The following is a 104,378-nucleotide window of genomic DNA, read 5'->3' as shown; positions in this document are numbered from 1 at the left end:
GGCAAAAAGACTGCATTACGCCCGTTTCACACATACTCCGTGTGCAGTGCGTGTGCGGTGCGTTGCGGTGCAGCACGCGCTATAGTGCTTTCACATATGCTGCGTTTGCAGTGCGTAACTGATCCGCGGCTGAACCACAAACACATACTCACTATTTGTATTTCAAATCCAGAAGTAATGCAGCAACTTTTATTTAAAAAAGGTTGTGTCAGCATTGCGATTCTCTTTGTACACAAATACACTCTTTAATAGACGTATTCACGTTTACACACAATTTAAACAACGTATTATTCAATGCATTACTTCTATATAATTATATATTAAGTTGCTCAAGCAAGTGGTAAAATATAAAACGATGTACTTATATTAAAATCGCATACATTTTAAATTAAAACTTAAAATTGACAAAAACAGACGACTCCCATGCCTTTTCTTTTGCATTTCAATTTTAATACAATAAATCTTGCATGTCACAAAGAACTTGTTTTTCCACCTCCACGAATGAGACAAGTGTTGTTCATTATGTCGCCTTGAGGTAAATTGTAGTTTTCCTTGCTTTACCCCGGTCTTAAAGTAAAAAGATGACTGTGAAAAAATTAAATACATTTATGGTGAGATTACTACATTTTATTTAATTAAACGCATTTATGGTGAAATTACTACATTTTCAAGTCAATCTGTGTTCATTTTGACCACGAAACATGCGCTGTCACTTGAATTCAGCATTTGCAGCACAGCAAAAATAGACTCGGTGCGGAAACGATCGCTGCACTGCTGTATACGCACCGCAACTGGAAAGGATCAACGGCCAGCAACCGCGTGTAGTGTGAAAGCTCTAACCTGTACATAAAAAAAAAATACGCACCACATACGCACTGCAAACGGAGTATGTGTGAAAGGGCGTTGGGGGTGGAGGGGCTAGCAACTTGACATTGCGTTGATGGCATGTGTTTCCATATGTCCACAGAGCATTAGCTCCAGGGACACCCAAGGCAACTACAAAGCTGAATTCTGAGAATTAGTATAGGCTGCTTTTGGTTAGAAAGGAGACTTTTTAATGGTCATTTTGTGTTTTAATAATGATGTGCACGGTTATTTGCCTGAGTGAGAACATTTTAAAGAAGATGTTAGCATTTCCGAAATGCCAAAATTAAGTTAAGTTTTCATTTAGCTAAAAACTGAAACCGCATATAATGTTTATTTAATAATCAATTAATTAATCAAATGTATTTAAAGGGATACTTCACCGCTGGAAAGATGAATGTGTATTTAAATTGGGTCATTTATGTAGTAGAAATGTGAAATTATTTTAGAAGTTGGTGCCTTCTAGACTGAGGAAACCCAGAAAATTAATTTTTGGCTCATGAGGATGAAAGACAACAACTCCCAGAATGCACTTGCTTCGCTGCCCTGCCAAGCCACGCCTACCGGTTACAGAGGGCAGTATTGGAAAAAATGATACAACTAGGCTACTTGTTGACTCGAAACTGAAAAGACGCATCGTTTCATCGTGAGATCCCGACCCCCTATGGGCGGGTTGAAAACATGCAGAACTAGCTCCTACTACTGGCTGTAGTCTCTCGCCTCTGGCCAAAAAAGCCTCCGATGACGCAAAATGACGATTTTTGCGTCATCTGAGTTTTTTTTCCCAAACACACAATACAGAAATCAAAATGTAATAATATAATTTTGTTTCTACTCCAATTTATTGTTGAAATATAAACATTTAAACTGTGACTGTAATAAACTTGTTTAGACAGATTTATACAGAACAGATTAAATAATGAAGACAAAAGGTTAAGTAAAAATATAATGTATGTAATATAGTGCATATATTTAGCAAAATGCTCTTCTCTAGTTTAGTTAGTTTTTTTCTAACTAAAGCTAACTAGCAAGTTCATGGACATTGAATGGCTTTCCTGAGGTAAATATAATGTTTACAAGCTGTTTTATTGACGTCCTTCCATGGTTTATACACTGTTTGACTGATTACATGAGACATGACATTTCAGTAATGTAATAAATTCATGTTTATTTTGTGCTTTAACTAGTGGTTAAGTGAAAGTTTGTTGAATTGCGTGTTAAAATTGACAGAATGTGTATCGGTAGAAGATAGAATCGCGATTCATGTGAATCAATCCCCCCCAAATCTATCATCAACCCAGCCCTATTATTACACTGTCTGATCAACAAACTAGGGTTTGTTACCCCAATTTTGACGATAAATATTACCACAAAACTACCACTGCGATAAAACCAAACTGAATTTCGAAACGGGTATAAAGCCAAAGTTGTTCTTACTATCTTTGACTTTTGTCTTTAGAATCAAATCCATTAGCTTTTGAAATGTGTTTACTAGCAAGGTTGATGACTTCAGATTAAAAGCTTGGGTAGTGCCATTAACAATTCTAAAACTTTTTACTGAAATACCACATGAAGCACAGCATAAAATGAACTGCAATAATAGCAAAGCTGGGACTGTCATCATTGCTGCTGTTTGCTATGGCAACATAAAAATAAAAAAAAACAGGACACAAAGGCCATCAGAAGATTATGAAATTTGCTCCAAGAAAAAGAAATGCCTTGACTTGAACTAAACTGGCAGGAATGCTTTTACAATAAATGCCTACTGTTTTACAATAAGGCCATGAGCGATTGACCAGAGTCAGATGGTAAGAGTTCAGAAAGCTTTCCAGACAGACATTGACTTTAACCTGCACTGTGAATTGATTATTGGATTGTGCTATTGCACTACATGTTTCTTTATTAATAACTGACTCGTATTGTTTGCACTGTTGCAAGCGTTCAGATACCCCTCGTGCCCTATCTATATTTAGGAATTCTCTATGGGATGCATGCGCTGCAACAACTCATTCGTACTGGGAAGGTTAAAGAAAAATAAGAGGGCTTGTCGATGTCTCTTTAAATTAATCTTTCAATAACAGCCTTCAATAATGATTCAATAAACATCATCTTCCAAACAACAGCATCCATGCAAAGCCTGTATTCACAATATGACAGATTCATAAAACAGTAGGACAAAAATGTCAGACTGAAATGATGTTGGCAAAGTTTCTGATCACCCAATACCTGTCACTGATGTGTAAAATCTGGACGCTAATGTGTTGCAAAAGTTCACAATGAGTCATTTTTGCAGTATGGTTTCAAGTAAGAAATAGGAAATAACAAGTATCAAAAGTCTATTTTTGAGTTACAGTACGTTTTCAACTTCAAGCTCTAGTTTTTGAATTAAATCAATATAGAGACATCTCACATATAAACAGCCAAACACAACCTCAAAACAAGTCTAACAGACTGAAAAGCCCATGCATGCAAATTCACAAAACTGATGAAATTAGCTAAATTAACTTCAACTATAATTTTGAACAGAAGATGTAGAGAACAGAAACTCTCAGAAGGAGCAAAGGCCTTTAACAGGATGATTTTCTGCAGCACAAGACAGAAGTGAGTGAACTCGACTTCCTGCGGGGGAGATTTTTTTTTATTCAATTTTTTTTAAACATCACCTTCAAGCGTCGGGTGTTGGCTGGGCCATTTCTGCTGCCTAACCGCAACACGTGCTTTATTTCTAACATGACCATTTTGCAATGTGAAATCTATTACATGGTTAAGATGAAAGGGAAGATTTGAGCTGACAGAGGTTCATAAGAGTTCCTTTTAAAGAAACGTTGCACACACATGGGCGTTTCTTCAACTACAGGCACTTTTGTGTCACAGGGTTTGATTTTAAATATTTTATAAAAGAGTTTTATTAAAACAGACTTAAACTTCAGTCAAATTTGAACAATGAACGTCACATTAAAAACACTTTTTTTTTACCATGCCTTCCAAGACCTCTTACCTTCAAGATACAGACTTTGAATCTTGAACTATATAAAAAAAATAAAAAAAATGGAGGAAAGGATGTGGAAAGCACACTAGTGGAAAGTACATAAAAATACACATTTAAGGGTTTAGTTTATTACACTATTTTTTGTATCTGTAGATTTCTATAACAATACATATCTTTAAAGGCCGTTTTCTCAACATGAAACAGAAATCTCCACTTCAGTAACACTTACATGCACCTAACCTTACAGCTTTATTTCTATCTAAATTCTGAAGGTTTTTAGAAAGCGGTTTCTTTATATAATTTGCGTGGTATATTCTATTTTATTCCAAAAACATGGTGAATTTTGTTCTGGCTGTTGAAAGTATTTTCTGATTTGATATTTTCTGAGTGACAAGAGACCAAAAGTTTACAGTTTCCTCAAACGTTAGTGTACTTGTTTATCAAGGAGACATCTATGTTTGTAAGGAGCTTGAGAATAAATATGAAACGTGATGTCTGATGTAAACTCAGAAAAATCAAGATAAATATCATCTTAATACTTTAAAATAAGGTCCCATTAGCTAAAGTTGGTTAACTAACAAACAATTACATTTGTATTAGCCTAATCTAAGTTAACATTAGTTTAGAGAAAAAAAAAAAAAAACAGTTCATGGTTAGTTCCATAGAGTTCATGTTCATGTCAGATACAACATTTCAAGAATTTAGTAAATGTTGCAATTAACATTAACTAGTTGTGAAATGTTTTATAAGTATTTTCATTGTTAGTTCCTGTTAACAAATGCGGTTAACTAATGTTAGCAAATGAAACCGTATTAATTATATAGGCTAATTGTAATAATTATATAATTACTGAATTTTCCTGTGTCCTTCCTACCGCAAGACAAGTTAAATAAACTGAGATTTGTTTTATTTTACAAATGGCCTTAGTTGAACTAGAAGACCTGTAACTTATATGAATTACGCATGAATAGAGGTTAAACGAGTAATAGACTGCTGTACTCCGTTAATTTATCAACAATCGGAGTCGACAGATTGCCAGTGTGCCAAACTGACTGTACAGTTACATAAAAAAAAAGAATTATACATGACAGCCAGTACTGAATCCAATCTAACGTTACAACGTTAACATAACATGCTCTTATAGAGTGCAATACACAAGACAGTGTTTTAAAGCAAAAACCACATTCGCACACGAAAAACAATTACTGTAAAGAGAAATTACTTACTTGTTTGGGGTTGCTTAGCTAGCGACACTGCTAGCCAACTCGAGTGACGATCAACGCACTTGAAACTTCCCAATATCAGAGCGAAACAGTCATTCAATCCATGCTGCTTCTTTTACTCCAAATATTTTTGTCGCTCAGTGTCACTTACGATCATCCCGTTAGTTGTCGTAACATTTGACTTATTGTAGCACAGCTCGCTAAGGGGTCAAGTTTAGACGGCTAGCCTCGCGTTAGCATGTGCTGTTGCTTCCCATATTTACAAAACATGACCACAGGAGCTTCGCACTTCGCATGCTGTCTCAACTCAATACGACCGCAAAGACGACGACATATGTTCTTAAATAAAGCCACCTGATGGATATGTTATGGACGCGACATGTCTTAATATCACCAGTGGTGTGACAGCTAGCGAGCATGCTAACTCACCCGAAATGATAGTCAAGACCATCAGCAGGTCATGCTTTAACAAACCACATCTAATCGTCTTTAAACGACCGCTGTTTTGTCTATCCTTTTCAAAAAGAGTGAAATGAAGACCAGTTTTAATTTCCAGGACGCAGTCTGTATGTTCCTGTGCTGTCTCAGTGTCTCATATGCAGGTGGTGCCCTGTGCGTACTGCAGTTGACACACCATTCAGAGTCTCAGCGGGAAGTATCTCAATACCAGTGTGCTGCCTACCTAGACAGCATGTTTGGACAGCATAGGTTCATTAGCTTATATTTCCCCAAAATATCCGTATGATGCCCAGGCCCAGAAATTCTTAAAGGTTTTAAAACACAACCTGTGTGTAATAGAACAGAAGAGTGATTCAGTGACCCTTTGTGTATCACCTTGGTCAGATTACAATCAATCATTAACCAGCCTATAGACCCTCCCAGCACGGATCCTTTAGATTATTCAAGCATTTTATATTTGGTCGTTTTGAAATGCATAGCCTACTTTTGGCTGAGTGACTTGGTTAAATAATAGCAAGGAAGTAAAAGTCAGGATGGTGAACTTGTCCTTCATACCGACCCTCTCCTTTTGACCTTTTAGTTTGGTTTTAAGTGAAAGCAAAGTATGTTTGCTATACACATGCTCCACTGCGTATTCAAACTAACATTTTTTCCCCTTTTCAATTTATCAAAATGTCAAACAAATCCATTTACCCAAACACCAAACAGTGTGATGAATCAACAGCAGATTTTGACTTTGATTCTTGAGCTAATAAACAAAACAAGGGGAACTTTGCACAATGTATGATACATTCCCGGTTTCATAGACAAGGCTTAAGCTTAGTCGCAGAATGCATGTTTGAGCTGTTTTAAATTAAAGCAACTTGCAATGACATATCTTAAAATATGTCACTGTCATTGTTTTGTCTCAAGATGCACACAAGTAATGTTTTTTGTTTTTGTTTTTTTGTCTAAGGCACATTTATAAAAGCTATAGTCCTAATTGAACTAAAGGCTAATCCTGGCTTAATCTAAACCCTGTTTAAACCAGGCCTATCATTTCTCCAAAGTTGTTAGATATGATCAGTGAAATGATAATGCAGAGCCTAAGCAGAGGCACAAAAGCAACATGCTTTAACAATTCAGTTAGGATTTATTAGAAATATGATCATTATTAGTTTATTTATTTAGTTAGTCACTTGATTACACACATTGACCACACTTGAAAATGTTAGAATATTATTGCATTAAATACAGTTTCAAACTGAGGACAAGATAGATAGCATAAACACTTGCAATTACATGCAAAATATTCCACTAAAAGCAGATAAAGTCTGAAATCGCATACTCTCTTGAGTAGGTACTTGTTTTGAATAAGCAATTACTTCACAACTGCTAAAAAAAGAACGTTCTACATAGTATGAATGTGTGTAGTATGAATGTAATCCGGACGTACTTCACTATGTTGGTCAAATTTCAAGTTCAGTTTATTTCTAGAGCACATTTAAAAATAATTGTAGATCACAGTGATGTACATAAAGGGTCATAAAACAAACAACAATAATAGGGTACTGTAGCCTACATATTGTACATTACAGGTCAGAAAAACAAACAACAAAGACAAAGAGAGGAAAAAAAAACAGCTCTTAGACTGAATTAAAAAAAATTTATGGGCAGTTACTGCAAAGGCACGATCTCCCCTGTGCTTCAGTCTTACTCTAGGGACGACCAGCAGCATATGGTCATCAGACCTCAGAGACCTTGATGGGACGTGCAGTTGTATAAGGTCAGAAAGGTAAGTTGGGGCAAATCCTTAAAATCAATCCTAAAAAAAGACCAGAAGCCAATATATATGTTCCTGTTTACGCGTTCGTGTTAAAAGTCGAGCTGCTGTTTTCTGCACTAACTGCAAGCGTGAGCGAGAGGCCAGGTTTACATCAACATAAAGCGCATTACAATAGTCTAAACGAGAAGAAATAAAAACATGTATAAGCCTTTCAAAGTCATTAAATTACAAAAAAGGCTTGTTGTCTTTGTCATGTGACCTACCAACGCCAAATACGTCGCGTCACCTCCATTTAAAAAGTCAAAAGGCATAATTTCTTTTGGTTTCATTTTTTGTTATTTATTCTTTTGCCTTCAGAGCTGCATTAATTATTTGAGGTTTAAATTCAACAAGGTCCTGGAAACATTCCTCAGAGATTTTGGTCCATATTGACATGATAGCCTCACACAGTTGCTGCAGATTTGTCGGCTGCACATCCATGATGCAAATCTCCAATTCGACCACATCCTAAAGTTGCCCTATTGGATTGAGATCTGGTGACTGTGGAGGCCATTTGAGTATAGTGAGCTCATTGTCATGTTCAAGAAACCCATTTGAGATGATTTGAGCTTTGTGACATGGCGTGTTATCCTGCTGGAAGTAGCCATCAAAAGATGGGTACATTGTGGTCATAAAGGGGTGGACATGGTCAGCAACAATACTCAGGCTGTGGTGTTTAAAAGATGCTCAGTTGGTACTAAACATTCCCCACACCATTAGACCACCAGCCACCTGAGCTATTGAGAGGCAGGATGGATTCATCCTTTCATGTTGTTTATGCCACATTCTGACCCTACCATCTAAATGTCACAGCAGAAATCGAGGCTCATCAGACCAGTTAACATTTTTCCAATCTTCTATTGTACAGTTTTGGTGAGTCTGTGCAAATTGTATCCTCAGCTTCCTGTTCTTAGCTGACAGAATTGGCACCCGGTGTGTTCTTCTGCTGCTGTATCACATCTTCTTCAAGGTTCGATGTGTTGTGCTTTCAGAGATGCTCTTCTGCAGACCTCGGTTGTAATGTGTGGTTATTTGAGTTACAGTTGCCTTTCTATCTGCTTGAACCAACCTGGCCATTCTCTTCTGACCTCTGGCATCAACAAAGCTTTTTACTCACAGAACTGCCACTCACTGGATATTTTCTCTGTTTTGGACCATTCTCTGTATAGAGATGGTTGTTTGTGAAAACCCCAGTAGATCAGCAGTTTGTGAAATAAACAAGACAACGACAGGCCCAAACAACTACCTACTTCCACCTACTCCCCCCATGCCCGAATTTAACAGAGAAATAGAAGTATAGGAATAAATGAATGTTTACCTGTTGCTCCTAACAGATGGAAATATTAACCAAGATCCTGAGGGTAAAAACTGAAACTCAGAATAGAGAGGATGGCAACTAAACATTAAGATGGATTGGGCTTTTCTAACTGCCTGGCAATTAAACAGGATGGTATGTGACTGCTGAATTCCTAAAATCTTACTACTAGTATTAACTAAGCAGTCTTTGCCTTCACACTAAGTGTCACAGTGGTGTTTGGGTTCATTTGTATTCATTTGGACTTGTCTGCTTGTATTCACGTCACCTTCACTGTCATTATCAGTTCAGCTGTATCACCTGTGTTTAGTCGATCATTGTAATCTGTATCACCTGTGTTCCGTTAATCAGTGTCATTTGTGTTTTTAAGTTCTGTCTGTTCAGTCAGTCTTGGTCCGATCTCCATTTGTATTTAGTATGTATTGCTGCCTGTTCTGCATATTACTCCCATTAAACCTTTGTGTTGGAAAAGATACCGTCATCTTCTTCTGTCTTCCTGCAACCACCCGTCACAGAAGATTGGACCTAAAGATTGGAAGAGGAGAACATGGCCGTTCTCCACACCCTTATAAATCCTGCAAATTGACTGGTGACCTGTTTCCAGGACGGGTGCCAGATCGAAGAATATGTCAAAGTTCCTGGAGATTTCTCATGAGGTATACTGGGCAGATGATGTCCTAAAGACTGTGTTCTGGTACGGGCTGGGCGACCATCTGCACCAGCAAGCTCCAGCGGCTGTGATCTTTTGGGCACTTTTGCCCAATACCTGGATCATGTGGTGTGGTTGAGTGGCTCAACCTTAACCGTGGGTGAGGCTGACGATGACATCGGCGCTCAACCACAAACACCTGTCAGCTTCGTCGCCACATCGACTGGATCCGTTCCTGTGCCTTCCTCGTCAGTTCCAGTCTGTTATTCAGAGCCTGCTCCACTCCGTTCTTCAGAGTCCGCTCCACTACGCTCTCTGGAGTCCGCTCCAGGACTTTCCACTGAGCTCAGTTCGGAGCCCGCTCACCACACAGAGCCTAGTTCGGAGCCTGAGCATCTTCATGTCATGCCTGCCGAGCCTGAGCTTCCTCACGTCATGCCTGCTGTGCATGTGTCTTCAGACAAGATGGCTGCCACCATTCCTGAGCTTAGTCCCAAGATGACACCGCCATTCCTGAGCCTTGTCCCTTCATGACCGCCGCCATTCCAGAGTCTCGTCCTGTCATCGCCGCCATTCCAGAGCCTCGTCCCAAGATGGCCGCCTCGCTGCCCGAGCCCCCAGAGGAGATGGTCGTCGCTACACCTGAGTCTGTTCCTGAATTCCCACCCAACCTCCCTCTCCCGCCTCTCATCCAGCTGTCATCCTCATCTCCTCTGCCTCCTGTCAGCCCCGTCACTCACCCTCAAGACACCAGTGGAATGGTGGGCTCGCTGAGGGTCTTCCAGTCCTCAGCACCATCATGGACAGTGGATGCCGTGGATCCTACTCCAACCACCACATCCAGGATTCCCCATCAGTCCACTGGCTCACCCTTGGCTTCTACCTCCTTCATCTCCGCCGTGGCCCACCAGTTCCGCCAGGCTCCCTCGTCCCCCCAGATCCGCCTAGGTCGCTCGTTGACCTACCCTCACCTCTGGACTGCATTCCTCGGTCCCCGTCTACACCTCAGTCGCCCGAGCCAGCGGCTTCCCCGTGTCCCTCTGCTCCACCATGGCCCGGTGAACTTCCATCTCCTCCCTGTCATCCTCCCCCATTGGTTCCATCTCTGTCCGTCATCGCCCTAAAACCTCCTGCCCTTCAGCCTCCATGGCTCCTCCGTCCATCAGCTCCACCATGGATCATCCTTCCCTCTGGACCTATCACCCCTCTCCCAAGCCCTTCTCCTGATATTCTGCCTGCCTTCTCCAGCCCTTCGGCCACTCCTGTTGCCAGCCCTCAGCCTGTTCCTCTTCCCAAACCCCTACCTTCACCTCCCTTGTTATGGTGCGAGGACGCGCCTTGCGGGGAGGGGCGTTCTGACACAGTGGTGTTTGGGTTAGTTTGTTTTCATTTGGACTTGTATGCTTGTATGTCACCTTCACTGTCATTATTAGTTCAGCTGTATCACCTGTTTAGTCGATCATCGTCATCTGTATCACCTGTGTTCCGTGTCATCTGTTTGCATTTAAGTTCCGTCTGTTCAGTCAGTCTTGGTCCAATCTCCGTTGTATTTGGAGTGTTGCTGCCTGTTCTGCCGTCCTGTATATTACTCCCATTAAACCTTGTTGGAAAAGATACCTTCATCTTCTGTCTTGCAACCACCCGTGACACTAAGACTGCCATACCAGCATAACATAGCGAATGTTAAAACGGACTCATTATAAGATTTGTAAAAAAGTCATCGAGGAACAATCAACGTTAAACTTGGACAGTTTCCGTAGACAGTATAGACATTGCTGCCACTTTTTATAAATCGTCTCCACATTGACTATTTATCACTGATTCTTGAGATAACAGACATGTTTAAGTAGTTTTTTTAATTTAATATATTATAAACTTCATATATTTGTAGACAAAGGTCTTAGCTAACAAATCATTAGCTTTATCCATAGGCCTATTAACAATTGCAGACTGAATTTTCACATAGCCTAATAAAATAAAAACATAAAGCAAGACTGTTTCTTTGAGTGTTCTGTCACCAGAGGGAGCCAGTTTCCTCTGTAACACCGAATTAGCTTCACAAGTCTTTGGAAAGGGATATTAACTGTTTAAAAATACATACATTTTCTTGTATTTGATACAATACAGAGGAGTTTAAAAGAGAACTTTCACATCTTTTAAAACTCATTAGGGGGTCCTAGAGAATATTTCTCCATCTTTTATACAGCTCTACGCAAGGCTAGGTGTTATATTCCAGTAATAAGGGTTACTGCAGTACAGCGTCTGACATCATGATCAGTGTTGCCTTTTCCTGGGGATATCCGTCACAAACAGTGAGGTTGAGATTGGGACAGGGACAGGAAAGCGTTCACTTGGAAGAGGGTGGGCTGTGCCTAAGAAGTAAGATTTCAGCAAGGACAAATATTTCTTCAGACACAAATTGCAAAGCCTGCTGGTACTGTTATATATGTTTGACTTTACTTCACTTTCCTGTTTCAATTATGTTTTTTTAAAGGATAATAAACATAAATTAAATGTTTGAACAGACAAACTACATTTTGTAGTAGTTTACTACATCTATAAGCCTTAGTTAACTCAATTCTATATAGTAAAATATCTAATATTTCTCTCAACCGTTTGTTAAGCTCTCTGTTTACATAATTTCTCTCTCTCTCTCTCTCTCTCTCTCTCTCTCTCTCTCTCTCTCTCTCTCTCTCTCTCTCTCTCTCTCTCTCTCTCTCTCTCTCATGTCTGAACTTATGAGGTTGAGCAAGTCGAGCTCCTGCCCTACAGCTGTTGTGGTTCAAGGGCAGGAAGCAGCTTGGTTCCCACACAAAGGTACACATCAAACACACAGACCAGTACAGACTCACTTACACACACACACACACACACACACACACACACACACACACACACACACACACACACACACACACACACACACACACACACACACACACACACACACACACACACACACACAGACAACCGCACAAATGCCAGGCTTGCAAGCATAACACAAAGTACAGTGAACAAATACACACCAAGACAAACAGGACATTCCTACTGTCTGACGCGACAAACCAACAGATTTACAGGCCCTGTTTCCACTTAAACAAATGCTTTAGCTCGCAAATGTCTCCCCTTATGGATCACAGAGTGTCCACACATTTCTCATTACGTATGTTTATTACATGTCTGCTACCTTAAATTCAGCAGTCAAATGTTTTAGTATAACGACCGCTAAACTGGATATTTGACTGGTGTCTATGGCAATTGTGCTACAGTAGATATCTCTTGTATGACTTTGTGGACTTTTTGTTCTCAAAGTCAGCAAGGACAGTAAGCTTTTTATTTAAAAAAAATAAATATTTAATTAAATTGATCAAAAGTGATAGTAAAGAATTTTACATTGTTACAAAAAATCTATTTCTGCTGTGCTTTTGAACTTTCTATTTTTCCAAAGATCCTGAAAGAAATGACTGAAAATGCATCAAGGTTTCACAAAAATATTAAGCAGCACAACTATTTTCAACATTGATAATAATAAGAAATGTTTTTTGAGCACAAGATCAGCATATTATAATGATTTCTGAACCAAGGATTTTTTTACCTTTCGGTAAAAACAACATTTTGTTTCACTGGAGCGGTACCCTTAAAAGGGCAACTTTGTTCAACCTTATTTCCCCTTAAAAGTTCATAGTAACACCTTAAAGGATTAGTTCACTTCAAAATGAAAATTCTGTCATCATTTACTCACCCTCAAGTTGTTTCAAACCTGTATGAATTTCTTTCTTCTGCTGAACACAAAAGAATATATTTTTGAAGAGTATCGGTAACCAAACAATTGATGGACCCAATTGACTTCCATAGTATTTTTTTTTCCTATGTAAATCAATGGGGTCCATCAACTGTCTGGTTATTGACATTCTTCAAAATAACGTCTTTTGTGTTCAGCAGAAGAAAGACATTCACACAGGTTTGAAACAACTGGAGGGTGAGTAAATGATTTCTAAATCATATTTAATGAGGAAAACTATTCCTTTAAGGGTACATATTGCTACCCTAAGGCACATATTACTACTACCAAGGCAAAGTTTTTGAACATTTTTGCGTCACTGAAGACTGAGTAATGGCTAATTTGCTAATTTCACAATATTATTGTTTTTACTGTATTTTTGATTCAATAAGTTCTTTCAAAAATATAAAAAAATCTTTACGACCCCACAGTGTATGGGCTATGATCTATAAGTCACACTTAAGACTTAAATGGTGGGAAGAGAGACACCCATCACTAAATTTCCCATGCAAAATAAATAGGTCAGCATAAAACTTACACTACACTAATTGCATGTGGTGTCATGAGGCAACATGGGGTTAAGTGCCCAATCAAGGGCACTACAAATGACCCTGCATAACAAGGACCTGTTTAACAAGGATTCACATTTAAAAGCACACATAATTTGCATTTTAATTTCAAAAGCCTCACAAAGCAGTTTTTAGAAATGTATTGTATAAATATTTTAGTTACACTTTATTTGGTAACACTTTATTTGACAGTGTCCTTGTTACACATGTTACATGTAGTTACTGTAGACATAACTATAAATTATGCGTAATTACATGCAACTAACCCTAATCTTAACCCTATAGTAAGTACATGTAGTTAATTATTAATACTCAGTACTTAAATGCATAATTACACTGTAACTCGGACACCTCAAACTTTATTTTAAGGTGTCCTTGTTACAATGTAATTAAATACTGATAAATACTATAGGTTTAAGGTTAGGAATAGGGTTTGGTTCAGGGTTAGTTGCATGGAATTGCATAATTTATAGTTATTGCTATATATGTAACAAGGACACCGTGACAAAATTTTTTTTAGATTTTTTTCAACCTTAAAAGTTCAGTTAAGTTTCTCTAACCTTTTCATAAATATGTGCAGTTTTGTTGGGTAACACATTACTCTATATAACCAACTGAATTATTCACACAGTTCCGTTTTTAGACCGTATACGCATGCCAACTTTCCACAGACAACTGTTTTGAAATATCTACCTTCTCTCTCTCTCTCTGACTTTCTATCTGTGTATACGCCTATGCTGGGAAGAAAGGCTCAACTCTTTCCCACGGTCCTAGAGCACGTGGTTTAAAATTGGATCCTGAATGACCCACCCTCCCTATTGAAACGTCACTGCAGTTTAGCCATTGAGATCCTGTTACACTGCCAAAGATTTTAAGGCATTTGAATGAGAGTCTATTGAACTGGCAAAGAACAGTACAAGAAATATTCAACAAAACCACAGTACACAGACAAGTTAAGTCAGGTTTGAGAGTTAAGAGATGCTTGAAATAATGTTTTCACATGTTGAATATAAAGACAAGTTCCAGCCTTGTTTCTCATTGCAGAGCATGCAAAATGTGTTCAGGTGGTGCCCGACAAATTGTAAACAATCATCTTTTGTGCACTCACAAGATTAACTTAAAATGAACTGCTCTTCATAAATGTGAAAATCTTTGTTTTTCGAATTTTTGAAAAAAGGTATGTTTTACCTAATTATCAATTTCAATTTTACATGCTCATTTGTTAATTTATCTTCAACTTCATTTGTCACCAGGATAGGCTATATCACTAATGAAGCAATTGCTTGTCATGCATCTAGAAGTTAGAAAATAGCCTATAGTTTGGGCTTAAGTTTCTGTGCCAAATTGAGGCTACTGGGCGATACAAAAACAGCATGCAGTAGCCTAGTTCCCATGGTGCCTAAAGACACTGTTTCACCACTGAGAACAAGAGCCTCACTGCTGCCAGAAGAAGTGCTGGGCAGGGTTGTTCACCCATTTGTTGATATATCTTTAACAAATGGATTGTTGATAGACAAATGCTTAGCAGTGTGAAGATTGCAACACTGGGTGGGATTATGGACCACCTCCACACAAATAATAATAGTATTGTAGAAAGACGGATAGATAGAGAGGGGGGAGACAGATAGATAGATTGATTCATGTTTTCAATCAAAGGGGTTAGAAATCCAATCAAATTAATTTACTTTAACATTTTAGACAGCAATTAAGATTATGTGAAGTTGATAGAGAGACAGACAGACAGATAGATAGATAGATAGATAGATAGATAGATAGATAGATAGATAGATAGATAGATAGATAGATAGATAGATAGATAGATTCATGTTTTCAATCAAAGGGGTTAGAAATCCAATAAAATGTATTTACTTTAACATTTTAGACAGCAATTAAGATTATGTGAAGTTGATAGATAGATAGATAGATAGATAGATAGATAGATGGATGGATGGATGGATGGATGATGGATGGATGGATGGATGGATGGATGGATGGATGGATGGATGGATAGATTCATGTTTTTCATTCAAAGGGGTAAGAAATACAATAAAATGATTTTACTTAAAATTTTTAGACAGCATTTAAGGTTATGTTGACTATATGACTTTGATTTTACATTACATACGACTTGATATTTTACATTAAGTGATACTTGAAAACGAGCTAATCACAAAGAAGTCTTTTGCCATTTTTATTGTTCATTTATTTGCAGCATTTTTCTCTGCATTTCCCCTTTGTGTAGGCATATATTGGTAAGTAACATTAACAATGCAGTCTGCTAAAAAGCAGATAGAAACGAACACAGTCTCCGCCCCTAAAGACGAACTTCATGACGGGCTATTGTTATTCAAATGAGCCGCAAGAGGAGGAATAGTCTGTCAGCTATAACGGAGGAGTATACAGTCAGAACACAGCGCGCGGAGCTGGAGGCAATTCAACACCCGCTCGTGGGAACCACCAAGGTAAAGCACTTAATATACAGACTGCAATTATGTTTTCCGCCAAAATGTTGCATGTGCAAACATTAAATAACAGTAAATACATTTTCTATTAGGAACAGAGTATCGGAGCACCACATGCCGTATGGACTACTGAATTTCCCAGCTCCTCTGCTTTAAGGACTGTATGATATTTTTTCATAATAATATCGGCGGAAAACATAAACTGGGGGATTTGCGAATACCTCGGAGCTTGGTCTATGAATTATTAAGTGCCATTACTGACCCGTTTAACGTTCGCTGAGTTATTTCGGAGTTTGGAGGAAGACCTGGCTCATTATCTTCTCTCAGAAACAGAAGCGAAGGGGTCTACCTGTTGAAACCATGAGTCAGGCGGACATGACTTGCTCTGCGCGTCAAAGAGTGTTTCAGGAAGCGCTCAGGAAGGGCAATACTAAGGAACTTCATTCTCTCTTACAAAACATGACAAACTGTGAATTTAACGTGAACTCTTTCGGACCCGAGGGACAGACGGCGCTGCATCAGTCCGTGATCGATGGCAACTTGGAGTTAGTAAAGCTACTGGTGAAGTTTGGTGCAGACATCCGTCTGGCCAACAGAGATGGATGGAGCGCTCTGCACATAGCAGCATTTGGTGGACATCAAGACATCGTTCTTTACCTCATTACACGGGCGAAGTACTCATCAAGCGCGCTCTGAGGCAATCAAAGAAAATCTGACGCTGTACCTTTAAGCCTATCATATATTTGACCCCTTTGTGCCAAAGTAAAAGACAGCTTATTTGTGATGTAATGTGTTAATGTGTAAAATTGATTTAATATCGGTAGGCACATGATTCAAATCCAAAAGGCTATTTTTTTTTTTTATAATGTTGGGTTGGTACAATGTCATGGATGTGGTTTGCCAACTTTTGATGCATGATGAAAATGAATGATCACTGTGTTATTTATAGATTTTTTTTTTTTTTGGGAAGATGACAAATTGAACAGTCGGATCAAAGTAAGAAAGCTGATACTTGGTTGGTGGTCCTACAGGATGACTAGACTCAGGGTGCGAATTATGGAGGGTTCTGGGGGTCTAAATCCTTAATTAAGGCTTGAATTATATTGGTCTTTTTACATTTATTTCAAACAATATCAGTAGCCTATCAGTTCATTATCGAACAGTACAGAATTTACAAAACACAACTACTGTCATTATTTATCCCTTTATTATAGACGTTCACCTCCAATATTTCACAAAATGTTTGTTTTGTTTTAAACACATCTTTAACTAATTTGACACTTAGCTACTAAATACATGCGAGACCAACAGAAAATTATTGACAGGCATTCCTTCAGAGAGTCGACCTATGAGTCAATGAATAATTCGCACACTGACTAGACTGACATAAATATTCCTGTATAGAATTACATTATGTACACATTCTCTCATATTGTCTAAAACAGGGACTGATGTCTGATACCTCAACTGTAATGCATTATAATGGTGACATTGCAATGTTGGTCATCAAGTTTAGTATCATACAGGATCTCTCACCTCTTGAACTGATATATTAATGCTAACACTTAGCCCGGACATTACCAAATATGATTGCATTTTGGCACTGTTGTGTCGTAATTCTTATGGAGTTCCCATGTGAACTGAGTTTCTGACGCTAACCTTTTTTTTTGGTGCTGATCCACACATTTCAAGCCTGTTTTTTGATCCACACATTTCAAGCCAGTAAACATTACTTTACTGTTTTGTAATTCAGAGGTTGAGCAAATCCATAGATCAGTGTATAGACTGCACTGTGTCCTAAAGCACATTGGACTCGTCTTCTTATACCCCTTGCCAACTCAGGCAAGATGTGGTAAGGTTTAAATGTGTTGTGACTTCTGGAACGCTTCAATGCCAGTATGAAAATATGCATCGCTTATACTTGAGAATGTTTTAAATATTGCACTGATGGCTGTTTTATGAGTTGTTGGTGTCAAGCCAACTTTTAAAGATTCTATTTTTCTAAATGGAAAAACAATTCTTATTGTATGGAAGCTCCAGGGTGGTTTTCACTCATTCTTATCAAAGGCATTTATATGCCAATGAATTGAATTACTTTATATGTATAATTATGTACACACTCTGCTTAAATGTCTCTCCATAAGTAAAGTCAAACATATTCTAGACTATAACAACTTTGACATAATGGAAGAACATATAAGTAAAGTGTTCAGAAAAAAAAAAAAAAACTCTTGGAGCACTTCTTATATCCGAAGTCCCATCCTCCTCTTTTTAGGGGGATGCTATGGTAAAACCAGTGTAACAAGAAGTTGCACAATGCACACGTCTTTACTTGATAATGCCATAACATTTATGACATAAAAGTAAAAGTAACTTCTTTGATTGAGATAAAAGTCAAATGACTGTGATTTTTTGGACCAACTTTTGAGATATTTTCATCAAAGAGAAGTTTGGAAAAAGCCTCTCATAATGATTTGTCTTTTGTGAATTGTTATTTTGTTGTGTTTTTATATATGTTTAGCTGTTTGTTTATGTTTTGAACGATGTAAGTGGTCATATTTTAAATATATTACTTGCTGTATTTTGTACGTTATGTACAAAGGCATTTTAGATATTAAATTCTGTGGTTTTAAGAAAATTACTGGTGTAATGCATAGACTTGCGCATGACTCCTGAATATTATTGTTCCTTGATTCAGCCTCTGCCTCTTCCTGTTCCTCAGGTAGTTGCAGAGCCATAGGGTTGCTCATATTTCCAAGAAACACAAGTGTTGTGACAAATGAACTGTGAAGCACATATAGGGATGCAGTTAGTCTAAAAAAAGTTTCTTTATAGATGTATGCCTTACATATTTTACAGAGAAACATGTTCCATATGCATATAGCCTTGAGCAGATGCTAGCCGAAGCATGTATTAGCATTTAGCTCCTCAGTAAACACCAGTTTGGCTGCAAAGAAATGAACTAGTTAAAACAAGTCTACATTAACCTTTAATACCAACCATGTGAAAAAGACATGTGCTTACTGTGCACTTGCAGAGTACTTCAAATCTTATCATTATATATATTATATAAACTGATCTTGCAGATAATGTGACATTAATAAAACTAAAGACCACATATACTTTATAAAGAGAGTACACCTTCATGTTTCTTAACACACTTAAGTAAACTTTTAAAAAGTGCCCAAGTAATAAACATTAAAGTACATTTTAAATCATTATGTTTTGATTTTTTCATGCTTTAAAGGACTAGGCTACACTTATTTTGACGTGTTAACAAACTAAAGCACATGTAAAGTACTTACCTGTAATATGTTATTTGATGTTATTATTTAGTTAATTATTTTAAATGTACTAAATTGCAACTTCATCATTACAAATGTGTAATTACAAATATAATTTAATACATGCTATACAAGTTTAAATAGAATGACATTAAAGTATATTTTAGTTTACCATGAATGCCTGTCAATACACTCAAACGTAGGGCAGAGCGGGGCACAACCTAACACTTTTTGACTTTCTCTGTTTGTGTAAATTCACCTGGAGTTATTTTTTTTCCCCACATTAATCTCCCACATGTCTAGTACAATTATGTGGTTTTGTTTCATTAATACAGTGTATATTTTTTATTTACCCCGAAAGAATGGAATTGAAATGTGAGTCAACACCCCATAGGTGCGGCATGTTGAGAAGCACATTGTAACATAACCATATGACAGATTAAAATGTTATCTGATCTAATCAAAAAAAATATACAAGACAAACTAAAATATTTTGTCAATAAAATACAATTATTAACTTTTTCATATAAAATAATGGCATTTTTAAATAATTAAAAAGAAAGTAATTTTTGAGTTTGACAACACACCACAAAACAGAGCTATACAGCATAGTTCAAAACATAATAATATTTAATAATGAACATTGACTCTCAGTCTTTATTCACCTTTTTCTCATGGTTTCTCAATAGAATTCATAAAAGTATAGAATAGAATAGCATAGTTCTAATAGGGGCACATAACACAGTGTTACAACATGCCCCACCTGCGCAACTGTGTCTTCTGCTGGTTAGATCAGCATTAAAGAACTATCTCAACTGTTAAACAACAGATATAAGATTAAAATAAAATCAGATTTGTCTAATTTTAAATAAACACTCACATAAAACAAAAAACAGATGAAAAATGTACTTAAGAAATTAACTTTTGCTATGCTGAAATAAATGTTCAGTGATTTAATCAAAATTTTTTTTAATTTTTCTCTCTATATAGTGTACTATGATATGGCAACTAGTAAATACACTAAGTTTCGTCATGCTGGCATGTGTGGAAAGTTTTAAACCACATGTGTTACAACTACTGTGATACCGCGGTTGTGCCCCGCTCACCCCTACACTTTAACCATATTTCAAAGACAATAGAAGTAATTTAAAGATACCTACTTAAGTTGGCCAAAAAGCATTCTAAAGTTCAGCTACTTGCATTTAATTTAAATTAAAATACATTTCATTTAATTGTACATATCAAGCAATTAAGTGTCCAAAAACATTACATTCAGTTGGCATTTAAGTATATATTATTTTAAAGTATATACTTCTGTAATAAGTACTCTTTTCCAAAACAGAATAACGTTGTTTTTCACAAGGTAACACAAACTTCCACCAGTTTTGTATAGTTAAAAGAATTACATGCAATTTCTTTGTTAGAATACTTATCTCTCACATTTGAAACTTGAAACTCGAACTTGAACTCTGAAAATGTCAATTCAGCAAATAAGTTACACATTTGTAGGCTACATGTCTGTGTCCCGGTTGCATTTCCATAGATGGCTAATAGGCTACTGTGTGATATCAGCTGAATGAATTACCACCATACACTATACACTATACAGCTAATGCTACATGCAACCTGTTGCCAAGCAAGCCCAATCATGCTAGCAACCTAAAGAGCAAGGGATTGTTACTAAATACTGTTAAAGCTGATATATTTGTGTCAATGTAACCTAATTACTGGTTAGGGGATTATGGGTAAAGATGTTAGAATTGCCATGTGTTTCCTTCACTACACTGAGAAAAGAAAAAAAAACCTGTTTACATTTGGTATATCATTTCAGAATATCTTGCCAGTGTTGTCTGAGGATACTTAAGGGTAATAATGCAACCAATCACTTTTTTTTTTTTTTGTGTGTGAGCTGAGTGACAATTATTTTGTGAGTTCTGATTAAATCACACAAGAGAATAACTTTATTAAGCACACTAAAATTGCATCACACATGTTCTAGTATTGCATCAGTTGTTTATGAAATAAGTAAAAAAAGTAGTTCACTTGTGGTTCACTCTTAAACATACTGCTTACATTGCATTTTTCTGCCCAAATCACGCTCTCATGCCTCCAACTTTTAGTCCCTCCTTTGACAGAAGGGGCAAAAGACAGATAGCGAGAGAGACAGGTGGCCAGGCCAATCCTTGCATGCCCTCTGCTCCTTTTAACTTTCTTTCACTATTTCACTCCATTTTGTGTGCTCTAGCTCGCAGTGACAAGCCGCCCCATTCACTCGCCCATTCTTCTCTCCTCTTCTCTTTTGTTTGTCCAGTTCAACTCTGTGCGCCTCTATTCATTCCCCAGACGGCCCACCATTGACGGGAACCCTGCCTAAGTCACACTGCCCGACCCGGACCCCCTCCCTTCACACACACTCACACACACACGCACAGCTCTGCAGCTGCTATGGTAATGAGAGAGGGGACAAGCAAGGGAGAAGGCTGGAGAGAACAGAAAGAGAAAGGGAGATCCTTCTCATGCAACTCAATAACCAGTGGCCCTGTTTTTTTTACAAATGGAAAATCCGTCTACCTCCTTTTCTTCTTCCCTCCTGTCGGTTTCCCACCCTGTTCCCTTCCTCCTTCCCCTCCTCTAGCCTCCACACCTCCTCTCCTGACCTCCTCTTTCTCATTCAAATCCATTTCACACCATGCCCTGAAAAGGGATGTTCAAAGGTGTGTAAAGTAACCCTGAACCAACCCTTCAGGCCTGAGAAAGCTGCACTGTTTATATGTATGCACTTGCATGCATGTTGGCCTCAATGTGCAATTGTGTGCATTTTTAGACTGTATGCTTGTTTCATACTCAAACAGAGGTTTTTATTGCATTCGATAATGGGTCAAAATATCAAAGCAAATGGCATATAGATGTAGCACACTGATAGCAGCTTGTTGATTACGCTTTATTTTGATGGTCTACTTTAGACATTTGACTAACTATGAGTAACTTTGCAACTACATGTCAACTAACTCTCGACAGGGTATTAGTAGGCTGTAGTAGACTGTTATGTTAGGGTTAGGTGTTAGGGTTCAGGTTAGTAAAACAAGTTGACTTGTAGTTGTAAAGTTACTTTTACTTTTAAAGTTACTTCACATGACGTCACCATTTTTGCAAATTCGTGTTTTTGTAGTTTACACGGAGACAATAACTGTATCATTTTCAAAAACGTGCACTTTGTAACCCATTTTAAAAACCATGTTTTTGTGTAAATGAATGCCCAAAACACATACAAATGTATCTGTTTTTAGTTGGAATGGTGTCGTTTAAATGGTCCCTTGGAGTAAAAATAAGAGAGAGGTAAACTGCCGTTCAAAAGTTTGGGATCAGTAAGATTTTTTAAATGTTTTTAAAAGAAGTCTCCTCTGCTCATCAAAGCATTTGATCCAAAATACAGTAAAAACAGAAATATTGTGAAATATTTTCACAATTTAAAATAACTGTTGTCTATTTGAATATATTTTAAAATGCAATTTATTCCTGTGAAGCAAAGCTGAATTTTCAGCATCATTACTCCAGTCTTCAGTGCATGATCCTTCACAAATCATTCTAATATGCTGATTTCAGTGTTAATTTTGACAGCAAATTTTGATTTAGTTTTAGTCATAGTCTTTTGACTAAAATGCCATTTAGTTTTAGTCATATTTTAGTCTACGAAATACAATAAGATTTTAGTCGACTAAATCTACAGTAGATTTAGTCGACTAAAATATAATGGGTTTCAATTTAAATGCATTTATTTAGAATTTCTCTAAAATTTCCAAACCCACTCCCAGAGAAAATATATATTAACCTGCTAATATGAATGATTTTAAAGTTTGAACGTGCAATACAGATACAGATTTAACTACTGTAACTTAAAAAATATCTTAAAATTAAATAAAACCACTTTTCCTAAAGTAGAAGACAGTCTTTTTTTCAATGAATGATATATGAATTCTTTTTAACTACTTGCATACATCATTCTCTATTCTTTCAAGCAGACATATTTATTTGTATGAATTAAATATAATGAATCCTTATTAAAGCTATTAACGAGCAGTGAATGCTTTTCTCTTTTTCTTTTGTTGCTTGATCAATATTAAGGACACAGACCGCATTAGGTTTATTACCCACTGTCACTTTAAGACATCGGCTCATGTCCATGACATGCGGATCCAATGCACTGATGCACATAGATACTCACAACTGTTTAAGACATAACCAACATAGTTTACGTGAATACTCTCCAAAACGGACATTTAGACATAATATTTGTGTGTATTTGTCGATTCAGACACGAAAGAAAGCTCAATTCTGTACTCGCGCGCTGTATAGGCTAGGGGCCCTATTTTAACGATCTGAAACGCAAATGTCAAGTCAAAGCGCAAGTAACTATGTGGGCGGGTCTTGGGCGCTGTTGCTATTTTCCCGGCGGGATAAATGACTCTTGCGCCAGGCGCAAATCTAAAATGGGTTGGTCTGAAGTAGCTTCATTATTCATAGGTGTGGTTTGGGCGTAACGTGAAATAAACCAATCAGAGCGTCATCTCACATTCCATTTAAGAGCAAACGCGCTTTTTCCATAGCGGATTGCTATTGTAACGGCGGATTTGCCAAGCGCGCGCCAGGAGCGGTTCACAGCCAAGGAGAGCAACGCTCTCGTCACGGCCGTAAAAGAGAGAAGTTACATTGAAATGGAGAAACCCACCCAAACTAACTTCGGTTAAACAGGCGTATGATAATTTGGGTCAATGTGTAAGCTAGATGTATGCTTTTATAATAAATTGTCTATCTATCTATCTATCTATCTATCTATCTATCTATCTATCTATCTATCTATCTATCTATCTATCTATCTATCTATCTATCTATCTATCTATCTATCTATCTATCTATCTATCTATCTATCTATCTATCTATCTATCTATCTATCGTAATAATGTATGATTTGCAAAAATGAAAACTGCTGCTTCTGTGTAGATGAGAGAATCAAAGTGCGTGTTGTGCACACGCTACATTGATTATGGCCAAGCATGCACCCTTAAAATAGCATATGAATAACATGCGCAACGCGCCACTGACTTTAAACAATTTTTTCCTTGTTAGTGGCGCAATTGTTTTCTAAACCTGCAAAATAGCATGAAGGAACGTTTGCGCCGGAACACGCCTCCTCTTTGCGCTGAACCGCCCCCGGGAGCGCAAGTGTATTTCCTAACTTACCGACGTGCGTCTGTGGAGGGAAAAGTCCGCTTTGCGCCGGTGCAAAATAGGAATGATACATGCGTCGGTGTACAAAGTCACTTGCGCTGGGTGCAAGATAGGGCCCTAGGTGTCTATGTGAATGGCTGCACGCTTCGGGTTGGGTGTGTGCGCACAGAAAACCGTACCGAATATAGCTCTTTTTTTGCGTCGTCACTCTTATTCAGATCTTCATGTCTGCTCTACTCATTCTCCCAGACGTTTACATGTTTTAACCATAGACTGGTTTGAACGTTTTATGAGACATGCAGCGCATGCGAACTCGTGTGCCGCTGGGTAGATCACGTTACAGTACAATTGTGCGCATCTACCACAAATGGCAGGACATCAGACTGGATCGCTTCCCAAATCGTCACTATCTAACATTTTCGTCTAGTTTTTATTCGTTGACGAAAATGTCAATAGATTTTCGTCATAGTTTTTGTCATTCAAAAACTAGTTTTTATTTAGTTATCGTCTCGTTTTCGTCTGTGAAAAAATGTCGTTGACGAAAATAATGACGAAAATTATTCGTCAACGAAATTAACACTGGCTGATTTGCTACCCAAGAAACGTCTAGGTTAATAATGTAACCCCGGTTCCCTGAAGGAGGGAACAGAGACGTTAACGTCAGTGACTGACGAATTGGGATCTCACCTGAGAGCCCAATCATCTTCAAGTGGTAACAGAACAAGCCAATGCACATATACTTACAATACGTTTTTTGCTGAGGAGCCGAGACGGGGTCCCGGCCGCCTGTGGAGGTACAGTAGTTGTGGTGATGGGCATTAACGTCTTTGTTCCCTTCTTCAGGGAACGAGGGTTACATTAGTAACCTAGATGTTCCCTATCAGTCAGTCACGTTCGACGTTAACGTCAGTGAATTACGATTTGGGATCCCTATGGAAGGCACCAAAACTGCTGCCCCTTCCAGCGCCCTGAGCAAGCCAGCTGGTCGCCCTGCACCTGTTTGGGGGCGGAAGTAGGACAGGGCTGTGCACAGAGAATGTCAATCACTTCAGAGACCACATCCTGCCCATAGGGAAGTAACATGGGGTTACACATATGGACTGACCACCAGGGCAATGCTACTAATGGAAGCTCTCTGTGGTAGATACCGTCAATACTGTACATAGATGGGATATGGGATCACCTAAAGTGGGGAATCACAACAAATGGACATCTAGTCTAGTACAGGGGCTGACATACACACAAGTAGTGGACCTGACGTCAGATGCCTCCGCCGCATCTAACTGCAGAGGATGCTGGAGGAACTACACCAGGGTTCACCAGCCGGGGAACTCAACTGAGGAGCAAAATAAGTGCTCGTATCCCGTCCTCAGAGGGGAATGGCAAAGCAAGCGAGACACCAAGCAATCCCTCCTACATATCACCTGTTTGTAGGCAATACACAGGAAGACACTGGCTCCACTCGGAGATTGTAAAATCTTGTGAATGTGTTAGGTGTCGCCCAGCCCTGTGCGTCAACGCCCAGGAAGAAGCAACACTCCATGTTGAGTAAGTTTTCACTCCCAGAGGGCACGGCTCGTCTTGGGAATGGTATGCTAAGATGATGGCATCCACTATCCAGTGGGCCAACCTCTTTTTGGAGACAGCCTTTCCCTTCTGCTGTCCTCCATAGCAGACAAAGAGCTGTTGTGAGGTTCTATGTGCGGTCCACGTACAAACGCAAGGCACAAACATGATCACAGCAACGCAACCTGGTCCCTGAAAGGAGTGGTGGGAAGTTTGGGCACGTTTCCGGGCCGGGGTCTCAGGATTACATGAGAGTTAGCTGGCCTGAATTCCAGGCAGGCTTTGTTGACCGACAATGCCTGCAGGTCCCCCACCCTCTTAATGGATGTGAGCGCAGTCAGGAGCGCTGTCTTAAGAGACAGGATTTTAATCTCTACTGACTGCAAGGGCTCAAAGGGTGCTCTCTGTAAGGCCATCAGGACCAAGGAAGGGTCCCAAGAGGAGATGAGGCGTGGCCGAGTAGGATTTAACGTCCTGGCACCTCTCAGGAACCTGATAATCAGGTGTGTTTCCAGAGGGACTTACCGTCTACTGCATTGTGGTGTGCAGCAATAGCGGCTACATACACTTTCAGGGTGGAGGGAGACAGCATTCGCTCCAACTCATCTTGCAGGAAGGAAAGCCTGACATTAACAATGCATCTACGGGGATATTCCCTGCAGGAAGAACACCAATCAACGAAGAGGTTCCACTTCAAAGCGTAAGGCGTAAGCGCCTTGTAGAGGGGGCTCTAGCTTAAGCCATAGTGTCAACTACCCCTGAAGGTAGGCCATTTAAGTCTGGGTGCCAAATTGTGCCCCGTCCATGAGAAAGCAGGTCCTTCCTCAGGGGAATCCGCCAGGGAGGGTCTGTCGAACGGAGCATGAGTTCTGGGAACCAGGTCCGGGTGGGCCTGTACGGCGCAACCATCGAGACCTGCTCCTTGTCCTCCCTGACCTTGCACAGTGTCTGTGGAGCAGGCTCACAGGGGGAAACGCGTACTTGCGTAGGTCCTGGGGCCAGCTGTGTGCCAGTGTATCCATGCCAAGGGTTCCCTCGGTCAGGGAATTGAAACACTGGCAGTGGGTTGTCTCTGAGGTTGCGAACAAATCTACCTGAGCGACCCGAAGCATTCCCAAATCAGCTGGACTGTCTGGGGGTGGAGTCTCCATTCCTCCCTGGACGAATGCTGTCGTGAGAGCTCGTCGGCCGCACGACTGAGCTCACCCAGGATGTACATGGCACAAAGTGACCTGAGTTGCTTCTGACTCCACAGGAGGAGATAGCGGGTTGCGACATATGCAGGGGAGTGTAGACCACCTTGGTCTTATTTGAGGATGCGAATGCCCGCCTCCTTCAATGGAGTGAGGACAGCCTCCACTATCTTCGTAAAGACACGGGGTAACAAGGACAGACCGAAGGGGAGGACCTTTTACTGGTATGCCCGTCCCTCGAACGCAGAAACGGTCTGTGTCGAGGTAGGATTGAGCCATGAAAATACGCTTCCTTCAGGTCGATCGCTGCAAACCAATCTTGGCTTCTACCAATCCAAGATCAGTTGTAACCTACCGCCTTTCTTGGGCACGATGAAGTATGGGCTGTAAAACCCTGATTTCATGTCGGCTGGAGGGACCAGCTCTTTAGCGTCCTTTGCCAATAGGACTGCGATATCCGCACGCAGGACAGGAGCATCCTTGACTTCCACTGAAGTAAACCGGGCACTGCTGAACCTGGGGGGATGCTGGGCGAACTGAATCGCAAAGCCGAGTTTGATCATCCGAACGATCCAGGGAGACGGGCTGGTAAGCACTAGCCAGGCTTACAGACACTGTGCAAGGTGTAATAATATTTCACAATATTACAGTTTTTACTGTATTTTGGATCAAATAAATGCAGCCTTGGTGATCAGAAGAGACTTCTTTCGAAAATATAAAAAAATCTTACCGATCCCAAACTTTTGAACAGCAGAGTATATTAATATTATAAATAAATAAATGTTAATAAAATATTATCAAGTTTATTTGACTATTTTTTATTAGTTTTTAGTTTATTAGTTTATTTTAATTTATTCTTGTGAATAAAAGTGCAAATATTGCATGTAGTCAATCAATTAATATAAGGCCATAAAAAGTGCATGCATAATTACTAATTGTTGTCATGCTTATTATCAGCAAAAATGAAATCATTTAGATAGAGTATAGCATGCCAAATACCATCTTTCCAAAAGCATTATGTTAACTGTCATAAATATCTACAAAATTATCTTTTGTTTTATATTTTATAGTTTAAAGCATTTCATTTATTTTTGTAAAATGCTGTTTGAAAAGTGTTTTAATACTATCATCAATATAAATATAAATAAATGCCACTTTGTTTGATATTTTCTTATTTCTGACATTCTACATTTTCAGCGTAGATGAAATGTCCAAATACCCTGCATTATATAGTGGCCATATTATGTAAATAAATATTATGTAGTTGTGCTTGGGGTCAATTGTTTAATTTGTGATAACTCAGTGAAACATGCCAAAATGTGCGGACATACTTTTTGGCCAGGCTGTAATTAAAATAAATTAACACATGCAAAAACAAGAGAGAACCAACCAAATGTTAATAACTGATCATGTTGTAGTCAATGTATGCTTTTTCCAACTTTTGTGAACTTTTTGTTTTTAGTACAATAAAACCTGTATGAAGTTTAGTGTTTTCTTCTTTCTTCATATTTAAAACTTTAAAAATATAAAATATTTTACTCATATTTTGATGGTTTAATCGAACTTGTAGGGTTATTAAAAACAAATATCCCCATCTGCACATCACTTTTGGCCACTATGCATATTGTAATTCCAATATATAATAATACGCAATTCAACAATTTTTATGTATAGGACATGTACTCACAAACAAAACAAAATAAAATAAGGACGAGCAAAAACAAGATTATCTAATAAAAACAAAAAATGATTGCAGTAATATTGATAAATAGGGAGTGGTAATATAACAAAACTAGCATGAAATATCTATTTGTATAGTGTGTGTGTGTGTGTGTAGTGGGGAGTGGGGTAAACTGGGGGACTCTGCTGGCAGACGGCTGAGGGGCCCCATGCAGTCTGTACTGCACAGCTATTCGTCTTATGTCTGTGCACGGTGACCTGTTAGACCATGTGACATCTGCCTGGCTGCCAACACAGAAAAGAGATGCAGGAGTGCCCATATGGAGCCTCCTTTCTCCAAATACTGACACACAGTTTGGTCCAGAATGTGTGTGTGTGTCTCATTTTGATTAATAAGCACAGACACACTCAGATGAGGTTACACATCTGTGAGGTAACAGGCGGAGGGGCCATGAGCGAAGCGATACATTTCATGAATGGCAACGCCGACAAAAATGTTTCATTTAAGTAACTTAAAACCACAGAAATGTATGTGCTTGGAGTTTATTCCCCCATTGTTTATATAAGTGTTTAGGTGAGTAAAACATATGGAAAACCATGCTTAAAATCATATTTATTATTGAATGTCAAAGATGATGATTTGGTACTAATGCATTTCAACCTAGAAATGTAGATTTGAGATGTCACAGAGGTTGTGCATCCTCAAAATAATATGAAAAAAATGTATGCACAAATGAAGCCCTTCTTATTAAGTGACATCTAGATTTTGAACTTCGAGACATGATTGTTTCAGAAACATCCATTGTGAGAAATCAGATCCAAGTTCATCAGTGGAACCTTAACAAATGAGGCGTTTATCCCCCCACCCCCCAAAAGAAAAGAAAATAATGGAAAGTTCTGTCATCATTTACTCATGTCCTCATGTCGTTCCAAACCTGTATGATTTTATTTCTTCTGCCCAACATAAAATATATATATATTTTTTAGAAAATTTCAACAGCTTTTGTCCATACAAAGTCAATGGGGTCCAAAACAACTAAGTTTCATTGTATGATTTTTTTTTAAATAAACGGAAACAGAAAACAAAATAAAACACTGAGACATCTATCAAAATATCTTCTTTTGTGTCCATACAGGTTTGGAATGACATGATAGTGAGAAAATTATGACACAATTTTCTTTTAGAAAAGCCTAAACAAATCAGTTTAAGTGTTATGAACGTTTACAGTGGAGGTCTAAAATTTGTGTTCTGCTCCAGTGGTGTCAGATGTTAAATGACAGTGTTATAATGATGTTAAATTAACGTTCATCACCCTGTGACATTAACTATTTACTGATATACTGTGTGGCTTACTGTATGTGTATGCTACAGTAAAGTGTGTCTGCTTGCGCATGTATGTATGTAACATAATTACAGAGGATAAAGACCCAGTTGTACTAAGAGAAACTTCTGGGTTTGGAAGAGCAGAGCTGCTTTTCTGTTTGGCTGGCTTTGCTGAATGGAGCCATTCACAAGCCTCTAACCGCATGCTTTCTTTATCTTCATTGTTATCCCCCTCTTCCCTTCACCCACCGCAGCATAATGGCACTCCGTAAAAAGGGGTGAGGGAGCAGTCCGATAGGGAGGGAGGGGGGTAATTGGGTGAGAGTGGAGAGTGGGGGAGGGACATGTAAAGGGGTGGAAGGAGTAGAAAGGGATGGAGGACCCCAAAGAGGGGTATATGGTGACAGACAAAGGCCCAAACTAAGCCACGCATCATTTGTTGCTGACAAGTGATGATAGTAGAGGAATGCTTTTCAGGAACTAGTTAATTGATTGATTTACTAATTGAATGACTGATTAATTGGCTGCATTTTACAATATGATTTGACACAATGTTTACATAATCATCATCATTACCAACATAACCATTATATATATATATACATCATCAGAGAATCCTGAAAAGAATGCACAACATTGATAATACGAAATGTTAACACAAAATCAGCATATTAGAATGATTTCTGAAGGATTATGTGACAGTGAACTGCAATGGCTGCTGAATATTCAGGAATTAATTACATTAAAATATAAAATAGTTATTTTAATTTAAATTATAGCTATTTTACAATATTATTGTTGTATAAATGCAGCCTTGTTGAGCATAATACTTGTTTTAAAAAACTCTTGAAAACTTTTGAATGGTATTGTATATATACACACACACACAAACAAATGTGTAATATGCTTATTTATTTGTTTTGTAACATGGAATAGGCCTATATGTTTAGTTTAATTGCAAAACAAAACAAAACAACTTTTTATTGTTCATTTTGAAAATACAGTGGAATTGTAAAATGATCTAAATGATTTTACACAAATTTTCTGTAAATATTAAGCAAACAACCACACAAATGCATGTCCATTATCAGTAGCACCGCCTGTTAGTAAACATCAGTGTCAGGTGGATCAGAATTTCAACAGTGATGCTGGCTGGATACAACAGCTCCACCTGCTGGTTTACAGTTGTAGCACAAACTGCGTTACATTGAAGATTTCATAGTGTTGCATTTCTCCAATGATTGTTTGCGTTAAAACAAACACTGTTCCCCAAATGTGTAACAAAACTGAATATATGTAACCCATGGTCTGACTCCAAGGCTGGCTGAAAGATGGTGAAAGTATACAATTAGTTATGAAGTTCGATTGGGTTAGCCTACCGATAAAAACATCCTGTCCAATCACACTTTGGAAAGATTCTCAGTGGCAAAGACTGACTGATTAACAGTTTGTGCAGATTTGTCCTCTCTGAATTCTGCTGTATTCCTGCAGGTGAGTGAACAGTGGTGTATATTTTAGATTGGATAAAACAAGGCTTTTCATGGGGTTTACATCATTATCAACGTCACATAGAACTCATGTATTTCAGCCACTGGGAGACTGGGGCTAGTTGTCACAAGGGCTATAATAGTGGCAATAATGTTTTGAAACATCAGTTAGACAAATTTGTTTTTATAGCAGTGTTGTATGTTGTTTTTAAAACATCAATTTCAAAACATGTTAACATTGTTGCGAATAACAGCATTACTTCGATTTAAAGGTGAACTAAGTAACTTTTTTTTACCTTAACTGAACAGCTTCGGAGTCATTGGAATGGTTATATTACTTATTTCGGGTTGAATGGTGGTCGTTTCGCACCCCCCTGGTGCCCGTGAGCGGAAAATATGCACTTGCAACTTTGAGCCGGCGAGCCGCCGGCCGCTGCGTCAGGAAGTCTCGCGTGATATCAGGTCTCGCGATGTAAACAATTGCTTTACGGCCAAAAGAAATCTGCTAAAATGCTGTCATTATTGCGCTCCCTCACGCTGTCCGAACCCGAATGAAGAAGGCGTTTTAAAGAACGTCCCATCTGCTTTGATGTCGTTGATCTATAGCCTCTGGTGTCTGAGAATCAACAACGAGTTTTTACAACAGTGTTGTCAAATATCTATTCCGAAGCTGTGGGGGGAGCTCTAGAGAGAAACCTGCGAGCAAAAAGCGAGAATACAGCGAAGAAGTCCCGAAGCTACTGAGTGCTGCTTTTACCATAGTGAGTCGTGATTTAGCCACTTTTCAAACACATATATTTTATACACAATATTACCAGTTACCTTGTCTGTTATTGCTCAAACAAAGAGAATACTTCCAACTGCCAAACACATCCACATCAGTTTCGTTCACAACTCAAAGTGGTGTTTCGTTCCTGAATGAATCAGTATTTTTGAACAAATAATTTGATTCACTCATAAAGACGGTCACTTGTCGCCACCTACTGGCGTAAGGATGCAAACTAAGTGTCACTAAGTGATAAACACGTTATACCAGTCTACTGTGACAACATACCGAACTGTAAATTAACTATATGTTATTTATTGAGCAATAACGGTGGAATGTTTTGCTTTTTGAAGTCATATCTCTATACAGACAACTAGCCCCGACCTCTCATATATATGAGGAAGTGGTAAATCCATACCTTGGTTCTAGGATAGGGCAGGGATCTAAAAAACATTAAAAATGCATTACAAATCAACAAATAAATGTAAAATTGTACAATGTAAAAGTGTAGATCAACATGATTCCTGTTAAAGGGGTGGTTCAGGATTTTCGACATCGGACCTCATTTTCAAGTGAGCCTGGTTGTTATTCATCAGTGGAGACAGTTTTCAAAAAAAATTCATCCAGTCCTTACTTTTGGATAGTTCGCCGGTGCTAGGCTAGCGCGAGTCAACGGTGCACGTTAGCCTGCCATTAAAAACAGTTTTACCCACTCCACAGTACACCAAAAGCAAATAAATTATAACACCAGACTATCGATGTAAATGTCTGTTGAGAGAATAATGTTAGAAATCAAAGTACTCTTGCATCTCAGGCAAAAGTCTCATCATCATCGGCAGGTAAATACACTTGCGTGATTGTTATGTGTACAGGTGTCCTGACATTCCATCCTACCCGTCAGATTGTCCTACCAGGGCTTACTGCGCATGCGCACATCAATATTTCGTCTATTTTGTCACGCTGAACAACACGCCCATCATTTTTTACTACTTGCTTTGAGAACTTCTTCATGTGAGGTAAGTTTGAGAACTGTTTACGGTCACATTCATATAAAGCCAGCTAGCACCATTGATAATTTTATTTTATAATTTTGATATGGGCGGGGAATATGATTTGATTGTTTTAGTGTATAATATAAGCACACACAATTATGCCAAAATGTCCGTTTTGTCGGGTGTCCCTATAAGATCAGTCTTAAATGAATTAAATAAAGTATCAAATGACCGTAAAGAGTGTGAGGCGTGTGAGATCCGCGTATCTGTAAACAGCGGCAGGTCTTAAAGTGACAGCAGTTTTCATTCATAAATATAGGCCATTAAACAAATATTGAAAATATACTCTATGTTGTTTCTGCATTCATTTGGAGATCAACTGTGAAATTATTACATTATAAAATATATTAAATTTAACTTTAATGTTTGTAATTACGATTAATCACATAAAAAATGCCCCATTGATTTACAGCACTATATCTATTTGTGCTTTTTTTTCCTTGCATTTTTTGACAGCTATGGAAGATAAGTGGGAAGCATTGTATAATCTTCTGTCAGTGGGATCGTACCCATCAGGGTATGATAAGTCCAAAAGGCAGAACATTCGAAGATATGCACTCAAATTCAACTTAAAGGGTAGTTATTTTAACTTTAAATTTCAATTATGTTTATTTTATTATTCATCTTGATTTTCTTTTCCAACAATGCCAAATGTCCTTTTAGTCTACTTTTGTCATAGTTATGTTTTCTCTTTAATGTAGATGGAATGCTTTTTTATGGAGGGAAAAGAGTGATCAAAACCAAAGAGGAAGCCAGGATGCTCTTTGAAGAATTCCATTCCTCTCCCATTGGTGGGCACACAGGGATTGGTAAAACACGTGCTGCCATCTGTGCCAGATTTTACTGGCATGGCATGTCAGTTGACATTGAAAATTGGGTATGTGTTATTTATTTTATATAGTTATTTTAATATATATATATATATATATATATATATATATATATATATATATATATATATATATTTATATGTATATACAACAATTTCTGAAAGGTATTGGAATGTGATCAATGTCAAAAAGTGGGAAAGCCGCTGCTGTAGACTGCTTATAAATACAGGGAACAAATTATAACTAATGCAATGTGATGAAAGGGTAGTTTGATTTCGAACATTATTCTCTCAACAGACATTACATTGACAGTCTGGCGTTATAATTTATTTGCTTTTGGTGTGTGGAGTGGGTAAAACTGTTTTTAATGGCAGGCTAACGTGCACCGTTGACTCGCGCTAGCCTAGCACCGGCGAACTATCCAAAAGTAAGGACTGGATGAATTTTTTTGAAAAATGTCTCCACTGATGAATAACAACCAGGCTCACTTGAAAATGAGGTCCGATGTCGAAAATCCTGAACCACCCCTTTAAGAGTGACTTGGTAGTTTTGTGTGTGCATGGTGTTTTATTGATTCAGCAAACTTTAGAGGCCCTATTTAAGGTCACATACACATTAAACATTAGCCCCAGTAGCTTATTCCTGTTTTTTTCTGCAGTGTGGCAGTCTGACATAAACAGTTTATGTTCGTTATATCACATGCAAACTTACCAACATCTGTTGGGGCGACAATGGCCTCCTCAGAAAAGCCCAGAGATAAAGCAAAAGATCTGAATCTCTCAATTAGATCTGGTCTTAGTATGGATGACCGTCCTAGGAGCAATGTTTCCAACAGATTAGCATGCCTTATCAATATGTCCAAGACAGCATACGTGACATATATTTTACATCATCAGTTCAGACTTACCATAAAGAGCTACTTGAGTGTACTCTTTGTCCAGGTTCTTGTATTTAAGGACCAAACTATAATCAGTGTAATTGGTCTCCACTATCGTGATGTCTTTTGTTATCCTGTGCCCTTAACAAAAGGTCAGACACATCATGTACATTTTAAATTTGGGGATTGATTGGATCTGTTTATGTTTGTGTAATGTTATAAATAAGTGTATACTAAAATTGAAGTACAGTAGTCAACATTTGAAGTTGAACATTTGAAACTTGTCCTAAGACAAGAAGGTATTTTTATACTAAGGTATTTAAAAAAATGAATGTATAACTTTGATGAAAGGTTTTGATCCACTTCAAATGTTGACTACTGTATATAAAGTTTATAAAGACATAGATTGCAGCTAAAACCTATAGGCATACTGGGAAAAAAAATGGTATCCTAAAAATTCTAATTAAAATATTATTTAATATCACTGAATCTTATGGGTTAAATAAGGTAGAATTATTTTTTTAAAGGAACAATCACAGGTTACCACTTTTTAAAATTTTTGCACTAAATTCTCAAAATGCTGTATATAATAATTATTAAGAAATATCTTGTTATTTTTCTGGTAGATCTGATGAAGGTGTGCATTTGGTATATATATTTATATATATATATATTTATATATATATATATATATATATATATATATATATTTATATATATATATATATATATATATATATATATATATATATATATTTGAACGTTTTTGAGAGTCAGTTCTGGATGTCAGTTCTGTGAACAATGACGCCATGTGATAAGAAACATGTGATGTAAGCACGAAGATGTTAGAGAAAGGAAATGAGAGCTTACTTTTGCTAAAGTAAGTGAACTCTCCAGGAACATCTGTCTTCTTGTATGAATAAACATTGACGGAGCATCCATATGGCCTGTTAGTTCAAATATATACAGACTGTTAGCGCAGAGCTCAAATATTACATGTTTTACAATATGTTTTCCCTTTGTTATTTGAGATGGTGTGATAATGTAAATATGAAACAATATCTTGTCCAAAATTATGCACCTCATGGTCCACATGGTTAGGTTCACATTTCCATTGTCATTTGCTACCAGAAGACCTTTAGAAACCTTCAGATGGTTTTTGAACATTGCAAACAGCGCAGATGCATCTGCAATTCCAATACGGTACCATTCACCTGCAAACTGACAGTAAAAGAAAGTAAAAAATGGTTTGCAGTTCACTAAGATTTCCAAGGGTTCTGTAGTACCAGCTGATGGTTATACAGCCTGTATAATTACTGTTATTACAGAAAATACAGTACCTGAAAAAGAATTAGCGTTACGTATGGTTCCATTTGTTAACATTATTAATTACATAATGTATTATTAATAACATAATGTTAATTTCAACATTTACTAATAGATTATTAAAATAAGTTCATTGATTTAAGGGTGTGGGGAGGTGAGTCATCAGCTGCTTCTTGAAAGATGTGATGGTTTGGGTAATGAGACCTTGTTACCGAATTTGCTCTGTCATATTATTTCCTATTTCTAGAACTTACTAAATGTCTGCGAATTTTCAAACAAAATGTAATGTGGCACAAAGAGAAGGTGACAATGCAGGAGTAGTCAATGTTAAGTTTAAGTTTCTTTCTGTAAACTCATTTCACAATTAATACAGGAGTTATGAATATTTTTTACATCACTGCATCTGTTCAATATACATCAAAACCACTCAATATTCATTCTTGTATAGAAATAAATGTACACTCTCAATAAAAAAATAGCAAAAACCTTTAGGGACACAACATTTTGTCACTGCAGTACCATTTAGTGGTAAATAAGGTACAAAGTTGCCCTTTTATGGGTACTGCCCCAGTGACAAGCTGTTGTAACCCTAAAGGTAAACTTTTTTTGACAGTGTAAGCTGATTAACCATGATCCGTGCTTTAAGTAAACTTATATCCCACTGCAGTTCTACCTCTTCACTGTTTGAAACAGATATAATGCTGTGCACATTTAAAATGTCTCTTATTCATGTCACTATTTAATGAAAAACATGCATTCAATGCTCAAACACCCCAGAAAAATGGAAAAATCATACTCACTTTCTCCAGATCGAAGTTGGGCTGAGGCTCAACAGGATACTGTTTGTTGAAACCATGGGTTCCTAAAAACATACAAAGCAAAAGTGCTAATGCCAGATTCATGATGAAAGTTCAAGCACCGTATGGAAATGCAAAACTTTTGACATATCACAGAAGCGGTGGGGAAACTCCTGGGTTTATATTTGCCAACAGCAAGGCAATGTTTGTGAAGGACAGGAGCCCAGCCCCTATACACACAGTGCATGTGTACAGTTCAGACTTTTAAAACAGCAACAATTTTTTGTATGTTAGAGAATCTGACATGAAATCACTGAAAAATGACAGAACAGAATCCTGTATATACAGAGGATTACAAAACATATTTGTCAGACATTCCTCTGGTGCATAATTATAGACATAAACACATAATGCTTTTTTAAAAACAATCTTTGGACAACTCTGCTTTAAATGTTGTTCTACGAGGGGACAGACTGTGGGTGTAAGGTGACCCTGGACTTTGACTTACACTGGCCCAAATGTTACGACACCAATCTCTTCATTACAGTGTACACTGATGCACAACTAAACAGAGATCTCTGAATACTCCTGAATACCTCTGCTTCTCAGACAGTGCATAACAACTTTATGCACATACTTTAAAAAATACAAGCACTGGATACCTCAAACAACAGCTGGAAGACTCTAGTAATTTCACGAGTTCACACTTACATGGCCAGATAGAGTAAAGAGATTGCGTATTTGGCGTGCTGTCCGATGGGGAGGGCTCCGAGCTCGGAATTTGGCCTGAACTCAGAGTACTCCCCCATCCCTGGTTGGGATAGGAACAGTCGAGAGTGAGGAGTTGGGGTGGTGGAGGGATGCTGGAAAACTGTCGTGGGACAGAGGTAAGTGGGTTTTATAGGCCTCCTCTCGTGCTGATTGGGTAGATCATCTGAACGTGCTCCTCCCGAAGTTAAAAAAAAAAAAAAAAAAATTTTTATAACACTTTCTGACTGGGAAGGAGGTCAGGGAGGTCTGGTTGTTGTAAGGGGTGGTCCATAAAAACTAACATCTAACTTTAATTTAATGAATTATTCTGTCTAGTATAAAGTTATTATGGGTTGTCTTGTTAATTACAGCTACTTTTGTGCTATTACTAGTTCTTTACATATCTGTTTGAGGGGGCAAATATTGTTTCTTATTTAAATATATATATAATATATATTATGTTTATGGCATTACTGTCTATTTCAAGTTGTAGTTCTATGAATCATTGCACCATGTTATGTAGCAGTAAGAACAATGAATTCAATAGTTAATCTTTTCCCACAAACTCAAGTCAAGTCGTCACCATCATTTATATAGCGCTCTTAACAATATGGATTGTTTCAAAGCAGCTTTGCAGAGATAATAGGATTGTTTAGGCTTTACAAAAGATTGTTTAGGCTTTACAGCAGCTCTAGAGTAAAGTTATTGTCCAGCTAAAGTTAGTTTTGATTGATTGATTCACTTCCGTTGCGAAGATCATTAGTTATTAACTTAGAGGCCACTAACACAACACCGTTTTAACAGGAAAATCCTTATGAAATCCACATGCGAATTATGTGATCAGTCCAAAGGTATGCGCGTTTGAATATATATGTGCGCAGGCGTGTAGTCCTTCTTTACAAATTAACCCTCAATAAACTACTTGTCTGGCCTTAAAAATTTATAATACAGACATTTATCTGTATTCCCACTAAATAGGAAAAGGATCTACCGCCAGCAGTCGATTTTGATTATCAACTGGCTGGAATTTTGAGATCGCAGTAGATGTGAAGGACTATAATGCGTTAAGAACTCGCTCAAGTACTGCGGAGCTAAACCATTTAGTGCTTTGTAAGTGATCAGCAATATTTAAAAATGTATACGATGTTTAATAGGGAGCCAATGCAGTGTTGATAGAACCAGGCTGATATGGTCATACTTCCTGGTTCTGGTAAGAACTCTAGCTGCTGCATTTTGGACCAGCTGTAGTTTGTTTAAGCGTGCAGGGCAACCACCCATAATAGCATTACAGTAATCTAGCCTTGATTTCATGAACTCATTAACTAATTGTTCTGCATTTTTCATTGAGAGCATATGACGTAATTTAGATATATTTTAAAGATGAAAAAATGCGGTTTTACAGATACTAGACACGTGACTTTCAAATGAAAGATTGGTATCAAAGAGCACACCTTGGTTCCTTACCAACGATGAGGACTTGACAGAGCAGCCATCAAGTGTTAGACAGTATTTTAGGTTATTACGTGAGGACGTTTTTTGCCCAATAATTAGAATCTCTGTTTTTTCAGAATTAAGTAGTAGGAAATTGCTAGTCAGCCAGTTTTTTATATCAGCTATGCATTCCGTACATTTTGTGATTGGTAAGTTTCGTCAGGGTGTGAAGAAATATAGAGCTGCGTATCATCAGCTAACAGAGAAAACTAATGCCATGCTTCCTAATTATATCTCCCAAGGGTAGCATGTACAGAGTGAACAGCAACGGTCCTAGTACTGAGCCTTGTGGTACGCCATACTGAACTTGTGATCGATAAGACATCTCTTCATTTACTGCTACAAACTGATAACGGTCAGATAAGTATGATTTAAACCATGCTAATGCAATTCCACTAATGCCAAAATAATTTTCGAGTCTATTTAAAAGAATGTTGTGGTCGATGGTATCAAATGCAGCACTAAGCTCGAGTTACACTAATAGAGAGACACAACCACGATCGGATGATAAGAGCAAATCATTTGTGACTCTAATGAGAGCTGTCTCAGTACTATGGTACGGTCTAAATCCTGATTGAAAATCCTCGCAGATATAATTTCTTTCTAAAAAGGAACATAGTTGTGAGGATACTGACTTTTCTTGTATCTTTGACAGAAAAGGTAAATTCGAGATCAGCCTGTAATTGACTAATTCTGTAGGATCAAGTTGCATTTTTTTAACAAGCTGTTTAATCATAGCCAGCTTAAAGGTTTTTGGTACGTATCCTAATGACAAAGATGAATTAATGATATTAATTAAGAAGAGGATCTATGACCTCTGGAAGCATCTCTTTTAGTAGCTTAGTCAGAAAAGGGTCTAACATACATGTTGTCGATTTAGATGATTTAACGAGTTTAGACAATTCTTCCTCTCCTATAGCAATGAATGAATCAAATATTTCCTTAGGGAGACTACAATGCACTCCCTGATGCGATACTGTAGTAGACGGTTGCATAGTTATAATTTTCTCCCTGATATTATCAATCTTATAAGTGAAGAAGTTCATAAAGTCATTACTGCTGTGCTGCTTGGAAATTTCTGGGCTTGAAGCTTTATTTTTCGTTAGTTTAGCCACTGTTTCAAATAAATTGTAATTTTGGTTTTGTTTATTTTCTTCTAATTGGCTTGAAAAATAAGCAGATCTAGCAGCTTTTAAGGCCTCTCTGTATGCAGTCGAGCTATCTTTTCATGAAATGCGAAATACCTCTAGTTTTGTTTTCTTCCAGTTGCACTCCATTTTTCTGGCTACTCTCTTAAAGGAGAAGTTCACTTTTAAAAAAACTTTTGCTGATAATTTACTCACCCCCATGTCATCCAAGATGTCCATGTCTTTCTTTCTTCAGTCGAAAAGAAATTAAGGTTTTTGATGAAAACATTCCAGGATTTTTTCACATATTATGGATTCCATTGGGACCCAAACGGTTCAAGGTCCAAATGACAGTTTCATTGCCGCTTCAAAGGGCTTTAAACGATACCAGACGATGAATAAGGGTCTTATCTAGCGAAACGATCGGTCATTTCAAAAATAAAATAAAAAGTTGACGTTTTATAAGCACAAATGTTCGGCTTGCTCTGTTCTGTGATGCGCGTTCGTGACGTCACGTAATACGCAATTACGTTGAAAAGGTCACGCTTGAAAAATTGAAGAAAATGTTCTTTTTGGCTTTTTTAATATTAAAACACTCAGGATGCGCACACGAAATGGGCATTTTAAACGATAAACTGACACAAATACATTTGAAAATGTTTATATGGTCCTCCTTCCGCACATTTGTAAACACATCAAACTTGACCTTTTCAACGTAATTGCGTATTACGTGACGTCACGAACGCGCATCACAGAACAGAGCAAGGCGAACATTTGTGCTTATAAAACGTCAACTTTTTATTTTATTTTTGAAATGACCGATCGTTTCGCTAGATAAGACCCTTATTCATCGTCTGGTATCGTTTAAAGCCCTTTGAAGCGGCAATGAAACTGTCATTTGGACCTTGAACCGTTTGGGTCCCAATGGAATCCATAATATGTGGAAAAATCCTGGAATGTTTTCATCAAAAACCTTAATTTCTTTTCGACTGAAGAAAGAAAGACATGGACATCTTGGATGACATGGGGGTGAGTAAATTATCAGCAAAAGTTTTTTCAAAAGTGAACTTCTCCTTTAAGGGCCTGAGTACTGCTTCAGATCCTTTTCTTGCGGGCCCACATGAGAAGAATGAGACACACAGAAATTGGTGCTTCACATCTCATTGTTCTTCAAAGTTTATTGGTTAGATACACTTATCAACTCTTCTTGTAATGCATATTCATTTATCACAGTCCAGTTATCTGAGGCCCGTAATATCCTTACAGTAGCACATCAGACACACATTTTCCTCTTAATTTGATCATTTTCAGATTACATCTCTCATGACATATGCCATTATTCAGCATCTTCAAACCTTAAAACCACTATCTAGTACGAGACAGCATTAATTCTGTTAAAAGTCATTCATTAGGGGAAAAAAAGGCAATTGACAAATGTTTAGAATGCTGAGGTTGTTCATTTTATCTGCATTTATCAGCATATTAAAAATACAATTTTACAAATTTCATTTTTCAGTAAAAAAAACAAAACATTCTTGGCACATCATATCATTTGGCATTTAAATGTTTCATCCTTGTCATTATTACAGAACAGAGTCATACTGTGCACACTCAGTACCACAATCTAAAGCAATACAACTTCACTTTTGAGAGTTCTGTTTAATTTTGCTCACCTCATGAATGAAGCAAACGACAGAGTTGTTCAGTAACCATGTACATTGAATGAATTATTATTAGTTAGTTTAATCGCACTTGGTTCAATTTCTTTGCTATACACACACACACAAAAAAAGCAAGTGATGTCAGAAAAAATGTATGTAGTCACCAGTGCAACCAGGTAATGAAATACTTATTTCTTTATTATTTAATTCTTACTTTTATAATATATCTATAGAAAAATATATCTACAGAATATAAAAATGAGTTTCAAGTTAAACTCAACATTTCAGAAATATTTTTGAGATCGATCGAATCAGATCAGATATTAACTTGGGTAACATTTTAAATTAGAATGTGTGCCATGCACATACTAATTTCAAAATGTAACCCAAGCTACTATTTTGGTAGCTATAATTCCAGAGGAATTGCAATGAAAACTAATGGAAATAAAGCTTATATAAACTGTGTGTCAATTGAATAGTTGTTCATGCAAAATTCTATTGAGGCTAATTCGTCATGTGACCTGCAAATAAGTTCAAAATTAGACACAATGTAAAGTCATGATGTTTAAGGGTGTGCCAACAGTAACAATATAAAAATAAGTCATGATAAAAATTCTTGAACATTGTCTGAAACATATCACATCAGCCACTTATCACACTAATTCAATGACAAATCACATTAAGACAACAAATTTTTGATCTGTAAACATTTACATTATTTGAAAACATAATGAGCTTCTGACATGCCAATGCAACTAGTTTGTTTCTTCAATATTTTGGAGTTGGCACTGAGGAGAAAATATGTCTAGCGCCGATGAGTCCCTTTAAAACGGGCTTGAATCTCCTCCAAAGTTTTGCCTTTGGTCTCAGGGACAAAGATGACAGTGAATATGACATTGAGAGCGCACAGTCCTGAGAACATCCAGAATGTCCCTGCACTAGTTATGGCATCCTGAAAGAGATCATGTATTAGACCTGTTCATTAAACCTAGAACATTTCAGGGGAAAATACATAACCGTCAGCTCACCATGAGGTTCTGGAAGGTTTTGGTGACAATGAAGGCACAGGTCCAGTTGGTAAGCACACACAGAGCACTGCCCATTCCCCTCACTCGTGTGGGAAAGATCTCGGACATCACCAGCCAAGGAGTAGGACCCCAACCAAGAGCAAAACCTGGTAAACACATGTGTTAATGATAGTCAGACTCACTGCAGTCAGTTCACTTATCTCACCAAAAATATGATTTTGGACAAAAACACAAGTATAGCTACATCCTTTTTTTGAGGCATGTAGTAGCAAGAAAACTAGATATCACTGCATGAATTTGATTCAGTTTTTTATGTGCATTCATAAGATTATGTAATTATGTCTTAGAAAAACTACTTAAGATTGTTTATTGCACCAAGCAACTTGAAAGTAAATTAAATAGGTAACACTTTAGTTTAGGGTCCAGTTCTCACTATTAACTAGTTGCTTATTAGCATGCTGTTTATTAGTACTTATAAAGCACATATTAATGCCTTTTTCTGCATGACCATATTATATTCACCTTGTCTGTGAAACCAGGGGAAGGTTTCCTCAAGGTCTTGTCTCAATGTCCTAATATCAAGTGACTTTTGCTCATGAAAAATAAAGTAAATATACCAGTAAAATGGCAGTTTTATCTTATAAAACTTGAGATTTTCACACAATAAAAATGTTTGATTGAAGTAAAAGTGGCCATGAAATGAGTTGGCAGCTTTATCAATAGTTTGAGCTAGTTTGACTCGAGACTATAGAGCAATCATCTGCTCATGTGATAGTCAGTGATAGTTTAAACTAAACTCCTGAGGAGACTCAAACATGAGGTTCTCAAAAAACTGCTCAGAAAAAGTGTCAATGGACAGAATGGAGAGTGAGCATGATCCAATGAAAGGTGATAAAGAGTGCAGCATGTATCTGTGAGGGCACGAACAATGCCACTCTAGTTATGTCCCAATGATGCACTGTACCAGTGGTTCCAAACCCCGGTCCTTGGGTGCGTCTCAATCAGCTCCCGAGCTTGTGAATCAGTATATCTTGTACATGAATCCAGGCACTGTTAAGGACCCTGGCTCACTAGACAGTGATTACTCAATTTACGGTGACATTACATGTTGTAGAAGGTCACCGCTGGTATTAATCAACAACAGGCAGAACCTATATCTTTTTGATATTATTTTTTATGCCATTTCATATCCTTACAACATTTCATCCAACTATTAACTAGATGTGTTCACTACCTGTCTAGTGATGTGTGTTTATGCTGACATATAATAATAATAAAAGTTTGTCTTTTCAAATCTTCCATCCCGTGTCATTATATTTATTGAGCTGGCTCGTGCGTTTTATGTGCTTCAGAAATTTAACATTATTTCTGCTCAGGGAGCTTAGTGAGCATCAATACTCCCTGGTTTTTACTCCAGTACCAGGGTTAGGAACCACTGAAACTACTAGAAAGTTATAGGCAGTGAGTTTAATCAAGGTTTGACCTAAAAGTAGCAGGAAAGTGGCTCTCAAGGGCCAGAGTTGAGAACCCCTGATCTAGTGTATGAATTATATAAGGTTATTTTGTCATCCAGCAACAGAGTCTGATAGTTCTTCCCCATTGGCTACTTAAGGAAATCTGTGACAGTTGAGTCCATGAAATGTCCAACATGAAGTCCATGAAGTGTTTTCGGTTAAGTAGGTGCATTGTCCAGGTATTTGAAGTACCCTTTATCTGGTGTCTATAAGTCTATATTACGATTCATTTTACTTTTTGTTTTGTATTTTAATTAATTTCTTGACAGAAACAAATGATTCATGATTCAAAAATCCATAACTGTAAATCAATGCTTTGAGAAAACAAGTGAATTGTTACACCCCTAGCACACATACAAACCAACAAACTGCAGTTGACTTCCTCTCTATGCATGTAGTTTTAGGCTAGAATAATCTGAACATTTCATCTTGCAGTGTTTTAGCAAATCTTAATACAGCTGTTGAATAATTCTTGTTCTATGGTAAGTTTCAGTGAAATACATTTCTACTAACCTGTAATGAAAAGGCCCATGCTTCCCACAGCCAGCCAGGTGAGGTCTGCCGGGGACTGCTCCGCCAGAGGACCCTGGGCGTCTGTTAGTAAACTCGTCAGTGAGGAGTTACTGTGCTTCATCACAGTCAGCTTGAAATACACTCCAAACACTGCTTCACTAACACACATGATGACACCTTGTGGGGGCACCAAAATAGAAGATAATTCATTTTCTCGTTTCAAAAACAGTGGTGCAAATGTATTATTCCACAAAATTTGCTTCTACCAGACAAGATGAGAAGAACTTTCCGCCCAGCCTTGTCCATGATAACAGCAGCAACTGCAGTGAAGAACACCTGTGTGGCCGCAACAATAACAGTGGCCACATCGCTGCTCTGTGGCAGACAATAAAGAACATTACAGTGTGCGTTTACAGTAACATGAAGGCTCTTCATTAATGAGTTTCATCAAACACTCACTTTGAAATGGGCCTGCTCGAAGATCGTCTCTGCATAAAACATGATGGCATTAATGCCAGTAAATTGCTGGAACAGCATCATCATAATGCCTACGCCTAAAGGCTTATAGACGCCAGGGTCCTTCAGATCCGCCAGACTGAAGCTTTGCTCCTGTAATCAATTAAATGTCAATCTTAGTGACTTATATACAGCTGTGCAAAGAATTATTTATTTATTAAATAAAATAAAAAGCTATGGTAAAGTGGGATAAACTTAAAGATATCAAACAAAATTAAACTTGGTTACACCCATATTTAATTAATCAGTTTCTGTTGGATAAAATTAAAGGTATAGTTCACCCCCCAAAAAAATCTGTCAATTACGCTGAAAAAAAGTTCATAAAAGAAATCCATATTAATTGAGCAGTTAAATCTAAGACTTCTGAAGAGACATGCTTGCTTTTAATGATGAACAAATTTAATTTAGGCTTTTTTTTCCACATCGTCACATAATTATTGACCTTCCACAGGAACCAATGAGATTGTACATCAAGTAATCACAGTTGAGCTTATGTTTACCATATTTGATGTGCACTATGTAGGTGCCTTATGATACGTTTATATATTTGAATTAAAGCCTAAATTAAATTTGGACATCCTCATGTCTTAATTTAAATTAAAACAGGAGGTTGAGTAAATTATGACAGACTTTGTGAACTAACCCTTTGGGCCTGTTTACACTTGGTCCAGCAATCTGATCGTGAAAAGACCAGGTGTCATAAATCCAATCACTCAAACCACTTCAGCAGATGGTCTGAGATGCATTCCAGACGAAACTGGACAAAGTTGGTTGTTGAAACCACATATGTAAATTTTATTCCACCCAAAATGTAAAAAAATAAACGTGTGAGAGACACTTAACACACATTCATCTTCATTAAAAGTAATGAGACTAAATGATCTTACCAGTGCTGATGCCACTGTTGCGGTTAAATTTGCAGTTGAAGATTGGATTTATATTCGTTTTGCGGAGACATTTCTGGCCAAGTGTAAATGGAACCGTTTGAACAAATCAGATAGCTATCCGATCAGTTAAAATGCATGAAATGACCAGGTGTAAACAGGCCCTTTAAGTTGGCCAACATTTTTTGTCATTGAGTTTACAGTTCATTAAAAAATAATTCACACTATAAAAGTAAAATGCCAATTCATGTTGATTTTTAATTTTGAAAAGCAGCTCAACATTTAAATCGAGACCAAACAAAGTTTGAGATGTGAAATGAGAGATTTATGTCATGTCTAACTTCATTTTTGTAGGCATCTTCTATCCTAGCACACTCCCACTCTACAGGGGCATCAGGACCCCTGAGGAAGCGCAGGGCCTCCTCTGCCTCTCTTCTTTTCCCTTGGGAGAGCAGGAACCGTGGCGTCTCCGGCATGAAGCACATACACACCAGCATTAGTGTGGGAGGGATAGAGGATGTGATTGCTAACCATCGCCAGTCCAAGAACAAACCTGATAAAATTAATTTTGCATTACTTAAAGAGTACTTCACCCAAAAATTACAATTCATCATTTACTCAACTACAACTGATCACACAGTATGGGTCAAGTTCTCATACTATTCATGTAAACACAGCTCAGACAGAGCCATGTACAATGCAGGCTCTGTGCATTTCGAAGACGGACATTCCTGTGCTAACTCCTGACCTATCCCACTAATGCAATACTGAAAGTCACTAGAGTCATTCCACAAGGATTCTCGAGAGCAAAAATTAGGATGGCATTCACACACATCTGAGCTGATTTCAAAGAACAAATAAAGTATTGGAGTGCAGGGCTACATTGGAAAAGAGACATTATATGTGCAAAATCTCACTGATGTCATTGACATATATTCAAATGTGTCTTCTGATTAAACATTAACAATCATCTCACACAGCTAACTGGAGTAGAACAGCCCTATTACCATCAAAGGCACTCAAGTGTCATAATGCAGTCACAAGATTAAAATGAGAGCCAATACCTGTTATATAGGCTCCCATAATGCCTATAACAACCATAAGTTGCACGCAGGATCCCAAAGTTCCCCTAACACGCTCATGAGCCATTTCCGAGATGTAAAGCTGGAGAAATAGAGAGAAAAAAAAAGTCAAGTGGATTGATCAAAGCTATTGATCTAAATATCCATGAGTTTGATTAAATACTATATATTATAGTGTACACACACACACACACACACACACACACACACACACACACACACACACACACACACACACACACACACACACACACAGTTAAATGATTATTTAAAAAAAGAATTGAAATAAATGTGGACTGATGGCTTCAACACAGTCAGTTATCGCTAAAAAGAAATTCTCCTATGGAGAAAATTAATGGGATTTTTACTTCTGTTACGGTCTATAATAATAATAATAATTTAGTCAATAGCTTTATTATGATTATTATTATTATACTCTGCATAATATTGCAATAAAAAGGGAATTCTTACAGGTACAACAAGAGAAGTCACTCCACTGGCCAGACCAGTGAGAACTCTGCCCACATATAACATCCAGTGGTTCTGAGCAGCAATAATAATGGTAAACCCAAAGATGAATGGAATTGAACAGAACATAAGGCTCAATTTTCGTCCAATCTTCTCCACAATCCATCCTCCCAGAAGACCCCCAAGAGCCGCACCAATGGTCACCACAGCCTACAAGAGAGAAAAATATACAGAAGGCTAATGTTGAAACATCTGAACCCTTGTCAGTATTTTTAACAATCAAATGTTAATACACTGACAACTACATTTAGATTTTGGTTCTCTTTTAAACACCCACCTGCTCTGACACTACAATTATAATGCAGGTTCTGGGAACTGAAAATGACAAGCATTTCCTTTATTGTACGGCCAAATTGTAGTTGATAAAAAGTAAAACCGGACCAAAAGCATTCACATACCCCAAACCAGGAAGCCTCATCTTTGCTGAGCTGCAGTCTCGGGTCTTGAATTCTGCAGAGTTCAGGTATGGCAGGAGAGCTATAGCCTAGCACAAACCCAAAACTCAGGGGTCCCAGAACTGCTGCGAATGTGGCCATGTACAACTTCCCATTCTTAACTTTACTGTTGAGCGAAAGGTTAAAATTAGATAAGAAACAATAAAAATGTAGGTAACTGCTTGTTGAACATGTTCCAGTTGGGAACCCTTTATGAAAAGTCATTGCAGACTCTTTCTGGTATGACAATATTTGAATATTTCCTCATTCATTTTGAACAGATTACTGAGTGAATAACACTTTTAAGTGCCAATTATCTGTAATCATACCACTATAAAAACAGTAGAAGTTATTTGAGGATATAAACCATGGTGTTCTTTGAACCACATTGACAACCATTGTTGTACATGAGATCTTTCCAGAACCTTTTGGGGTTTTTTTGGTAAGAAGAAAACCCCTAAAGACAATAACGTGACACTTACTCCAGGTAGGAGTCCTGCTCGGATCTGTCCTGTTCTGTTTGCTCATCATTGACCAACAGTGGTCTGGTCTCATGATTCATCGTGCCTCCTCTTAAATGATAATCAAGTAATCAAGCAGTTCATAGATAAGATGATCGCCACGGACAAACTGTGTTGTATACATACATAACAACTGACAAAACACGAACAAGTCCAACCAGTGACGTTTGGCATCCCAGTTTCACTCACTGCATATTCAGCAAACCAGTGTCATTGTTGTCAGCTGATGCATGTGACAATAATAAATACGTCCATTGATTTCAAAATAAGAGTCCTAACTTTTCTTTTGCCTTGCCTTGTCCTTTCCACAGACTGTAAAAAAGGTGCTTCTACACAAAATTATTGACCATACGTAATATTTTTTTTTTTACTTTTGTTGTAAATTTTTGCACATAACAAATGTCACTTTGCACTAACTGCCATTTTTAAAGATATTGCTTAGAAAAAAAATTATACATGCGGCCGTTTCTCTTCTCAAGTCAAGTGTTCCCATAGTTACTTAATGTTTTCAGAAGTGATTTTAGTGTGAGGCACTGTCGATTTTCTTTGGTTGTGGGTAACAAACGTGAGGCCTCTGGAGGATTTTCATTTTCTTTAAATAATTTTATAAACAATTTTTAAGTCGTTTACGTGTTGTCAATACGTTATATCCACCTGCTTGACTGTGCTGAGGTTTGTATTTTTAAATGTGTGCGCAACATTCTTTTGCTATGTCTGAGAGAAAGAATCATAGATAGCGAGATTAAGTAGTATTGTAATAGTTGAGTTGAACATGTTTATGTGTTTACTTTTCAGAAGGAAGAATCATTCCTGATCATGTCTGATTCATCCAAGATAAACACCAGGGAATCTGTAGTATGCAAATGAACACACACACACACACACACACACACACACACACACACACACACACACACACACACACACACACACACACACACACACACACACACACACACACACACACACACACACATACACACACATTGGGGGTCAAAAGTTTGGAATAAGACAGCATTTTTACACAGATAGCAATATAGTGTTGGCCCAGATCCGGCCCACATCATCTGGTACACATGGATTTTCCAGGCCGGATCTGGGCCGACACTATATTGCTGTCTGGGTAATGTTTCTTATGTCCACCAAGTCTGCATTTATTTGATAGTAAAAACAGTAATATTGTGCAATATTATAAAATAAAAATAAACTTTATTTTTCAGACCCCTGAAATGAAAAAGAAACATATATTTGGGGAGCTCATAATAAAAGAAAAGGCTGATAAACAGTAAGTGAACATGTTTATAAACAAAACCATATAATCTTACTGAGAATCATACTTACATATGCCTGCAATACATTTCTAGTTATGAAGCAGGTGTTGGCGCCATGTCACAGTCTCAGTTTGACAAGGCTGTGTCCTGTTTCTCAAAGGCCATCCTGCTCCAGTCACAGCAGGTAGAGGCCAGGCAGACTGTAGTATGGCTTGTATACAGTACGTCATAATTATTTGGCCCTGAACATTAATCACATTTTATATTCTTCCTATCTGCAGACTGAGTTTTATGTCCAGCGAGCAGAAGCATATCTTCAGCTGTGTGACTTCCAGTCTGCAGCACTAGATTACAAACACGCCTGCAGTCTCCAACCACAAACTGAGGCCTACCCTCAACGACTCGCCCTCATATACTACCTACAGGTACAAGAATTCATTCATTCACATATAATAGAAGTCAGATTAGGAGCTATGAATATTACAATCTATGGGGCACTTTTTCTGTTTGTGTTTTGAAATGTATCCATTCATTTTTGATTACTTCATTGAATTTTTCAATGTTATCAATATTTGTATGCATAGTTGAAATGCATTTTCCATGCAAAAAATTTGCAGAAATTTAAAGCCACCATCACAACAGTCCTTTGCCACAAACATTGTTAATGCCCACTTATGTGTGTATGTTTTAACTGTCCTTGCAGGGCCAGTGTCTTTTTGATTTGGGGAAGTTTCTGGAGGCTCTGGATTCTTTCACGAAAGCTGCAGAACTTAAACCCTGCTTCCGGCCTTATCACATGAGAAGGTCAGTGTAGATTTTTGAAGTGCCCTTCAAAAAGACTTGAATGCCCTGTCCAAATACCCACATTTGACTGTCCCATGTCTTAAAAATGCCAAGGCTCAGTGCCCTTAATGCACACTAAACCCACACTTCCTCTAAGCGTATACCATCATGCATTATGCTCGGGTACTCACGTGCCCCGAAATCACGAGATGTTGAGGAAAACATTCCACTGTAAGTTAAATAAAAATTAATTAACTTTACAATAAGGTTAATTAGTTAACATTAGTTAACGAACTTATATAACACTAAGAATGAACAATACTTCTTCAGCATTTATTAATCTTAGTTAATATTAATTTCAACATTTACTAATACTTTATTAAAATCAAAGGTTGTATTAGTTAATGCACTGTGAACTACAGTAACATGAACAAACAATAAACAGCTGTATTTATATTAACTAACATTAACAAAGATTAACAAATACAGAAACAAATGTATTGCTCGTTGTTAGTTCTTGTTAGTTAATACATTAACTAATGTTAACTAATGAACCTCATTGTAAATGTTACCGACATTACATATAATTTGGTAGTAAAACAATGTGTTGCACATTTTATTGGTGCAAAGATGAGTGGGGTATGACTATTTTGTACATAATTTACAACTGCTTTTTATCACTTAATTAGAACAATTTTAAAATAGTGTCTTCTGTTAGTTACATAGTGACTACTGAACAGAGATTTAGAAGTTTATTTTAACATGCAAAGTATTGAAAATAGAAAAAAGCTCTGTAAACACTTGCATTTTTGCAAGACTATAAGTGTGTCCCATCGGGTAATCAAAAGTTATATACACACTTGCAGTCTTCACGCCTACTTGAACACTTGGACCAAATATAGGAAATAGGCCATGTAAGTAGACAAGTGGTCAAGTGCAAAGACCGCAAGTGTGGGTATTTGGACAGGGCAGAAGTGTGCATGCATCTGAACTAGCTAAAATAACCCCATGCTAGCAAGCAATAGCATAAAATACCACCAGGTGGCGCTACAAGCTCTTTCTTCACCTTACAATTCACCTAAGATTCAGCTTTTTACATTGAGTACTTCTTTAAATTTCCATCATGTGTATGCGCATAAGGCACATGCATAGTTATAGGGTAACATAATTAAACATTACTGATATATTATTGATTAAAAGATTAAACAAAATGTATTTGTAAATTGAAGTCATATTTAAAAATATGTAAATGTCTTTGCATTATCTAACTAAATATCAAAGTAGCGTTTATTGTAAAGAAATATAGTTTAGAATATAGCTCAGGAGACTTCAAATAGACGTTTCATGAAAAAAGAGATTTTCTTTTAATTTATTATTATATTAGGCCTAAATGAAGACAGAAGGTATTTGGACACCAAACAATTGACCAACCTATTACTAATTTCCATCTGTAACATTTAACAATTTTATTTAGCATGTAATTTTCTAAAGCTGAAAAAGGCTGAAAAGTCAGGACAGTGTCAAAATTACCCTCAACAGTACGAAAGGGTTAAACGCCACACGCTGATGACATTTGATTTGATATTTTGGATCTAATGCAATGCAATTCAGACATTTTTAAGTGTGACGCAAGTCTTCAAAAGTGTCCGAACGCTGTTTTGGGCCACCGTGGATACCATGAGATCATCATTTTCCGTTATGTTTGCCTTTTTGTATATTCATAGCTTGGCTTGTCTGACTGCTCTGGGCCGTTACTCTGACTGTCTTCGGTCGGTCAGTAACTGGCTAGAGACGGACAGCCAGTCAGCTGACCTCCTCATTCTGAGAGCTCGCCTTCACCACCAGCTCAATCAGGTCAGACCATTATTCACAGCCTACAGAAAAACATTTCCCTTCAAGTGACTGTAATAAACAGGTAAGAGGGCTGTATGTCTCCTCAGATGACTTTGTGCTATCATGACTTGAGGTCAGCACTTAGGCTGAAACCCTGCTGTCCGGTTGCACATGCACTGTTGAAGAGGCTAAAGGAAGCAGCGGAGAATGCCCATCAGGCAGCTGTTGATAAGGCATTGAAGGGAGAGCTTTCAGATGCACTGGGGAAAATAAACAGCGCTCTGAAGTATAACCCCAGTAAGGCACAGTACTACCTCTTTAGGTAAGGCTTAGAAGAGCTGCATATTTACAGCCTGCTAAAGAATTGGCTATTTGCGATAATGGGATAAAATACTAATTATATTTATGCCAAATAGCTGACTTTTAAACCAGTGGTTATGGACTTTAATGGGATTATTCTATTTAAATTAGTGTTTGTAAATGCACACTAAACTCAGTTTTTTTGGGGGAGAAATATATAGAGTATAGATAAACTTAACAGATCGAGTCGGAAGATACTCATATTTTAAATACATTTTCTTTTAGAATTATTTTTATTTTTTTATTTTGCGTTTCTATGCAAAATACATACATTAAGAGTCAAAATTTTAGAGACACTGATCATTTGCCATTACGATTCAAGAATTGTAAAGTAATCAAATGACGCAAATTTATTATGATTATTTTAGCTATTTAAGTCAAGTCAAGTCAAGTCAAGTTTATTTGTATAGCGCTTTTCACAATACATCCCCAAAATATCCCCAAAATATCCCCAACTGAGCGAATTCAGCTATAGCTTTAAGAAGCTATAGCTTCTTAAAATTCCGTCTTTAAGATTAAGACTAACCAGTCTTTTCAGCTGTGATAAGCATTAGAACCATCTTGTTAGTAGAGGCTTTGTAAATGCTTTTAATAAACTAAAAAAAATATTAAATTAAATAGTAAAGTAGACATATAATGTAAATGGTTTTAAAATGCACATATTTTCTGCCTGCTCAAAGGGGGATTCTTTATCGGCGCCTGAGAAACTTCACTGCTGCCATTGAGGATTTAGTTCTTGCTGCTGAATTCGGAGTTGAAGGAGAACCTCCTCAGGAACACATGCGAGACGACTCAGAGGATTTAGAGGAAGACGCTCAGACACAACTGGCGCTCACATACAATGATTTTGCAATTCAGTGCTTCTCCCGGGGTCTGCAAAGCGAAGCCATTAAGCTGCTGAACAAGGCCATAGAGAAACAGAGAAACACAAGTGAGCTGTTCATCAACAGAGGAGGTGTGGACCCACGGTTAAAGAGGGTAATGGGTGTTGGGCTGAGAGTGGCATAGAAAAATCTCAGAAAAGTATTCAGAGAGGAGGTTATTGAAATGAAAATTCTTGAATGGCTTGCTTGTTTCACTTTGCTTAAAGTAATAGAATAGAATTTGTATTATCCAGAGAAAATCTGTCTCCTTTTTCCCCCAGATTGTTTTTTTAAGCTTTGTGAGTGGAGCTTTGCACTGGCTGACTATCAGCAAGCAGAGGAGATGGACCCTGACAACACGGTTATCTGGCTACGACTTGCTGTTTTTCACAACACAATGGGTCTGCACAGCTATAACGACAAGTAGGTTTAAAACATAGTGTTAAATGTGAAATTGAAAACATATTTCTTTATTTTATGCCTTCTGAGATCATTTTAGAAATGTGATTTGTTCCAGGAAGTACCAGGAAGCAGCAGACAAGTTGTCTGTTGCAATACGGTACAACCCTGGTGAAGTTCATTACTATGAGAATCGAGCCAAAGCTTATAACAAAGTGGCCAAAATGGAAGAGGCCAAGAAGGATGCCATCAGTGTTCTTATCTTAGAGCCCACCAATGAAGAGGCAAGTCTCTCATCTCCTTGTCACATTCCCAAACTATGGTGGATGTTCCCTGCTTAAGAATACAGCATAAACAAGCATCAATTCAGCTGGTATAGTGCTGGTTTAGCTGGTGGAACAGAAGCCAGAAGCCTTGTAGCCTGGAAATCCAGACCCAAATTTGAAAGATTAAGGATCTGGCATTGAGTAATGAAAATGGCCTAGCTCGAGGGGCGGCACCAAGCATGCATTTGAAAATCTCACCGCACGCAATTGGATAACACTACGACCAATCACAACAATTCACTGGGTGACGTATCCTTAGCTTAGCTACCAGCGGAGCTAACTGGTAGATTAGATTCTTGCCGTATCCGGTCGGCAAAACAGCAAAAACGTCCTTCTTGCAAAGGAACGATTCGAGCGCCGTCTTCTGTTCCTCTTTTAGATAAAAAGCCAAGTCTAACGCGTTCATTGTAGCGGCCAAAGCCGTTTCAAATAACTGGTGATCATCCATAGCCATCTTGCAATGTTTACTAATGACTTCGACGTTGCAGCGCTGTCGTCATCTGTTTAACTCGCCTCTGGCCCGCCTATATCAGATACACCAATGTGATTGGTGCAGCTCGGATACAAGGGCATAGTTAATGAGCATCATTACTCAATGCCAGAGCAACTCGCTGAGCAAATTCAAATTGTGCTCTCGTGAGAACTCTGGATTTCCAGGGTAGAATAGTCATGCTGTTCTCAAGCAAAACTGAGCTGCTGTAGCTGGTCCACCAGCACTGGTAACCAGCATACCAGTAACCAGCATCCCATACATGCAAAACATACATGTGCTGGTGACCAGTAATGCTGGATTTTTCAGCAGGGAAATCAAAAATGGGCAAAAAGTTTTTCGAAAATGTTGACGATGTCAAGGACCCTATAATGCCCTCCCTGAAGGACTCCCTTCCTAAAATATAAAAGTGGCTACAGTATAAATTTTCATGTATACAGGCCTATTTATACCATGTTCGTTTATACCAAAAAGCAGTGTATTATAAAACATGTTGTTTCCAAAATTAATTCTTTTGGCTTTATTTGTCATTGTATTAAAGCCTAAAATTTATTAATTATCCTCTACAGAATATTAATAATAAATATAATAGGTGAAAACTTATAAATAAGTAATAAATGGCTATTTTTTTAATTTGCCATGAAACAGAATGACGAGTTGCATGAAAGTTGGGATAGTCTATTGTGATATCTGAGAGAAACAGCTTGTCGAATAAGAAAAAAATGTTGGACATGCTTGATTTTGTCCATCAGGAATTGATTGGATCATTGCATCATTGTGGTTTGCTATTGCTGTGGAGGGGAATTTGTTTTGATTAAAGATAAAACAGCACATTATTTTTTTTTTTAATTATGACGAGCACAGATAAATAAATTATTATAAATACTGCAATATTCCATTAAAAAACAAGAATTGTCCATTTTGAACACTTGAAAAATAGCAAGTGTGCAAAAAAACCTTAGATTTAAAAAGAAAATCTTTAAATTGAGTTTATTATTATTTAGATGGTGCCTTTGCTGTTGAGTCTGCTCCCAGGATGCTCCTTGACTGATATTATGTCCTGCGCTACTGCACAGTCAGTCAAAACCCTGCTGGTGGAAAAGATTCAAGCGTTCAAAATAGCAGCATCCAAGGTGTCAAGGTTTGTAGGCATGCATACTGAACTTGCTGAGGTTTAGTTTGATTATAGAGATGTCTGTGTTCTTATACCCTCAGATTTTATGGTCATTTGTGTGAATGTAGGATTAATGCTAGGAATCAACTTTTAGTTTTAAGAGCACCATTTCTTCTGCTAGAATTGGCAGGATGGCCCTCGCCGAAGACGACAGCCAATCACAAACATCCTCACAGAAGCTACAGGCTGAGGATGGTCCATGTGTCACTCCAGAGGTGCACTGCAAACTAGTCAAGAGAAAACAGGTACACCTGTGGCAGATCTACACATAAAATGTAACACATATTTTAACACATAAATTACATTTACTTGTTGGTAGCGTTGTAAATGCTGACCAATACAGTGATACAATTGCACATCATCACCAACACTATACAGACATTACCATTGAAATGTTCGGAATCAGTAAAAAAACATTATGTTTGTATTACCCAATGTAGTATTTATTTGTTTAAAATTACTAATGTGAATATTAATATTTGAAATGACTGTTTTAGAATTTAGTCTATACCTGCGGAGGCCAATGTGCTAATTTAGTATCACAGAAAACTTTTTTATAATCTTAGCACAATTAGAAATGATTGTGATTCTTAAAACTATTTCTTTCATTTTTATTATATCAGTCTCAGTTAAATGTGTGTGTTTTCTCAGAAAGGCTAAATCTGTTAACTTGTGACATTAATCTCTTCTGTTTATGGTGTCAGTTGAATCAAGCTGTGAAAAGAGCCCTGCAGCAGAGGCAGCCCCTGGACTATGACAGACCCCGTCTGGCCCCTATCCACCCTGTGCGTGAGGAGTCTAGCGCTCAGCAAAAGGCTTATGTGTGGAGGAAATTTGGGAGCTTTGGGCTCAATTGTTGAAGACTCATTGGAATGGATCATTCTGGTGACTGGGTAATCTGTTACTCCCATAATAATTTGGGTTTACTGAAGTGAAAACTTAAAGGGATGCTTCACTCAAACACAATCCCATGATTCTCATTTTCTCATCATCATGTCACTCCTAACTTGTTGGACTTTATTTCTTCTGTGAAGATACAAACAAAGATGTTTTGGAGAACATTCGAGTCCAAACATCATGGGGGTGGCATTGACTTTCACTATATGGACAACAACTTTTTTTTTTCTCAAAATGTCTTTTGTGTTCCACAAAGAAAGAAACACATACAGGTTGGAATTGATTTAGTCAATTCTTTGCTATAATTCAGTGGGAGTTGTTTTGTTCGGAGCATCTGTTGCTGCTCAGAGGTCCTCAGCAGCTGGGGAAACAGCTGAGAAAGTGAGAGAGAGAGAGAGAGAGTGAGAGAGAGAGAGAGAGAGAGAGAGAGAGAGAGAGAGAGAGAGAGAGAGAGAGAGAGAGAGAGAGAGAGAGAGAGAGAGAGAGAGAGAGGAGAGAGAGAGAGAGAGAGAGAGAGAGAGAGAGAGAGAGAGAGAGAGAGAGAGAGAGAGAGAGAGAGAGAGAGAGAACAGTATAAAAACACCACTGGCAGCTGATCCCAGACTTTTATCACAGACACTTACACTCCCTTGCTAATGGTGAAACACATGTTTTCAGCCCCTAGAGAAGACAGCCTGAGATATTTTGGCATGGTAATAATGGAACAATCAGACATCATTTTCTGAAATTTATTGTCCTTGAGCAAAAAGAAAACAGCCTACATGAAACAAAGACTTTCATTTCTGTAATGGACCTTTCAGTCCAGTCCCCGGTTACTGTATGCTGTGAAAAGGGCATCATCTCAGCTGTGTGGTGATTTGTAATCTTTACTAGACTTGCAGCTTATCTTTGTAGATACGATGAAGTAACACTCACTTATCACATCATTGTCATTATTTTTAATACAAATTTCTATGGTTCAACCCTTACTGCAGTTTTAAAATGATTGAAGTTTTAGATGTATCCTTCATGGCAGTGTGAGGATATTTGTAAATAGGATTACAGTACATCACTATGGGTGTGTTTGGAATAGCATACTACTATGCAGTATGTACTGGATACTGTGTAGACTATGCACATTTCTACTGTATATGTGTGGAACACGTGTGTCACGGGTTGGATCCACATAGAAGCAAGTTGAGGATATATTTGCAGTAGTCTTATTTAATTAAGCTAAATAAAACAAAACACTCCGGCACACGAGAACTACACAGAAGTAACATAAACCAACTTTTAACACTGAAGACACCAGATAAAGAGCTGAACTGAACAGAGGGTTTAGGGTATGTTTACATGACAAATATAAGCTTAAAACGGAGAAGCTTTTACTTTGAGTTTTCCGCATAGAGATGACACCATGGTCAAAATGATCCCCATTCACACTGATCCGCGAAAATGACTAAAAACGCTGTATTAGCAGTGGCTCATTCAGGAATTAACAGCATTAGCTAAAGCTTTTCATTAGGTTCTTCTACTATACTTCCATACTGGTAAGTACAGAAAGTTTATACGTTTTTAAGAAGCACATTAAGCTCAACAGTAAAAAAAAAAAAAAAGATGTCTGCGATAGAAGGAATAGATAGTTGATCTTCTTGGTTTAAATGCATTACCTCAGAAACAAAAAAAGAGGCTGAGAAGTGGAAGAGGGCTGTGGCAGACTGTGAATTTCATGCTGCCAACCAGCAATCTAGATACATTTGCTTTCGAATGAACCTTGCGGTGGTGGGTCTTGGTGGAGTTTCCTCAGACAGTGTGTGTGTGTGTGTGTGTGTGTGTGTGTGTGTGGGGTGGGGTGGGGTGGGGTGGGGGGGGGGGGGGGCAGAGACCACGAACAAAGTGGTTTTAAACAGACAGTGGTCATAAAGAAGCCCATAAGTGCTTCACACTGGTGTAATAAAAGTGTAAGGTTACTCTTTTTGGCAGATTAGGACAGACAGCCAGGAGAGTCACGAGTTGCCAGCTTCCCCCCCAGACAAAAACACCTTTCTCTGGGCACAGGAGCTGGTGGCCTGGCCTCCAGTCAAAGAAATCTTTGCAGACCAAAATTTCATTCACGTTTGCTGGGAGACTGTTTTGTCTAAAACATGCCGCGTGTGTTTGTAATTTTTGGAGAGTGTTAGGAGCGTGCAGATGGACTGACTTAAATGGACTGAAGTCTGAAATCCAATGAAGTTTTAAGAAAGCCACAAGATTTTTCTTTCCTCAACGTTGTAATATAACAGTTAATTTTCCTTGAATGTACACAAACAGACTTATTCAAAATAAATACTGCAATAAATCATAAAAAAAACGATTTTATTCCAAAATTAAAAACAATAATAGATACATAAAATGAAATGAATTTAATGAATAAATATATTTACATAGAAACAATTTCTACAAACCTCCTGATTTACTTAAAGAATGTATCTCCCTCCATCCACCGCTATATATATCAAACCGTTTGTTTGCTTCTTTATAGGTTTAGTTTAGAGTTTAGTTGTACCCAGATGATGTCTGACCTGTCTGGCACAAATAGATGAATATAAAGAATTTAATGACCTCTTTTACAGTCTCTTAAATGGACATAGACAAGTGGTCCCTACTGAGGAACCTTTGAAAGACAGTTTATTCATTTTGGATAGATAATGTGTCTGCTGTTTTTTTGTGACTCATAAACTTTCCAGCTGTATTTGAGGAGTCAAATCCAGTTTTGGTCTTGGTCTTTTCTTTTTAGTTGAACTCTCCTTGTCATGGGGAAAGTCTTCACTGTCACAGTCTTTATCTTGCAGTGAGTTTTTAAACATACATTTCAGTACCTTTTCAGTGATTTTGACCATCAGGGCATCATGCTATCCCTACGAATAAGTTGTCCAAGGCATACTTGGCCTGCTGGGAGGTCGTATAACTTTCCTCACTTTCAGGGTGCTGTTAACAGACACAGTTTATTGCATTACATGGTGCGTGGCCGGGATTTGTCTAATGGCAGGCCAGGACCACATGTCCGCATCCAGGGTTTTTGAGGAGTAGTCCAGATAGTCCTTGCTTTTTCCTTCATCTGAGGTTGTGATGTCTGCCATTGAGAAAAGGAGTGTGATTAACATGAGGGACAATCTCTGGGAAATTCAAGGTATAATTCACCCAAAAATGACAATTCTGTCATCATTTAATTTCCCTCATGTTGTTCCAAACCTGTATGACTTCCTTTCTTCTGTGAAGAAAGAATGTACATTGCACAGTAGCTCAAATTGCAAAGAACGAGGACTGAGACTTTAAAGCATAAATAGGACTCAAAAGGAACATAGAAGTATCATAAAAGTGGTCCATTCAACAAACACTATATTCTAAGTCGTCTGAAGTGATACGAAAACCCTTTTTTGTGACGAACAAAGAGACTCTTTAGAGAAGAGTCTGTCTACGTTCCGCAGCACTACAAACAACGTCTCTTCAAATTACGCCTCCCGCAAAGAAAAAAGTGTGAATGCCATTGACTGAAATGATCTTTTCAAGTACATTTATTTTATGCTTTAGGAATGGTTTGTAAGGCTAAATTACATTGCTTTTGAATTTTATGCAGTATTAAATAAAAGCTATTAAAAAACCATACCAATAAATTATAGAATCAAAAACATACCTATTGTATGGTAATTATAGCAACAAAACCTACCCTAAACCTAAACCTTATTGTACCCCTTCAGTACAATTAAAAATGACTGTAGGGTTTCATAATCCATTAGGGTTAGTTACTTACTATAGTAAGTACATGTAGTAACTACGTCACATTAAAATAAAGTGTTACCATTAAGTCATTATACACTGATAATGTCCCCCTCCCATAATGAATCATTGAGAACACAGACAAGTTTTGTGCACTGAATCAATGAAAAGATCTGACTCAAAAGCATGTTTCTCTTAAATTGGACATTGTTATTTCTCTAATGAGCTCTAATGAACTCTTTTTGACTTTTGGTGAATGACGACTTGCATGGTCTGTTTCTCGAAGGATCGAGTTCACATTCGCTCTAATCAAAGTGTTATTAACAACACTATATATTTCACCTTTTGTGTTCCACAGAAGAAAGAAAGTTTTTGGAACAATGTGAGTGAGAATTAATGATGACAGAATTCTTAGTTTTGAGTGAACAGTCCCTTTAAATGCTCACTATGAGACTGTTTGTCATCTTAAAGAGGCTTTCAGTGTAAGGAAAGCACCTCTACAGCTTTGCTCTGATAAAAAGATGCATCATACACAGCAGCAGAGGGTGTAGCATTTAAGTTTGGCTGCATTGCGTCCCGTCCCGGCGTAGCGGTTCTTCTTGGGCAGCAGCAGAATGAAGGACACAGCCAGTGACACGTGGTAGAAACTGTGGACATAAGCATATTCCCACTCCTGCAGGAGTAAATGAGCAAGTCATTACCGCAGTTACGCAAACATGCTTTTCTAACAAATTGTGTAATGTGTTCCTCCAGTTGCAATAGCTGTTTAAGAGCTGCATCATATTTTTACCTCAAAATAGAAGCGAAGCATCAAAGCAAGAGCACCGAAGCAGAACCCTGGCCCCACTTGTTGAGTGTAAACACTTTTGTCTGGATAAAGGCCTTTCTTTTCCTTCATTTTCTGTAACTGGAACAATGAAAAAACAATATTGTAAAACCTTGCGAAAGCATTTGCGGTTGATAATAAAATCTTGAGTTTCCATGTTGTCAATATGAGCAAAATACAATTCCTCATCAAGCTTATTTGAGCTCCGCTCTTATGGCTACATTAATCTGATGCATTTGAAAACAAATATGTTTCTCAATGTTCTGTCCACATTGAGATGGCGTTTTTCCCCTCTTTTTGAAGACACACTCCAAAGTAAATACATTTGAAAACACTGTTTTTGCATTGTAGTGTGGACTGTGAAATCAGAAGAATTCAAAACCGATGATGCATGTTTTAGTCACCTTTTACTCGCTTGTTTACATTGTTTACGAATTGGTCGTGAGATACTGTTGGTTTAGTCATGTGACGCATATTGCACCTATAGACCTTATGCACCAGAGAAACAACCGCACAGCCATCTTTAGAATTTTGTCTTTGAACTTTCGTTTTTGTGGTAGCTCTGTATATTTCTATGGCATCGCTGTCGAAGAGTAATTGTATTTACTTATTGTAGGGTTAACGAAAGTTATGAGTGTAATGTTTGAAGCGGATGTCATAACATATGTCAGTAGACCGGGAAGATTTTTAAAATGAGCGCTTCATTCTTAAAACCGTATGATCTTCATGCTGTGGAAATACAAACCGGAAGACAGAACACAACGAGCGCAGCGCTGAAAAGGGGCGGGGCTACATTAGGTCTATAGATATCTATGTTTATACCGGCATGTACCAGCTATGTTCTATTCACTTGCACAGTGCTGCTGAAGATAAATGTTTGATCTTTGTACATTCTTCATATTACATTCCTGCAATGATGACAGAAAATATACTCGCAATTGCTGTGTTGTGGCAAAACGTTGAAGTGTTTAAACCATACATTGAATGGAAAGTGTGACCTGGACACACCAGTGATTGGTGGGATATTTTGCTAATAAAATAATCGAGCCAGAAGACAGCATGAGAACTGTATAATGTCTGGCCTCTCTGTATCATCTCAGAGGGCTTTTATTACGTTTTAGAAAGAAGATTTAAGCGTTTTCCGAAGTTTCAGTGTGAACGAGAAATGTTTGAATAACGCTTGAAAATGCATGTGGATTAATGTAAACGTAGCTTTAAAAGCACTGCATCTGATGTGTCTCAAACTCACCCATTTGACTGTTATCATGAAGACAGCTGTTCCAATGGGGCCGGAGTAGATGCCGTAGCCCCAGCGGTCCTGGTAGATCCTCACAGCCGAGGTCAACACACCAAACATGGTGAGCGAAGAGCGCTTGGGTTCATCGAAATCTCCCAGTGCTGGATGAGAGCAAATGGACACATATTCTTTACATGACACACCGGAATGCAAGATATAAACACTTGTCACACTTCTCACGAAAAATAGTATTTTAAATCACTTTGTTTGACTGTTTGACCCGTGGGAGTGCACGTGTACTTTATTATAAAAAGATTTATACCTTTACTGAACATTATTGAGATTTGCTCACCATTAGGATATGGAGATGCTATTATTATTTGCTCACCTAGTAGTGTGACCCACATGGAGATAGCTGTGCCATACACGCTGAAGTACTCCAGAATCTCGTACTTCATGATACAGAGAATGGACAAGCCCGGACCATCACACGCATGATAAATCTGAGAACAGATGGAGAAAACACATGACTTCTAACTAAGTCACCTTGATAGAGAGGTATCTGCTGAGAACATAAATGTAAATTTAAAAGGCTCTAGAATAGATTAGACGAAACTTTCCGTGTTCTTGTCTGAAAAAATTTATGAACAAGCCCTTTTTTTTATGGCTGTAGTCAGAGATGCCTCTAGTTGTACTATCAGTTGTGATTCAGATTAGGCCAACTGAAGTAGCTTGAGTTTTGTAAACTTTACTTCATTGGTTGTTTTTGTAATGCATTGAGAATTCAGGGCCATGTCACAAAGAAAGTGTTATTACATTCCAATATGATCCTTTTCAATTGTTTTTCTACCTAAAGTTAGATTCACCATTGCGTCGTGTCATGCACAAGCACCACATTAAGACAGTGTGTCAACTTTAAAAACACATTATTTTCTACCATTTATTTTGCGCTGCTTTTGATGTTTTCAAATTTAAGACCGTGTTCTGTGTGGAGGGCCCCTTAAAGAGTTTGTTCACCCACAAAATGTAAGTTCTGTCATAATTTACTCGCCCTCAAGTTGTTCCAAACCTGTATGACTTTCTTTCTTCTGCTGAACTCAAAAGAATATATTTTGAAGAATGTCGGAATATGGGCCAGATTGAAGTCCATAGTATTTTTCAATGGGGCCCATAAACTTTTTGGTTACCCATATTCTTCAAAATATCTTCCTTTGTGTTCAGCAGAAGAAAGACATTCAGACAGGTTTGGAACAACTTGAGGGTGAGTAAATTATGACAAATTTCACTTTTGGCTTTGGGTGTACCCATCCCTTTAAGCACAAGTACATCATTAATGACAGATACACAAGCTGAAGATACTGAAATCTCTTAGTACTGTATATTTCTCCACACATCTTTCAAATGAATAAAGAAAACGCTGTTTTTCATTACACATCAATAAAAGCACCCATTATCTTACCGCTATGAAGAACATTGTGAAGAAATAAACCATGGCCTCCATGTGGAAGCCCCTCTTGGCGGCCACACTGGCGGCTGGCAGGAACACCAAACTGCTGATGGTGGGCAGCAACATCTTGGCGATAAACGCGCCCATTGTGACCCAAATAAAAGGATTTGTCGACAACTTGTCTGTTTGTTTTAAACCACCAGGTCTTTTGGAGAAACGACCGAGAGAGTGAAGAAGGAACTCTCACATGCTCACAACCTCCTCTGGAGGATCTTTAAAGTTTAAATGGCTCAGAGGGGTATGTATGCGCACTGTCATCAGAACGGCAGCTGTCTGCGTGAGGACTGGGAGAGGTCTGCAATCACATGGCACGCTTCTGTCACACATGTTTGGGATTGTGGAACAACAGCAGCGGGACAAAAGTGAAGCTATTTATGGTGAACTTCACAATCTATGGAATCACAGAGTCAATGCTGAGTTAAAGTGTTTCCAAGCATAAAAAAAAAATTGCTAGTGCGCCATTGGGCGTACAGAGAATTCTTTGAAATGTATTTTTCTCTGGTCAGTCTGGACGGCAATGTGTTGAGTCTCAGACATTGAGCTTCTCATGGGTGAATCGATCCTCAGCAGTGGCTATAGAAACAGCTGTCTCTTTTGGGTTATTGACATTGGCTTCGCGAAAGCACCTGGATGCGTCATTGCAAATCTGTGTTTGACGTGAATGTGGTTCTGAGGGTAAAAAAATGTGAATGGTTCTGGTAAGGTGTAGGCTTAAGATGTTTGTGTTAGAGACCTGTGAGTCTTGTGTAGACCCATACCAGATGTACTGATAGACCAAGAGCCTATTAAATGAATAAAGGAAACCCAAGAACAAGTTCTTACTTTGTACTGGTCACATTTCATGTGGTCAAAATATGTCTTTTATATCTTTGAAATCTATTAATTTATGCTGCTGAAACATTTTAGCATCTAAAATGTCCATATTTACATTTCAAAAAGTCAAAAACTCCTCCAAGGATCAGATGATCTGCATCAGGATCCATTTAATTCAGCGTAAATGGCAGAAAAGACTTGCTCACTCTAAATCAATAGGAAACAGATGTGACTTAGTGACGTTTCTCTAATTTAAACATAGTGTTATTGAAATTTAGCACATTAAATGCTAGCAAGATGAACTGTAAATGCTTGTGTTCTTGCAACACCACGGGACGATTTAACCTAACCATTCTGAATCCATGTGGCTTTTTTGATGTGGCTTTAACGACTTTCTAAATAAGACTTCACACAGTCCACAACAGTTAGGAAAGTCCTTATTTTGTTATTTTGAGCACGAGGGAGAGTCTTGCTATGGACTTTGTGGCTGGTCAGTCACAGCTGTTCTTCTCTCAGCTGTTGCACCTGCGAGAGGAGCACAAAGGGTGCAGTGTGCTGAGCGCTCCTCACGCCAGACATTCTCTAAGTTACTCTGTAACGTGATTCTCCAAGACACCAGAGAGATTGCAAACCTCAGATACTTACAGAAGAGTCCACTTTCTTGACCAGTCCTGGAATGAGATGTCACATTTGGGGTCACATGCTAAAAAGTGCAACATCATTGCTTTCACTTGTCCATCTCGCTGTGGCCACATTTTTGTGTAGCACTGCTGCTGAATTTGGCCTCGCAAAGTCAAATGAGTTTAAATTTAAAACCCTTACAAAAAATAAGTTAATTATTTTTGTTCTTTTGAAATAAAAACAAGAAAGTATACTTTTAGTTTACTTTTGATGTACTTCTCAGAAGTATACTTAAAATTACACTTAAAGGGATAGTTCACTTTGAAATAAATTTTTGGTATGTTTTAGCTTACCTCAAGGACATCCAAGATGTAGGTGTCTTTTTTTCCGCAGTAGTTTCAATTTTTATATTTTTAGGTCAAACCGTTCTTGTCTGTCAGTCATATAATGCAGGTCTATGGTCATTATCTCAAAACACATGCAAAGAGTCCAAATTAAAACAATTCCCCGTCGTCCAAATTAAACAATTCCCCATCGTAAGTACACATTGATGGCCTAAGACACGAAACGAGCGGTTTGTGTGAGAAAACGAACAGTATTTATATCGTTTTTACCACTTATACGCAGCCATGTCGAAGTGCTCTGATCTGACGTGTGCGCAGACTGGTGCATAGATATATACACACTAGATGTCGCCTTGTCTACGGCAGTTCATTGAACGAATGTCTTTAAGGCGACATCTAGTGTATATATCTATGCACCAGTCTGCGTACACGTCAGATCAGATCACTTGGACATGGCTGCGTATAAGTGGTAAAAACGATATAAATACTGTTAGTTTTCTCACACAAACCGCTCGTTTCGTGTCTTAGGCCATCAATGTGTACTTACGATGGGGAATTGTTTAATTTGGACGACGGGGAATTGTTTTAATTTGGACTCTGTGCATGTGTTTTGAGATAATGACCATAGACCTGCATTATGACTGACAGACAAGAACGGTTTGACCTAAAAATATAAAAATTGAAACTACTGCGGAAAAAAAGACACCTACATCTTGGATGCTCTTGAGGTAAGCTAAAACATACCAAAAATTTATTTCAAAGTGAACTATCCCTTTAACTGGGCCTATACTTGACTTATACTGACAGAAAAGTATATTTGGCCTAGATCAAGGTATAATTAAGTATTCGAAGTATACATGGCTTGTGTTTACTCTTTTGATTGAGTAGCTTATTAAATACTTTTCTTTCACATAGTTTTGCATACTGTCTTATAAACGTAAATTTTTTGTAAATATTGATATGTTTCTAATTTTGAGATTGAGAATTTTTGTTTAGTCCACTGATAGTGTTCAGGAATATACTTCAAATCTACTTAAAGTGGAGTTAAAGGTATATTACAAGTATAAAAATGAATACCTAAATAGGATATCTTTAAAGTGCAATAAATAAATTAATAAATTAATAAATAATTATGATGTCAAGTTCACTTAAAGAAAACTCACAAGTGTATACTTGCAGTATAAAACTATACTAAACTAGTATTTTACTTCAAAGTGTACTATCATAAACTAAAAAAATAGCTACAAGTACTTAACTGGTAAACCATGTTAGTTCACTTGTTGCAGTACAACAAAAAACAGTTGTAAACTATTTGTACACTCAAAGTTTACAGTTACACTTAAACTTAAAAGAATACTTCTGGTACATTGATATTAGTATACTACATTAAGTATACTTAAAAATATACTTGAACATTACTATACTGTACTATTAAGTATACTTAATAAAATTAACTTGAAGTATACTTATTTTTTGGTAAAGGTATTCATAAAGTTTTTCAAAGGCAGGTATTCTCAACTTTTTTTAGAGTGCATTTTTTAGGTTCCATAATTCTTTTAGTGCGTTTAGTGAAATTCTGACACAAACCCATAAGATGATTGTTACATTGACACAGTTTTTGAAATCTTCTGCGCTCTCATCTGAATCCCGAGCTGAGAACCTCTGGTCCAAGGCATGCGCATTTTTAGATGGATTAAACTTTGTTGACTTACAAGTCTGTATGTTATCTTTGAAATGAGGGCCTGAGAAAAAAAGATCATTACTCACTATCAGAAGATACAATAAAGGAAGCATTTCTTTTAATGATGTCTCAACAGTTGTTTTCGGCAACATTATCCATATAAAACATAAGTCCCTAATTCAGGTGATTTTAACATCATTTCATTTGAATGGGAAAAAAAAGTATAATTTTTTTTAATTAGCCTATGATTATTTTCAGAAAATCTGAAAATGTATGTAATTTAGCTCTTCAACAACAAAACATTCTGTTTGTAACAGGGTTTGTCTAAAACATGTTTAAAGGGGTGGTATAATGCCCCTTTTTACAATATGTATAATAAGTCTCTGTTGTCCCCAGAGTGTGTATGTTAAGTTTTAGCTCAAAATACCCCACAGATTTTTTTTTACAGCATGTTAAAATGGTCCCTTTTTGAGGGTCAGTAAAAATGCGTTGTTTCATGTGTGTCCCTTTAAATGCAAATGAGCTGCTGCTCCCGGCACAGAGGGTGGAGCTACAAGAGCTTGTGTGTTAGCAGCTCTGATTACCTCACGCAGACAAGCACTAAAATATCAGAAACTGTTCTGCCTTTTATGTTTAATCTGGAGTCGGACAATGATGGAGAGACTCAAGAACTCAAGAGACTCATGTTGCTGATGTGGAGTTAACTATCTTCACTTAGCATATTCTGTCATGATAATCTATCAATTGCTCGTGTGGGAACTGTTGTAAGATGCCTACAGAGTGACATGCTATTGCATTTGTGTAACGCACTGTATTGCCATAAATGTGCAAAAAAAAATTTGGATGCGACAGCTTGAGCAGACTCACAAATGTGCTGTACTACAATAACTCTTCCTCTTCTCTACATGGACTGCGTGTTCCCAGGGGCGGGTTTATGTCAATTTTAGGGTTAGTTACTAAACCAATTTTAGGGTTAGTTATGTCACTAACCTGGGAGGAATGTCGTGTAGTCCCTACCAGCTGTTTGTTGTATTCCTTAAAAAAAGATTTCTTTAAAAGCAAATATCTTCCTTTGCTTTGAACTTTGAGCATTGTAACTTTGCAGATGTTGTTTATGCTCAAACAGCAACATTACACACTAACTAAAGTTAGAAAAGCGAAATCATAATCAACCACCCCTTTAAAATTACATACCAGAATCTAGCCAGACCGAAAACAATGCCTAAACAGTTGAGTGTATTTGGCTTTTGGTTAACATTAACCAAATATTTTGTGTGGCCTAAGTGACGACAGCGCGGTTTCAGAGGAAGAGCATATTTTCAAGTTTCTTTAATTTCGATGACAAAGACAAACTTTTTTCCCCTTTGGAATAACCATTAATGAATGAAAAACGGACTGGAGCACGTATTAGGATATTCATGTTGACTGTACCAAAATATATTTTCTTTTTGGCATCAACAAACTGTTAGAAAATAGTGATCACTTGCACTTTAAAATGCAAGTCTGCTTATTTCCCCATATCTGCTTAGCTTTCAATCAGTTAGCATAGCAGAGCTGATTCATTGTTCCAAAACAGACCCTGCCGAATTAGGCTCTAATAACATGCCTGTCGTGTGAGAAGAACATTTGTTTGGACTATGAATGTAGTGAATGCATTCATGTGTGGTACATTAGACCGCTAGTTAGAGAGCATTGTTGTTGTCTATTCATTCCCAACTTCTTTTTTTATTTCCACAAAATACACCTGGGTTTCCATTGCCATTTTAGAGTGAAGGAAAACTTCTATTTTCTTGTGTGTTTCTATCAACTGAAATGCATCAAGAGCATTTTTCCTACACAGCCATTCTCCTTAGAAATATTGAAGGATCTCTCTCCTTCTCTGTGTCACACACACAAACTTTCCCTGTGTTTTCTGCCTTGTAATTTTAGGCTTTTAAAAAGCAACCATTCCTCCAGACTTCCAGACTGTGCAAATCTCCTGAAGTATGTCTATCACCATACAAATCTGTGGTTGAGAGGAGTGTTTGATTGAGCTAAAAGTGAAGCGAACCGTCCCTAATGTACAGAGCAGACAGACAGGCAACTAAGAGAACATGTGGTCTATAAATGTACACGTCACACACAGGCATGGTGGTCTCAACTATCTGCTTGTGCTGCCCAAGTCTTTTTCTCCATCCATCTCTCTCTCTTCCTTCCAGTCTTTTATTACACTGCAAAAAAATGTCTTTGTTAATCAGTATTTTTGTCTTGTTTTCCACTAAGATAATCATCCATAAAGAAAGATACATTTATTTAATAAAAAGTAAAATTTCATTACTTTATCAAGTTTTTTTTGTTTCATTTTAAGTATAAACCACATAAAATTTGGCTCCTTAAAGCAAAAAAAAAAAAAAAAAAAAAAGATTATAGTCATTGTATTTACATGGTGTATACATATGTGTGGTTCAGGTATTCCTTACACATAGTACAATACCAGATTTTTTTATTTCTAGATTTCAGTGAGGGTTGTGTTTGGGGTTAGGGGGTATAATATACAATTTTTACAGTATAAAAATGATTTTATCTATCGAAAGTCCTCATAAACCCAACACAAATATCATATATGACATTACCCATAGATCTATACAGGTGGAGCTGGGGAAGGAGGAGGGTTTCAGAGGAACTTTAAAAGCGCTGTAAACTGCTACAGCAAACACTGACCAACTTTTTAAATGTTGAGCAGCAAGCTTATTGGCTGCAGATGCAACAGGAACCAATCAGCTTGTGCCGTGTAGTTAACAATTTAATTGTCAGCAGGTTGCATTAAGGACCCAGCCTACGCCATCTAGAGTTGACAGATGTAATGTCATGACAGATCATGGTATTACAATGACCAACAACAATGAAATATTTATTTTCCAAAAAAAGAAATAGACAAAAATACAGTTTTTAATTTATTGAGCTCTCTTTTTTCATTAGTTTGCTCAGTCACCATTTCCCATTTCATTATCTTTTCAGAGCCACTAGTCTCCATTTTTGTCATTGTACTCATTGTTGTCATTAGGATAATTATCAGGATTCCCATTAAGTGTTTTTACACTATGGCCTGTGGAAGTGATGGGTGTCTCGGCAGTGGTGGGCTTGTAAGTAAAACTTACTGTACAGCAGGAGACATGAGAGGATGATCTGGAATAGACAAATTGTGTGTGGGGAGGATGAATGGACTGATGTGATGAGGAGGGCTATGGGGAGTCTGTGTGTGTGTGTGTGTGTGTGTGTGGGGGGGGGGGGGTGCTTCTCTGTGGGAAACGACAACTTCCTCCCTGTCTGTCTGCAAGCAGAGACCAGTAGACAGCAGTTTGGCTGAGTCTATGGCAGTGTGGCTCCGCTCCACCACACAGCAGAAGGCAGCCCATGAGCTTGGCACCAGCCGGGAAAGTGTTTTTACGAAGGCGTTCCCAAACTCTGCCACTCTCTTCCTGCTGGGACTGAAGGGAAGAAAGGGGGAGGGAGGAGGAGAGGACGGAGGAGAGGAGGGATGCAGGAGCACACCTTACCCTCTTTACAAAGCACATCCTCAGAACACACCATAAGAAACCACCACCACCAAACCACCACCACCAGCACCACCTACACTGTCCAAGCAGCACTCAGCTCCAACAGTGCCACTGGACTGCAGGTAAGAGCAAATATTTACTATGTGACTGACTCTGTGTGTGTGTGTGTGTGTGTGTGTGTGTGTGTGTGTGTGTGTGTGTGTGTGTGTGTGTGTGTGTGTGTGTGTGTGTGTGTGTGTGTGTGTGTGTGTGTGTGTGTGTGTGTCCATTGCACTGAATAGTGCTGAATGTTTTGGGAAAAGAGCATGGGAAGCCAAGCAGACTAGACACTTGTTCTACAAACCCAAACAAACAGTGTTGACTGCTCTGCTGATGCAAAGTCAATAAAGTGAAAGTAATGGTCTGTCAGGTAAAAAAAAAGAAAAATTATATATAAATATATATATCAAGTGATTGTAATGTGGCACTCAATTTTTTTTGTCCAGCTGCAGAGAACAGCTGAGGCTTACTTTAAGTCCAAAGAAGAAAATGAAATGTTCCTTGCATGATAAATTCTGCAATAAATATGAAAATGGTGCTTTTGCTCTTTTATACTGTTTGTTATTGAAAAGTCTACTTAAGTTAAAATATTTAGCTCTGATGAGTCCATCATGTTTTGAAATGTCCATTTGAAAAATCCCTAGAAAATTAATGTGTGGTTTTGATAATGTGTAAAGCAAGAGGGAAAATAATTTGATATTAGACTTTAAAATAGTCAATCTATTTTCTACTCACATAATAGTTTATCTACTCACATAAATACATCACCATGGATGATGAATGGATGAGGGGAACCACAAGAAATTAGTGAGCAGCTTAAGGGTGGACAGCATCCAAAGCAAAAGAATGAGAAAGATGAAGCCCTAAAAAGTACAGAGATATCATGGCCATGAATTAAGAATTATTTCCCATGATCTAACTAAATTAAAACGAGTGAAGTAATTAGTACAAGGTTGCCATGATTTAACTAAAACAAAAGAACAAACTTTTAGTATAATTTTTTTTTTTCCAGAATGTCATGTGTAGGGCTCCATAAGTAAGTATTCAAAAGTACGCATTCTGTTTCAACTTTTTACTAATTTGCGATAATGACCAGCTGACCGTACATTATTTTGCTTACTAAACTACTTGCCAACTAAATAAATATGTGAACATGAAATTTCGTTTAGAGTTTAAATTATTGTCATGTAAATTCTCAGCTGAGAAAAAAATTGTTTACAATGTACAATATTTTTTTTTTTACTTGTTTTTGTCTTTGACTAGCAACAAGATGAGCACTGTAACAATATTATAGTAATATAAATACTGACGTCTTCCAATGTCACTTTCACTATTTGAGTTTTTTTTGTGTATTTATCATATTAAATGAATTTATAACTATAATCATAAACACATTGTTATTTAGCACAAATAACTGTAGTAAACTGTTATTCTTCTAGTAATTTATACTTATATATCCTTCTCACATTCACAGGAAATAGCTTTCTTCCATGTTAAAAAATTAGATAAAGAAATCAAATGTTCAAAAGAAAAAGACATTTTCATGTCCAGAAAAATCCGATATTCCATAATTTTTGTAATTTTTAATTTCCATAATGAGTGTAATACATAATAAATAAAAATGTATAAAATAAATAAATAAAATATAAAAATAGGAATTGTATTCCGTAACTTGTCTGCCAAATGCATATATGTAAATGTGAATGTTTATTGATTATCTGCTCACAATAGTTCAGTTTGATCTGCATAAATGTGTCACAACACTTGCTGCTGGTCTCTCAGCACTTACATGGTTGACATGCTGTGAGTTTGTACCCATCACCCGTTAGACAGAAAGCTGCAATATTGATTTTCCACTTGAAGACGGTGGACGTGAGAAGGCTGCAGAGAACTGAGGAATCCTTGCGTCTGGTCCCTGTGACCAGGAGCTCTTCCAGAGAAGGATGAGTCTGCTTCCAGCTCACAGACAGGGCTTCCCCCTCCTCCCCCCTAATGGGGAATGGCCCTGCTGTCTGTCTGCTGCCAGGGAAAGAAAAACACCCCTCTTCCCTTGAGCGGAGGCCCCAGGGGAGGGGGTTAGCCTGTGTTTACTCTCTTTCGTGGCCTGGGAAACTCAGAAGAGGAAGGTCTGTCTCGGCGGTCGCAGCCTCGTCGCGTGGTCTGTGGGAGACGAGTGTTTGGCGAGCTGGCGGGGCTCCAGCTGTGTCTGGGGTGGATAATGAACTCCAGGTGCTCCAGTGGGTAGTTTAAGACACCTGTCACCAATATTTAGTGCCAGGAAAAGCCAGACTGCAAACAGAGTGAGATGATCTGTTTGCTTACTTTAAGGAGCCTACCTAATTGGAGGTGCAGGTCTGATGAGAAGTCATGAGATGGAGGAGAACTGGAGAAGTTTGTGTGATTGGCGATTTTTGCTAACTTTTATGGTCTTCTTAAATGAAATGTATATGTTCTTGCATCCCTGGACTTAAATACATGCCAGAGAATTGCATTCATCCTTTCATTGTATTTCATGTGTTCCGGTCACATAAAACGTCATGCCCATGCAACCTAAGAGGGCGCGTTTCCTAATATTTTTAAGCCAAGTGGATTTTGAGTAAAAAAAACAAAACTATTTGTGGCATCTTTGATTCACCCAAATAGGGGTGGGAAATATGACAAAAATCTTATATCACGATAAAAACATATCACGATATAGTTATTTTTGTTATTACATTTTTTCATATTAAAAACAAGAACAAAGAAGCAAATTACAAACAACAGGACAAATACAATTAATAGAACAAAGTTAGAAATTAATTTCAATTATTGTCCCCACAACATCAAAAAATTCCAAGTTTTACTATCATTGTGTACTTATATACTTATATACTTAATACCTGGACCACACACACACGTATAGCTTTTGTCATGTCTTATCTATCTGCCTAGGGCCCTAAATGATACTCTCACTGTCATCCATTTAAATATATCCTCAGAACATATAGTCATTTTGAACGAAAAACAATCTCCTTTGAGAATGTGTTGCTATATCTGTAGAGAATTATTTAACCTCTTAACTGTCACCGTCCCGTATACGGGACGCCTAAGTTTACGTCACTATATTACAATTAAATCCTAATTTAATCATGACAAACTATGTATTGTTGGAAAGGTCTAAGACTCCTTAACAGATATTTCAGCACTGTTTTTTGTTACAATTTATGCAGGAACAGTAATAGATGAATTTATGACAAGAGCGCACCTCAAAAAATCTACATCATAACAGGCGTTTCTGGCGTTTGTCACAAAAAGTCGATGCACACACTTTTAATAATTGAAACTTTGGTTTTCATGCTAAAAGTTCATAATAAAACATTTAATCTAGTATTTGTCAATAAAAAAATATAAAATAATATTATCTTCTAAAAAGTATAACATATATATTATCCTCTAAAATATTATATTATATTTTTTTATCGCCTTTTTTTATTACATTACATATTTTAGTAGTTATCATAAATTAGGTATCATTTGAAAGCTTACGATCTCAGAATTCATCCTGTGAAAACTGTTTTGAAATTGGACATTGTGTTACCATAGAAACGGTACTCTAAATTATTTTATCAGGCTCCTCCCCTTTTGGGCATAATTATGTTTCATAATTTATGATAAAAATATGTTCTAATCTTGACAAAACACATATTGTCAGAAAGGTCTGAGTCTCAAGGTTCCATATTTAGTGACAGAAGTGATATTTGGACAGAAATTTATTAATTTGTTATGTTAGAATGCATACAGTTCAATTCAATGGAATTCAATGACACCCGGTGGCTATTTTTGGTAATACGCCTAAACAAAATCTCATGGGAACTTCAATTTTTGTGATATCAACTTCAAATTTGGAACACAACTTGGTTAGATATATGGCTTTCATTTTATAGTAATTTTTTGTAAAACATATTTTGTAAAATATATATTTTATATAAAAGAAAAATATTAAATAAATCATATTTGATTTAATGTAAATTTAAACTTCCATAACTTTTTCATACTTTAATTTTTGAAGTGCTTTCACTTCAGCAATAATCTACTATTTTTCCCCTTTAAAACAAGACCAAACTTAGGTCTATACTCCAAAGCATTCTTGAATTACAACCATTTAAGCTTGAATAGTGCATTTTAATGTACATTCTCAAAAAGGGGGGTGACAGCTAAGGGGTTAAACCTATGCTTTGAGAGGCTATTCAGTTTCTTTTTTCCCAAAATATTCATGTCTTACAGGATGGGGATCTGGTTAAGGGCCCAGTATGTGGAGAGCAGTCTGGTGCTGCTTGGTCTTGTAACGCTGGCTCTGTCTCTGGGAAATCTCTCAAGCAGAGGACAGGTTTGAATTGTTGACAAGTTATTAGTTTTTATACAATGATGATAAATCAAAACCTGAGTTTACATCAGAGCACCAAACTACAGAAAAATATTTTCATACTTTTGTAATATATATAGATATACACACACACACACCTATCTCACCCCATTGAAACATTTTTGTTTTGTTTTATCATAAACCTCACTATTTTTGTAGTGCTACTTGTAATACTCTATGTCAAAGATTACACATAATAAGAAACGTTATAGCCTTCTCTAAGCAAAGATGTTGGTCTCCAATACTCACTTTAATAAATGAACTCTTTATTTTCCAAAGGATGAGGGTGTTGCCTCTAACAGTCTAGAGGACGGGCTGGAGGTGATCACATACTGGTGGGGAGAATGGACAAAATGGACCGCCTGCACACGTACCTGTGGAGGAGGTGTCATGTCACAGGACAGACACTGTCTAAAACAAAGGTCAATGAACATCAGCTTATCACATTTTATAATACGTTGACATCTATTATAAAAACATTTAGTTAGGCTACTGTTTATAATGCTGGTAAGATTTAACAGCAAGATACATCTTATGTGAAGAACATTTCCACAGGGTTTCCCTGACACTCCCCCACCTTTGAAATACAGAAACTACTGTAGCTAGTTATGGTAGCTAGCTGGAATGGAAGACCATTTATGACGCATGAAAAAAAGAAAGAAAGCATAAAAAGTTAGACATAAAAAGTCGAAACTATGAGATAAAAAGTCAAAATTATGGCATAAGTCAAAATTACAAGAAAAAAGTCAAAATTATGACGTCATTATTTTTGAGATAAAGTCAAAATTATGACATAAAAGCTGAGAGTCATAATCAAACATTTTAAATGTTGAGATACTAATTATGAGATAATAAACGTGAGATAAATAGTCATAATTGTGACATTAAAAGTCAAGTGTATGAGATACTAAAAAATTATTATGACATTAAAATAAACTTTATTCAATTCAATTATTTGTCATAATGAACTTTTTTGTCTTAATTATTTTGTCTCATATTTATGACTCAGAGTCTCATACTTTCGACCTTTTATTTCATAATTATGACTTAGTATCTCACAATTTAGACTTTTTTATGTCATAATTATAACTTTTTTAAGTTAAGATTTACCAAAGCGTGATTTTTTTCTTAGGTGGGAGAAATGGGTTTCCATAAGTTAGCCTGCTGAAAATTCAATGCTTTTGTACTATGTTCTTGAAAAAAATTGGTTTTAGTTTTGTTTCAAATCCTTAAACAAAAATCATTTAATTTTGTTTACTAGACACCAGTAAAAAAGAGAAAATTTGAAAATGTAATAAATGTCTACTAAACTAAAACAATATTTCTTTCTTTCAAAGAAAGAAAACAACAACTGGTAAAGACAACATGACATGCACAGGCAATGCAAAAAAGTATCATCTCTGCAATGCAAAGGTCAGCTCACAGTATCTGTCTTTCCTTTCCTCACACACATATACACAGTGCATTTAGACAGACCAACAGAAATGCATCCCAGATGCCTAACTTGACAGCGAGCCTCATGTTCCACTTCAACCCGAGGGATACTGTAAATGCATAATTTTAGTCAGTTTTAAGTTTGCCTATTGTGCAGTGGCAACCAAAAAGCAGTATCCAGTTGTATTCAACTGATCGTATTTCTGTAAATTACAGGAATGTCCTTCTACAGGAAGGAGCTTCAGAGAAGAGCAGTGCTGGTCATTCAACTCTCAAGTTTATAGTGGAAAAAATTACCACTGGAAACCTCTCTATCCCGGTATAAACTGTTTTAATTAATGAAGCTGTGCTGTGAAGGTATCATTTATGTTGAAACAATGAACCCTGTTTATATTCCTGTAGATGACTACGTTCACATTTCCAGTAATCCATGTGACCTGCACTGCACAACCTCTGATGGTCAAAGACAGCTGATGGTACCTGCACGGGATGGAACATCTTGCAAATACAGCAACTACAGGGGTGTGTGTGTAGATGGGAGATGTGAAGTAAGTTACACTGTAGATGGCTATACACTAATATAAGGATACATCCCTATATTACTTTTCTCATGCATGTGATCTTAATTTATAAGCTGATGTGTAACTTTGCAGCCCATTGGATGTGATGGTGTTCTCTTCTCCCCAAACACCCTGGATAAGTGTGGTGTATGTCAGGGAGATGGGAGCAGCTGCAGTCGTGTTACTGGGAACTTTCGTCGTGGGGTTTCCAGTCTAGGTAATGTTAGCTCAGTGTTCCCTTTCAAGGGAACTCACGCTGCGTTGTATGACGACACTTTGGGGAATGCCTTTGACGTACACACAATCTGAATGTGTGAGCTGCTTGGGAGTGGAGCATGCACGGTCAGCTCTCGAGGGGGCTGGCTGTGTATACTGTGAACAGTTTCCCTTGAGGAACAGTTTCCCTTGCCTGGTCGTGTTTGAAAAGAAAGAAAGCACCCAGGCTCACGCTCCCCGGGAACGGGTCTCACGGTTGCTTCACTCGTGGGGATCGCAAATGGAGCTAGGGGAGGACCTTGAGACGGCTTCAGCCCTTCCTCAGCTCTCAACCTCTAGCTCCAGTGCTCGTTTTCGGGGTCCGGAAGCCCGCTCTGCAGCTTCTTCTGCCCTGGCCGAGTGGATGTTGATGGGACTATCCAGTTCTGAGGAGATGGATGTCCTAAGCATTGATGCGGGTGATTTGGGTGATTCGCCAGCCCTTTCCCCGCAGTATGAGGAGCTTGTGGAGGTTTTAACTAGTGCATGGCAAAGCTCACTCTGGAGACAGCTTCGGTCTTTCCACTATCAAATTCTGTCATGTAAATAGCTAATCTGCCATGGCGCGAGCGAAACGGGCATTTAAAGGGAATGGGAGATGAGACTCTGATTGGTTTAATGCACATAAATCACAAAACACACCCATTACTCATTATGAGAATAGGGACAACCCTTTTAGACCACGCGCCTGGCGCGCCAACCATTTTTCCCGTCGTTAAACTAGCAAAAGTGGATTCGGACACGACTTAAGTGAACTTGCGCCGTGCGCTTTAGACCATGCGCTTAGATCTTTAAAATTGGGCCCATAGTGCTTCAGGGCACGGCGGTTTCCATCGAACCAAAACCTTGTTACAGTCCCATTGAGGTTGCGGTCATGAGGGGTTTGCCCTCCATAGTAGGTCTGTAGAATATCAATTTGGTTATATCCTGCAGTGAATTCACTTCAGGACACCGAATGCACTACTCCAGTGGTTAACAAAATATGTTGTTTTCAAACAAACGGTATGTTTACTATAAACAGATATGTTTATGCACAAATAATAGCCTATAATATTGAAAATACAATAACAAAAACATTAGTAGGCCCTTTGTAATTTAAAAATGTAAGCCTAGGAGTAGCCTATAAATTTGCCCTATTTTAAATGCAATAACAAAAATATCAGTATTCACACTTGTGTGTAGGTAAAAAAATAATGAATATAGGCTATTACTAAATGACTTCTGTCTGGGGCCTCAATACTTGCATGTTATTTGTGAGGCTTTATCAATGTGAGGCTTTATTTTTTAGGCTTTTGGCGCTATAGCGAGCGATAACAAACATGCGTTTATTAACAGAGTAATGCGTCTTTCGAAAGAACATTGTAGCCGGAACTACTTCTCTCTCTGTGTGCGTCTATGATGAGTCACGCAGGTACTGGGCTACTCCGCAGCGGCAGCGATCCGACCCAGGGTAAAATAGTCCCAATGTAATCACTTATTATAGGTGTACCATAGTGATTCAGGATAAGACAAAAACACGGTTTGGAAAATGGATTCATGATGAACTCGCTCATTATATACATTTTGAACAGAAAAAAGTTAAGGACTTTTATTTAATACAAATTGCTCAAAACTTTTCAAAATATGACGCGACCCCCCACAGAGCTCGCTGAGGCCCCCTTGTGGGCCGCGACCCCCCTGTTGGGAACCAATGCACTACTCAAAACATCCCAGAGGTCAGCCTCCAGAGGCTGATTGCTCTAGTAGATTTCCTATGTCCTTGTCCCATCATAGATCTATGCCACTTGATCTATTCTCTGAGGAGATTCAGATTCACGATGTTGACAATTCCTCTTTTCGTGAGTCAAATTAAGTTTTTTTTTAGTTTTTTACGATAGATCTAAAGGATGCTTACTCCCACATCTATTCTTCCATAGCACAGGCAGGTGCCTTCGTTACTTGATCATGTGGAAAAAGGCCTTGGTTCCTTTCCCAAGGCCCAGTGTTGGGAGCATCTGGACATTGCAAGATCGTGTCAAAAGATGTTCGGTCCAGTTCGGTCCAGGTAGGATTCTCACCCTAGGCCGGGTTATGTACCCAAAGTGCCCACTAATGTGGCCCAGTCCACAGACCTTCAGGCCTTTCAGTTACTGGTATGCTTCAGCCCCCTAAGTAGGGCTGCTCGGCGACCAATCAATCTATAAGCAGGTGTATTGTGGAAACTATTTCTATGACTTAGGAGGTGTGCAGTCGGCATTCACCTCTTCAAGCTAGAGCTCATTCCACAAGGGGTATGGCACTTTCAACAAGGTTCCTCAGTTTGGACCACCCGGTCACTCCGGGGTCGCAAGTGCTTATGTCCTGAGTTGTGCCTGAACATCTTCAAACAAAGACAGGCATTTGTCAGCATGGCGAAGTGGGTATTTTGTTCCCCAAAGTGTCATTATACGACGCAGCTTGAGTTCCCTCGAAAGGGAACATCTCGAGGTACGCATGTAATTATGGTTCCCTGAGAGGGGAATGAGACGCTGTATCCCTTTGCCATACTTCCTGCATGCCTGTGAGCGGCTTGCTTCATCCTATCAGAAGCTACCTTTGCTTTATTGCCTGCTTCCCTTTATAGCTTCCTTGTACGGTGGACGTAACACCAATCAAGATTGGACTAGTTGCACACTTGCTTCAGACGCTTGCATGCCGAAGGTGTTCCCCAACGTATTTTCATATGACGCAGTGTCTCGTTTCCTTTTCAGGGAACCATGGTTACATGCGTAACCCGTGACGTTTTGTAGAATGGCATTCATATGAAATGGTTCTGAGTAAACTCATCAAGGAACTAGAATCCTAATTAAGTGAACTCTTTCTTTGAAGGTTATTCTTTGATAACTCAAATCCCAGAAGGATCATGGGACATCCAAATTATAGAGAGGAAGAAGTCTGCAGATATCCTGGGTGAGCAACTGTACTATAAATCATTCAGAGTGGTATAGCGTGTGAATTATGTTTTCCCTGTTGTCTGGTACATAGGGACTACTGAAGAGTATTTTGAGGTTTATTTTAAAGTGCAAAGTATAGAACATTTAAATGTGTAAAAAAAGCTCTGTAAATACTTTACTTGCATTTTTACAACACTATAAGTGTGTCTCATGGGGTAATCAAAAGTTATACACACACTTGCGGTCTTCACACCCACTGGAACGCTTATGCCAAATACTGGAAATACGTTTGGTATTGGGACAGGCCCTTTGAATAACTTGAGTACTCAACTGTGCACTAGACTTTCAAAGTATGACAAGTACTTCATACTTCATCTACAATATCAAGGCATATAGGCACAAATCTGTGCAGAGAAATTCATGATAATTACCCTATTAATTCATTCAGAATCGCCCTTTCCAAACTTACAAGGAAATACAAGTTTAAGGAGATAATTTTATTATTATTATTATTATTATTATTTATCATTGGCTGCATTATAATGATTTCTTAATTCAGAATACTTTATAATCAAAGATGGCATAGGTGTATGTGTTCTAATTTGGCTATATATATATATATATACATATATGAATATGTAACGGTTTAATTCCACTCCACTTAAATGAAAAAAATTACTTGAATAAAGATGAATTAATTTAGCTGAACATGACTGAATGACAAGGTCAATTAAATGATCCAATCCTCCCATCACTATAGTTCACCCTTGTTATTTTCCAGCTGTGACTGACCAAGCAGGGAACTTTTTCTTCAATGGTGCATATAAAGTGGACACCCCACAGAACTTCCATGCAGCAGGGACCATTTTCAAATACCGGCGGCCTACAGATGTGTATGAGACGGGGATCGAGTACATCGTGGCTAAAGGGCCCATCGATCAGCCCATCAATGTTCTGGTACTGTAGCCGTGGTCCTCCCTTCGCCGCCAAGGGCTCATGGGTAATCTCACTGGCTGGCTAACAATGGCTTCGACTTTGTGCAGGCCAAAGGTCTAATGGTTCACTCTGCGTAAATGGTAATATTCTGATACATTGTCCCTGGAGGAATGACTATTTCACTTTAATTTGGGTTTATGGGATGAATGTGGGATGATGCAGTATTGCAAAAAGGGAAATTCTGAAATGTCTTTGGACAATTATGGACATTTTTCAACCGCAGTGCCCTTTACTTGCCAAACAAAGCATGATTCTGTGCAACAGAACAGCCTTTAGTCCAGAATATTTATATATTGTTTCCTGCAAGTTTAAAATGGGATATTATCATAACATATTTGTCTTAATGGTCTCTTATTTGTTGGACATGTCTCTGTCTGTTCCCTTAAAGGTCTGGAACCAAAATGGCCAAAATCCTTACATTACCTATGAGTACACAGTGATGAGGGACTCTATGGCTTCTGTCTCCCAGCCCCCAATTTACAGAGGCCCACAAGGAGGATCTAGTCTGGTTTCTGTAGAAATTGGGAGTGTTTTACATCATAATGAGAGCATGTATGATAAGGCAGTTCCTGAGATGGAGGGGAACCAGGTACAGACCACTGGGCCCAGGGCTGTGGAAGGACAAAAGCCTGGCCAGGAAACCAATGAAGTGTACAAGACAGCTAACATTGACTGTGAGCAGGATGCTAACACACCAGTCCAGTATACAGGTAAATATATTCATTTACGCTATCTATACATTTCTGTCAAAAAGTACCTTAATGAGGAATCAAATTTGAGATTGTATTAAATGTTTTTATGTCTGTTAGTTAATGAGGGATTTGTTGACATTTTAATTTATTTAGAAAAAGACTACAACTTTCATTTTAAAGTGAAAATTAAAAGTGACGTTGTTGCCATTATATGGTGTTTTTATTTTGTAATTATATTTTATATATTTCTATATATGAGAATATTTGATAATTTTATTATCTTCAGTATTCATCATGACCTATTAGCTAATTTAACAGAATCATCCAATTGCTAATATTGCTAATATGTTTATTATTATTATTGATGTTGAAAAAATTTTTTTTAGAAACCATGATATATTTTTGTCTGGATGTTTTGATGAATAGAAAGTTTAAAAAAACAGCAATTATTTGAAACAGAAATTTTTTGTAACATTATAAATGTTTTACTGTCACTTTTGATGATTTTAATGAAAAGTCTTATTAATCAATTCATTAACTAAATCATTTTTTTTTCATTCATGAAAAGGCACTGCATTTTCTCTACCCTCACCCACTAAATCTAGTGCCTTCTCTCAGGTGTCAGAAGCACGCTCAGCAGTTCCGAGTGAAGACCCGGTGCTTCAGCTATCCAGCTCTGAGGAGGTGGATGTGCTCATCATTGAGGCAGGAGAGTTTGAGGACTCACCACCTCACTCTTCTGCAAATGAGGAGCTGCTGGAGGTTGTCACTCCTGCAGTGGCCAAGTTAAACATCGACTGGCTGGCTGAGAGGCAGGACGCTCATCCTAAAAGCAAACTTGATGAGCACTTTCTGCTAAGCAAAGTGCAACCTCCACATCGGGGCCTGCGATTTTTGACACTGAGGTGTCAAGATCGTGGAGGAAGCCATTCTCTGCCCTTAGGGTTGAACTGGGACTGCTCCCGCCCATCATGTGCTTTAGGAAGTACCTCAGGTGCTTAGGGGTGCAGCGGTTTCCAGCGACTTCAGTTCTCAGTGTCCGCTCTGAGATGTTGCGCCATTGAGAGGCCCGCTCCCTCTCTGCTAGAGAAGCCGGTTGTTCCCTGCCAGTCATCTGCTTCAGGGCGCTGAGCTGACTACTCTAAATATTCCAGAGACCAGTCTCGAGAGGCTAGTTCTCTTAGTTAGTAGACTATCTGGCAGCTTAGAAACTTAGAGTTTAGAGTTTGCTCCCGGCATGGTTAAAGCCTTTCTGCACCCTAGACCGGGTTACTTGCCTAAGGTTCCAACCAATGTTGCATGATCTATAATGTTGGAAGCCTTTTGTCCTCCTCCATATCAGACGTCAGACCATGAGAAGTTTAATCTGTTGTGTCCAGTCAGAGCAATGAATGCTTATGTCCACAGAGCTGCCCTGTGGAGGAAATCCGTTCAGCTGTTTGTCTGTTTTGGTTCGGCCGAGAAAAGTTCTCCAGCGACTAGAAAGATAATGAGCAGGTGGAGGCTTTCTCTCTTGCGTATGAGGCGTGCGGTCAGCCTTCAACGATGGCTGTCAGAGCGCACTCTACTAGGAGTATGCCGGCTTCTAAAGCTACAAGACGTATGTGATGTGGCAGGCTGGTCCTCTCCGCACACATTTGTATGGTTTTAAAACCTGGACTTGGACTTTACACCGGGGTCCCAGGTGCTCGTGTCTCATGTCCGAGGTACTCGCAGGATTCACACTAGACAGTCACTTGTCTGTATGGCGGAGTGGGCATTCTCGTTCCTATAAGGTCTGCTTCTTCTGACGCAGTGTGAGTTCCCTTCAGAATTCCCTAAGAAGGGAACGAGATGCTGCGTCGCCCTGCCACACTTTCTGCATGCTGATCGACTTGATTCGGCTAATCAGAAGTTGACATGGTTTGGTCCAGGTGCGCTTTACAGCTTCCTGGTCATGATGTCACACACTACGTGATGACACCCCGGCATGACATTGGATGCATACTTCACACATTTCACACATACTTCAAGACGCATGTATAGCGTCGCTTCTTGCCATGCAGAATCTCGTTCCATTCTCAGGGAACCATGGTTAAAGTCCTAACCTGAAACGTTATGTATCATCATCCTGAGCTCATGTCTAAATACACTAAATACTCTAATTAAGTACAACTTAGCAGTAAATGCATGTTTCCTGAAGGGGCCCCCGTCATAACCGACCTGTTACACAAATTAAATAATGGACCCCAAATAAAGATTACTGTGATCTTTAAAATGACCCATCAGCCTCACCTCTGAGATTTATTCACAGGAGTGATGCTTTCACTATATCTGAAGTAAATGGAGGATAGACTAGACATAAAAAGTACATGGTTCACTGGGCAATCATCAGTGAATTAAAAGACCTCTTTCTGCCGGCCCTATGGAGTACTTTATAATGCATAACCCGCAACAAAGATTAACAAGAGAGGATGAAAAATTCAGAGAGGCCTGGCATTTTCCTTGGCTAAAATGAGAATTACAGACATTTGTGTTTGCTGTTGGTCTGACATTACCTTGCTAAACTGAATCTGTTGAAATTGGCAATGATCCTCTCAAATGAGTTGTTACTGAATGCATTGATATGCAGTGATCCGTTTAAAACCCAGACTTGTGTTTTGGGTTGGTACTGACCAAGTTTTTGGGATACATTTTTTTTAGTCCTACCATAACAGGTTGTGCCCTAAAGCATAATTAATTTAGCTTTTTTTCAAACGAATCCATCCTTTCCTTAATGAATCTATCTTTCTTCTTGTTTTAAAAGAGGGAAACTGCAGCTGGCCCAGTGGAGTAGGAGCCCCTGGTGTTGTACCAATCAGCAGACCTGCTGAGGACATGGCAAACTCTGAAAACCTCATCTGGAGAGTGCTACTGGGAGAACGAGTCGGCTCGGACGGTGTTCTTGCTAACATCTCAACCAATCAGCTTCTAACTCACAGAGATGGTTTGTCCTCTGAAGCAGGCCCACTGGAGTTAGACTACAGCAGTCTTGAGCAAGCGGGTCTTAATGGCTCACTGCTTGAGTTCACCCTTGGACACCGGCGAAATGACACGGGGGACTTCCTACTCCCAAACAGAACTCTTACTACTAATATTTCACGCAATCGCAGCAATCGCACCAGGTAAATATGATAATGTACACTATGGTTGATAAGATTTTTTTCATGTTTTTGAAAGTGTCTTATGCTCATCAAGGTTGCATTTATTTGGTCAATAATACAGTAAACACAGTAATTTTGTGAACTTTTTTACAATTTAAAATAACTTTTTTTTTATATATATATATATATTTTAAAATGTAATTTATTCCTGTAATGGCAAAGCTGAATTTTCAGCAGCCATTACTTCAGTCTTCCGTGTCACATGATCCTTCAGTAATCATTCTAATAAGCTGATTCGGTACTCAAGAAACATTTCTTATTATTATCAAAGCCGAAAACAATTATTTTGCTTAATATTTTTATAGAAACCATGGTGTATTTTTCATTATATAAAGTTTAAAAAAATCATTTATTTGACAATGACATTTTTTGTTCATTATAAATGTCTTTACTTTGATATTAATTACTTGGTATACATTTCTTTCAAATAATAACATTTATAATAACATTTGAACAGTAGTACACTTGATCATATTTCTTTTTTTAATCATATTTTAATCATTCTAATAATTATTATAATATTTATTTATTTTAATAGCCAATAGTCTTTCGTTACATAACAGACATGAAGGATGATTTGATACTTGCTAGTCGTTGTGTTGATGGGATGGGGCATCCTCATTCTGGAAGGCATTTGATTGGCATTTGACAAAAGTCTGTGTAGTGCAGGATGAGTCATCAAAACTCCAATTCTGACTTCATGTGGTTTAAAGTCAGAAAAGCCAACTTGCTGGTTTGTCGAGTGAATGGCATAACTTGAATTTACTGTTCAAATTCTACATTGTGCAAAGCTAAGAAAAGCTAAATCACAATCTTAAATCTGCTCATTATTTGCTGTTCGAGCATGATTTTAGAAATCTCAAGATCATGCCAAGATCTTCCATACAATAAAGAAGCAGGTATCTTTATCAGTTGCCTCTTTTGGCATTTTTAAATGTAAGGTCCTAGCCCTCCACACTGGCATGCCAAAGCTGTGCTGGATGCGCATGTGTGGGACAGCCCTCCTCAAGGGAGAATGGAATGTGCTGCAGACTCAAGCTCTGGCTTGGTTTTTTTGTTAACGTTCTTGGAGACATTCAGAGTGCCGAGGGGAGACGGCCAAGCAGAGGCTGGCGGGATTGCATTCCATCATATTTATAATTCATGCTGGGTTCCCTCCGCCGTGTCCAAACACTGCTTTACCAGCCCCTCTGCCAGAGATCATAAAGAACATCTCATGAAATGCCCTTACTCGTATCCGAAGGAGAAGAGAAAGATTCCAGGTGGAGAGAAGAAAAGAAGGCCGAATGTAAGGATGATGGACTTTCTGAGGAACATAATTCAAGATGTTTTGTTATTTGTGGAAAAAATTGCCATAGATCACTCGGGTACAGACTACGCTTGTCGCATCAGATAAATCCCAGGAATTTATCAAGAGGAACAAATTTTATTGGCTTCTGTCTAGTTGAGAGAATGCGCTGTTTTCCATCCTTGACATTAAGGTAATGAGTGTGACCAGGAATGGTACAAATGTTAGTGGTTTTATGACTGGAGTGTCAGTTGGTGTCTCGGCATCAACAAACGTGAATGCTCTGCCTAATATACAGTGCAGGTGGCTGAACCGTGGCCTAGTCTGAGATGCTTTTTTCTTTACCGCAGAAATAACCAAAGGCTCCTTCAGAAGAACAAAATGAGCGCTGCTGACATGTACCGGTGGAAGTTGTCCTCACAGGAGCCCTGCAGTATGACATGCTCGATAGGTAATTAAGGCATTATAACTAAGTCTCAGTGGCCACAAACATCCACACATAAGTATTGCTGATAACCATGTTTGTTTATGTTGGGAGGTTTGTTTTTTATACAATGTCCTATCTCGAATAGGTGTGTCGAAATCACTCGCCATGTGTGTGCGGTATGATGGCATTGAGGTGGATGATGTTTATTGTGATGCTTTGACTCGACCAGAGCCAGTTCATGATTTCTGCATTGGCAGAGAATGCCAGCCCAGGTGCGCGTGCTCAATTGTCACAGAAATGCAGGGGAAAAGTATGGAGCACCGCACATGACATGCATAAAAACAGTATATAGATATTGTGGCCACAGATGAAAGGGATAGTTAAACTAAAAATGAAAATTCTGTCATCATTCACTAGGCTAACCCATGTGCCGTTCCCAGTGTTGGGAGTAACGCGTTACAAAAGTAATTAATTACTGTAATGCATTGCTTTTTGCTGTAACGCGGTAATGTAAGGCATTACTGGGGGGAAAAAAGTAATATTTTACTCGGTATAAATGTCAGTAACGCGCGTTACAAGCATTGTTAGTTAACCTGGAATAAAGTGGTAGTTTTTTTTTTTCTTCATACAAATTCGCCAAAATCACCGCGAGATCAGCAGAGGAGAAACGTCCGCGCAAAATGTTTCACTTCCTGTAAGTTAATCAGACAGAGCCGAGATGAGTGAGCCTGCAGCGGATAGTACATTCTCAACAGCGAGAGAGGGAGTTTCCTGCTTACCAGTCGCAGTGGTCCAGCGCCGTTTCCATGGCAACTCTGCGCCGCGGCCGCTCCAGTGTTTGAAAGCGACATGAATGTTCAAAGTTCACGCGCACGGCAATTGATTAAACCACGTCAAAATCATGCAGCATTTACAAACATCTAGAATTAGAACATTACTTAAATAAAAATCTCATTAATATTAAATTATACATTTAAAACTGATTTTGGAGATCTATGACTCGTTCATAAACCAAATGGCCTATGCCCACACTACTGCAGTCACTCACAATAATAATTAAAATAAAATAAAAATATTTGGCTTAGTTATTATTCATTAGTTATTTTTATTTTTGCTAAAGTTTAAGCCTAAAGTTTACCCCGGGCTTAAAGTAAAAAGATGTCTGTACCATGCGTCCATGCAAAGTACCATGGTAATATTTGAGGTACCATGGTTATATCTGAGGTAGTATGTACCATGGTAATATGTACGGCAGAATGTACTGAGGTACCATACTATGTACCATAGTAACATACTGTACAGTATAGTACTTCAGATATTATCATGGTACCATGATAATATCTGAAGTACTATAAAGTATGTACCATGGTTATATCTGAGGTACTATGGTATGTACCATGGTAAATCTGAGGTACCATACTATGTACCATAGTAACATCTACAGTACCATGCAATGTACCATGGTACCATGATAATATCTGAAGTACTATATAGTATGTACCATGGTTAGATGTAAGGTACCATGGTACTACCATGGTACTACTATGGTACTACTATGGTATACCATGGTATGTACTATAGTACATCATGGTAAAATTTCTTATGGGTCCAAGCTCAGTCGGATACCACATCACCTTCTACTGGATGTGTAATGAGCTAATTGAGCATCATACGCTACATTTAGATTGCCAAATCCATATTTGCAGTTATTTTGGTGAGAGTAACTTAAAAGTAATGCAATAGTAGTGTAATGCCTTACATTTTAAATACAGTAATATTGTAATGTAACGAATTACTTTGAAATGACAGTAACAAGTAATAAATAACGCATTACAGTTTCGAAGTAACTTGCCCAACACTGGCCGTTCCAAACCCATAAGCCTTTGGTTAAGCTACGAAACACAAATTAAGATTTAATGAAACCTGAGCGGTTTCTGTCCATTGAAATTACAGTTAACCAAAAAGGCCATAAAGGCGTCGTAAAATGAATCCATATGAATCAAGCTGTTTAATTCAAGTTTTGTGAAGAGATTCAATCGCTTTATTTGATGAACAGATTTAATTTAGGCTTTAGTTTACATCTAAGCAATGATCGACACATACATAGAGTGCATCACATATGCACGGAAGCTCAAACATGCATGTGTGATGCCCAAGAATCAATGAGTTTTGTTCCAGAGTGATGCACCCATGTTTTCCATATGTGATGCACTCTATGTATGTGTAATTATATGTAATGGATTATATGCATTGATTCATTTTATGATGCCTTTATGATCTTTTTGGATCTGGTAATTTTTGGTGACCTAGACTTTCAAAGAATGGACAGAAACCTCTCAGGTTTCATTAAAAATATCTTAATTTGTATTTCAAAGATCAACCAAAGTCTTATGGGTTTGGAACAACATGATGGCATGTGAATGATGACAGAATTTACATTTTTGGGTGGAAAATCCCTTTAAAAAATTGTTAATCCATGGTTTCATTAATTTGTTCCCTCGTTTTAGTTAAATTGTGGCCATATTTGATTAAATAGTTTTTAGGTAAATCTTTGCTACAAATGTATTCATTTGTCCTTAATTTAGTGTTTAATTTAGTAAATTCTGGCCATAATTTAACTAAAATGAGGGAACAAATTAGTACAAAGCGACACCCATTTACCTAAAAAGAGGGAACTAATTAATAAGTCGTGAGAACAAATTTTTAATTCGTGGTCACAATATCTTGTGTTTTTCCCTCGCATGTCATGTGTGCGGCTCTGTGGCAAATACAAGAATAGGAATGAAAACAATACAAAAAATGAAAAATTTCCAAAAATAAAAATTCTATCATTTATTCACCCTTATGTCATTCCAATTCCAATTCCAATTTGATTATGTCCCATGAAAAGTGTTTCTTGTGTCTAGATGGGAGGCAAGCAGCTGGAGTGAGTGTTCTCGGACCTGTGGAGAAGGTTTCCAGTTTCGCCTCGTGCGTTGCTGGAAGATGCTGGCTCCCGGCCTAGACAGCTCAGTGTACAGTGACCTCTGTACAGAGGCACAGCTAGAGCTCCCCCCAGAGCGCCGGGCCTGTAAAAGCCCTACTTGTGGTCCTCAGTGGGAAGTAGCTGAGTGGTCTGAGGTAGGTTAAGAGCTCTTTTACTTAATCCTCCATTATTACGCCATTCACTGTAAGTAAATAAATATATTCTAAATCAGTATTTTTGTCTTGGCCAGTAAAAAATTACTACAAAATTATTTAAACAATATCAGTTTATATGAATAGCAAACTGAAAACTGAAATGGTTGGACAATGTCAATGTTATGTAGCATACCAAAGAGAACCTTGTTTTGTTTGTTGTGCAGTGCCCAGCTAAATGTGGTCGCAAGAGTCTGGTTACTCGAGAAGTCAGATGCTCAGATGAGATTCACGCATGTGATGAGACAACTCTCCCAGCATCTACCAAAAACTGCACCGGCCCTCCATGTGAGCGCCAGTGGACAGTGTCTGAGTGGGGACCGGTAAGACACTGTGAAGATTTTAAAATGCACACACATTATGCTTGACTGTAAAAAAATATTTAACACTGTGTTTTTGTAACGTTTAGTCCAAGGAAGATGAAAGTAATTCTAATAAACAATGAGGTTTATTAAACACAGCACATAGATAATCCAGAAGGGAGCGAACACAAACGAAACAGCGTGTACTGTAACTCACGAACAATACCAGCTTAAAACTGCTGCAGGAGTGTTTCTAATGCATCGGCCAAGGGAGTGACAACAAATTTGACATCTTTCTCTCTTCTGACCATCTCTCAATATTCTTTTTTTTTTACTCTTTTGGAAAGTCATAGCTATTTTTTTATTTTTTATTATTATTATTTTTTTTGCTATTGGAGTAAGTGAGAACGAAAAAAAATGATTTGTTGTAGTTTCCGTTCCCTTTCAGTCAGTTACTTTCAACGTTACGTCGGACTGACATCATGGCGTCTCACCTGGGAGCCCAATCACCTCCAAGTGGTAACTAAACAAGCCATTGAACATTGGCCAGTGAGATTTGCATGCCGAGTCACAACCAACCGGACATACGGGTATAAATATGACTGGCATTACTTCATTCATATTTTGCTGAAGCCGAGCGGTTGTACAGTGATCGCTCATTCCAGTCTAACTACAAGAAAAAGATTATATTTCTGAAAACAGAAAAAGAGCAAACAGCAATTCTAATTGCTAATTGGAGATCTTACCTCAGGAAACAGCAATTTTTATTTATTTTCTTTGTGGGATCTCTCTGCCGGTGTGAAGGCACATCCAGCGGTGTCCCGTATCCAGCTTGCTGTGCACGAGAGAGAAGTCCAGTGAAGTGCAAAGCAAGCACGGGCAGTCAGCGTCTTTTTCAAGATGTCTTTCTGTCCATGTGTTTCTGGATGTGGTTGTTTACTGACTTCATCTGACGGCCACAATCGCTGTCTCTCATGCCTGGGCAAACAGCATGCTAAGAGAGCGGTCATGGATGGTGCATGATCTCATTGCAAGAGCATGTCTATGTTGGCATTGCGGTCACGACTCTCCTTCTTTAATACGGCGGCACGAGTCCCCTCTGCTGCTACCCAGCCCCCCGCAGCTTCTCATAGTAGAGCTGCGGGTCTGGTTAGCACTTTGGGAGATCTGAGGGTTACAGAGGGAGCTTCTCCGTCCGGCCAGCACCCACAAACATCACACTCCTCTAGCATCCCATGTGCTTTGAGTTCCCAAATGTTGGCGCGGGTCACTCACGTGAGGCACCTTGTGTCTCATTCGGTGCTCCGGATGAGAATCGAATGTTGATCGCTGCATCTGGGAGTGGGCTTTTGTTCTCTGGAGAGGAGATGACGGCCATGCTTTCCCGGACCGCCGCCACCACTCCAGTGCCTTTCTTCCCGGAGGTGCATGAGGAGGTTCAGAATTTTGACTGCACCTTTTACTGCGCAAAGCTGCTCTTCTGCCTCCTCCATTCTCACTGCCCTCGAGGACATTCAACAGGTGGAGCGTGCAATTGTGGTGCAAGGCATGTAAGACGACAGCAGCCCTGGGCTGGGGTTGTTGCAGGAACTGCTCACAGCCACTGACCTGCCCTCTGGGCACCGAAAGTCACGCCACTGGCCCTCAGCCAGACGATGTCCACTCTGATGGTCCAGGAATGCCATCTCTGGTTGGACCTGGTCGATAAAGTCTGATTTCTTGACGCCCCCCCATCTTGGCCTCTTCGGTGACACTGTCGAGGACTTTCCCCAGCAGTTCTCGGTAGTCTAGAAGCAGACTGAGGCCATAAAGCACATCCTGCCCCGACGTGACACTGCCACCAAGCCACTGGTGCACAGCGCCTCTCTGGTAGACTACTGCAGAGCTGAGGGCTGGGCAACACCTAACACATTTGCGAGTTTTTACAATCTCAGAGTGGAGCCGCTTTCTTTCAGTGTGTTGGGTACAAGCTGGTAATGTGTGGGAAGGCTAGCTCGCTGTTTTGCTTGAAGCACCATTCCCCTCTTACAGGGGGATACGAGTGCCTACTTGCTCTTCAGGTGAGTTCCCCACTCGGCAAACCCTGAATCGAGTTCCTCCAGCATCCTTCAGCAGTCTGACGCCAGGCCCAGTGCTCATGTGCATGCCCGGCCGGTCAGGCCTTGTTCTAGGCTAGATGCCCATATGCTGTGATTCTCCTTCCATAACCCCATATGTCTATTGTCCATTTGGAATGGAGGTCTACCCCTCAGGATTACTTGGGGCGCTGGGTAGGTTATGACATTGTGAGGGCGGTTGCTAAAAGGGCACGCAGCAGCTTGCCATCATCTGCGTCTCCAACACTTGTAACACAGTTCAGTGGCTGTGGCGCTTTCCATGACGTCAGTCCGACGTAACGTCGTAACGTTGAACGTGACTAACTGAATGGGAATGTCTAGGTTACTGATGTAACCCCCGTTCCCTGAAGGAGGGAACAGAGATGTTACGTTCCCCCTGCCACAGCCCTGAATCACCGCTGAATGGCCCTGATCCTGTCTCGGCTCCTCAGCAAAACATGAATGAAGTGAGTAATGCCAGTCATGTTTACACCCGTATTTCCAGGCATGCAAATCACACTGGCCAATCTCCGTTGGCTCGTTTAGTTACCACTTGGAGGTGATTGGGCTCCCAGGCGAGACCCATGACGTCAGTCCGACATTCCCTACTCCAGGGATCGGGGGTTACATCAGTACATCAGTAACCTAGACTTTCACTGCTATAGAATTTTAGTTTTGTTAGTTATGCAAATGAAGAGTGATGCAAATGAAGCTCACACCATATGCATCATTATACAATAGAATCTCATTGGTCCAAAATCCTGCTCCTTATAACTTAATGGGATAGTTCACCCAAAAATGAAAATTCTTTCATCATTTAGTCACCCTCAAACCCATTTTTTCCCTGTGCGGAACTTCAAAGGAAGATAATTTGAAGAATGCTGGAAAGGAAACAACATTGGAGCCAATTGTACTTCCATTGTATTGGCAAAAAAGAAGAAAACATATATTTTTTATATATAATATAAGATATTTTTCTCCAAATAATAAAATTATTGGAATGAAATGAGGGTGAGTAAATGATGACAGAAATGTCATTGTAGGGTGAACTATCCCTTTAAATGTGATTTGATTAGGTGTGATTGCAAGACATTTAATTTTTCAAATTATTATTTTTTTTTTCATTTCTACTTAGTGTTCAGGCATCTGTGGGCATGGAAAAACAGTGCGTCATGTGTACTGCAAAACACCAGAGGGACGAGTGGTACCTGAGTCTCAGTGCTCACCTGAAAACAAACCTCTGGCCATTCACCCCTGTGGAGACAATGAATGCCCTCCACATTGGCTGGCTCAAGACTGGGAGAGGGTGAGGATTATGCGTATGTTGTGGAAAATAATGATTTGTTAATATTTCTTCAGTAATCACTGTCTTCTGCCTTCCAGTGCAACACGACATGCGGACGCGGTGTGAAGAGAAGGACGGTGCAGTGTGTCGGCATCACGGGTGGAAAGGTCCAGATCCATGGTGATGAGGAATGTGACAGCAGTAAGCAACCAGTAGATGAGGACACCTGCTTTGAAAGGCCTTGCTTCAAGTGGTACACAACACCATGGTCTGAGGTGAAACATTTAAAAATGTATTCAATTTATGATGGCAGATTGAAATAATAAAAAATACAACTAGTATCAGATTGCTAGAAAGTAGAACAGCTGGCCATGTAGGCATTTGCAGTAAGCTAAGTGAGTTACCTTTCGAGGGAACTCAGCACTGCGTTAGAATATTGGCACTATGGGAACGCTTGTGCATGATAGTGTCTGAAGCACCTGTTGAATCACTCCAATCTCATTTGTGAAACGTTGACAGCTTCTGTGCTTCAGTAAACTCTCTGTGTCATAATGGCTCTGTCTATCTGAAGAAACACTTGCAAGCTATCTCTTCCCTGAGTCTGTATCGTCCCTTAGGGCCTTTTCCTATATGTAGATTGAATGCTTTGTTCCGCAACAGGGACTTAATTTGTTACAATGTTGCAGTTTCTTCTTGGTTCGGTTTGTTTTCACATGTTAACATTTCAAAGCGTACCAAAATGTGTTTATGCAAGTCACATGTGAGTAAAATTGTCCTCTTATTGGCTAGAGTTCACCTCAAGATAGATTGACAAGTTCACTCTGCTAGCTTATTGTGGCTTTATCTGTAGTTGTAGTGACACCAACAAAAACTTAGACGAATGTAGCCTTGATTTCCGCTCTGACTGATCATTTATATACATAAATTATATTACAATATATTTAAGATGAATCACAGAATCAGACATTGCTGCTTTTTATATAGCACATTTCCCGTTATGAATTACGGTATCGCTAGTTTCGTTAGTCTGTTGGGTCAGATTACTTCTCATCTCAACCAAACTGCTCCAGAATTAGTTTTTAACTGGGCCTAGACCACCTCGTTCAGGCAATCTCAGAGTAATCGTTCCGGAGCGGATCCAAGCGCGATTGCCATGTTCATATATGCTTAAACGAACTGAAGAACGGGAGAAAATGCACCAGGTTCCGAAACAGAAGCTCTAAATTAGCCAGGTGTGAAAACGCCCTTAAGGCCCCGACATTGCCCACCAAGCCCTGTAGAAAGACATTATCTTTGCTGGGCGAAGCTTACATGGCTGTAAGTCAGGCTGGAGCATGTCTGCACATAATGGTGATACTGCATACCAGGCTGACCTGCTTAGGGATCTGGATGAAGGTGAGGGTGTGGGCCCAGACGCTGTGAAAGAGTTACACCGGACCACAGATTTGTTTCTCCGGGCCACCAAGGAAATGGCCCATGCCATCAACATATCCACATATGGCAGCTATGATGGCTACGGAGAGACATTTGTGGTTGTCCGGTATATAGAAAAGGACCTTCATGTTGGATGCCCTGCTTTCCCCTCCTGGCCTCTTCGACTACGCAGTAAACACTGTCAGTTTCACGAGGCAAAGAAACAGGCAAAGAAACATTTCAAAGGTTTATCTCTCTCCGAATCCAGGTCCTGGAGGCTGCTGCTATGGAGCAGCCCCAGGCCAGTACAGAACCCCAGGCCTCTCTCAGGCAACAACAGAAGCAGAATGTCATTTCTCTAGCCCCCCCTCAGCCCATTCAACAAGACGTATGGCTGCCTGTAAGGCCGTGTGTCCACCAAAGACTTTTTTAGCTAGTTAAGAACGCAAGGCTCTCTGCTGAAAAAAACTAGCTGTGGGCACTTGAGATCGCTTCGGCAGCGCAGCATTTTTTCAGTTGAGACGCGGGCTGGTCCTCTCCACATTTATCAGATTGTACAGCCTGGATTTAGATTCCACACCAGGATCTCAGGTGCTTATGTCCTAAGCTTGTGCTCACCATGATTCACTCTTGGACAGGCATTTGTCACTATGGTATAGTGGGTATGAATGTTCCCATAGCTTCAACATTCTGAAGTAGCATTGATTTCACTCAAAAGGGAATGTCTCGGTTACAACTGTAACTGGTTCCCTGAGAAGGGAATGAGACACTGTGTCATCTTGCCATACTTCCGACATGGCTGTGAGCGACTCACTTCAGCTAAACAAAATCTGACAATATTTGGTCCGGGTATCCTTTATAGCTTCCGCGGTACGCCGTCATGCGTCATGGGATGATGTTTCGCCAATGAGATTGGAGTGATTCCACACGTGCTTCAGAAACAACCATGCTGAAGCGGTCCCATAGCGTCATCAACATTCTGATGCAGCATCTCGGTCCCTTTTCAGGGAACCAGGGTTACAGTACTTACCAAGACGTTTACTAGTTTTTAAAATACCGATTTTCTCTTCAAGTGTAATTCACTGGTCTTTTCTCTTGCTTGTACTCAACTGTTTCTCAGTGCACCAAGACTTGTGGTGTTGGTGTGCGAATGAGAGATGTGAAGTGTTACCAGGGAAGAGAGCTTGTTCGTGGATGTGACTCTTTGACCAAACCTGTTAACAAACAGACCTGTGCACTCCAGCCCTGCCCCACCGAACCTCCAGGTGTGCCTTAAAGATATTTTAATATTCACTCACCCTCACATTGTTCTAAATCTTTATGCTGCTATTTTTCCAGTTAAATATATACAGTATATGCATCACAGTTTCCACAAAAATATTAAGCAGCAACTGTTTTCAACTTTGATAATAATAAGAAATTTTTCTTGAGCACCAAATCAGAATATTAGAATGATCACTGAATCACTGAAGATATTAATAATGATTCAGTAATGATGCTGAAAAAAACAGCTTTGACATTACAGGAATATATTACATTTTAAAATGAAAATAAAATATAATATTCATATATAACATTTTAATATATATGAAATATATATAATATAAAGTATATATATAATTGGTGTCATATGGCATCAATGTGCCGTTTTTGTTCCTTGTTATTGCAATTCATTATGTTTATAATTTTATGCAGGTTTGGAATGACATGGAGGTGATAAATTATTACAGAATTTTAATTTTGTGGTGAACTAATCCTTAAATAGGCACTTATGACTGTAATATTACATATTCTAAGAAACAAAAATCCTATAGGTTCAAATAAATCATAAATAACATGAATTGTATCTGCTTCAATGCTTCCTCAGATGAAAACTGCCAGGATCGTCCCACCACCAACTGCTCGCTGGCTCTGAAGGTGAATTTGTGCAGTCATTGGTATTACAGCAAGGCCTGTTGCCATTCTTGCCGTAATCTTCGAGCTTCCTAGCTAGACTCCAATGCTCAGGTTTTCATCTATTCATGTCACCTGCATTGTGCTTGTTTGAGGATTGCAGCAAGGGAAGTTTGAATCAGTATTTGGTTATATGTTAAACTAGCTCCATAAAAACTGCATTACTGCCAGTATTACAAAATGATACCTACTTCATGACAATGTCCTGTGTTTGTGGGATACCGTAAGGAAATATTAAATTATTTGATTATTGCTCAGAGGATTATATTGCATGTCATAAAAGTATTTATTATTCATCAGGTTTTATTGGACATTTATTATCTGGCAGCTGAAGATGGCTGATTTTAGTACTGTATATCCAAACAGGCTTACCCTCAAGCCACTGCTGGCTCCTACACTCTACTGTTTACTTTTATCCAGTTTAACTATTGCTAGACCTAGGCTTATGTTAATTTATTGGTTACAGCAGTAGCTTTATTGGGTTCTCTGATATGTATGTATCCGAATAATTCATTTTGTATTATTTGATTTGAATTGACAATGGATTTAACAGAACTTGACATACCCAAGTAATTTTACCCTTGTCATTGAGTGAGTCCTGACACTTGAACATACTATAGTTGAAAATGTATCTGATTCATATATTGTTTCATTAAGACACAATAAACCTCATATATTGTATACTACCTTACCTCAAGTACAAAAGACAATCAAATGTATGTCATTTGATTTTCTTATAGAAAAACAGTTGTGTACCTCTCAGAATATTAAATAATAAATATTATACTCCAAAGAAAATGCTGTGGGTTTTTGTTTTTGTTTGGTTATTTTTAATAGGTTTTAAAAGCATATAATTATTAATAGAATAATTTACATTAATGAGTGATATTTTAGTATCATTGTAGTTTTTGTTTATTCTTTGAATTATATTTTATTTTTAGATTTTCTGTTTCTGTTTTGTCATTTTATTTTTTTTATACATATAGTTGTGCTTAGTTTGGGATATTTTAGTACTTCAGCTTAAACTAAATGGAAAAATGTAATATATATATATATATATATATATATATATACTGTATACACTATATATATATGTATATGTATAGTGGGTCAATGACGTGGCGTGTCAATTCTGGTGTCCAAAGCATATTCATTATATAAAAAATTTATACATTTTTAAATGCACTTCATAAGTGACTCAACTTCCCCCTCTTTAATTACTCATGTGAGAATTCCTGAATAACAACATATCATTCTTGGATAACAAAAAAACTCTGTTCAGCCAGGACATGTCATCCGTTATCCAGAATGACATGTGCATAAAAATCTAGTTTTTAATTAACATTTGTAAACTTTTAGGCATGGTTATTATAGTTATATTATTAAAATTAACATTATTTACATAATTGTATGTTTTTTGCCATATTTTTGCTGTCATTCAACTTGATTTCATATGATTCAATGAGTCACATGGGTCTTTATCATTAAATTGAATTTTGTAATGTTAATGGTCAAATCATGAATAATGTAATCAAATGTATTAATTATCAACATTTTATTAAAGCTTTAGTATAGCTTCTGGTGTTTTAAGGTCAATTCTGTCCTGCCAGATGCCTCTGTCTGGCAGAGACGGTTCAGAGCCAGGATAAACGCAGATGCAGAAGCTAGGGCTGAGTATCTTGGACAAAAGAGAGCAAGGTATTATAGTGATGACTCAGTGGAGTGATAATGTATCAGTAACAAGCAAACTTGAAATATTAATTGAAATAGGTTCACACTCCTATAAACATTCCTATAATCTAAACGCGTAGCATGTGCACGCCATCAGCGTTCTCACAGGTTTCCGTTTTTAAAGTTTGCGCAGAAAGAACTTAACGGTTTTCTGTTAGAACGGTGTCGTGTTAGCGGCCCTTAAGTTAATAACTAATGATCGTTGCGACGGAAGTGAATAAATCAAAACTAACTTTATCTGGACAATAACTTTATTCTAGAGCTGCTGTAAAGCCAAAACAATCTCTGTTACTTTAATTTCCTATTATCACTGTAAAGCTGCTTTGGAACAATCTACATTAAAGCGCTGTATAAATGAAGATGACTTGACTTGACTCATTTGCAATAAGCCTAAGGGGCGTATCTTACACCCAGCGCAATTGACTTTGTACAGCGACGCATGCATCATTCCTATTTCTCACCCGCGCACAGCGGACTTTTCCCTCCACAGACGCACATCGGTAAATTAGGGAATTAACTTGCGCTCCCGGGGGCGGTTCAGTGAAGAGGGGAGGCGTTTTCCGGTGCAAACGTTCCCTGGTGCTATTTTGCAGTTTCAGAAAACAATTCCGCCACAGACCAGGAGAAACCTAGTCTAAAGTCAGTGGCACGTTATTCAGATGCTATTTTAAGGGCGCATGCTTGACCATAATGTAGCGTGTGCACAACACACACACACTTTGATTCTCTCATCTACACACAGACGCAGCAGTTCACATTTTTGCAAACCATACATTATTACAAGCAAAAATATTCCACATGAGAGAAATCATTGTTGTGTTCATAGATGTGAAAAAATAGGCATAGCGTCGGTTTCCTCGGCTGTGAACCGCTCCTGGCGTGCATCTGGCAAATCCGCCGTTATAATAGCAATTCGCCATGGAACAAGCGCGCCTGCTCTTAAAGGGAATGTAAGATGACGCTCTGATTGGTTTATTTCACGTTACGCCCAAACCACACCTATGAATAATGAAGCTACTTCAGACCAACACATTTTAGATTTGCGACGGGATCCGCAAGATCCGCCACAAAGTTACTACGCGTTTAAAATAGGGCCCTAAATGTTTTAGCTGTATAATGTGTTGGACTATAGCCTTGGCCATTGTTTATTTAGCATTATAATTTTACAGATTTACTATAATTTTACAGATTTTTAAATCATTAAAAATTTGTTAGTGTCTCTTACTTTGTTTCAAGTTTGAGTGTTGGAAAGAAAAATGATACTGAGGATGGTTTTTATGGTAATCCTGAAAAATATTGCAGAATGTCCTTCCGGCTAACAGTATGTCATTCTGGCTAACAATGACACGGGCAATTATTTTAACCCATATTTGTGTGTTAGATTACACAACTCAGTTTTTTGTTGAGTTAATGATAAAACAAGTTTTATTTACTTTATTGGAAAACATTTTTAAACATTTTCCAGGTTTTTTTTTTATTTGGTTCTGAATTTTGAGTTATCAGCAGCCAAATATGAGCCCGTGTCTATATGAAATCCCAAATTGATTATATTAATTGTGATTAAAATGTAGTTTTCCGAGCACTAATTGTTTGTTGAGCTCCAAATATGGAGATCAGTACATTTGTATATGCCAACAATGGTAGAAATTTCATTACGTTACCCAGGAATGACATTTTCATGGGGAAAAAGATCTGATTCACCAAAAAAAAAGATTAATTACATTCTTGAAATGTGTAAATATCATTGCATTACATACACAACACTCTAATAAGTATAGAAAGTCCTACAATTTAAATTTTTTGCCAATTTTATTTTTCTTCACATTTTAAATCCTTATCCGTCATTCACCCACGTATGTATATATATATATATATATATATATATATATATATATATACACTCACCTAAAGGATTATTAGGAACACCATACTAATACTGTGTTTGACCCCCTTTCGACTTCAGAACTGCCTTAATTCTACGTGGCATTGATTCAACAAGGTGCTGAAAGCATTCTTTAGAAATGTTGACCCATATTGATAGCATAGCATCTTGCAGTTGATGGAGATTTGTGGGATGCACATCCAGGGCACGAAGCTCCCGTTCCACCACATCCCAAAGATGCTCTATTGGGTTGAGATCTGGTGACTGTGGGGGCCATTTTAGTACAGTGAACTCATTGTCATGTTCAAGAAACCAATTTGAAATGATTCGAGCTTTGTGACATGGTGCATTATCCTGCTGGAAGTAGCCATCAGAGGATGGGTACATGGTGGTCATAAAAGGATGTACATGGTCAGAAACAATGCTCAGGTAGGCCGTGGCATTTAAACGATGCCCAATTGGCACTAAGGGGGTTAAAGTGTGCCAATAAAACATCCCCCACACCATTACACCACCACCACCAGCCTGCACAGTGGTAACAAGGCATGATGGATCCATGTTCTCATTCTGTTTACGCCAAATTCTGACTCTACCATCTGAATGTCTCAACAGAAATCGAGACTCATCAGACCAGGCAACATTTTTTCCAGTCTTCAACTGTCCAATTTTGGTGAGCTCGTGCAAATTGTAGCCTCTTTTTCCTATTTGTTGTGGAGATGAGTGGTACCCGGTGGGGTCTTCTGCTGTTGTAGCCCATCCGCCTCAAGGTTGTGCGTGTTGTGGCTTCACAAATGCTTTGCTGCATACCTCGGTTGTAACGAGTGGTTATTTCAGTCAAAGTTGCTCTTCTATCAGCTTGAATCAGTCGGCCCATTCTCCTCTGACCTCTAGCATCAACAAGGCATTTTCGCCCACAGGACTGCCGCATACTGGATGTTTTTCCCTTTTCACACCATTCTTTGTAAACCCTAGAAATGGTTGTGCGTGAAAATCCCAGTAACTGAGCAGATTGTGAAATACTCAGACCGGCCCGTCTGGCACCAACAACCATGCCACGCTCAAAATTGCTTAAATCACCGTTCTTTCCCATTCTGACATTCAGTTTGGAGTTCAGGAGATTGTCTTGACCATAACCACACCCCTAAATGCATTGAAGCAACTGCCATGTGATTGGTTGATTAGATAATTGCATTAATGAGAAATTGAACAGGTGTTCCTAATAATCCTTTAGGTGAGTGTATATATATATATATATATATATATATATTAGGGCTGTCAAAGTTAACGCGTTAATAATGCGTTAACGCAAAATCATATTAACGGCACTCATTTTTTTAACGCACGATTAACGCAGCGCGTATTTTCTGTTTGACCCGTGGCCCAACCTCTAGTTGGAGAAATGGAGATACACAGTGTTGCCAACTTAGCGACATTGCAGACCCCTTTAGCGATTTTTTCCCTTCAACAAAGCGCCCAAACCTTATTTAGTTTCTGAGAATCTACCGGTACCGCCGGGCGCCGGTACTGCTCTCTCAGCACGCGCGCGCACCTCTCGCTCTCTCTCGCTCTCACTCTCTCTCTCTCTCTCTCTCTCTCTCTCTCTCTCTCTCTCTTTCTCTCTCTCTCTCTGCGTCTCGCGCGGAGGAGCAGCGCTTTAATTCAGTTAAGCACAGATATTATGTTGCTTCACTAATTGTACAAGTATAGCCGAAATCAGAGCACAGATATTGTCTTTATCTTTTGTGAATTTGATTTCACCAGACGACGGCTCGATTATCAGAATTGTTGTGCAGATTAACTTAACATCTTGGAAGGGAGAGCTGGTTATGTCTTAATGGGTCGTGTTTCAGTCACCATTTCAAATTCATTCCGTTGTTTGACAACAGAAACAGTAAAATATACCAATGAAAACAGTTTTATTGAGAATTTAGATTAATCAAAATGGGCACAGAGAGAGACAAACTACAATGTAATAATAAATAATAAATGTACATTTAGCATTTTCAGAAGAGCTGCCCTGTCATGCAAAATCTAAACATGTTTGTGTTAGTAAATTGCTCAGTGCAAAGAAAGAGAAGTAATGG

General features: G+C 38.3%; 7 protein-coding genes across 9 annotated transcripts in view; 3 read left to right on the top strand and 4 right to left on the bottom strand.

The window, feature by feature from the left end:
* jak2b (Janus kinase 2b) overlaps positions 1-5,831 on the bottom strand; it is a 41,210-nt gene extending 35,379 nt beyond the window's left edge. The window contains exon 1 of the mRNA XM_082168855.1: positions 5,080-5,831. The gene's annotated coding sequence lies outside the window, so the exon portion shown is untranslated. The remainder of the gene's footprint in view (positions 1-5,079) is intronic.
* Positions 5,832-15,915: 10,084 nt separating this feature from the next.
* nrarpb (NOTCH regulated ankyrin repeat protein b) lies at positions 15,916-18,343 on the top strand. The gene is made up of 2 exons (XM_082170115.1): positions 15,916-16,115; positions 16,208-18,343. The coding sequence occupies exon 2, from the start codon at positions 16,476-16,478 to the stop codon at positions 16,809-16,811; it is 336 nt and encodes a 111-aa protein (XP_082026241.1). The 5' UTR covers positions 15,916-16,115; positions 16,208-16,475; the 3' UTR covers positions 16,812-18,343.
* A 12,942-nt stretch (positions 18,344-31,285) lies between these two features.
* On the bottom strand, positions 31,286-37,692 carry lcn15 (lipocalin 15). 2 transcript variants are annotated; one of them, XM_082169545.1, is made up of 7 exons: positions 37,527-37,692; positions 36,482-36,621; positions 36,271-36,347; positions 35,431-35,541; positions 35,235-35,336; positions 33,060-33,084; positions 31,286-31,712 (listed from the first exon to the last, which is right to left on the bottom strand). In XM_082169545.1, exons 1-7 carry the CDS (start codon positions 37,626-37,628, stop codon positions 31,568-31,570), a joined length of 702 nt encoding a protein of 233 aa, XP_082025671.1. In that variant the 5' UTR covers positions 37,629-37,692; the 3' UTR covers positions 31,286-31,567. The 2 variants fall into 2 exon arrangements, with proteins under 2 accessions (XP_082025671.1, XP_082025672.1); XM_082169546.1 differs by having other exon boundaries at positions 31,576-31,873; positions 37,527-37,691.
* A 4,351-nt stretch (positions 37,693-42,043) lies between these two features.
* Positions 42,044-49,794, bottom strand: slc2a8 (solute carrier family 2 member 8). The gene is made up of 10 exons (XM_082168853.1): positions 49,534-49,794; positions 49,016-49,178; positions 48,561-48,767; positions 48,072-48,171; positions 47,349-47,560; positions 46,067-46,216; positions 45,874-45,982; positions 45,608-45,784; positions 43,581-43,726; positions 42,044-43,504 (listed from the first exon to the last, which is right to left on the bottom strand). Exons 1-10 carry the CDS (start codon positions 49,611-49,613, stop codon positions 43,358-43,360), a joined length of 1,491 nt encoding a protein of 496 aa, XP_082024979.1. The 5' UTR covers positions 49,614-49,794; the 3' UTR covers positions 42,044-43,357.
* Positions 49,795-50,002: 208 nt separating this feature from the next.
* On the top strand, positions 50,003-58,241 carry LOC309498126 (tetratricopeptide repeat protein 16-like). Of its 2 annotated transcripts, none has more exons than XM_082168648.1 (14): positions 50,003-50,244; positions 50,368-50,427; positions 50,793-50,857; positions 50,937-51,027; positions 51,125-51,268; positions 51,547-51,647; positions 53,351-53,480; positions 53,567-53,781; positions 54,500-54,774; positions 54,964-55,105; positions 55,182-55,365; positions 56,902-57,038; positions 57,193-57,316; positions 57,776-58,241. In XM_082168648.1, the coding sequence occupies exons 2-14, from the start codon at positions 50,389-50,391 to the stop codon at positions 57,929-57,931; spliced, it is 1,803 nt and encodes a 600-aa protein (XP_082024774.1). In that variant the 5' UTR covers positions 50,003-50,244; positions 50,368-50,388; the 3' UTR covers positions 57,932-58,241. The 2 variants fall into 2 exon arrangements, with proteins under 2 accessions (XP_082024774.1, XP_082024775.1); XM_082168649.1 differs by having other exon boundaries at positions 50,007-50,244; positions 55,200-55,365.
* Positions 58,242-59,853: 1,612 nt separating this feature from the next.
* Positions 59,854-65,497, bottom strand: mymk (myomaker, myoblast fusion factor). Its single transcript, XM_082169972.1, has 6 exons — positions 65,226-65,497; positions 64,155-64,269; positions 63,779-63,927; positions 62,494-62,610; positions 62,236-62,376; positions 59,854-61,059 (listed from the first exon to the last, which is right to left on the bottom strand). The coding sequence occupies exons 1-6, from the start codon at positions 65,358-65,360 to the stop codon at positions 60,940-60,942; spliced, it is 777 nt and encodes a 258-aa protein (XP_082026098.1). The 5' UTR covers positions 65,361-65,497; the 3' UTR covers positions 59,854-60,939.
* Positions 65,498-72,180: 6,683 nt separating this feature from the next.
* On the top strand, positions 72,181-99,469 carry LOC309498955 (ADAMTS-like protein 2). The gene is made up of 19 exons (XM_082169941.1): positions 72,181-72,390; positions 76,571-76,673; positions 76,989-77,131; positions 78,047-78,122; positions 78,360-78,462; positions 78,546-78,691; positions 78,797-78,920; positions 81,806-81,886; positions 82,652-82,827; positions 83,255-83,576; positions 86,344-86,701; positions 88,379-88,479; positions 88,601-88,727; positions 91,362-91,575; positions 91,800-91,955; positions 95,166-95,336; positions 95,414-95,590; positions 97,849-97,993; positions 98,596-99,469. Exons 2-19 carry the CDS (start codon positions 76,572-76,574, stop codon positions 98,715-98,717), a joined length of 2,844 nt encoding a protein of 947 aa, XP_082026067.1. The 5' UTR covers positions 72,181-72,390; position 76,571; the 3' UTR covers positions 98,718-99,469.
* The last annotated feature ends 4,909 nt before the right edge of the window (positions 99,470-104,378 follow it).

The sequence above is a fragment of the Leuciscus leuciscus genome, assembly GCF_965113295.1.
Source record: "Leuciscus leuciscus genome assembly, chromosome: 5".
NCBI lineage: Eukaryota > Metazoa > Chordata > Actinopteri > Cypriniformes > Leuciscidae > Leuciscus > Leuciscus leuciscus.
Note: the sequence above shows the minus strand (reverse complement) of the source record. Positions and strands in the feature narration are given on the sequence as shown.

What these genes read in the sequence shown, in the direction of transcription:
- LOC309498126 (XM_082168648.1), top strand. Translation starts at nt 50,389, where the DNA reads ATGTCTGATTCATCCAAGATAAACACCAGGGAATCTGTA. An exon ending in AAAGAAAAGGCTGATAAACA is followed by an intron (nt 50,858 to 50,936) that starts GTAAGTGAACAT and finishes ATACATTTCTAG; the next exon opens with TTATGAAGCAGGTGTTGGCG. An exon ending in TCCTGCTCCAGTCACAGCAG is followed by an intron (nt 51,028 to 51,124) that starts GTAGAGGCCAGG and finishes TCCTATCTGCAG; the next exon opens with ACTGAGTTTTATGTCCAGCG.
- LOC309498955 (XM_082169941.1), top strand. Translation starts at nt 76,572, where the DNA reads ATGGGGATCTGGTTAAGGGCCCAGTATGTGGAGAGCAGTCTGGTGCTG. An exon ending in AGACACTGTCTAAAACAAAG is followed by an intron (nt 77,132 to 78,046) that starts GTCAATGAACAT and finishes TTTCTTTCAAAG; the next exon opens with AAAGAAAACAACAACTGGTA. An exon ending in GAAGTCTGCAGATATCCTGG is followed by an intron (nt 81,887 to 82,651) that starts GTGAGCAACTGT and finishes GTTATTTTCCAG; the next exon opens with CTGTGACTGACCAAGCAGGG.
- nrarpb (XM_082170115.1), top strand. Translation starts at nt 16,476, where the DNA reads ATGAGTCAGGCGGACATGACTTGCTCTGCGCGTCAAAGAGTGTTTCAG.
- lcn15 (XM_082169545.1), bottom strand. Translation starts at nt 37,628, where the DNA reads ATGAATCTGGCATTAGCACTTTTGCTTTGTATGTTTTTAGGAACCCAT. An exon ending in CCAACTTCGATCTGGAGAAA is followed by an intron (nt 36,622 to 37,526) that starts GTGAGTATGATT and finishes TTTTACTGTCAG; the next exon opens with TTTGCAGGTGAATGGTACCG. An exon ending in TGCCCTATCCTAGAACCAAG is followed by an intron (nt 31,713 to 33,059) that starts GTATGGATTTAC and finishes ACCATCTTTCAG; the next exon opens with CCAGCCTTGGAGTCAGACCA.
- mymk (XM_082169972.1), bottom strand. Translation starts at nt 65,360, where the DNA reads ATGGGCGCGTTTATCGCCAAGATGTTGCTGCCCACCATCAGCAGTTTG. An exon ending in CATGTGGGTCACACTACTAG is followed by an intron (nt 63,928 to 64,154) that starts GTGAGCAAATAA and finishes GCTCTCATCCAG; the next exon opens with CACTGGGAGATTTCGATGAA. An exon ending in TCATGATAACAGTCAAATGG is followed by an intron (nt 62,611 to 63,778) that starts GTGAGTTTGAGA and finishes TCATTGTTCCAG; the next exon opens with TTACAGAAAATGAAGGAAAA.
- slc2a8 (XM_082168853.1), bottom strand. Translation starts at nt 49,613, where the DNA reads ATGAATCATGAGACCAGACCACTGTTGGTCAATGATGAGCAAACAGAA. An exon ending in GAGCAGGACTCCTACCTGGA is followed by an intron (nt 49,179 to 49,533) that starts GTAAGTGTCACG and finishes TTCGCTCAACAG; the next exon opens with TAAAGTTAAGAATGGGAAGT. An exon ending in CATGGGCCTTTTCATTACAG is followed by an intron (nt 43,727 to 45,607) that starts GTTAGTAGAAAT and finishes TGTGTTTACCAG; the next exon opens with GTTTTGCTCTTGGTTGGGGT.